Source organism: Podarcis muralis, chromosome 9 (genome assembly GCF_964188315.1).
Source record: "Podarcis muralis chromosome 9, rPodMur119.hap1.1, whole genome shotgun sequence".
NCBI classification, from domain to species: domain Eukaryota; kingdom Metazoa; phylum Chordata; class Lepidosauria; order Squamata; family Lacertidae; genus Podarcis; species Podarcis muralis.
The window spans coordinates 6,621,717-6,765,895 of NC_135663.1; the positions used below are offsets into that span (position 1 = coordinate 6,621,717).

At 45.7% G+C, this 144,179-nt stretch overlaps 1 protein-coding gene across 1 annotated transcript; it reads right to left on the reverse strand.

Moving 5' to 3' along the window:
- Positions 1-13,156: 13,156 nt before the first annotated feature.
- Positions 13,157-79,770, reverse strand: ADRA1D (adrenoceptor alpha 1D). The gene is made up of 2 exons (XM_028744441.2): positions 77,477-79,770; positions 13,157-20,475 (listed from the first exon to the last, which is right to left on the reverse strand). The coding sequence occupies exons 1-2, from the start codon at positions 78,435-78,437 to the stop codon at positions 19,901-19,903; spliced, it is 1,536 nt and encodes a 511-aa protein (XP_028600274.1). The 5' UTR covers positions 78,438-79,770; the 3' UTR covers positions 13,157-19,900.
- Positions 79,771-144,179: the final 64,409 nt, after the last annotated feature.

The following is a 144,179-nucleotide window of genomic DNA, read 5'->3' on the forward strand; positions in this document are numbered from 1 at the left end:
CTCTCCGCCCCCGCCTTCTTTCTGTATAAGCAAATGTTTGCCAAGGCACATGTTCCCATTCAACGGCGCGAGGCAAAAGTCAACACGGAAATCCGAGCTATCGTAAGTAAATACATACTGAATGTCGAGCAGCTGTACAAGATCATCTCAACGTGGGCCGGGCAGCTAGAACTGGTAACGTCTCGTCGAGGCTTTTGTAACATGGTGTGCAGCAACCTCCGGCCCAGGGTCCAAAAGCGGCACACTATGGCTGTTGGGAGTGTGGTAACTCTTATTGCAGCAGTGTGCAGAAAGCAAGAGTCTGGGCAAGACTGCTGGTTTGAAGGGCGAAAGGAAGTGGGAGCTGCCCAAATAAAACAATGGAGAAATCCAGGATTTTAGCGTTGCTGGGGCTGGGTTGCATGTCGTAGCCAAAAGAAGAAGGAAGCTTTCCTGCGGAATCATTATTTTTTATAATCGAGAGCGTTCAAATTTTAAAGCCCAGCAGGTCAAGTCAATGAAGCATAAGTTTTCTTGTATTGCAGTAGGGACCGCCTCTCCTGGTATGCCCCGCGGAGGACCTTAAAGTCCACAAATAACAACATTTTGGAGGTTCCGAGCCTCAAGGTGGTTAGATTGGTCTTAACTAGGGCCAGGGCCTTTTTAGTACTGGCCCCGACTTGGTGGAACGCTCTGTCACAAGAGACTAGGGCCCTGCAGGACTTGACATCTTTCCACAGGGCCTGCAAGACAGAGTTGTTCCGCCTGGGCTTTGGTTTGGACTCAGTCTGACCCTTATGTTTCCCTCCCCTTATGGTTTTTATCTATGGGCTATTATTAAAATGAGGCTGCATTTTAAATTGCATTTTAACCTGTATTTTAAATTGGCCCCCCCCCCCCATTATGTTTTTATTGTAATTTTACTGGTGTTATCCGCCCTGAGCCCGGCTCTGGCTGGGGAGGGCAGGGTATAAATAAAATTTATTATTATTATTATTATTATTATTATTATTATTATTATTATTATTGGGATGCTGGATTTGGGGCTGTGTGCGGTTTCTTAAAGTAGGTAGCCCTTCATTGCAAGAAAGCTAGACCCACCTCAGCCTGCCTTCCACTGAAAATATTAGCAGGGAGCTGCACTAAAACTGGAATCGCTTGAAAGGTTTTTCTTACAGCCAGCGGAATATAAAAGGTAAAGGTAAAGGTACCCCTGCCCGTACGGGCCAGTCTTGACAGACTCTAGGGTTGTGCGCCCATCTCACTCAAGAGGCCGGGGGCCAGCGCTGTCCGCAGACACTTCTGGGTCACGTGGCCAGCGTGACATCGCTGCTCTGGCGAGCCAGAGCCGCACACGGAAACGCCGTTTACCTTCCCGCTAGTTAGCGGTCCCTATTTATCTACTTGCACCCGGGGGTGCTTTCGAACTGCTAGGTTGGGAGGCGCTGGGACCGAGCAATGGGAGCGCACCCCGCCGCGGGGATTCAAACCGCCGACCTTTCGATTGGCAAGCCCTAGGCGCTGAGGCTTTTACCCACAGCGCCACCCGCGTCCCTCATCAAAATAAATGAATTTTAAAATGTCTTAAAACTTAATAATAATAGCATGAATACAGCAGCATTAAGATAATTTTAACTGTATTAATAAGTTTGATGAATGTAATAATGGAATACTGAATGGCTTAGTTTTTGAAAAAATGCAGGGATTTATGATATGCAGAATGAACCATAGAAGGAGAAGAAGGGAAGTCAACTGATACTTTTAGGATTTTTAAATGAGTATTCTAAATTGTAAAACAGAAGATTTAATTACACACACACACACACACACAAACAAACACACACACACACACAACAGCAGCAGCAGCAGCAACAACAACAACAGCCTAAGGTAAACAAGCAGAGAAACTTTTCACATAGTGATAATTGGCTTGAATGTCATTGACTGGTTGGGCATCTCTAGGCAGGGCTGGGAGAGAGACCCTCGGCTGAGGCCCTTGAAAGCTGCTGCCAGTCCATGTAGACAATACTGAGCTAGGTAGAGGAATGGCCTGACTCTGTGTTAAGGCAAAAGAGTGGAGGAATGACTTTTAACTGTTCCTTGGTACAGCAGGAGAAGTTTCACCCGTCCTCTCGACTCCTCTCTATTCTTCCTCCAGATGAGCAAGAGGCATTGTTCAAGGACAATGGGCAAAAACATTCAAGGAGAATCCAGAATATAGCCAGTGTCGCAGTTGCAGAGGAACGATGGGAGGCAGCAGTTGGGAAACCCCCAAGGGAAGAAGGCTCAGAGCCTGGGGATTGGTAGTGGGACAACAATGAATGGTCGGAGGGAGAAGGCTGGGAGGAGGAGGTGTCAGAAGTTGAAGAGGTAACAGGACTTGGGGAGACGGGAGATTCTGCAGCATGGAGAAGTCCAGAATCAAAATCGGGAGAGTGGCCGGGGGGAGGTGAAGGGGCAGAGATGAGTCAGGCTGGTGAAGAAGTCAAGGTGTCTCCTGCTCCTGCTGCGACCTCTCTGCTGGTCTCCCAGGACCATGAGAGGGATGAAGCAGGAAGAGCAAAGGGAGATATGGAAGCATAGTCTCAGATTGCTTGGGGAGGGGAAGCCTGAAGAGGAGGAGACTTAGGCAGCTGTGGGAAGGTGGGGTCCAACTGAGGAAGAGTTACTGTGCTCACTAGGGCACTCTTGGGCAGATCCTATGTTTCTAATAAAGAGTTAACTTCGCCTACTCCCTGTGATTTATGGCAGGCTCGCTTCTGGCATTGAACTTGGAGAAGAAGCAGGAAGGAAGGGCACATTCCAGCCTGGCAAGAACATGCAAAGAGGGTGCAAATCAGTGGTGGTGAGGGGCGGGGCCTGTGAAGAAGGGGTGTGGCTGGGGAGAGTCACAAGGGCCATATAAAGAACTTCACCCAGGCCTATGGGATCCTAGGTTTGCTCCTGGATGCCCTCAAGGAAAATAAGAGGCAGTGTCCGGCCACGGGATAGAATAGACAGCCACCCGCCCTTTACCCTGCTGCCCTCTCTGCTCCCCACGGAGTCTATAAACAGTGTCCCTGTCTGCGCTGTGTCATCAGCTGAACTGTTTTCTGTTTCCTGAGTGCAAACCTGCCCTTAGGCTCGGGATCACATTTCTCCCGCTGTGCTAAATTTAGCAATTGTTTACAAGCAGGCGCATAAAGTTAGGTGCTTCTGCAGACCGACAGAAATAAATGCATGAGCTCAAGAGGTGGCCCGAAAGCCATATGTCAGGGTGATGATGGTAACATATAGCATTTATAGGCTACTTCTGGAACTGCTTTGAGCCCTCTGATTTTATTGTCCGTTCATATCCCACTTCCCCTCCGAGGAGCTGAAAGTGCTCTCCCGCTCTCTGTTTTACCTGTACAACAATCCTGCGAGGAAGGTGTGACGTTAACATATGGGAGAGTGATGGAGGTGAAATAGTTAAACAGGTTGCCCAGTCAGGACCCAGGTGGTGGAGTCAGAGGGACTATAAAACCAGCTCTGTAAGAGGCGAAGGGGGGAGTTCGTTGAGGAGCTCCTTGGGAGTTGGGTGGTTGGTTGGTTGGAGTGGGAGTGAACTGGGCTAGAGTTGTGGGTAGGTTGAGTTAGTGTAACGAAATAGGCTGAGTCAGGAACAGTTAGGGGCTAGGCCAGGGGTCTGCAACCTTTAAGACAAAAAGAGCCACTTGGACCCGTTTTCGAAGGGAAAAAAAACTGGGAGCCGCAAAACCATTGCAACATTTAAAACAAATATATCTCCGGAGCCGCGATCTGACAGCGGGCGGGAAGTTGACGTCGGGACGGTGCGTGACTAACGCACGCACCGCCCCCATGCGACGTCACAGCCAGTACAGCGCCTGCCACAGTGGGGAGTGTCGGGGCGCACAATGCGCCTCCTCCCCTCGCTAATATCCGCCCCGGAGCCACGGCAAAGGTGTAAAAGAGCCACATGCGGCTCCGGAGCCGCGGGTTGCAGACCCCTGGGCTAGGCAGATAAATAAATATCAGAGGTGGTTTAGTGAGTGAGAGCAGGTAGCGGAAGTTATAGGACTGGATAGGCACCCCATGAATGTAATTGACTGATACCGTTTATGAAACCACACGCTTGTTAAACTGCAATAAATAAAGAGAAGTTTATGTTGCAATTTAACCCTGACTGGACTCAGTATTGTCCCAGGTAGGGCCTGGGTGGTGGCAGCGAGAAATAAAGTGGTGGCACAGGGATCAGTAGACGGTGAAACGTCTGGGGACCCTGTGTGATCGCCACAGTAGGTTAAGAGTTATTGACCCAACATCACCCAGTGAGCTGTGTGGCTAAGTTGGGGGGTGGGTGGGTGGTGGATTTGAATCCTGGTCTCCCACACCCAGTGCTCTAAGCACTATGCCACACTGTCTTTATGTGAATTTGGTAATCCTTACAACAAGCTGCTGAGGTAGGTCAGCGTCGAGTCCTGCCTCTTCTCATGCTGGATGAAGCAGCACCTGAGTTGTGCCAAACACACCTTGTCTTTTGATTTCTGCATTTCAGGGGCTTGGACCAGATGACCCCTAGGCTCCCTTCCAACTCTATACTCTCTGATTTTATTATTATTATCCTGATATGGAGAAGGTGTGTAGGCAGACTTAGAATAGGATGCCTAGAACCCACTTGATGCATTCATGATCACAGCAAAATTTGAACACAAAACTGAAAGATCAGTCGGTAGAGCATGAGACTCTTAACCCCAGGGTCATGCGTTTGAGCCCCACACTGGGCAAAAGATTCCTGCCTTGCAGGGTGGGGGGGGTTGGACTAGATGACCCTGGAAGATCCCTTCCAATTGCGCAATTCTATGATTCTATGTTTTAATGGCAAACCGTCTCACAAAATTCGGATCAAGTGCAAATTTAAAAGGATAGCTGTGTGTTGGCCCTCATCCTTTCTGGAAGTGTGAATTTGGTGAGTTCCCATTGAAATGTTAACCATTTTGTTCTCTCAGCACTAGGCTGCATTTGTTTCTTGGGCTGTTTATTTTATTGATTAATGAATCTCCTTTTACATATGCGCCAAGGCGACTTAACAAACCTGTCATAAAAGGTAAAGGTAAAGGGACCCTTGACCATTAGGTCCAGTTGTGGCTGACTCTGGGGTTGCGGTGCTCATCTCGCTTTATTGGCCGAGGGAGCCGGCGTACAGCTTCTGGGTCATGTGGCCAGCATGACTAAGCCGCTTCTGGCGAACCAGAGCAGTGCACGGAAACGACGTTTACCTTCCCGCCGGAGCGGTACCTATTTATCTACTTGCACTTTGACGTGCTTTCGAACTGCTAGGTTGGCAGGAGCAGGGACCAAGCAATGGGAGCTCACCCCGTTGCGGGGATTCCAACCGCCGACCTTCTGATCGGCAAGTCCTAGGCTCTGTGGTTTAACCCACAGCGCCACCCGCGTCCCTAACAAACCTATCATAAAACCAGCTTAAAATAACTATAAAAACGGTACAAAAAGATAGGTTTCAGAAATAATACAAAAGCAAACACCTAGGGCAGAGGCTTTTGGGATCCAGCTGGAAAAGATTGCCAAAATTAAAAGATGTATTCAAGTGACCCTACTTGGATAAGGTATAAAGCAGCCTCTTAAGTAACCTGCCTCTGAACTCTGTATGGGTCTTCCTTTGCTTTTAAATTGCTTTTATTAATGATTTTCTTGGGTAACAAAAGTACACACACCCTCTATGCTTTCAGTTCGTAGACACTTTGCACTTCTCTGCCTTTGCCTCTTGCTTGCCGGCCTCCCTTTTTATATTTTAAAATTCTGACACCGCCCCCCCTGCCATCTAACCATCCAAGGATGACTTCTCAGGAAATGGCTCTTGACTGTGAAAGTTTCTGCAATAATAAATTGGTTAGCTCTTACCTACCAAAGAGCGGGACGCGGGTGGCGCTGTGGGTAAAAGCCTCAGCGCCTAGGGCTTGCCGATCGAAAGGTCAGCGGTTCGAATCCCCGCGGCGGGGTGCGCTCCCGCTGCTCGGTCCCAGCGCCTGCCAACCTAGCAGTTCGAAAGCACCCCCGGGTGCAAGTAGATAAATAGGGACCACTCTGGTGGGAAGGTAAACGGCGTTCCATGTGCTGCATTGGCTCACCAGATGCAGCTTTGTCACGCTGGCCACGTGACCCGGAAGTGTCTCCGGACAGCACTGGCCCCCGGCCTCTTGAGTGAGATGGGCGCACAACCCTAGAGTCTGTCAAGACTGGCCCGTACGGGCAGGGGTACCTTTACCTTTTTACCAAAGAGCTGTTCCTACCTCCGCCTCTCTGTAACCAGTTCAAAAGTGAACAAATACTGCCATCTTCTGTGCACAAGAAGGAAACAACTGAGAACTGGAGAAGAGCAGAGGGAGAGCAACTGACTGCTCACACCAATCAGTTGATGTCTCTCTTCTGAATGCATCACTCCTTATCCCAAGGGTGCAGAGCCTGTAGTAGCAGCTTTATATCAACGCAAGAGGGGTCTGTATCCTTGGAGGACTTGCAATCCCAAAGTAAGGTTGCACTTTCCAAACTTTGGATAAATGGCCGAGTAAAGGGCAGCTTTGCTCAATGGTTTGACCTTCGTGGATTGTAGGACAAGATCTTCCTTGCTCATGGAGCTACTGGGATTACATTTTGTGTGTGCATGTTCAATCAGGATGCAATCCTGCTTCAAGTACTAGCTGGAAACCAGTGATGTAGCATGGGTTGCCATTGACTGGGGGAAGGCAAGTATTACACCCCCTAGTTAGGGCTTGATTGTTTTTGTTTTTTTACAGTTTACTTTTCTTTTGAAATTTTGCCCCCCCCAAAAAAAAATTATGCACCCAGAGTAACAGCCCCTCTGCCCCCCCCCCGTCACGCTGCTTGAATCTCACCCTGGGGAAAGAGCAAAAAATATTGTGATGCAATAGATCTGGCATGCCTTGAGATCTCAGGGTGATCAAACACCAGCCCACTGCTTGTATTGTTTTAAAATCAGGGTGCCCTGGACTGGCTGGATGACCAGGAGTGGTAGGAAGTACCAGCCGGGGAACCCCCAAGGGAAACCCCAGAGGAAGAAGGTTCAGAGCCAGGGGGTTGGTGGTGGGACACCGAGGAGAGATTGGAAAGAGAAGATTGGGGTGAAGGAAGTGTTGGATGCGGAAGGGAAACAGGGTTTAGTGAGCAGGGAGAGCCGGTGATGGGGAGCAGCTCAGACTCCGAGGCTGAAGCAGAAGGGGGGCGGGGACTTCAAGAAACTGCAGAAGAATCCAGGAAGTCTCCACCTGCTGTGACAATCTCCCCCCCTCCTGGTCTCCAAGAATGTGCAGAAGGAAGAAGAGGAAAGAACGGAAGTTAGAGGTGCGCAGATGCAGTTTGAAACTGGGAAACATCTGGAAGAGGAGGAGCCTTAGAGAGGGTGGAAGCCAGGGACCTTTATTCCTGGCAACTGCTCCACAGGAGCAAGACCTTCTGGGAAGTGTTGCTGGGCTGTTCTTTTCCTTGAATAAATAAGTAGCTTCACTGACAATGGAGCCCTGCATCTTTCGTCCTGACCTGCATCTGACTCCAGCCCTGACCCAGGGGTAGAGAACCTGTGGCCCTTCAGAAGTTGCTGAAATACAACTCCCATGACCCACGGTTTGCCCACCTTGGTAAAAGGTAAAGGTAAAGGACCCCTGGATGGTTATGTCCAGTCAAAGGCAACTATGAGGTTGCAGTGCTCATCTCGCTTTCAGGCCGAGGGAGCCGGTGTTTGTCCACAGTCAGCTTTCCTGGTCATGTGGCCAGCAGGACTTTAACCACTTCTGGTGCAACAGAACACCATGAAGGAAGTCAGAGTGCGTTGAAATGCCATTTACCTTCCCACCACAGCGGTACCTATTTATCTACTTGCACTGGTGTGATTTCAAACTGCTAGGTTGGCAGAAGCTGGAAAAGAGCAGCTGGAGTTCACTCCATCGTGGGGATTAGAACCGCCAACCTTCTGATCGGCAAGCCCAAGAGGCTCAGTGGTTTAAACCACAGCGTCACCCATGTCTTAGTCTATGTAGTCCAGTGTGCTCTTTCCATACTGGTCAACCAGATACCCATGAGAAGTCCATAAACAGGAATTGAACATCCTTTCCACATTGTCTGTCTGACAGCAATGGAGATCAGAGGGATATCACTTCTGAACCTGGAGTGTCCCCCCCCCCCCCCATATGACTTTGGAGTTTTGCATTTCTGTTGCGAAGGTCGACCATTTCCCAATTGATGTGATCCTCCTTTTCAGTTTCCAAATCAGTGTGACTCACCCCCGCACCAAGCTTTCAGGGCAGGTTGGGATGGAAACAAAGAGAAAGATGTCCTGAGCCACTGCTGGTGAGACTAAATCGCTTACATAACTCCCAGCTTAAATCACCCCAAAATTAATTTGCTGCATTAAATACAGTGGCATTGATGGAACATCGGTATTGGAGATGAAACATGTGAGATTTTCCCCATCACGATTCCCGCAGCAGCAAAGGAGGAGCTGGGCTTTTAGTATTCCGCTCGAGGGATGCTCTCGGTTAATTTAACACCGTCCAAATGACTTTGTTGGGTCCATCTCATTCCGTGCTAATGATCTTTAGCTCGTTGTTAATATTAGTCATGACAGCTGCAGATCTATGGCTCCCTTCCTGTCATGCAAGCGCAGGATGGTGCTTTTCACAAAGCAGCCAAACAGCCACTGTGGCTTATTGGTTAGACTGTTGGACTGGGACCTGGGAGACCAGGGTTCGAATCCCTACTCAGGTCTGAAGCTCATTGGGTGACCTTGGGCCAGGCACTCGGTCTCAACCCAGCCTACCTCACAAGGGTGTTGTGAGGATGACTTGGGTAGATGCAGTCATAATCCATGCATCTGTCCTGTTCTTCAATAGGATCTTTGTGAGCAATGACATTACTTTAATGGCAGGAGCATTGAGGTCTCCTCACAATGACCTATTTATGGAGCACTCCTCCTCATTTGATTGCACAAAGCGTAGTGTATATCCGGTCTTTATTGAACAATTCATTCTGATTTGTTTATGGGAAAGTTGTATGAAAATGAGTCTTCCATTTGTCCTGATATGCTCACACAAAGCTTATGAGGTGGTTGGTTAATAATAACCAGCCTTTATTGAACAATTTGTTCTGATTTGCTTGCAGAGCAGTTATATGACAATGAGCAGTTATCCCGCAATCATCCTGTTTGACTGGCAGGGTGTTTATACATCTTCCCATTAGTTGTTTATTCACCCCACACTTTTCAACGCATTTCCCTTCCCCTTTCCAAACTGCAATTTCTTTTTTCTTTCTTCTTTAAAAAGTGTATTTGTTGTATCAGGGCAGAACTCGACTCCACTTTAACTGCACAAACCCCAAGCTCTGATGCACACTTGAATCCCTCCCACGAAATAAAGGTAAAGGGACTCCTGACCATTAGGTCCAGTTGCGGACAACTCTGGGGTTGCAGCGCTCATCTTGCTTTATTGGCTGAGGGAGCCGGCGTACAGCTTCCGGGTCATGTGGCCAGCATGACTAAGCCGCTTCTGGTGAACCAGAGCAGCACACGGAAACGCCGTTTACCTTCCCGCTGGAGCGGTACCTATTTATCTACTTGCACTTTGAGGTGCTTTCAAACTGCTAGGTTGGAAGGAGCAGGGACCGAGCAACGGGAGCTCACCCCATCGTGGGGATTCGAACCACCGACCTTCTGATCGACAAGTCCTAGGCTCTCTCTGTGGTTTAACCCACAGGGCCACCCGTGTCCCACCCATAAATTCTCCAGGGAATTTGAGTGTGTTGAAAATACGCCAGCCCAACTGCTCTCCCCACTCCTACTTTGACAGCCCTGGGTCACCCGGGTGGATCCAACTCAGGGTGATTGAGGGATTGGTCAGAATCAGCCTGATTTAGTTCTGAATCCAGCATTTCTCTGGACCAGATTGCAGAGCCCTCTGCACAACCTCTGGCAGTGGATAAAGAACATATATCTCAACTTCTCCGGGGCACAGAGGCGACTTCCCAGCTGCCCTAAGTCTGTAGTGAAGCAACAGAGCAGATGGATGAGCTAAACAGCAGTACTGGGGTGGTGTGTGTGTGTGTGATGGACCTGCTGTCAGGGCCTGGAACCCGAGGCCTTGGGGGAGGAAAAGCAAGGAGAGCAGGACCCTCCACAGTGGTGGCTGATGCCCATTGCAACTGGTGGGGTGGAAGGCAGGGATGTTAGGATTCTTGCCCCGTGCTTGCAGTCATGGGATTGTCGTCTATCACATGACGCTGTATGTTTTCATTCCACATAGTGGGAAGTGACGGAGACAGGATGTTTTTATCACTGTGTTCCGTGATGTGGGACTATTGTCCTTTGTTCTTTCTCTCTTTGCTGTCTGATGAGAAAGAGGAAGGAGCTAAGTCAGAATGCTCCGAGTGTATACTCCAGTAACTGGAGTACTGTGTCCAGTTCTGGGCACCACAGTTCAAGAGGGACACTGACAAACTGGAACGTGTCCAGAGGAGGGCAACCAAAATGGTCAAAGGCCTGGAATGTATAACTTGCTGTTGAAGTGGAATACACAGGATGAAACAGTTAAATCAGCTATGATTAAGTGGGCACAAGATATTGGTCATTACATTATGTTTGCTGACTGGGAACAGTTATGGACCACCGGTATAAAGTTTACGGCATGTAATGCCTTAAGAGAGAATATTATGAAAATGATTTATAGGTGGTACATGACCCCAGTCAAGCTTGCAAAAATCTATCATTTGCCCAATAATAAATGCTGGAAATGTAATGAGACTGAAGGTACCTTTTATCACCTTTGGTGGACATGCCCGAGGATTAAGGCTTTCTGGGAAATGATTTATAATGAAATTAAGAAGGTCCTTAAATGTACCTTTCACAAGAAACCAGAGGCTTTTCTCCTGGGCATGGTCGGCCAATTGGTGTTAAGGAAGGATAGGACGTTTTTTATGTATGCAACCACTGCAGCAAGGACTCTCTTAGCAAAGTATTGGAAGACACAAGAACTACCCACGCTGGAAGAATGGCAGACGAAGGTGATTGACTACATGGGACTGGCTGAGATGACTGGCAGAATCCGTGACCAAGGAAAAGAGACGGTGGAAGAAGATTGGAAGAAGTACAAAGATTATCTTAAGAGTTGTTATGAAATTAATGAGTGTTAAAATGTCAAGGGTATTGGAAAAATAGAATTACAGCTGTAAATGACTGGGTAAGAGAGATAAGATCAAAGAAAACGAACAAATATGTTAATGAAGTGAGGGGTTGCTGAGAAAATTTTAAAAAAGGGATGCAGAAAAGGGAGGCATGGGGAAGTCGGCGAAACAAGCTTAAGAAAAGGAGGTTATGAAATTATACGTGTTTATATGTTTTTTTGTTTTTTTGTTGGTGTATTGTGAATTGTATTGTGTTTATTTTATGTTGGAAAATCAATAAATATTTTTTTTAAAAAAACAACAAAATGGTCAAAGGCCTGGAAACGATGCCTTATGAGGAACGGCTAAGGGAGCTGGGCATGTTTAGCCTGGAGAAGAGGAGGTTAAGGGGTGATATGATAGCCATGTTCAAATATATAAAAGGATGTCACATAGAGGAGGGAGAAAGGCTGTTTTCTGCTGCTCCAGAGAAGTGGACACGGAGCAATGGATCCAAACTACAAGAAAGAAGATTCCACCTAAACATTAGGAAGAACTTCCTGACAGTAAGAGCTGTTCGACAGTGGAATTTGCTGCCAAGGAGTATGGTGGAGTCTCCTTCTTTGGAGGTCTTTAAGCAGAGGCTTGACAACCATATGTCAGGAGTGCTCTGATGGTGTTTCCTGCTTGGCAGGGGGTTGGACTCGATGGCCCTTGTGGTCTCTTCCAACTCTATGATTCTATGATTCTATGATATGTAAATAAAAGTATTGAGCTATTGAGTCTGTTAGGCGAACTGCTAACACCCTGCAGGTTCTGTAAGTGTGCTAATGCCTCTTGGTATCAGTTGCTGTGATGTTCGGGCCGGAGAAAGCTTTTAAAGCTCCCGAACGAATGACCAGGAGGGAGAGAACATGCCAGTCGGGCATGTGTCTCTGCCAGGGTCCTACATGCTAGTAGGACGATCCTAACAAGGGAGCTCAACAGCAGGTGGCGCCACAGCAAATGACAGGCAGAGCCCTCTAACTCTAGTTATGCTCCCATCCTCTTCCAGGCTGGGTTCTGCAAGGGCAAAAATGAGACGAGGGAGGAAGAGGGAGCCAACAGTTACCACCACCCCCAGAACTGGTTGTACGCTGGAAGACAGCTGGGGATTGGCTGCGAGGCAGACTGAGGTTGGTGAACCCAAACCCTCCAATTGTCCCTATTTTCAAGGGACAGTCCTGGATTTACAGAAGCCGTCCCGGTTTCAGATTTGATCCTCGAATGTCCTGTTTTTCCTTAGGACGTCCCCATTTTCATCAGAGAAATGTTGGAGAGTATGGAATATGACGTTCCCAGGGCTCCCCCCCCCCCAGCCATTGCCATTATAAGAGAACAAGGAAGATGTTCATGATGTGTTTCGGTACCTCTTTTTCTGGAAAAATAGCACTGGACACCCCTATGCCCATCGGAGAAATGTTGGAGGTTATGTGACCCAGAAGAGCCATTGGATCAGGACTCCTTTGCTCTGTGTGTGTGTGTGTGTGTGTGTGTGTGTGTATGTGTTGGGTTGTGGTTCTGTTTACTGGTGTTCACCCATGTAAATTAAAAGCAACTCTCCTTGCATGTAATAAACTAACACATCACCCGGGAGAAAGATTTACTGCAGACCTTTCATTGATGTGCTTTTTTCCTATATGCAGGGAGAATTTTAGGTGGGACAGCGTTAAAAAAATGCTAGGATTTTGTTTGTTTTTATGTAAACTGCTTGGAGATTTTTTATTATATCAAGCAGTGCATTTGTTTGCAAAGAACTTTAAAAATATGGCCCTGCCGCTTGCAATCTGATGGAACTGTCCAGAGCTGCAAAGAGCGATTGTGGCCCGTAATGAAATGTCATCAGCATTCTGATAACTCTTTGGGCTTCCCTTGATATTTCTGAAACTGTCTTGTATGAAGAGTTTGCTTTGCATTTCAAGGGCAACTCAATAGGCTCTTCTGGGAACTGATAAATAAAGGGGAACACGTCACGTCTTAAACAATGCACTTTTTTTTTCTTTTTTAGGCAGAGTTGTGCGTGTATTTGGTACAAATAAACAAAATAATAATAATGTGCATTCTGGTTTTGCAAAGGTATACATAAATCAATCCAGCAGAGTTTGCATCGAATGACAGGAAGGAAAAACCCACTCTGGCTAATAAATACACTTGCAGATTGTTAAAAGGGAGAGAGAAAAGAGGAACGAGACATGAAATATCCAAAGATTCATTAAAGGAAATGTACACCTATGTACACATCTGTAAACAATAAAATAGAAAGATTATAAAACATCAGTCCAGCATTACAGTGGATGAAGCTTTCTTCCTTTCTTTCGTATCACTGGTGAGATTTTGCAGATGTATGGAATTCAATCAACTGTGCTGAGCAGACGAGGGAAATCTGGGGATCAGATAGATCTGACATACACAATCCATATGCTACATCCATTGTCCAACATAGGGCTCTGCATTTGGTCGTTGCTGCTGCTGCTGTTTTCCTTCCCGCTGCAGAAGAGGCAAGTCTTCTGAATAATGAAACAGAGGCTTGCCTCTTCAGCGGTGGGAATTTTCTGCAGCAAAAGGACCAAGAGCAACGCTGGTCGTGTGCATAGCTCTGTCCTACATCTGCATGACCCTTCTTCTGATCACTCAATGAGTATGCATTCACAGATTCATGTGCTTATGCATCTATCCCTGGATTCATGGGCTGATTCTTTTTATTGTTAAACTGTTGAAGTGGACTAGAGTGGATTTTCTCAGAAAGTCTGGGCATGTGATCCCTTCAACGCCCTGCCAGACTGAGGTTTGCTACAGCCACTTTGCAATATTATTATTTTTTTCTGGATGCAGGCCAATGTGATCTGGATACTTCATTTTCTTTTTTTGAGTATTCACAAGCTTGGCTTAACACACCAGCATTTCACGAGAAGTTGACCTGACACGCAAATTACAAGCAAGCAGAAACAGTTCTATTTATTAGTCCTAACCTGGGCGCTGACTCTTGTGATCTCCCATTCGTAGGTAATCAATGTGATCCTGTTGAGACCGTAATGACTGCATATATGTTTGGTCACTCGAGGCAACGGAAATGTTTGGTTGCTGACGCAATCCAAGGGTGGGGTTGAGGAGTTGGAAGGGACCACAAAGGCCATCTATTCCAGCCCCCTGTGATGCAGGAATCTTTCTCGCTCAATGTGGGGGATCTTTAGGGAAACCTGGTTCTGAACCTCCAAAACATCTGGACACATGCAGATACTTTCCTCCTACTTTCCGTGGGAAGGAGTGCCGGCTAGTGATGAATCTTCTCTTATATGAGGCTGCAGAGCAACTAGCAAGAGAGCATTTTCACAGACTCCACAGCATCAGAAGCCACCTTGAGGCCATCCAACCTGACCTCAAGATGTGGATATACTATTTCTGACCAATAGCCAGCCTGCCTAAACACCTCCAGTAAAGGAGAGCCTCCAAACCCCAAGGTGGTCTATCACACTGCAAAACCTTACCATCAGGATGTCTCCCAAAGTTTAATCAAAATCTGCTCACCTGCCATTTCTAACTGTTGGCTCCTAGCTTGCATTCTGGGACAAGAGAGATGCCCAACAGCATATCTTCAGACGTTTGGAGACAGCTATTCTGCCTCCCCTTCCCCATCTTCAGGTTAAACATTCCCAGCTCTTTCTACTGGACCTTGTAGGACTTTATTTACCATCCTGGCTCTCCTCCTCTGGACATGCAGCGGCGTGGAATAGAGAATTAGAATGTGTTACACAAGCTAAACAATGGAAAATTGCTTTAGGATCTATGCAGAATGTTTCTCTCGATCCAAAATTGAGACTGTGCCAGCAAAAATGGATGTTTGGGGTGTATTGGGCTCCACAATGTCTTTATAAGAAGTATTGTCTGATACAGAAAGATGCTGGAGTTGTCATGTGGAAAATGCCACCAGATATACTCCTTTTGGGTCTGAAGTTGCTGTCTGTATCAATTTTGTGCTGGCAGAACCTTTGATATTTGCAGATGTCTGTGTACTTTTCAATCATATTCCTGTAGTATGTATCAGGACAACTAATGTGGATTTTCTGAGCTGCTATGGTCACTTAAAGACCTTAACTTTGTGCCTGAAAGAATAAATACCCACCATCTATTAAGCAACAGTCTGAGGACCTCACCACACCCTGGCTAAATTGGAAAACATATTTTCTATGAACTCCAGTCTTGGGTGGATACCAATTTGGGCCTCTGGAGGGCTTACATCAACTTGTATGCATGCTTATTTTCAAATGGATTTTAATTGCATTTTTAATACGAGCTGACCAGGTTTTATATCTTTATGTTTATTTTGTTTTATTTCCCTTTCATCGTCGGGGATTGGACTAGATGATCCGTTGGGTCCCTTCCAACGCTACAATTCTGCACCTAGGATCGGACACAGTTCTCCAGATACAAGCTGACCATCTCTCTTTTACACTCTCTGTGCTTAAAACAGAGTGGCATCAAAGGACAATTGTGGCAACAGATGGCAGGGTGGGATTCCGTTAACAAATTTTAAGTGTTTCATGGGGGCTTAGCAAAGCTGCAAACAGTTCGTTGTTACGAGAAAAGAACTGCTTCCCCAATTGGGTATGCATTGCAATCACAGCAGTCAATGCTCCAGGAGAGAGCATATGTTTAGTATTCCTGTTAAGAACCTGATTTATCTCTTCCACTCACTGTGCAACATTCACCATATATATATTGCTGCCTAGGAAAGCTCAAGTCACAGCAAAGCCCATCTTACAGCAGCTTTTCATGTCATGGGAAAAGAATGGTTGCCTGCAAAAGCTTCGCAGGAAGCACTGCCCTCATGGCACCCAATAATTGCCCTCAGTTGCCCTCGATCATGTCACACGGCCAAATACCATTGGCTATATAGCAGCGTGACATCATCATGCTCACAGCATGGTATCTTTGGGCAGGAATGACTAAATGTCCGGTAATTTCCAGTGTTTTTAAATACATCTTTCCAACCCACCAAAATGTCTATCTTTAGTTTGGTGGGGGGAAAAAAAAGCAAAACTAGAGAATATTCATTGCATCCTGACTATTACCTCAATGTTTGCGAAGCATCATGCACAGAAATCTGTGCATTGCACGGACACTATCCGTTTTGATCCCAAATCAACAGAAATCCACAGATTTTAGTAGTACTCCACATTAACTGTTTTTTTTAAAAATAAAATTCTACATTCAAGCCTTCCCATTGACCTCAAGTGGAATTTTGACTCTGCGCCAATGGGGTTTTGATGGCCAAAGTTGTTTCCTTATGAAAACAACTACAGGCGGCGTTCAATGGCTACGATGCTATTTTCAGCGTTTGGGTTTGATTCGTAGTTGCTATGGGCCATGATTTGCTGGCTGCCACCCAGGTCCAAATAAAAAACGAAAGGGATTGTGAGGGGGGGGGGGGAGGAATCACGTTTTGATCCAAGTTGTCCTATTGGGAATTTTGCCAGGGATTTAAGAAATCTGGGGGTTCAGAGAGTCTACATGCAGTCGCCGGTTCTTTCCAATCATTAATTTTGGCAAATGTTATCTCAGAAACACACGCAGACCAGATGGAGTTGTGTCAGCTCAATCAGGGCCAGTTTTTGCCTGACATTATTGGCTGCCTTGGGGAAAATATTTTGACAAACACCAGAATGGCCGCCTGAAATTCATCCAGTCGGCGTGTGCTGTGACAGCACAGAGAAAAGGGAATAGAAAAATGTACATACAGCCCTTTCTTGCTGTCCCACCATCCACCTACAGTTCCTTCCTTCCTTCCTTCCTTCCTTCCTTCCTTCCTTCCTTCCTTCCTTCCTTCCTTCCTTCCTTCCTTCACTTTTCTCACTGTAAAATCACAGTTGCTACCCTTGGAACGCAACTGTAAACCTTAGTTTAGAGGTTGAATCAAGCTGGAAACCTTTGCAAGTCCTCCCAGTTTTTCCTTCTTTGGTCGATGCTTCTGTTTTGTGCAAATCTAAACACTCTCAGAATTCTGGGTGCTGGACATGAACTTGTGCTTCCACCAAACCTGTGCTTTCATTCTTGCTTCAGGTTTCTAGTCCACATGACCACAAAGAGTCACTTGAAAGCATGCTGGCAATGAGAGGCGCCAAGCTGGCTGAATAAGATTTCTGGCAGTCGGGTGGGGGGTGGGGATTGCTTTCCACGCATGAGCATATGCGGAGTGATTTCCCCTGACCGTTGAGTGACCGTCATCAACTCATAGTCATTTGGGCCTCCATACAAACAGACAATCATAGCAATGTGGACTCATGTGGAGGGCTGGTTGTCTGCCACACCAGTCATTGTGGCGAAGTGAATTTTATCACAATCCCCTAACCAAATTGGAGGTGGTTAAATTCTCCTCGTGTGAATGAGTCCAGTGGTGAAGCTGACAGTCTCTCCAAACAGATTAAGGAGACCTTGTCCCCATCCTTGTTTTTTTAAAAAAGGTCCCTATTGTAATACAGTGGTACCTCTGATTACGAACTTAATTTGTTCTGGAGGTCCGTTCTTAACCTGAAACTATTCTTAACCTGAGGTACTACTTTAGCTAATGGGGCCTCCCGCTGCCACCGCACGATTTCTGTTCTCATCCTGAGGTAAAGTTCTTAACCTGAGGTACTGCTTCCGGGTTAGCGGAGTCTGTAACCTGAAGTGTTTGTAACCCAAGGTGTTTATAAGCCAAGGTACCACTGTACTGACTTGACCTCACTTCATAGCTAAGTTACATTTGATCTGCTTTTAGCATTTCTGATGTTTTCGGCATTTCTTTTCTTTTAAATCTAAAGAACATCAGATTTGGGTTTTTCAAAACCCCAGTTAGAAAGCAAGCTTCTAGACCAATTTGTTGCAGGAATAAATTTCGAAAATGAGGACATCTCCTGTTCTCTAAACCTGGAGTGGACAACCTTTTTCATACAGAGGGCCGCCTTCCCAGCTGGGTAGCTTTCTGAGGGCTGTATGCTGGCAGTGGGCGGAGTCAGAGGCAGACATGGGCGGAGCAATGAATGCAAATGCTACCTTTGTACAGTAGGCATGTTTCTGCACATTCACACAAACACACATTGCTCTCCATCTTCCATCCAGAGAAGCAAAAGGCATCGTCAGAATTCAAGGGCACACTTGAGCCAAGCAGAAACACTCGGGATGCAAAGCAGGGACAGTGAGGGGCGTGGCCTGAGGAGAGGGCGTGGCCTGGAGTGTTTTCCAAGGGCCTAATAGGGAGGCCTTGGGGGCCGCATTTGTGTCCCTCAGAAAGTTGCACTCCAAGCAGATATTCCTTCCGTCTTGCTTTCTCCCTCGAAACAACAATGACATGAAAGAGATATTCTGTGTTAAGACTCTGTTCCTCCTCACCTCTGGATCAAGGGGTGGAGCTTCTGTGAGCTCTCTGATTGGCTACCCTCTTCCCCCCTCTTGCCTGAGGTCACATGCCCTTACCTCTCCTGCTTCCATGTTATGTACTGAGTTGAATAGGATCCAAAATGCAGCAGTCTGATTGGTCCTAGAACAATAGGATTCAGAATGCAGCAGTCTGATTGGCCCTAGAACAATAGGATCCAGAATGCAGCATTCTGATTGGTCCTAGAACAATAGGATCCAGAATGCAGCAGTATGATTGGTCCACAGGAGCCACCAATCCAGCACCAGGCGGAAGTGAATCCGCAGCCTGATTGGCCTACAGGTGAATCCCGGAATTAGCCAATCACGTGGGGCCCATTGTGTAAATAATGTATATAAAGCAGACATCCTGGGGGAACTTCCATTCCTCCTCACCACTATGAGCTGAATAAAGAGCATGAAATCCACTCTCGACTCCGAGTATATTTCACTCCACATGGCCCAAAATTGCAGTTTTCTGCAACCAAGAGCTCAGAATAAAGAGTAACAGTTGGGCAATTTTATGTAAAAACCCCCCAAACCCGTCTATTGACTTGTGCCATTAATTTATGCATTTCGGGGTTTCTAGGCAAATACTTGGGGTTTCCCTGGTGCTGAGTATTTGGGGGGGGGCACAGATTAAAAAGGGTTTCCCAACCCTACCAAGACCACACCCCTTGCCTATAAGAGAAACAAATACTTCTCACTGCTTTGTCTCCTGCGCTGACAAACTCTTCTTCCATGGACTACCCCAATGCTCATGGGAGTCCGTTGAGCTGGACCTGCCCATGTAGACCTCGAAGGGTCCCATCCAGATCCATGGCGGATTCGACCGCAATATTCTGAGCACCAGTACAAAATGGGGCACCCCACACCTGGGCTTAAAATCGGGTATTTGCCAACCATCTTTCATTCCGCTGGACTTTGCCCGGTGGAAGGAACTGGTGGCAACTTCTCCCCTCGCAGATTCCAAGTTTGATGAGGGCTGAGGGAAAGGACCGGGTTCAAATCAAACAGTTTATAATCTGCTTTATCCTGAGTCAGACACAACTGAATCAGTATAGCCTACATGGCCAAGCAGAGGCTCTCCAAGGTATCTGGCAGAGGAGACATTTTCTTCCTCAGTTTTTACTACCTGAGACCCTTCTTGGACGGGAGATGGCTTGGGACAGAGCATGGGGCCTTTTGTACTCAAAACTCGGGCTCCCGCACTCGGCTCCCAGGGCACCCACTTGAGTCTACCTGCCCCCCCTTTTGACAGCCAACCACGGCGCGAGAGACATCGACAAAAGAAAACGGAACCCCAAAGGGCAGAGATCCCTGCTGGCAATTAAATATCCGTCTCCTTAAGCCCGCAGGACTCAGAGTCCGTCAAATCGTCATACATGTGGTACTCAACGCACTCCATGAACTCATTGGGGATCCCGATGGAGACCGACTCCACCTCCGTTTTGTACGAGGCCACGGCGCCCCCTTTGAGGGAGCTGCCCCGGATTTTCTGCGAGAGGCTGTTCATTTTTTCCTTCAGCTGGGTGGAGGGCTTCTGGAAAGGGGAAAAGAGTCTCCACCTCTTGAAGTTCAGAGTCCTCCGTTTGCTGGCTCTTTCCAAGGTGCCCGAGTTCAACATGAAGGAGCCGTTGAGCGTGGAGATCCTGGACCTGGGCTCCCTCTCAGAGCCTTGGCCCGACCCATTCATGGAGGCCCCTCGCCAGTGGTTGTCGTAGACCCTCCAAATGGGCCTTCTCCTCCTCCGGCACTGGCACTTGAGGAGGCGGGTGAAAGCCCTCTTGAACTCTTTGCTCGAGCAAGGGTAGATGATGGGGTTGACGCAGCTGTTGAAGTAGCCCAACCAGAAGATAACTTTGAAGAGCATCCCCGAGGGCTTCAGGGAAGGGAAGAAGGAACCTGGGCAGGAGATGGGAGAGAAAACAAGGCAAGAACGTAAGAATGGCATTGCAGTGTCAGACCACGGACCTTAGCATCACAGAATCTTTTTTTCTTTTAAATTTTAATTATACTTTTCAGATATATACTTTTCACTGATTTTACAATCATTTTGACTTTTTTTATTGATACACCAGAAAAGAAAACAAAAACAAATGAAAATATTGATAAACACAATATTAATTACAAAACAGTAAAGCAAAAAATGGTCTTTAGACATTTAGCCATTTAGACATTTTAAAACTTGACTTCCTTCCCCCTCTTTCTGCAGCTCCTTAAATTTATTTTTAATATCTTCTGCATTATCTAAATTATCTTAACTTACTCATTTACTTATCTTCTTTAAATATATAATCTTATGTAGCTGCAGGTTATTACAGTAATCTTGTCAGTGTTTTTATCTGTTTACAATTTATATGTAAATATTCAATAAACAATTTCCATTCTTTTTATAAAAAGTTTGTTCTCTTGATTTCTTATTCTTCTGGTAAGTTTTGCCATTTCTGCATATTCCATAAGTTTTTGTATCCGTTCTTCCTTTGCTGGGACTTCTTCTTTCCATTTTTGGGCAAGTAACGTTCTCGCCGCTGTAGTCGCATACATGAATAAATTTCTACACAGTTTAGGTAGTTCTATCCCTCTTAGCACCACAGAATCTTAGAATTATAAAATTGTAGAATGGTAGAGTTGGAAGGGACCCAATGGTAATCTAGTCCAACCCTAGCAATGCTGGAATCTAAATATCCCTTCTAGACATTTGAAGGCAGCCCTGGGTAGGGAAGTTTTTAGTGTTTGTTGTTTTATTGTGTTTTTAGTATTTTGTTGGGAGCTGCCCAGAGTGGCAATCCAATCAGATGGGCATAATAATAATAATAATAATAATAATAATAATAATAATTTATTATTTATACCCCACCCATCTGGCTGGATTTCCCCAGCCACTCTGGGCGGCTTCCAACAAAATATTAAAATGCAACAGTCTGTTAAACATTAAAAGCTTCCCTAAACATTACTATTCCCTATTATTATTATTATTATTATTATTATTATTATTATTATTATTATTATCATTATTATTATTATCATTATTATTATTATTATATCCCTCCAACAGTCATGTCTGGAGAGTGAGTGTCGACCCTGAAGAGCCAGAACAGTTCATGCAGAAGTGGAAGGTTTCACCTGGCTCAGGAAAACCCAAGGTTTACAGAAGGATCACATCCCATCCCATTGCAGACTGCACATGCTCAGTGGCTATGGAGTGCTGACATTTGGGGAGGGGGATGCTGGAAAAAGGAAGTGTGTCTGAAGAAAATGGAATATCCTGCAAGAGGGCATGGCTGGCTGGCTAGGACCCTAAACTAGAGCGATCCATGCTGCAGCAACATCTGTTTCACCTGTCACTGTGCGAGAGCACCTGGTCTGGTCTTCTGGGGGCCCATGGCCAAACAGTGTGCTGCATGGTTCAGAAAGGGTTCGAACCCTCTCCCCTACATATCAAACACTGAATCTAACTTATTGCATCCCTCAAAACTTATTTACACTGTTGAATTCATCTTAACGCTGCCAGCGTTTTCAGCTGTACACAATTATTTCCCACATATTCTATAAACACTTTCCAATCTTTTTTAAACATATGTTCTCCTTGTTCTCTTATTCTATATGTTAAGTTTGTGAGTTGTGCCTATTCTGTCAACTTAAGTCGCCATTCTTCTTTGGTTGGGACCTCGCTCGTTTTCCATTTTGGGGCTAACAAAACATGGGCTGCAGTAATAGCACACATAAATAACCTTTTTTGACACCTGGGAATTTCAGTCTGAATTATCCCCAACAGAAAGGACTCTGATTTTTTTTTGAGAAAGTACATTAAAACATTTTTTTCAATTCATTATGGATCATTTCCCAATACTCTTTTACCCTTTTACAAGTCCACTACATCGGAAAGAATGTTCCCTCCATCTCTAGCACTTATCTGATTCAGTCTTATACATCTTAGCAAACCTACTCTGAGTTAAATACCACCTGCAAATTTTTTTCAAGTACTTCTCCTTCAAAGAAGAACATGCTGTGAACTTCAAGTCACTTTTCCAGAGTTTTTCCCAGAGGTTAAAATCTATACTGTGTTCTATATCTATTGCCCAGTGTCTCATTGAAGCTCTAATAAGCTCGTTTTTTTGTTAGGAAGCCCCATTTGATACCCGCGCTCAGACCATCAAGGTGCGGTCCAAGGTAGAATGGGGGTGGGATCCTTTCTGGACCCCAGATCCTGACCCCAGAGTTATGGCCTCAACACATTCCTGCAGGGCTGGATTTAGGTTTGATGAGGCCCTAAGCTACTGAAGGTAATGGGGCCCTTTATACGCCCAGCTGTCCCTTGTCAACAACAAATTGTTGCTGTTTTTTGTGTTGAATATATCTGTATAGTAATTTATGGACCTAATAGGTATCTAAAGCCATTTGCACATGTTGCCATGCAACCAGTCCATGCAGAATGTAAAAAAAAGGTAAAGGGACCCCTGACCATTAGGTCCAGTCATGGACGACTATGGGGTTGCGGCGCTCATCTCGCTTTATTGGCCAAAGGAGCCAGCGTAAAGCTTCCGGGTTATGTATCCAGCATGACTAAGCCTCTTCTGGCGAACCAGAGCAGTGCATGGAAATGCCGTTTACCTTCCCGCTGGAGAGGTACCTATTTATCAACTTGCACTTTGACGTGCTTTCGAACTGCTAAGTTGGCAGGAGCAGGGACCAAGCAACGGGAGCTCACCCCATCGCGGGGATTCGAACTGCCGACCTTCTGATCAGCAAACCCTAGGCACTGTGGTTTAGACCGCAGCACCACCCGCGTCCTGACATGCAGAATGTAGGCACCCTATATATAGAAATGAGCAAACCAGTGATATTTTAGGGAGCAGGCTAGCAGGTGGGGCCCATGACTCACATCACAGGAGCCTACACAACACAAAACACTGTTGCTGTATGTAGGTTTTCTTTCATTTGTTTCTTATCTTATATTTTGGAAATGTACATCCAGTTTTCCCCCCTTTAATTTTTTGGGGGGGTTTCCAAGGGAGTGCGGCCCTAAGCTATAGCTTTTTTTAGCTTATACATATATCCGGTACTGCATTCCTGTGATTCTTAATGTTTCTGGATGGATTGCTCATGCAATGGCACCCATGGGGGCCAGCCCCTGCTTCTTCACCAGAAATGGAGCCTCCCCCCCAAGCCCTTCCCCTCACCTACAGATCATAATGGGATCTGAAGGAGTGTCTCCACCCCCATCGTTCTACCTGGACACTGAGGTCCAGCTCCGAGGGCCTTCTGGAGGTTCCCTCACTGTGAGAAGGCAAGTTACAGTGAACCAGGCAGAGGGCCTTCTTGGTAGTGGCACCCGCCCTATGGAACGCCCTCACACCAGATGTGAAAGAGAACAACAACTACCTGACATTTAGAAGACATCCAGTATACCTGAAGGAGCGTCTCCACCTCCATCGTTCTACCCGGACACTGAGGTCCAGCACCGAGGGCCTTCTGGCGGTTCCCTCACTGCGAGAAGCCAAGTTACAGGGAACCAGGCAGAGGACCTTCTCGGTAGTGGCGCCCTCCCTGTGGAACGCCCTCCCACCAGATGTCAAAGAGAACAACAACTACCAGACTTTTAGAAGACATCTGAAGGCAGCCCTGTTTAGGGAAGCTTTTAATGTTTGATGTATCACGGTATTTTAATATTCTTTTGGAAGCCGCCCAGAGTGGCTGGGGAAACCCAGCCAGATGGGCGGGGTATAAATAATAAATTATTATTATTATTATTATTATTATTATTATTATTATTATTATTATTATTATTATTATTATCTGAAGGCAGCCCTGTTTAGGGAAGCTCTTAATGTTTGATGCATTACGGTATTTTAATATTTTGTTGGAAGCTGCCCACAGTGGCTGGGGAAGCCCAGCCAGATGGGCAGGGTATAAATAAATTGTTGTTGTTGCTGTTGTTTTTATATGCAGGGAACCAAGAGGACTCCATCTCCAGGGAAGCAGAGACCGAAATCTCCAGGCACTGATTCACGTCAAGGACGTCAAACCAGGGCCTGATTTTTTTCACCTGTCCCAGAGTCTAAAGAGGATCTAATAAATTACAGGGCAACCCTAACCATCCCTACTCAGAAGTAAGTCCCACTTGGGTTCATAGAACTGTTGGACAGGATGCCCAGAGTTCAACCCCATGCAAAATTTCAGTGGGATTTACTTCGAAATAAGCGAGATTAGGATTGCAGTCTAAATTTGTTGACTCTAGCCTGGCGTCTCCAAACCTCATGGATCAAATCTACACTTCCAGGTGCCATAAGAAAGCTGCAGAGATAGCGCAGGATAGTGTGCACCCCGGAAATGATCTCTTTCAGCTTCTGCCTTCTGGAAGAAGGTACAGGGTTATAAAGACTAGGACTAGCTGCCTGAGAAACAGTTTCTATCCAGATGCTATTTTGGTTTTAAATGCAGTGTAAGGAGTCTCTATGGGAGTATATTGTATTTAATTATGGGGTATCAGAGTGTTTAGGGGGCTAACCAGGCTGGGATCGCTGGGATAGCAGGCTTGTTGGTTTTTGAATGTCTGATGTAGATTTTTGAATTTCGTTGTTCTGTATGGGACAATGACAATAAAGATTCGTATCATATTGTATCAATACGCTTTAGCATGGCCCCAGGCTGAGGTAAATGGGGTCTGTAGAGTCACAGAAAACAACAGCAACAATTTGTATACCATCTGTCAGGGGTTCAGGAGCAGAGGCGAGGGCAAGGGAGGAAACAGAGAGCGAGGGGGAGGAGTCCGAAGAAAGGATGAGTGATGACGACGACCCGAGATCTCCGAGTCTTTCCAGTGAATCGGAAGATTCACAGAAAGGGGCGCCAGTGGCCAGAGCAAAGGGGGGGCCTAGGGGGACACCCCAGGAGGAAGGGACCAGCGGGGGTTCAGAGGGCAGCAGTTGGAAATCGGGGCCAGCGTCCCCACCAGAGCGCAGTGGAGAGGAAGGACGTCAGGGATCGAGCCCTGGCAGCTCGCAGCAGGGAGGAGGGCATGAGTCAGGAGTGACCACGCCCCCATCGGGGAGCGAAGAAACGGTCAAGCGGAAAGTGGGAGGCTGGGCGCGCGCGCCAAGTTCAAATGTACAGGAGGGCGGCGCAGTAAGCAGCCCGGAAAGGGAGCCAGGTCCTAAAGCCCGACGCAAGGAGACAGGAGGGTCCGGGGGGTCAGCGTCAGAGGAGTCCCGGAGGGAGGAGACCACGGGGGGCAGAGGGACCCAGAGAAGGACGGTCAGGCGGAAAAGGTGGAGTAAGGCGAGGATATTAAGTTGGTGTACGAGGGGCGGAGATTCAGACGGAGCTTCGCCGGTCTAGCCATAAGACGTAGAGTTGCACGCAGCAGCTTGGAAATGGAAACTGTAACTCAATAAAGACTTTTATAAAGCGAACGCTGGCTAGCGTGATCCTCTGTGAGCTGGGATCGGGGAGCAGCTCTGACACCATCCTATACCCGCAGGTCTCAGGGCGGTTACAACACAATATAATAACACAAAATACATGTGAAAAACAAAAACAAAAAAAGCGAATGTAGAGTTGGAAGGGATGCCAAGGGTCATCTAGTCCAACCCCCTGAAATGCAGGAAGTCTGACACATCTGGAGGGCACCAGGTTGGGGAAGCCTGGTCTACGTTATAACTGGGAATGGATTGTGTCTGGGTGTTTGTGTGTCAGCCTTGGCCGAAACCTCAAGGCGAGATTCTTCTCCCCAAAGCGATAATGAGCGCTCGCCCTAATGCCATTATCCATTCCTGGAGTTTTGCCTTCAGAAATAGAAAGTGGGACGGCTGAGAAGCCAGCAGGGCCAGTCTTTTGATTGTGGCATGATGTTCTTGGATAATTGGAAGAGGCTTTCTTGTGCAAGCATCAAATCCTCTCTTGTCTATTAATCCCCATTTGTCCCCATTAATCCCCCATTAACCCTCTCGGAGTTCCGGCAGGTGGCGTTTCCCATCTCTGTCCAGCAGATGGCTCTCCTGCACTCTGCCCGGGCTCCGTGGCTATTGCCCAGGGAACTCTAAGAATAACTCTCTGACTCAGCCCGACTGTTTTTTAATTTTAGATGAATCATGACGCTGCGTGACTGCGGTGTTAATTTGTATTATGGGTAAATAGCATGCGCTTCCAAGGCACTGGTGCTAAACCCCGGTGTCAAAACAGCTCCGAGGGGAGCGCTTGGCATCGCGGGCAAGGAAACATCGGAATCCTGAAAGCGAGAACAGAAAACACCATCTCACAAGACAGACCCATAGTTTGCTGGCTGAGAAAAGCAGCCTCCGGGACCTGTTTGTAGAGGGGATAAAAAAACACACCCAGCAACATTGTGGGGGTCCTGATTTTGCAGAGTCTGAACTGTGGGCTTCACTTTCAGAAGCTGCAAGATTCCAGGGCAAGTGATATATTCATTCACAAGAACATAAGTAGACCCTGAGTACAGGCTTCAAGCTCTCGTGAGTTGCATTGACAAACCAAACACAGGGAAATTATGTATACAGAGTCAGACCTTTCGGCTCTCCAGCTCAAGGTTGTCTACGTGCCAGAAATGAACCAGATTTGGCGGGTGGGCCAAATCCTTAACTTCCTTACACCTTGCTGGCCAAATGCAAGGTCGATGGAGAAACTCTCTGGCCAAGCATCTGCCATCACAGTGACATCAGGCAACGGTCCTCAGGACTTCAAAGCACCTGCCTGGCAGGCTTGAAGTCACAGAATCACAGAATTGCAGAGTTGGGACCACAGGGATCATCCATTTCAACCCCCTGCAATGCTGGAATCTTTACGCCCAATGTGGGATTCGAACGCACAACCCTGGGATTGAGAGTCTCATGCTCCACCCACTGAGCTATCCCAGGTGATAGGGTGGTGACTTCAAGCCTGCTCCCTTCAGGGATTGTCTAGGCAATGTCTAGGGGCAACACGATGACCATGTACATGCGCAATAAACAATCTTTTATATAATTCCTTCAAACCATAACCAGTCCAAAATGAAATCTTTAGTCTCAAAGTCTCTGAAAATCTTTGAATGAAGCGAGGTACCAGACTTTGTACGATGAAAGACAAGCTGTGAAGCTTTGTGTATTCAGCAAATATGATGTCCAACACTGAACAGTGATTCCGGATATAGACTCCTGTTTCGTAGAATTCTTCGTCAGCATGGTGGGAGGATATAGAATTGCTTCATAAACCCATCTTATTTCGAATGAATGTATGTAAATGAAAATATCAAACGCTGTGGAACCGTGCTCATGTAATAACGTAGTCACTGCTGCATGATAGAGCCGGGAGCTTCGTGATTTGCTGATAGGCTGATTTTAATCAGCAAATATTAACCAGTAAGGCTGTGAGTAAAAGCACACCCTTGCTTAAAAGTTGCAGCTATTTTGGAGCTGGTATGTTGTTAACTGTACCAGGGAATGAAAAGAAGAAGATAAAAGAAACATTGAAGATGGACAACCCTTCTAACAAGAGATTTTAGCTTGGAAAGATGTTTAGCCTGGAAAAAAGGGAGTCTGAGAGGAGATATGAGAGCCATCTTCAAATATCTCAGTGGCATGCTTGTTTTTTCCTGCTCCGGAGGGTAGGACTCGAACCCAGGGCTTCAAGTTGCAAGAAAGGAGATTCCGACTAAAAGTTTGGGGAAAAACTTTCTGACAGTAAGAGCTTTTCGGCAGCGGAACAGACTCCCATGAGTGGTGGTGGACTCTCCTTTTTAAGCAGAGGTTGGATGGCCATCTGTCATGGGTGATCTGGTTGAGATTCCTGCATTTCAGGGGGTTGGACTAGATGACCGCTGGGTCCCTTCCAACTCTAGGATTCTATGATTAGTCTGTGTTGTTTGTTAAATTGTCACACATTTCCCGAAAAGAGGAGGTCACGTGTTATGCTCTCTCTCTCTCTCACTTTTAAACAAAACAGCCGAGCTATTATTCTGGAATCCCAGGCAGGGATGCAGCCAGAATCGTTGAGAGGTTTCTTGTGCCGCAATTGGCAAGCCTCAAGTCCCTTTTGGAAGGGCATTTGTTGATCACCAGACTTGCATTCTGGAGCAGCCTGGAACCGACTCCCAAAATACCTTGGTGATGCTCTTTTTTTGCTCCCCCCCTTCAACTCCCTCCTCAAAAGCCAACCGTTCTGTGAAATAAACACATCCCCCCCCCAATTGAACCTCCTTCCCTTCCTCCCATTACCCCTGCAGTGTGTCAAATTTAAGACTGAAAGTTCCTTGGGGCAGGGATAGCTCTGTCGGTAGACACTCATAATCCCTGTGTTCAAGCCCCACGTTGGGCAAAAGATTTCTGCATTGCAAGGGGTTGGACTAGATGGCCCTCATAGGCCCTTCCAGCTCTATATTATTTAAAAATAGTATAGTATTTAAAAATAAATACTATTTATTTTTTATCCCATAAAGCAGGTCCAACATCCTCAGGCAAGGCCCACCGGCACTGACACCTGCCCCGGGTCTGCGAGCCACCCTTTTGGATTTCCCACAATGCCCCTGAGGTAACACCACTCCAGGGCATTATGGGAAAGGTAAAAATGGTGGCTTGCAGCTGATCCCCGCCATCGCCGAGCAAGTCCACGGTTGGGGGCCCACAGATAAAGGAGGTGGACCACCAGAGAGCTATTTCCCAGAGAGACATAAAAAAAAAAAATACCAATATTTCTGGAGCGAGGATGGACCGTTGTGGTCTTTATTGACCAAATTAGATGCTTTGTGTTATGTACTGAAGTTCTCACCCTGGGCCAGCAGGGGGATACTGTAGATAGTTTTCACTCAGGTCCGCATATGCAAATAAGGGACTGAAAGTGATGTTCAGTGATTGGATAGTTACAGAAAGTTGTTACTGTTGCTTTGTAGCTGAGCTCTATATAAGCAGGTTGGCTGAACCCTTCAGTTCAGTTCTGTTCTGGACTGTGAATAAACAAGAGCTGTCTGAAGAACCGCTGTGTCGTCTGATATGTTCACCCACAACTTAACACTTTGGGCTGTACCGGTCCATCCTGATTTCCTCTTCCTCTGCCCCTTTGGTGGGGAGAAAGGGCCTGTGAGAAGCATTTGGAAAACAGACAAGCCGGCTAGATTTTCTAGACCTCGGCTCGGAAGGAGGGAAAGATGGAGGCTGGGATATATGCAATTCATCCTCAGGCCGATAGCAGCAACTGTGCTTATCCACAACATTCATTTTCATTTGGGTGTTCCTGGTTTACAGAGGGCATTCCTCTGTTAGGCAGAGTCAAGGGGCTGTCTTGTCAAAGTTCGGGGACCCGAGAAGAGGTGCCCACCAAGACCTTAACACCTGGGCAGCAGACCGATTGCACTTCGACTGCAATTTTAGCAACTGTTTCCAACTCTTGCCTCCGTGCATATAAATTGGGGCATGCAAATATGATGCAAATGTGTGCCCAATATAGCCCCCTCTCTCTCCCTTTTTGGTACCTGCCTGAATGGCCCCTGCACCAGAGTTAGGAACGCAGGCAGCTGCCTGAGTTTGACACAGAAAAGATTGACGGGTGCACAGCTCCAGGGCTCTCTGCCTGCCTCTGGGGACCCTACCCAGCCTGCAGCCCTCCCTTGCCCTGCCCTGTGCCCTCCTTGAACTCATTGGCCTGTCTGGGAAGCAGCAGTGCCATCTGGGCCCCACGACTGTGGGTGTCTGGGGTTGCGGGTGCATTACAGCATGCACAGCTCTGGCACCAAAATGTGTGGGTGCCAGACCCCTTCATGGGGAATTTTGTGGGTGCTTGGGCACCCAAGGCCCCAGGGAGTTGGCACCTATGCTGGGGTGTTCCCTTGAGATGCAATATTGCTTGACTGCATCGAGAGGAAGGTAGGTGTGTCTTTGTGTGTGCCTGCATGGAAAAAAGTGGGTTATAAATGCAAAAAATTAATGATGTGTTACCGTCTCCCTTCTTTCCAGTACAGTGGTACCTTGGGTTAAGTACTTAATTCGTTCCAGAGGTCCATTCTTAACCTGAAACTGTTCTTAACCTGAAGCACCACTTTAGCTAATGGGGCCTCCCACTGCCACCATGTGATTTCTGTTCTCATCCTGAAGCAAAGTTCTTAACCCAAGGTACTATTTCTGGGTAAGCGGAGTCTGTAACCTGAAGTGTCTGTAACCTGAGGTACCACTGTATTAGGAAATGGTCCCAGCTTTGTTGTTTTCCTTTTAAGTCTCACTGGATAGCTGAGTCAGTAAAGTATGAGACTTTTAATGTCAGGGTCCTGGGTTTGAGTCCCATGTTGGGCAAAATATTCCTGCATCGCAGAGGGTTGGACTAGATGACCCTCGTGGTCCCTTCCAACTCTACTATTCTACAGACCATAAGCATCAAATACAGCATATGAGAAGCAGACGAAGAAGAAGAAGAAGGAGGAGGAGGAGGAGGAGGAGGAGGAGGAGGAGGAGGAGGAGGGGAGTTTGGATTTGATATCCCGCCTTTCACTCCCCTTAAGGAGTCTCAAAGCAGCTAACAATCTCCTTTCTCTTCCTCCCCCACAACAAACACTCTGTGAGGTGAGTGGGGCTGAGAGACTTCAGAGAAGTGTGACTAGCCCAGGGGTCAGCAAACTTTTTCAGCAGGGGGCTGGTTCACTGTCCCTCAGACCTTGTGGGGGGCTGGATTTTTTTTGAAAAGAAAACAAAGAACGAATTCCTATGCCCCACAAATAATCCAGAGATGCATTTTAAATAAAAGGAAACAGAGATGCATTTTAAATAAAAGGACACATTCTACTCATGTAAAAACACACTGATTCCTTGCCTGGCCATGCACTAGCCCAAGGTCACCCAGCAGCTGCATGTGGAGGAGCAAGGACACGAACCCAGTTCACCAGATTACGAGTCTACTGAGTTATCCAGATGACTGGAGATTTGAACCCTGCACCTACCACTTGGAGGGAGCCAAGGAAACCTGGAGACCCCAGGGCTTGAGAGTAGCTCACTTGGTAGACCCTCAATTTCAGGGTTTTGGGTTTAAGCCCCACATCGGGCAAAAGATCCATGCATTGCAGGGGGCTGGACTAGAAGACCCTCGTGGCCCCTTCCAACTCTGCAATTCTACAATGATTTTATGAAACAATGAATGGGGTTCTCCGCTTCAAGTCAAAACTCCCTTTGGGCTTCCTCTACTCTTAGCCACCGGAAGTAACTTACAATGAGGCTTCCTAGCTTCTGCTCAACGTTCCTGGTACGTGACCAAACTGAGATTGATTCATTCTCTACCTCCCCGACGTGGCTGGAGAATGAAGTTTGGTTGTGCAGGGACGTGTGTTCGCCTCGCTGTCCGTGAATCGGGCTGCTGGCTGATGAATTACTAGCGTGTGACGAAACGCACCGATCGGCTTCCCAGCTGAACACCGCAGGCTTAGAGATGCGAGCGGCTATTCTTGGCTCCATTCATCCCTGGGGCCACATTCATCCTTAAAGCAACCCCAGCTCCCATCCACGGCAGTAAATGAATTTGCACCGGAGGAGAAATTGGCCCTTCTCCTGCGTAGGCCCGAGAGAGCCGTTAAGCTCTTCCGCAGATTAAAATGTCTTTTGGCAAAACAGGGGCCGGTGATATTTATTATCTGCTAAGTGAGATGAGCTGAATGGCCTGGTCACATACAGGACAGTCGCATGCTGGTCGCGAGGGGCTTGCGAGGTGGACGAGCAGGGGCTCAGTCAAGCTCTCTGGGGCTTGTGGTCTGGCCCCAGCATAACCTCACAAGCCCCTGTCCTTCAGAGACATCCGTCCCTTGCAATATGAAATGCAAAGCACAGCTCGGGAGTAGAGCTTTTGCCTTGGGATAAAAGAATCACAGAATCATAGAATTGTAGAGTTGGAAGGGACCCCAAAAGGTCCTCTATTCCAACCCCCTGCAATGAAGGAATCTCAGCTAAACATCAATGACAGATGGATATCCAACATCTGTTGAAAAACCTCCAAGGAAGGAGAGTCCACAAGCTCCAGAGGGAGTCTGTTCCACTGCTCTCACTGTCAGGAAGACCTTCCTGATGTTTAGTCATAACCTCCTTTCTTGAGGGCACGAGATATAGGTCATAATATAATGTTTGAAGATTGGGAAAGATGGTGGAAAACGGATTTAAAATTTGCAGACTGCTCTTTGTTGAAAGAAAACTACATGAAAATGATGTAAAGATGGTATATAATACCAGTGCAGATAGGAAGAATGTATAAAACTGGTTCAAATATATGATGGAAATGCAAGGGAAAAGAAGGGAAGTTAAAAAAATTCTGGGAAATGATATACAATGAGTTGAAGAAGATGTTCCAGTTAACATTTGTAAAAAAGCCTGAAGCATTTTCGTTATGGGTTGTAGGAAAAGACCTGCCAAGGAAATTGAAAAACATTTTCATGTATGTGAGAACGGCGGCAAGAGTCTTAATAGCACAAGGATGGAAGAACGAAGAAACCCCGACCAAAGAACTGTGACAAGGGAAACTGATGGACTACGTGGAATTGGCGAAATTGACACACAAACTGCGTGATAAGCACAACTGTGACTTTAAAGAAGAATGGGAACCTTTTACAAAGTACTTAAAGAAACAACAAACTGAATTGGACTCCTTGGCAGGTTTTGAATAAACATACACAAATTTATTATTGGTAACATATAGATAGATAAATTAAGGATCTTTACAATTTTATAACATGCAGAGGATGACATGTGCTGAAAAACCAGAGAGAGAAGCCAAGGGAAGTCTGGGGGTGGTGGGGGTGGTGGTTCTTTTTTGGGGAGGGGGGAGGGAAAAATGGGGGGGGGAAATGAGGATGATATGTTTTTTGATAAATTGTTATGTTGAAATTCCTAATAAAAAAATTAAAAAGAAAAGAAAAACCTTGTAACTTGAAGCCATGGGTTCGAATCCTACCCTCCAGACCAGGAGAAAACAATCCGGGGGAAACCCGAATTGTCATTTACTCTGACTGAGCGCTATGGCTGAGCCGGCAGAGCATGAGACTCTTAATCTCAGATTCCTGCATTGCAGGGGGTTGGACTAGATGACCCCCGTGGTCCCTTGCAGCTCTACGATTCTGTGATTCTAAAGAGCATTTGAAGGCAGCTGGAGGAAAGGAAGTGTGGGTGATCCCTGAGCTGGCATGTGTGAACGATCCAGCTCAGCTGAAATGCCACAGAGACCAAACTTTATGACAGCGTCAGCATGCGCGTATGTGTGAGCATGGATGATGCATGTAGAAGCATCTTCAGCAACCAGACTCCTTTCCCCCTCTCGGCCAGCTTCAGTCTCGGCCTGGCCTGCCGCATCTTGGAGGTCATGAGACTTTCCTTGTTTTGTTTAGACTGCCTCTAAGCAGCCTGTGATTGATGCCTCTCCTTTTAGTTAATTGCGTTTCTGCTCTTGATGCTTTTATTGTGACATTTTATGGCTGGCTTTAGTTCTTATTTTTTTTAAAAAAAAGAATGATTACGTTCTGCTTTTATGCCTTCTGCTTTGAGTCTCCAGAATGGCAGCATAAAAACAAAATTAGAAAAATGAAAAAGCATGGTGGTAAAGTTCCCTCCTTGCTGCGCCTCCCTCAGTTACCTGCAGTGTGTTGGGTCTGAGAGACAGGTTTTCTTCCTCTCTTCTCCCCACCTGTTTCCAGCAAATTGCAATTGCAAAACCAGGTGGTGCTTATTGAAGGTCGGGGACTGCCGGCTGCCACCCCTCGCAGCAAGAGCATGTCCGGACTTGACCTTCAGACCCTGCTGCTGTTACATGATCCATATTCCCTAAATTTCAGCCAAGAAGGCTGAGCAGGTTGTGGAGCGAAGGTGTCAGATTTGAGGTGCCAAGAGTTACTCAGAGACTCTATTCCCCCTCCAGGGAATTTCCTTCATATGTGATGGACTTGTTGGTTGTTGTTTAGTCGTTTAGTCGTGTCCGACTCTTCGTGACCCCCTGGACCAGAGCACGCCAGGCACTCCTGTCTTCCACTGCCTCCCGCAGCTTGGTCAGACACATGTTTGTAGCTTCGAGAACACTGTCCAACCATCTCGTCCTCTGTCGTCCCCTTCTTCTTGTGCCCTCAATCTTTCCCAACATCAGGGTCTTTTCCAGGGAGTCTTCTCTTCTCATGAGGTGGCCAAAGTATTGGAGCCTCAGCTTCAGGATCTGTCCTTCCAGTGAGCACTCAGGGCTGATTTCCTTCAGAATGGAGAGGTTTGATCTTCTTGCAGTCCTTGGGACTCTCAAGAGTCTCCTCCAGCACCAGAATTCAAAAGCATCAATTCTTCGGCGATCAGCCTTCTTTATGGTCCAGCTCTCACTTTCATACATCACTACTGGGAAAACCATAGCTTTAATTATACGGACCTTTGCTGGCAAGGTGATGTCTCTGCTTTTTAAGATGCTGTCTAGGTTTGTCATTGCTGGTGGACTTCTACCAAGGTCAAAGCCTTCTGGGATATAGTATATAATGAATTAAAAAAGGTTTTTAAATATAATTTCAACAAAAAAGGCATTTTTGTTAGGTTTAACTGGAGAGGAATTTTTTTTAAAAAGATGTAAATTTGTTTATGCATGCCACAACGGCTGCAAGGATACTTCTGGCCCAGTAATGGAAGCAGCAGGAACTTCCTACATTGGAAGAATGGCAAACAAAGATGGCGGAATATGTAGAGTTGGCAAAGCTATCGGGGAAGATCTGGAATAGGTGCGACAAAATGTTTCAAGAGGACTGGAGCAAATTTATATTTTACATAAAAGAAAATTGAAAACATTTGAAAACGTTTGTAGGTTTGAGTTGAAACGTTTTGTAATGTAAAAATAAGGAGCTGTTTCACATATAACAAGGTGAAATGTTAAAAGAAGATAGAAGGTAAAAAAGAGCGGTTACAGAAATGCTAAGAATTTATTTAAAGATGTTTGGAAGTCAGAAAGAGGGAGGGAAGGTGGTTGATGCTCTGTTTGAGCAAGGTTTAAGGTTATAGATTTATGTAATAAAATGTGACTAAATATGGAAAACTCAATAAAAATCAGTATTATATAAAAAAGAGACTATATTCTCCCTCCAGAGCTACAATTCTCTCTGGGGTTTACCAGTCCATCCCTTTTCTCAGGGAGCTCTGGGAACTGTAGCTCTGTCAGGAGACCAGAGGATCGAACAACTCTCCTCGCCCTTAAAAATTACAGCTCCCAGAATTCTTTGGGGGAAGCCTGGACTGTTTAAAGCAGCACCATGGTGCTTTAAATGTATAATGCAGATGTTTGCTTCATGCTCTGATGGCATGGTATGAATAATGGTGATTTTAGCACAGCGCCGAAGTGACCATGATAATACAGGAGCTTGGAGCCGAATCTTCCTCTCATTTTTTTTTTTTTTTGCAGCCAAGTCAAATCTGCAAAATTCAAGAAACTTGGTGCAGGCCAGGGGTTAACCTCCAAGTTCACATTCTTAGAAAACCAGAGGGAGGGGAGGAACTTGGAAGCTGGAAAAACAAACACAGAATAGTCTTGGGAGAGGTTCGGCCATCACGGAACTATTTTTCCAAGTCTCCAAGTGAACAGATTGAGCATCCGTTGCATTTGCCCTTTTATGAGTTGTCTGGGTGGATGATTTGCCATCAGTTTTTCCAGGGTCACCTTTTGCTCTTTAGCAGGAAGCGTTTTTCTATATCCCCAGCGAAAAGAGAGGGTTGCGGGGGAAACTGCACACTCTCTGGTTCGATTAATATGAATCAATCGGTTTTGACACAGACTAATCCGGCATATGCCCTCTCTCAATCAGCATGCAAACCGAAGCACGGCTGGCTATCCTTTGAAACTGACAATTCCCCACTGCTGCGATGATGCAGTTCTCCAACACCAAACTGCGAGAAAAATGCCCATGTTCAGAATATAATGCACAGAACTCTACCAAGGGGAGAAGGAATGGCTTGCAAAATTGGGTGTATGAAGCAAACTTGTGTATTATTTGTTGATTTGCTGGACAGCCGCCCTGAGACCCCTGGGTATAGGGTGGAATATAAATTAAATAAATAAAAATAAAATAAGATAAAACTAATATAGCAGCAGCAGCTGCAGCTGCAACGAAAACCCACTGCTTGAAAACAGCAAAACGTAAAAGCACAGGTAGATACGGCAACTCCATTTCTCAGGGAACATTTTGTGTCTCCTGAAGCCCCTCCTCTTTCAACCCCAAAATATTTGGAGAATTAAGCAAAACCCTGATAAAACTGTGAGGGGAGTCTTGCCAGATCAGACCAAGGGGACGTCGAATTCATATTTTCAGCAGCGTTCAGCCAAATTTCTCTGGGAAGAATGAATATAAGGAAGAGCCCTGGAATTAGATTGGGACAAAAGCCCATTTGGTCCAGCAGCCTGTTCTCATAGCAGCCAACTAGCTGCCTATGGGAAGCCCTCATAGCACAACAGCGCCCTCCCCTGGGGAACAAATGCATTAGTCTATGCGCCAAGATGGTCAAGGGTCTGGAAACCAAGCCTTATGAGGAACGGTTGAGGGAGTTGAGTATGTTCAGCCAGGGAAAGAGGAGACTGAGACGAGATAGGATAGTCATTTTCAGATATCTAAAGGGAAGGAAGATGGAGCTTAGGGTCTTATCCACTCTACAGTGCTATGATTCTATGTATCCTCTGGCCCCTGAGATGTCTTAAGGCAGCAGAATCAAAAGCCTTTCTACACTGATATTTCTGTCTGCTTCATTGATCTGACTTATGACATTCTGCTTATTCCCATTTTATTTCCGTTCTGAGTTGTTGCAAGTGGCTTTGGAGGCCGGAGACCAAGCCAGAGGCAGTGCATCCATCGCCGGGCAGTAAATTCCTCCAAATCTCCAGTTGCTGGAAACTGCAGGTGGGAAGAGGGCTGTTGCGCTCAGTTCTGCTTGCAGTCTTCCCCAGGGCATCTGCTGGACCACAGTTGTGAGAGCAGGACATTGGACGAGAGGCACCATTGGCCTGATGCTACAGGTTTCATCTTACCCCTTCAGGGAACCGGTGTGATGGCCTGGGACTCTGGCTTGGACTCGGAGCCAGAGGAGTCTCAGTCCGCACTGGATCCTTTGCCTCAGGCGGCAGCCAAACCTAGTCTGGAGCCTGATCCTGAAGAGCCCCAGTCTGCACAGGTTCCCCTGCAACAAACACCAGCTGGGCCAAGTCAGGGGCCTGAGCCTGCCCTGGCTCCAGATGCGGGGTTGACCACGTTGCATTCAGCTGGGCCATCACTTACAGCTGCTCCACTACCGGTTTGGTCAGGGGAGGCTGAGGCGGACCCTGGGTCTAGTAACCCACCGATGTCTCCCGAGCTGCAGAGACTCAGGTCTGAGAGAAGGAGAGACCTGAGTACTCGCAGGAGGAGTGCTCGCCTCTGGGCAAAACAGGGAGGTGAGTCACCAGGGGATCAGGACCGGCTGTTACCCCGACAGGCATAAATGGCTGCTGGACCCCGCCCCAGGTTGTGGGAGCAACGTTGCTGTTTGTCTGAACCTGCCTGTGATCCTGTGCCTGACCTTGCCTGGTTTCCTGCCTTGGCCCTGTCGGACTGACTCCTTGCAGAACCCTTGGATTCGGGACCGGACCTGGACCGTGTTGCTTGGGTTACCCCTGGGCCCAGCACAACTGCAACCAGCCAACCCACCAAGGAAGTCAGAGAATGAGTGGACCGAGGACAGGAGAAGACAAGCCTTCCTCTTCCAGATCCACGAAGCAAAAACAGAAGCCCCCCAAAAGAGGGAGCCATGTGGCCAGAGGGTGGAGTTCTTTGCAGCTCCCAGCTGAGACTGCTCCCACACTGTCCCTTTTCAGGCTTGGCTGGGGCGCTTGCCAAAAAGAACACACTTGACTTGCCAAGTCCCCAGCTTTTCGCCAGCTGATTCCGTGTGAAAAAATGCACATAATTTCCCATAATTTTTTATGACAGGGCAGGAGGGGGAGGGGCCATCTCCTTCTCTCCATGTCCTTGGTTGCTCTTCCTTCCCACCTAGAGAACCCAGCCCGGCGAACTAGTTTCCTTGGAAGTGTCCCGTGAAAAGATCTGAGCTGAGATGTTTAGCAGCTTGAGAAGGGCTGCTCCATTTTTCTTTCATTGGTGGGGAGGGGAGAAAGTGTGGGGAGGGGTAAAACCAGGACGCCGTGAATGGTCCTGCTGGCTACCTTCTGCCAAGGGGGAGACAGAACGGCCTTTGTTTTCAAACTTCTGTGAGACGGATCTCTGCTTTCGTACACAATGAACAACTTCCTCTGGGATTGTTTGGCCATGTCTCCCTTTGTCTCCCTCTCGTTTGGCGCCTCCTTGTTTCATGTGATGCTCTTTGATGCATTTGCAACCTTGGCCCAGACCAGTGCCAAACTCAGCCAGCAAGTTGGCCGGGCCAGTAAAGGAGGTCAGCTCTCAGGAGCAGAGAACATGCTTTGCAGTCAACAAGGACTCGGACTCTATTGCTGGAACCTCCGGTTCAAAGCAGGGCTAGGGAAGACATGGGCCTGAGACCTGGAAGAGGGTCTCCAAGGCGGTGCCCGTGGGCATCAGTGTGGCCCCCTCAGTAGCTCCCAGGGCATTCACAAAAGTCACCAGTGTGATGCAGCAGCAAGCAAGCAAGCAAGCAAGCAAGCAAGCAAGCAAAGAAGCAAACAACTAATGCAATTCTAGGCTGCTTCAACAGACGTCTAGTGTCCCGATCAAGGGAAATAATAGTACCACTCTATTCAGCTTTGATCAGACCACATCTGGAACAATGTGTCCAATTCTGGGCACCACAATTTCAGAAGGATGCTGACAAGCTGGAACATGCGCAGAGGAAGGCAACCAGGATGATCAAGAGTCTGGAAATGAAGCCTTATGAGGAACGGTTGAAGGAGCTGGGTATGTTTAGCCTGGAAAAGGGGAGACTGAGAGCAGAAATGATAGCCATCTTCTAATATCTCAAGGGCTGCCACATGGAAGATGGAGCAAGCTTGCTTTCTCCTGCTCTGGAGGGTGGGACCTGAACCAATGGATTCAAGTTACGAGAAAGGAGATTAAGGTTAAACATTAGGAAGAATTTCCTGAGGACAAGAGCTTTTCAGCATTTAAAGGGTGTGACTTCCCCCAAAGCATCCTGGGAACTGCAGTTTGCCCCTCACCAAACTACAGCTCCCAGGAAACTGCAGTTCCCACAATTCTTTGGGGGCAGTTGGGTGCTTTAAAAGTATGGTATGTACACAGTCTGAGTTTCCAGCCTAAGTTTGTCCTAAAAGGACAGGTTATTGGAGACAGGGGTAGCAGCTGGTAAATGTAGGTCTAAAAAAATAGGGAGATGACCTGCTCCCCCCCCAAATAATGTATCCACCATCTCCTCTTGACTTGACTTATCACTGCCACAAAACTTTGCTTAAAAGTCCTGTCCCGTTGACCCTCGGGGACCAATAATGGCATTTTTGGAAGCTGCTCAGTTGCTCAGGCTGGAGGAATCTGGGCTGAGTCCCTACAGGGAACACTCTGTTCCCTGTTGCAGCCAAGGGAAGCTGTGTATCTTTCTTGAGATACCTCTCCCAGTGACCCCTTGCGCAGTCACCACTGCCGCCGCCACTATCAGCTCATTCCTGGCAGGCTCCCCGATGTGTGCTCTCCATGAGCATGGGAAGAGGGCCAAGACACACATGTCCTGCCTGCAGCTCTGCCCAAAGGAGGGATTCCAGTCTTGGGGAGAGGATGCTGGCATTCAATGCTGCCCACTTCTTAGCAGGACACGGCCCTAAAATGCCCTAGGGGAAAAAAACCCATCCATCACACTAGGCTCTAAAGTGGGCTGACCTTCTGTCACTTTCCAGCAGCTTAATCATCAAAGTTTCCTGGGCAAAATTGATGGAACATTAAGACAACCTTGCAAAGAGGTGACCTCATTACAGTAGACGCTCGGGTTGTGAACGTGATCTGTGTGGGATGCACGTTCGCAACCCGCAGTGCCTGCAACCTGCAGCGGTGCATCTGCGCATGCGCAGGTTGCCATTTGGCACTTCTGCGCATAGCGTGATTTAGTGCTTTTGCGTATGTGCGACCGCTGAAACCCGGAAGTACTTCCGGGTTTTGGCGGTCCGTAACCCGAAAAAAACACAACCTGAAGCGTCTGTAACCCAAGGTATGACTGTAGATCATGGGGAAAATGTATGGCAAGACCTCTGCACACCCTCCAACATTCCTCAGATGAAAATAGGGACATTTCTCACTCTCTCCCACAACTGACCCTCCTCAATCCCATTTTTTGTGTCCCCCCTACAGAGCATTTCCTATCAGAAGAAGGGTGAGTGTGACCCACCAGACACAGCACACATGCCTTCCATCGTCCTGAAAAAACCCCATCACAAGGTGGCACCAGTATCTCCTCCCATACTCTCCAACATTTCTCCGATGGAAATAGGGATGTCCTAGGGTTGCCGTATTTTGAAAAGGAAAAAAGAAAAGAAAAAAGAGGACGCTATGACGACTCTCATTTTAAATACGCCTACTATATGTAGGCTAAAGCAAGTTTTCAACCATCAGTTATGGCTATGCCTCATCCAGAATGTATAGACAGGGACGGTTTGGCAAATGTTAAAAATCCACCCAGACAGAAATTTTACCCCTGAAAAAGAGGATGTGTCCTGGAAAAGGAGGACACATGGCAACTCTAGATATCCTATACCACCACCACCACCACCACCACCATATATAATGTAATATAATAATAATAATTTTATTATTCACACTCTGCCCATCTGACTGGGTTCCAAAATATATAAAAACATTAAACATTTTTAAAAAATACACTATACAGGGGCTGCCTTCAGATGGCTTGAGGGGTTGCATAATCTCCAACATTTCTCTGATGAAAATAGTGATCTCTCAAGGAAAAGTGGGACAGTCCAGGATCAAATAAGAAACTGGGATGGCTTCTGTAAATCCAGGATTGTCCCTGGAAAATAGGGACACTTGGAGCGTGTGCCCTAAGGCGGCCTTGGAAAGAACTGTCATCATTAGATCACAGGGAGTAATGTGTTGCAGGACATCTGCTCTTGCTAAACCTAGGCAGCTGGATCAAAACAGAGCAAGACCTTTGCTCCTCTGCCATCAAACTACTGCCATTAGTATGACGAAGTCTGAACTGCTCAGAAAATAATCCTTGGTCGTCCTGGAATTCCTTAGCTGCTTTGCAGGCAGACTTAGCAACGTACACCTTGCAATAGCATGGACTGGAGATCAATAACAATTACAGTCGTACCTTGCATCCCAAACGACCTGGAACTCAAGACATTTTGGCTCTCGAACGCCGCAAACCCAGAAGTGATTGTTCCGGTTTGCAAACATCTGACGGGGCTTCTGCAGCTTCCGATTGGCTGCAGGGGCTTCCTGCAGCCAATCAGAAGCTGCAATTGGGTTTCCGAATGTTTTGAAAGTTGAATGGACTTCCAGAATGGATTCTGTTCAACTTCCAAGGTACGACTGTACGCTCACATTGGCCTGAACCAAAAGGGGGAAAGAGGTGGAGGGGGGAATGGTAAGTGGGGTTGGATGGTGATGTTTCTATTGTACTTAATGTATGTGTCAGCATCGCTGGTGCAGGTTCTCTTTGCTATTCGCTTGTGTTCCTTTGGTGGTGAGAGAGGTTGGGGTTGGCCTAGGGTGTGGTTGTTTGTTTGTGATTGGCTGTGCGAACTTTGTTTTCGTGTGTGAGTGGGGTGGGCGGGTGTTTTGGATCAGGTTAGCCATATTGATTCATATGCTGTTGGTGGATTCTTGTCGTCTTGTTGGGCTGTGTATGTGATAAAGGGGAGCCATACCAGGGTGAAGGTGTCTTCTTCTATTTGTCCCCGTGTCAGTTTCAGTTTATTGGTTAATTTTCCTAGTAGGGCTGTTTCCCATGCTATTTGGTACCATTGGCCCATGCTTACTCCTGACAGGTCTCTCCAGTGTCTGGTTATGATGTTTCTGGTTGCTGAGAGTAGGTGGGTTATGAGTTCTTTGTGATGTGAGTGGGCATTATTGTCTTGGAAGATGTTTAATAGGGTCAGTTCTGGGGTGATTTCTAATACAGTGGTGCCCCGCAAGACGAATGCCTCGCAAGACGAAAAACTCGCTAGACGAAAGGGTTTTCCGTTTTTTGAGTCGTTCCGCAAGACGAATTTCCCTATGGGCTTGCTTCGCAAGATGAAACGTCTTGCGAGTTCTTGCGAGTTTGTTTCCTTTTTCTTAAAGCCGCTAAGCCGTTAATAGCCGCTAAGCCGCTAATAGCCGCTAAGCCGCTAATAGCCGTGCTTCGCAAGATGAAAAAACCGCAAGACGAAGAGACTCGCGGAACGGATTAATTTCGTCTTGCGAGGCACCACTGTACTTGCTTAGTTATTTTGCTTATTTCTTTTATTGTTGTTGTTCAGTATAGTTGGATTTTGGGGCATTCCCACCACATGTGGAAGTATGTGCCTGCGGAGGTGACCCTCTCCAGCATTTTGGTGAGGTTCCTGGGCATATTAGCGCTAATTTCCTTGGTGTTAGGTACCACCTGTAGGTGAGTCAACAGGCTCTTATGTTCTTATGTACTACTAAAAGGAGCACCATCTCTGAGAAGATGGCCCAAACCATTGTGTTGTGGAACCTTGAATACTAATACGTTCATTGTGACATCAGCCAGATTTATGATGGCATCATGGACTTGGACTGCATATACCTAGCACATTTAAAGTACCCTCCACAATAATCCTGGAAATTATAGTTTGTTAAGGGTGCTGGGAGCTGCTGCTCTGTGGGGAGACAAACTACAGTTTCCGGGATACCTTCTTTGCGGTGTGTGTGCATTGATGTGCTTTATATATATGGTGTGTATGGAATGACACACACAGACACAGCTGTGAAGGAAAAGCGTAAAAGTTGGTGCTAAAAGGTCATGAAAGGCAAAAAGTACAGCTTGTGGCAGTTCAATCGGAGCTTAAACGCAGGTGAAATAAGCATGTCACAACAGCAGTAGGTGAAGATAACAAAATCATCTTAGCATTGCCAAGTAAAGTAGCACCTCTAATGAGACAGGCCACCATTGTCTCTGTTCAGACCCAGATGAGTAGGATTAAACTCTTGGTGAGTTTCAAATCAGTTTCCCCATCAAGTTTTCCTTCAAAGTTCCTTTTTTCAAGGTGGGGAGGCATGGTGCACCTGAAGGTCAGTAAGAGAGAATCCTGATAGGCTGAAGTGTTTGAATGCTGTCATTGTCACATGAAACCTAGATCAGTGTTGCTGAAATCAATGGTTTTACAGGCCAGTCCATCTGCTGTCCCAGTGCCCTGAAGGATATCACCTGCCAACACACCTGCTATTTGTGATGGCTATTGATGCTCACCTTTGACTGCCAGACATCCTTCCAAGGTTGGGAAAACAGCAACACCTAAGCGAGTGCAATGTGGCAGGTGAGGCCAGTGCTGGGAGTGGCCGCCGAGACCATATAACATTGGTCCTGAAAGATCTTCATTGGCTCCCAGTACGTTTTCGAGCACAATTCAAAGTGTTGGTGCTGACCTTTAAAGCACTAAACGGCCTCGGTCCTGTATACCTGAAGGAGCGTCTCCACCCCCATTGTCCAGCCCGGACACTGAGGTCCAGAGCCGAGGTCCTTCTGGCGGTTCCCTCACTGTGAGAAGTGAGGTTACAGGGAACCAGGCAGAGGGCCTCCTTGGTAGTGGCGCCTGCCCTGTGGAACGCCCTCTCAGCAAATGTCAAGGCAATAAACAACTATTTTACTTTTAAAAGACAACTGAAGGCGGCCCTGTTTAGGGAAGTTTTTAATGTCTGACACTGTATTGTTTTTAATATTCGGTTGGAAGCTTATATTTGATCCAAGGTGGGAAGAGTGCACCCAATTATTCTCTCCGCGGTCTTTACAACCCTGGACAGGATTGTTTCCCCCCTGACCTTGCAGCTCCCAAACCACACACAGAGACCATAAATTAATAACAGTCTCCACAGTACAATGGTAAAATGCCATCAACAGGTCCTTTGAGAGATTATTTTTCTGGAGGATTCTCAGAAAATATAACCTCTGCTGTGCTCTCTTCATCAGGTCTCTTCATCAGGTCTAACCTTTGATCAGGTTAGGTCATCTCTGAACTCCATTCTCAGAAATCGAAACACAATCTGGGGACCCAAGGGTGAGAAAGGCTGCTCTATAGCACATGCAGAAGCTGCATTCTTGACCACTGGACCCCCTCTCAGTCTCATCTGCTCAATCCACCAGAGGCATTAATGCTTCTGAATACCAGTTTCTGGAAACTGCAGGAGAGGAGGGTGTTCCTGAACTCAATTCCTGCTTTCGGGGCATCTGGTTGGCCACTGTGAGAGCAGAATGCTTGAGTAGGCAGGCCACGATCCAGAGGACTCTTATTCTCTTAAGCAAACATTGTCGGTGGATTCTTTTCTTTTTAAGTTAGGTTTTATGGCCCTCTTCGTTTTAAAATATGTGTTTTAACTGTATATTTAGTTTTAATAGTTTTTTTTTCCATTGTTTTAGATTGCATTTTAATTACTTGGTGAACCACACAGCGAACTCAGAGGCGGACGTATAAATTCAGCTCATAAAACAAGTTATTGCACGATTGCTGATTGGCTGGATTTGTAACCCAGAAAAGGGAGTCTTGTAATTAGAAGCACAAACATAGCATTCCAGCATCGGCAAATGGTGAGAATGCTCTCAGAAGCAAGACCTTTGAGAAATGACAGTGGAACGGATTTCCTAGGAAGGAGGTGGACTCTCCTTCCTTGGAGGTTTTTCAGCAGAGGTTGGGTGGCCATCTGTCAAGGATGCTTTAGCTGAGATTCCTGCATCACACGGGGTTGGACTTGATGACCTTGGGGTACCTTCCAACTCTACAATTCTATGATTCTGGGAAGCAGCTCCTACCAACCAAAATCAGTGGAAATAAAGGATACAGAAGGCTCCCTTAGAGAGCTGCCTCCAGTGTGTTCTGCTGTTAATCCATCCCAGGTCTTCAGCACCACTTTGCTCTCCTGAGCAAACATCACATCTGACATATGGTGATGCTTGGCATGCTCCTTTTTCAAATATACCTCGTGTGGGATGAGGTGGGTGGGAAGTTGAACTTCTCAGCCTGGGATCTGGCCACTTTGAACAACCTACAAACAGTTCCGTTGAAAATAAGTTCTAAAATGTGGGTAACCAGCAGAAGAGTGTCCAGAATGCGGCAGCTAGACTGGTGACTGGGAGACGATATAACACCGGTCCTGAAAGTTCTTCATTGGCTCCCAGTACGTTTCTGAGCACAATTCAAAGTGTTGGTGCTGACCTTTAAAGCCCTAAATGGTATAGCTGTCAACTTTCAGATTTGAAAATAAGGGATCAGCAGCCTCACCTGTCCCGGGGACAGTCCATGGGATATCTAACAATCTGGGATAGCAGCGGGAAGCAGTGAGAAACGGCGCTGGAATAAGGGAATTTCCCGCAAAAGAAGGGAAGGTTGACAGCTATGCTAAACGGCCTTAGCCCAGTATACCTGAAGGAGCGTCTCCACCCCCATTGTTCAGCCCGGACACTGAGGTCCAGTGCCGAGGGCCTTCTGGCGATTCCCTTGCCGCGAGAAGTGAGGTTACAGGGAAGCAGGCAGAGGGTCTTCTTGGTGGTGGCACCTGCCCTGTGGAACGCCCTCCCAGCAGATGTCAAGGCAATAAACAACTATTTTACTTTTAGAAGACGACTGAATGCGGCCCTGTTTAGGGAAGGTATTAATGTCTGATGCTGTATTGTTTTTAAAATTCGGTTGGAAGCCGCCCAGAGTGGCTGGGGAAACCCAGTCAAATGGGCAGGGTATAAATAATAAATCATCATCATCATCATCATTATTATAGCAAACCTTCATGCTGGGACCTGGTTTCCCAGGTTGCAAGACAGGAGATTGCGACTCAACATCAGGAAGAACTTTCTGACCGTAAGAGCTGTTTGACAGTGGAACGGTCTCCCTCCAGAGGTTGTGGACTCTCCTTCATTTGAGGTTCTTAAGCAGAGGTTGGATGGCCATCTGATATGGATGCTTTAGCTGAGATTCCTGCCTTGCAGGGGATTGGAATGGATGATCCTTGGGTCCCTTCCAATTCTATAACTCTGTGATTCCGCCAGGGCTTGCTGTGGAATCAGCTGATCAGTGCTGACAGCAAGCCATGCTTGCTGAGCACACTTCAAGGCCTCCTGTGCAGCTGTATCTCTATCTTGTCACAGCTAAAAATTTCTTTAATGATAAAAGAACTAAGTCAGCATGAGTCTGCGGCTTACAATGACTCATGCAACCTTTCACCAAATTGTACCTGTATATATAGAGTGGTCAATGTTATTGTTGCATGTGGGTTGGTTGGATGGTAGAAAGCTGGTTGCGTTTGATATGTATAAAGAACAAGAAGAAGAGTTTGAATTTGATATCCCACTTTATCACTACCCTAAGGAGTCTCGAAGCAGCTAACAATCTCCTTTTCTTCCCTCCCCCACAACAAACACTCTGTGAGGTGAGTGAGGCTGAGAGACTTCAGAGAAGTGTGACCAGCCCAAGGTCACCCAGCAGCTGCATGTGGAGGAGTGGGGAATCAAACCCGGTTCACCAGATTACGAGTCCACCATTCTTAACCATTACACCACACTGGCTCTCTGGACAAAGCTATTGGTCGTGGTTGAAGAAGAAGACTTTTTAAGAATAAAAGCAGCAATACTCTGCAAGAATACTCTTTCTCAAAGACTCTTTTGTGTCAACTAAGGTCTGAGGACTAGGCAAAGGAGTAAAAAGGAGGTCAGAACCTTTTCCTTTTCCAAACACTGGCATATCTGTCCAACACAACCTGACATACAACATTGGGTGTGTCAGGTCTAATTTGACCCGCATGTCAGAGGTTCTTTTCCCCTGGCTGACTGCGACAAGAATATCTAGCAGAGCCACATCATTTTATTTTATTTTTGAGATGGGAAGCTCTGTAATAGCTAATGGCCATTATAGCTCCTTATTCTGAAACGGAGCCATTTTCATTTGTTACGGCAAGGAAAATAAATTTCCACAGAGCAGCTTAACATGTATTATGCCGGTATTTAAAACAGCTTATTGGATGCTGCCATTTGCTGTCTCCAATATAATTTCCCCCCTTCCAGACACAAAATTTTGCCTTAACAACAAATGTGGGAAAACTCTGGTTCATGATGCGTTTTCCATTTATTCTGGAAGAGCTCTTGCAATATGAACGAGAGGCAACGATCCTAGTATTGAATGCCTCCCTGTTGAATTAGTTGAGCATGTTTGCACAGTGCAGCTTGTGTTAAGCACACTGAACACAGATGCCCAATAGCATCTTCCTTTGAATAGACAATTCTGTGGTTTATGCCATCTTGCATATTTTATAGGACCACAAGTGTACATGTGTCTAGTCATACAAAGTCCCTTTGAGTTCAGTGTGGACTATTTATTAATAATATCAGAAATATGAATGTGGGTGGCGCTGTGGGTTAAACCACAGAGCCCAGGGCTTGCTGATCATAAGGTCGGCTGTTCGAATCCCTGCAACGGTGTGAGCTCCCGTTGCTCGGTCCCTGCTCCTGCCAACCTAGCAGTTTGAAAGCACATCAAAGTGCAAGTAGATAAATAGGTACCGCTCCAGTGGGAAGGTAAACGGCGTTTCCGTGTGCTGCTCTGGTTCGCCAGAAGCGGCTTAGTCATGCTGGCCACATGACCCGGAAGCTGTACGCCGGATCCCTCAGCCAATAAAGCAAGATGAGCGCCGCAACCCCAGAGTTGGCCACGACTGGACCTAATGGTCAGGGGTCTCTTTACTTTTTTATCAGATATATTTATTTGTTGCCTTCTTGTGCTAAGGTGCTTCAAAGCGATTTTCACAATTATACACATAAATAACAAAGACATTAAAACCAGATCCAAAACCAGCAAGAAACAGGAGCTGAAATACGTGTCCAAAAATATGATTCAGAAGACAAATCCTACCCACCTTACTTAAAGGATGAGTGCAACAAAGGCCGCTGACACAACTAACTACCCTCCCAATTTTAAAAAAACCAAAGCTCTGTGTGAATATACACAGTTTTGCCTGCCACCGAAAACCTGACAATGAGGGTGCCAGGCATGCTGCTCTGGGGTGAGCATTCCACAAATGGGGAGCCACCACTGAGAAGGCCCAATTTGGTGTCACCACCTCCCTCAGAGAGGTCACACGGAGAATGGACTCAGGGGATAAAAGCAGCATCTGGCTTGGTTCCTGTGGGGAGAGGGAAGTGGGGTGTGGATACTGATATGGGACAAAACTCATGGGACCCAGTGGGAATTACTTTTGAGTAAGTTTGTATGGGATTGCATTGCTAGGACAAACAACTAAGGAAACGCGTTGAATTGGCCGTTGAATCAGGCAATGTATTTTTTAAAAATATTGAAATTCTTTAATATAGAAGTGTTTGTAAAAACTGCTTGTGCTATGATATCTCTCTCTCTCTGTACATGAAACAAAGTCTGTTCCTCTGCTTCAGAATCAGTATATTATGCAATTTATCCCCCCCCCACTTCAGAACCAGTGTTTATGCATAAATTGCATAACCAATTTATGCAAATGCCATCGCTTAATGAATCTATTAATACTAATCTGCTTCATTAACTGAGATGTCTCCAATTGAGCGAGAGCCCTGATAATTTATACTACTTTTTGCTAATCCCAGGAACGGGCTGTGAATAATGAAGACTCATCCCTCTTCAGTCATTTGAAATCTTATCTGGCCACCTCCTGGCTTTGGGGATTTCAGCTGAGGTTGCCCACACACCTTCAAGCCAATATTTGCATCCGTAAGAACTAGACTATTCTTGGTTTTTTAATCGAAAGCTGAGATTCTCACGAAGCTGAATTCCATGCTCAATATCACATCCCGAGCTCTTTCTGCGTTTCTGAGGAACCGCGCAACCTGCTCAGCCCTGGCAATCTGAAAATTTTCTCATCCGGGTCACCAAAGGAAGGTTGACAGAGCAACCAGTTCTCTTATTTGACATGCTGTCCTCTGCTTGATTAAGCAACTTAGCAAACACAGACTAATTTCCAGTCCCCCATATTTCTGCAGGCTGTCATGCAGGTCATCTGCATGATGTAAAATATTTCCCCTCGAAAAATGCAGGGACCTGCAATTATCTTTCCTTTTCCTTTCCTTTAAAAAAAAGAAGGAGTTGAAACACACTCACAGACTGAATGAACAACCTTCATGCGAATGCCAGCCGCTAAGGAGGTAGAACAATGGTTGCACTTTGAAAAATAATATTTTTAAAAGGGGAGATAAAGGTTCACCGTTTGGCATTTTCAGGTTAACACAAAGGGGAAACGCAATCCCGAAAATCTGGAAGAACCTCAAATAACAATGAGGCAAACGGTTGCAGAGGTGTAAGGTTGGACTGCTTGTCAAGAACATTTCTTGAAAGAGCTTTGGTTGGGCAGCCCATTGGATGGGGGCTTTCCTTTCCTTTGCAAGCTCCAATCACCCACCGACATGATGATATTATCTGCCACATTCAATTGGAAGTGTGGGCGATTGCGGATTCCACAGGGGTCCAAGTGGCTAATGGCTTCTTTCGAACCATTGCCATCGCAGGCGCAGGGCAGACAAGCCAGTTGTGTTCTGAGCTTGGCCACACCTGTGGAGGCCTGAGGTGCGCATAGAGGTACAGTCCTGAAGTGGTTGAGTGGGGATGTACCATTTTTTAGATAGCAGGTGAGCAATACCGTTGCACCCCAACACAGACCCTCCAAGTGTTCTTATTTTCCAGGGATGTCCCAACTTTTCCTTAAAGGTAAAGGGACCCCTGACTATTAGGTCCAGTCGCGGAGAACTCTGGGGTTGTGGTGCTTATCTCACTTTATTGGCCAAGGGAGCCGGCGTACAGCTTCCGGGTCATGTGGCCAGCATGACTCAGCCACTTCTGGTGAACTGGAGCAGTGCATGGAAACGCCGTTTACATTCCCGCCGGAGCGGTACCTATTTATCTACTTGCACTTTGACGTGCTTTCGAACTGCTAGGTTGGCAGGAGCAGGGACCGAGCAACGGGAGCTCACCCTGTCATGGGGATTCAAACCGCCAACCTTCTGATCAGCAAGTCCTAGGCTCTGTGGTTTAACCCACAGCGCCACCCGCGTCCCTTACTTTTCCTTAGGATGTACCTATTTTCATTGGAGAAATGTTGGAGGGTATGGAGTTATCTGACCCCCGAGGCATCTGAAGGCAATCCTGTATAGAGAAGTTTTTTTAAAAAAAGTTTAATGTTTTATTTTGTTTTTATATATGTTGGTAGCTGCCCAAAGTGGTAGTCAGATGTGTGGGGTATAAATAGTAAAATTATCATATGGAATGGGATGGCCCTATATTTAATTGGACAAATGTTGGAAGGTATCCCAGCACATAAACAGGAATCACCCCTCCTTTTAAGTCAAAAATTAGTATGTCCAGAAGAATGGACTGAAAGCTTTTCTCTGGATGTATTATTATTATTATTATTATTATTATTATTATTATTATTATTATTATTTTAAGTTGATTATGATGGTTATGATTTTATTCTTTACCGGTATACCCCACCCATCTGGCTGGGTTTCCCCAGCCACTCTGTGCGGCTTACAGAACATAAAAAATTGTAAAATGTACATAGCTGTCATACACAGGTGACTGCAATTATGGATGGAAAACCCACTCTTCATGGATATATCAGAATAAATGGCAGCCTGGGGAAAACCCAAATTCCCATTAGCTCCGATCAAGCACTAAAGAGCAGTTTTCTCTAGGAGGGTGGCGGAAGCAGCAGAACGAGGAGAGGTGTGGATAAGCCAGTCTGTATATACATATTTTTTTTTATTGTGTTTTTATTGTGAAATCACTTTGCAGGGAGATGTTTAAATACAGTGACCACTATGTGGGGAGCATTTCATATTGTGGTAGCCAAGGGTTATGAACAAACAACTTGACATGACTCTCGATGTGCATATTAAATAAGAGACACCCTATGTGTTATACAGAACGAAGTGGCAGAATTCTCCACTGTGGGATGGATATGTGTGTGTGTTATTTTCAAAAGTGTAAAAGTCAACCCAAACCTAGCAGAGCTAGTTCACACCCTCCAACATTTCTCCAATGAAAACACGGATATCCAATTCCATACCCTCCAACATTTCTCTGATGAAAATAGGGACACCCTAAAGAAAAGCAGGACATTCTGGGATCAAATCAGAAACTGGGATGGTTTCTGTAAATCCGGGACTGTCCCTGGAAAACAGGGACACCAGGAGGGTCTGCTAGTTTTCTCCTTGCAGGAAGCTTTTGTGCAAATGCAACCACCACCATCTGACGTAGAATTGTCTGTTCTACCATGTTAGGCCTACACCACCTCATTCTGCATCATGAGTAGATGACACCTAAGGCAGGTCAGGCCCAGGGCTTAGGACAACACAGCAGAGATAAGACTATGTAGCATGATAAAATAGGTCTTAGATGGGAGGTTTGGGGTCTTTCTCCACCCCCCAAAGGGTGGAGGGCACCCTCAACCAAGTACGTTTTCTACCCCTCGCCTTAGGAGAAGAGTTTTGTCAACGTCCGCTCAACAGTGACACCTAGCAAGGCACAAATGGCACAAATGAATGAAATAGGACTTTCTCCCCAATTACTGTTTCCCTGTGTCATTTGACCCAGTCACCATGGCGATCGCATCCATTGGGGAAAGGCGAGGCGATGACTCACCCTAAATGGCTTCTTGGAGCCACAACATCAAAACGGAGCAATCTTTAAATCTTCCGTCTGCCCCAACAAGCAGAAGTCGGGAGATTTCCTATGGAGACGTCGACAGCTTTAAAAGGCCTCTGCGCTTTGTGTTTTCATATTTCTTCCCTTGATTGACAGGGCTATTTTAATAAGGCTGAACTCAGAGAAGGCCGCTCGTCAGAAAAAAAACACGTTAGGCCCTATTAAGGAACTCGACTCAAAGGAATGAGGCACCCACACAAAGTGAGCAATTTAGGGTTCTCAAGTAAACAGCAAATGTGCGTATGTGTGCCCGTGTGGCATAATTCCCATACCCAGTGCCATTTTTTTCCAGGAAAAATGTGCCGGTACTCACCAGCAAGCAGCAAGCTTGTTGCTTGAATCATGCTCCAAGAATTTAAAGCTGTTCCAGTAAGAGATCACTGCTACATTTATGATAGCAAATCCTATGTGTGGGCAAAAAACAAAACAAGCCCCACGTTCTTTTACCTGTCCTAATTTTCCCAGTGCGCAGAACATTGGATGGGCCAATGCGTTATGCAAGGGAGAAGAAGATGATCCAGAACGAGAACACATTTATGTGTATAGGTGCAATAATGATTATAATTTAAATAGACATGCAGTCTGTCTCCACCTGCCAACTGCTGAAGAGCAAAATCAAGGCCTCCGCTCCCTCTCCTACTTCATTTTTAAGCTCAGCTTGGAGCGGAAAGCTTTGAAACAGAGGTTCCTTTGAACAGCGGACTGCCAGATAGGAGACCTCCAACATTTCTCTGGTGTAAATAGGGACATCCTATTCCATCCCCTCCAACTTTTCTCTGGTGAAAATAGGCAACCCAGTCAGATGGATGGCCAATTAATAATAATAATATGAATACAAATACAAATATGAATAGACTGGTGTTTTAATCGTGGCAAAAGCTTTTGTGGCCCTCAGTTGACTCTAGTTCATGAAAGCTTATGCCAGCCCAGGAAGCTGATGGGAGATGGAACCCAAAAGCAGGCACCAGGTTGAGGGGAGATTGCTTTATACTTCAATGTGCTCCAAAATTCCATTTTTCCCCCCATAAGAAGATCACTGTCCATCATTCTTAAAGATACAAATTGTCTGTCTGGACAATGGCTTCACTTCTGAGCAAATCAAGTTCATGCCCAAAGAAGGTAAGTTGTATGAGAAGCTACTACATACTGCACAAAGAAAATTTTACACAATACCATATTTTTCCTGGTTTTGGAGCAACTTATTCATGTCCAGAGACTTATTCACTTCCTAGCAAGGTCCTTTTCAAGAGACAAGGTGCAGGAAGAATTTAGACACTCTTCTGCGGACCGGCCAACTGATAGTCTTGGCAGCACCTGTGCAACAGACTCTCTAACGTTGGGGTGGTAGAAATGAAAATGAGAAAAATTTGATCCATTTGACTCAAATCAGATTGGCTAGACCCAATTTTTTAAGCAACATGGACTAGGTAGGATTTGGGGCCCTGTAGCTACAGCTTCCTTGATTTCATAGTCAATCTGTAGCTCAGGACACTAGGTAGTCAATTGTGACACCAGTCAGGTCTGATTCTTCGCTAGGAGTTCCACTGTCAAACAGCTCTTACCATCAGAAAGTTAATCCTGATGTTGAAATGGAATCTCCTTTCTTGTAACTTGAGTTCAAGTACTACCTTCCAGAGCAGGAAAAACAAGCTTGTTCCGTCTTCCTCGTGACAGCCCTTGAGATATTTGAAGATGGCTATCATATCTCCTCTCAGTCTCCTCTTGTTGTTGTTTGCTGTTTAGTCGTTTAGTCGTGTCCGACTCTTCGTGACCCCATGGACCAGAGCACGCCAGGCACTCCTGTCTTCCACTGCCTCCCGCAGTTTGGTCAGACTCATGTTTGTAGCTTCGAGAACACTGTCCAACCATCTCGTCCTCTGTCGTCCCCTTCTCCTTGTGCCCTCCATCTTTCCCAACATCAGGGTCTTTTCCAGGGAGTCTTCTCTTCTCATGAGGTGGCCAAAGTCTTGGAGCCTCAGCTTCAGGATCTGTCCTTCCAGTGAGCACTCAGGGCTGATTTCCTTCAGAATGGAGAGGTTTGATCTTCTTGCAGTCCATGTGAGTCTCTTCTTATCCAGGCTAAACATACCCAACTCCTTCAACCATTCCTCATACGGCTTGGTTTCCAGCCCCTTGGTCACCCTCCTCTGCACACCTCTGCAATTGTGGTACCCAGAATTGGACAAAGTATTCCAGGTGTGGTCTGACCAAGGCAGAATAGAGTGGGACTATTATTACTTCCCTTGATCTGGACGCTAGACTTCTGTTGATGCAGCCTAGAATAGCATTTCCTTTTATTTGCTGCTGCATCACACTACTGACTCACGCTGAGCTTGTGATCAAGGGCCAGGAGAACTGGCCAGGGGATCTATTCACCAAGAGGGTATGAAAGCAACTTTGGGCCTGTGGAGGAATATCAACCCCAACTGCAGAGCTTAAGCGTTTCAGCTGGACCTGGCGGGCAGCGCCAGTGTAAGAATGGGCTCCCATTCTAAGTCCTTTTCCTGAATAGCTGCCAAGGAAAGGGTTGAAGAGGCTGGTGGGCGGGGGGGGGGGGAGCACGACATCAAAGCCATCTGCTACAGCAATGGAAAAGGCAAGCATATTGTTAGCAAAAAGGACTGAATGTGGAGCAGCAGATCTGATGCCATTATATAAATTTATGACACAGCCCACACGCGGATGCCACGAGCAGTTCTGCTTGCAAAAGGCTCTCGAAAAAGGATGTTGCTTCGCAGCCCTGGAAGAGGTTCCGGAAAGGGCAGAGGAAAGGAAAGAGAGCTTTTGGTACACATTTCCTAATAGGGAACGACAAAAAGGCATTTGCATTTGGAGGGGGGGGGGAGTGTAAAGAAAAGAGAAGTGCGGGGTCACACTCTGTGAATGAGGGCAGAATGCGGCTCAAAGGAAATCTTCCATTTGCTCCTCAGAGTAGGACGGGAAAGCGAATCAGGACAGTCAAAGGGAGGGCCATTGCTCACATCACATTTTGCTGAGAAAGTATAGCATTAAGAAGTACAGTGGTTAGAGTGTCAGGCTAGGACCTTGGGAGGCCAAGGTTTGAATTCCCACGCGGCAAAGAAGTTCACTAGGTGACCTTCGACCGCTCACTGTCTTTCCGCCTAACCTACCTCACAGGATTGTTTGTTGTGGGGTTGTTAAATGAGGAGGGTGGAGGAATATACCATGTACAGTGGTACCTCGGATTAAGTACTTAATTCGTCCTAGAGGTCCGTACTTAACCTGAAACTGTTCTTAACCTGAAGCACCACTTTAGCTAATGGGGCCTCCCGCTGCCGCCGTGCCGCCAGAGCACGATTTCTGTTCTCAACCTGAAGCAAAGTTCTTAACCCGAAGTAATATTTCTGGGTTAGCAGAGTCTGTAACCTGAAGTGTCTATAACCTGAAGCATATGTAACCTGAGGTACCACTGTATGCTGCCTGGAGCTCCTTGGCAGAAAAAGTGGGATATAAAATGCAAGAAATAAATAAGTGCCTGCAGAATAGCTGCCATTCAGCATGGACTAGCCTTCTTCTCCAGCTGCTTTGGGCTACAATGGCTGGATTTGCTGGGGCTGATGGGAGTTGTGGTGCAAAGGACCACATGAAGGTTAGGGAAGGCTGTGGTGAGGCTCATGGCATGTAACCTGCAGCAAACCCTCCCCCCCAGATGCTGGGGACACCACATCCTCCCCCCAGCCCAATGGTCTAGTTCAACAACACCTGAAGGTCAACTAGTAGAAAGCAATGCTCAACTAGATTAGGGCTGCCATATGTCCAGATATGTCTTGGAATCACTCAGAAAAATGGCGTCCGGGCGGATTTTTGCTGAATCGGCAAAATGTCCGGGGAAACCCGGACGTACGGCAAGAAGTAGGGCTATTTTTTTTTTCTGGAAAAAGAAAACAGATAAAATCAAATGAAAAGATGTCCCCCCCTCCCCGAAAAGCTCAACAACAATGTCCGGATTTTGGAAATATGGCAACCCTAACTACATGGACTCGGTCTAACGTGGATTCCTCTGTTTCTACAAGGACACTTATCGATTCAACTAAGCTTTAGTTTGTAGACATCAAGGCTGCAAAATGTTGTGATGCTTGCTATGGGGGCAGCTTTTTAAATGACTCGATAAATCTGTGGAGGGGGAGTAGATCACTGTTCTGTGCAATCTGTCTTTGCATGCAATATACCCTGTACTGTACTTGCCTGGGGTCACAGGGGGTCGAAGACCCTCTCCCAGGGCTTTTCCTTTTTCAGCTGGAGCTCACTGGAGCTCAGCTCTGGCACATCTCTGTTGGGCACCATTGCCATTCTAAGAGAGCCAGGGTGAAGTTCATGGTGAGGTCCCTGCTCTTTTCATTTCCTGCATGTGAACTTTCTGGCGGCATCTGCCTCGATCCAGGATGCAGGACTAGGTAGACAAGGGTAGGCAAACTAAGGACCAGGGGCCGGATCTGGCCCAATCGCCTTCTAAATCTGGCCCGCGGATGTTTTTACATGAGTAGAATGTGTGCTTTTATTTAAAATCCATCTCTGGGTTATTTGTGGGGCATAAGAATTCATTCATTTCTTCCCCCAAAATATAGTCTGGCCCCCCACAAGGTCTGAGGGACAGTGGACCGGCCCCCTGCTGAAAAGGTTTGCTGACACCTGAGGTAGACCTGTATCTCATGGGTAGGCAAACTAAGGCCCGGGAGCCAGATCCGGCCCAATCGCTTTCTAAATCCGGCCCACGGACAGCGTGTTTTTACATGAGTAGAATGTGTCTTTTTATTTAAAATGCATTTCTGGGTTATTTGTGGGACATTGGAATTCGTTCATCCCCCCAAAAAATATAGTCCAGCCCCCCACAAGGTCTGAGGGAAAGTGGACAGGCCCCTTGCTGAAAAAGTTTGCTGACCCCTGAGGTAGACCCTGTATCTCAACCAGTAGGGTTCTTCTTATGTTCTTAGAACAGCAGGTAGGGAACCATTTCGAGTCATCTGACCAGATGTTCAGCTCCTTTCCTTAGGCTTTGCTTCTTTCTCCTGCACTCCCTTCACCCCCCTGAAGTTGGCTCAGGGCAGAGGAAGAATCTGGGAGAAAGACCCACACTTCCCAAATCAATATGTGAAGTTCACCCTTCTCTGAATTTTGCGGTGCAGTTATCCAACCAAAGGATGTGTGCAAAAATACACGTGTTAGTCAAAAGCAGTGCTTTTTTTCTTTAAAAAAATGTTTAGGGATACTCTCATTTTGACTCAAGAAAACCACCATTTTAGAGTTCAAATCTGGAAAAATAAATACAGTAAATGGACAAAAGTACAAAAATTCACAAAATGTTTAGGGGCATGCGTACCCCTGCGTCCCCCCAGGAAAAAAAGCACTGGTCAAAAGTGTATCCAAAGTGCATTTTCAGTTGAGAGAAATAGACAAGAAAATGCACGCATTTTCGTGAAAGTTTTTCTTGTATAAAAACATTGCAAACGGATGCAGAAATTGAGCACATTGAACTTAACAGATGAGGAACTGAAATTTGACCCAGGAGAAAAACGGTTAGCAAAGTTTGCTTACAAAAGCAAACGGAGCTACGTTTTCTAAGAAGATTCAGAGCTCTCCTCTCTTGCTTTTTTATACAGTGGTACCTCGGGTTAAGTACTTAATTCGTACCGGAGGTCCGTTCTTAACCTGAAACTGTTCTTAACCTGAAGCCCCACTTTAGCTAACAGGGCCTCCCGCTGCCGCCACGACCCCACAGTGCGATTTCTGTTCTCATCTTGAAGCAAAGTTCTTAACCCGAGGTACTATTTCTGGGTTAGCGAAGTCTGTAACCTGAAGCGTCTGTAACCTGAAGCGTCTGTAACCCAAGGTACCACTGTATGTGCATAGGAAGAACTGGGTTTAGGATTCTGCTGCTATCGTCTAGTCTGGACAGCTGACCACACCAGTCTAAGAGATTGAGTCAGATTATCTCACCTCTCCTAGCTACGCAAGGATTGCACACAGCCGTGGGCTAAGATTGACTTTTGCCTGCCAGTTATCCTTAGATACGAGTCTCCTATCGGCACATTCTTCCTCTCCTCAATTTTGGCATAAGAAAGGGCTTCAGGGAGAATGCTATCTTTGAGAAAAAATCTGAAGCAATTTCAAAACCCCAAACCAGAAGATTTTTTGACCTTGATCACTGGTCTTGACATTTGAAAGGTTGGAAAACATAAAACGTATTTTGATTGGGGCCAGTCGCACCTGGGCAATTGCAATTACAAGTTTTGAGAACTTTCCTTGACACTCTAATTGGGCATGTTTGGTCTGCAAATGTCAGCAGCTGTTTCTACTCCCTTCCACAGGACTGTGAAAGGCTGAGGATCAAGCACTGCTCTATCTCCTGTTTCTGAACTCAGTCAGACTGTATGGGGGCTTTGCACATACATGCACATCTCTTGCCCTGAGTGTGGCACTTATGTAGAATTTTGTAATTCCTTGCAAGCAGAAAGCTAGCAGGTCAAGGAGAAGGTGAGGTTATAACTCTCTTCTGTAAAATGCTAGTCTTCTATTTGCACGTGAGCACACACAGACACACAAAAGCATCTGAAGGCAGGATATACCAGCCCAAATAAGAACTAGACTATAGGCATCCAACTCATAACCTAAGCTGAAAGGATCGGGTTGCCGATGGAAGAGGCCTCTTGCAAACTGTTATGGAAATGTGGCATACGGACAGGAAAAATGAGAAACTGACACCCTCGCCCATTCCCAGATCAGGAGGATGGAAGAGAAATTTGGTGCAGTTCACGTTTAAAGGTGAACGTAACAATTCAAAAGAAAATGCAAACCGAAACACAACCATCCTTTGAAATCCGCACAAATTTCACAATACAGTTCTCTAGCTCAGTGTTTCCCAACCTTGGGCCTCCAGCTGTTTTTGGACTACAACTCCCATCATCCCTAGCTAGCAAGACCAGTGGTCAGGGATGATGGGAATTGTAGTTCAAAAACAGCTGGAGGCCCAAGGTTGGGAAACACTGCTCTAGCTAAGTAACGTGTACAAGAAAGAATATGCAGAAATCCCTCATCTTACATGGGTCCAAGAGTCACACACAAACATGAAAGTCATGCAGAGTTAGAGTTGCCATATGGGATTTCAAAGGCGGAACTGACGTCTAGGGGGAATTTCTGAAAGGCGTTGCTTTGCCATGAAGGCAATAATAATGTTTGGCTTTTTTTGGCGTTTTTGTAAAAGCTCAACAATTCTGGGGGTTTCAAAAAAAATAATAATAATAAAAAAATTGGGGTGTCCTGGTTATTACTTTTTGAAATATGTCAACCCCAGTATAGTCAAACCTTTAGAGCCACCCCATAGCTCGTGGGGTGATTGGTTGTGGGAAAGTATCCCCAGCAACCCCAGAGCCTGTGCTGTGCCAGGGGTGAAGAACCTCTGGCCAAATCAGGGTCACCAGGCCATTTTGGCCCAGTCCCGTCCACCTGCCCTATGCCTGATGTCATATATGGGGCAAGTAAAGTCACAGCTGGGCCCCAGAGGGAGTTGCAGACCTTGCATATCAGTTGATAAGCGGAGCCTGCAAAGGTGCTTTGAAGCCCTGACTCTTTGGTGATTGCCAGGGCTTCAAAGGACAGTGCAGGGGTCTCTGCAATCACCAGTAATAAGGTGGTCCGATCCATTTCACCGTTCCTCCTCTGTGCCCACCTAGTTCTGAATGGCTCTTTCCGCATGCTCAGAACCACTAGCTGCTCTGTGCAATTAAACACTGACCTCCCATGATGTGCATTTGAATAAAACATATTGGGTCGGTCAATCCCTTTTTCTTTTTCTTTTTCTTTTTAGAAAAGCCTTCAAAATTTAAAGACGTTTCTATTCTTATTTCTGACTCACAGCTCTTGAACGACGAGCAATGCCCCGTACGGCTGAAAGGAACGACTCTCCTTTGTCTCCGCATTCTGACCCAAAGCCAGCAACCCTCCCTCCGAAACCGCATCATATTTCCAATGGGAAAGCAGATCAAAGGCTAAAAACGGTAATGCAAAGGAGGCACTTTCCAAAACATCCCGTCCGGTCTTGTTATCGAAGTGGGCTGGCGCTGTGCCTGCTCTGCTTGCCAGCCACCCTCTTAAGCCATATGATAATTCTCTCGGAAAAAGACCCCGCGAGCAGAAATACCAAAGAGCTCGGGGAACCTGGCTAAGGCAGATTGTCCCAGAGCAGTGGAGCAGAACCACAGGCCCGGGTCCAAATGCAGCTCTCCAGGCCTATTTGCATGGACAGGCAGAGTCCCCCAAACCCTGGGTGGCCCCCGTGTGGAATAACGACTCAAGACAATGTCCCATGGGATTAAAATTGGCCACAACTTTACAGTGGTACCTCTGGTTGCGAACGGGATCCGTTCCGGAGGCCCATTTACAACGTGAAAAGAGCACAACCCGTGTCTGCGCATGCACGGGTCACGATTCGGCGCTTCTGCGCATGTGCGTGATGTCATTTTGCACGTCTGCGCATGCAGTGAAACCCGGAGGTAACCCTTTCTGGTACTTCCGGGTTGCCTTGGGTCGCAACCTGAAAAGGCGTAACCTGAAGCAAATGTAACATGAGGTATGACTGTTTCAGATGTGGGTGGACCTTGGCTCAGGCAATAGGCATTTATCCCTCCCAGTCCCCCACCGGGGATCTGGGGAACATCAGGGTTATCCACTGTGTGTGTGGGGAACAGACTGGCTCTGGAGAACATATGTTCAAGCAGAGAGAGCCCACACCCATTACGCCGCCGTCGCAGGGGAGAGAAATGACAACCTCTAGGCATACGGCTAACGCCTCCCCTCAAACAACCCCTTTAACGGGGAACCCTGGTATCGCCGTCGCAAAGAGAAGTGGGGCGTGGGTAACCGCTACACACCCACCCTCATTTAGAGAAGATAGATTAAAGGATTCCGCCCAAGGCCTGATACTGCCAAAGTTGTGACGTTTTGCTACTGGAAAGGCAAACCTGCCAATTCCTTTCCGGCCCTTTAACAGAGATCTTGATGTAGCAGCGCCCGCATACCTGTGGAGAAGAGGTTAACTTGCAAAAGAAGTGCTAACTGAGGGGGGGGGGGGAGAAGCTCTGGAGCCAACTGACGATTCCCAGGTAAGATCCTCCCCCTATTGTGTGGGCAGGATGATCCCTCCCCCTACCTGGCCTGATCACCTTGGCGACCCCTCCCCAGGCGGGATTGGGCAACTGGCTGAGGTAGGCGGAGACCTCCAGGTATCCCACCTGTGGAAGGCCAAGCCAAGCCTGTGTTAATAGTGCCGCACAGGGAACACCCCCCATTTAATGTGGGGAGTGGTCATTATCAACACCCCTCTCCCAGAGCCTCCCTAGGCCACCCTCTGCCCGCCCCCGCCCTGCTCTGTGATATCCCTGGGTGCTTTTGCCTGTCTGGAATATGTCCCCAAACTGCAATAATGCCTCTTGCTTGCTTGAAGATTGGGGGAAATTGTGGAAAATAGATTTAAAATTTGCAGACTGTTCTCTTTTGAAAGAAAACTACATGAAAATGATGTACAGATGGTATATAACACCAGTACAGATAGCAAGAATGTATAAAACCGGGTCAAACATATGCTGGAAATGTAAAGAAAAGGAAGGGACCTTTTACCATATGTGGTGGGAATGCAGAGAAATTAAAAAGTTATGGGAAATGCTATATAATGAATTGAAGAAAATGTTTAAAATGACATTTGTAAAAACACCAGAATCATTTTTGTTAGGGATTGTAGGACAAGACCTGCCAAGGAAAATAAAGAATTTATTTATGTATGCTACAACAGCGGCAAGAGTCTTGATAGCACAAGGATGGCAGAATGAGGAAACCCCGACAAAAGAACAGTGGCAAGAGAAATGGATGGACTATGCGGAATTGGCGAAACTGACATACAAATTGCGAGAGGAGAAGAACTGTGACTTCAAAAAAGAATGGGAACTTTTTACAAATTATTTAAAAAGATAACAAAATGAACTGGACTCCTTGGCAGGTTTCGAATAAACATACACACATTTATTAAGAGTTAATATAGTAGATAGATAATAAAATGATGTATACAATTTTACAGTATGCAGAGAACAACATGAGTTGAGAAATCAGAGAGAGGACCTGAGGGAAGTCTTGGGAGGGGAAGGGAGGGTTCGTCAGGGAGGGGGGAGGGAAAAAGGGGGGGAAATAATGAAGATGAACATGAGCCAACAGTGTGATGCAGCAGCTAAAAAAGCCAATGCAATTCTGGGCTGCATCAATAGGAGTATAGCATCTAGATCAAGGGAAGTAATAGTGCCACTGTATTCTGCTCTGGTCAGACCTCACCTGGAGTACTGTGTCCAGTTCTGGGCACCACAGTTCAAGAAGGACACTGACAAACTGGAACGTGTCCAGAGGAGGGCAACCAAAATGGTCAAAGGCCTGGAAACGATGCCTTATGAGGAACGGCTAAGGGAGCTGGGCATGTTTAGCCTGGAGAAGAGGAGGTTAAGGGGTGATATGATAGCCATGTTCAAATATATAAAAGGATGTCATACAGAGGAGGGAGAAAGGTTGTTTTCTGCTGCTCCAGAGAAGCGGACACGGAGCAATGGATCCAAACTACAAGAAAGAAGATTCCACCTAAACATTAGGAAGAACTTCCTGACAGTAAGAGCTGTTCGACAGTGGAATTTGCTGCCAAGGAGTGTGGTGGAGTCTCCTTCTTTGGAGGTCTTTAAGCAGAGGCTTGGCAACCATATGTCAGGAGTGCTCTGATGGTGTTTCCTGCTTGGCCGGGGGTTGGACTCGATGGCCCTTGTGGTTTATTCCAACTCTATGATTCTATGATTCTATGATTTGATTTGATAATTTGTTATGTGGAAATTGTTAATAAAATTTATATATATATATATAAATAAGAAAGACAGAGGAATATGTGACTGTCACCTGTGTATATGTATTATTTTAAAACTTGGTTTATTAATTTTATATTCGGCCCTTCACCTGAGGATCTCTCTCTCTCCTGTTGTACCTTGGACCTTGAATGCCTTGGCTCCCAAACAAATCGGCTCCTGAACAATCGAAACCCGGAAGTGAGTGCTCCGGTTTTCAAACGATTTTCGGAAGCCGACCGTCTAGCGCGGCTTCCATGGCTTCTGACTGGCTGTTTGTTTTCTGAACGTTTTAGAAGTTGAATGGACTTCTGGAACGGATTCCATTCGACTACCAAGGTATGACTGTATATATATTTGTAACAAGGCGCACACACAATGTGAGGCTGTCATCACGCAGCCCCCCATTGGAGGGTTTGTAGGGCATCCTCGCAAAACTGGACTTGCATGAAATCAGGGCAGGGGAGCAAAAGAGAAGGCAGGTCGCACAACAGCAGAGGAAAACGGCGGGATTCCTACACCGTGCACCAAGGAGCATGCAATGTTTTTGCCATTTTACAGATGGGGAAAACTGAGGTCCAGTGAAGAGAACCAACTTCTCCGCAGTTGGAGAAAAGGAAGATGGGGGTCATTAACCATCTTGGCTTCCCAAGTCCCATTCCCAGCACCCTCTGGCTCCCTGGATTTCCTCATCTTAATAATCAGAATGCTCTCATTATTCCAAGAGTCCACTTGTCTCTGTTGCAAAGCTGAGAATTCTTGAAGGGCACGCAAGACAGAAGAAATGCCTTTTTCTATTTTGCTACCTGCCAGCGGGATATTGTGTGCGCAGGCATGTGGGTGTTACTGTTGGAGGCTACAGCTCTCTGGCTTTCGACCAAACGTATTAGTGAAAGACGGCATCAACAGAGAGAGCTATCCATAAGGATTAGCATTAAAGAGCCGTTTCCTCCAGTCGAGTCATGGCTGCCCTTTGCTGTGCCAATAAATTACCCGGCATTATGAAATGCGGCTTTCTCTGTTTCGCAGTGGCAGCCTTTGGATTGGTAGAACTGCGATCTGGGGAACAGGGGGCAAAGGACAGGAACCTTCTAGGGGGGTTGCCAGCTGCTGGGGGTGGCTGGAGAGTGCCGGATTACCCCCAAATTTAAATCGGCACTCAGCCGCAAAGCTTAAAGCATGTTCATGAGGCGGTCATCACCTTTCGCGACCTGACCTTCCTCGCAGGACTGTGGTGAAGGTTAGGAAAGATGGAATAAAATTGTAACAAGTGGGAAGTGTGGCAAATGATTATTGTGTATCTCCCTCTTTCCCAAGTTTTGGCTGAGCATGTGGATGAGGGGGTGTCCATGGCCCGCCCTCATTCTTCCCTACCCGTGGAAGCACCATAGAATCATTGGAAGGGCCGGCCCTACCATTAGACAGAACAAGATGCTTGCCTCAGGCGGGAAACGGTAGGGAGGAACTGGAGAGCCAGAGCTTTGCATGCACTGCATGGCCTCTAAGCAAGTGTCTTGCTGTCAGGTGTGGTGGAAAACCAGGATTGTCACCAGGATTGTCCTGTCACCTGCACTGGAAAGCAGGAAGCTGCCTTAGTACAAGTCAGAGCCTTGTTCCTTCTAGCTCAGAATAGTCTGCACTGACTGGCAGAGGCTCTCCAGGGTTTTAGAGCAGGGTCACTTCTGGCTGTACCTGGAGATGCCAGGAACCGAAACTGGGATCTACTACATGCAAAGCAGATCCTCTGCCGCTCAACTTGGCTGCTAGTCTGGTCAGCTGGTGTGCATGGAATGGGGAAGGAATGAGCATCATTTTCAGCTCAGTCCGTAACATATCTTTCTTTCTTTTTGTATATTTTTTATTAAGTTTTTCTATTTTACATTTTAGAATATTTATTTAAACAACCTAAAAATATCAGTGACTTCCCTTCTTCTCTTTCCATGGTTCAGTTTGTGTGCCATAAATCCCTGCATATTTTACATAAACTAAATCATTCAGTATTCCATTTTTACATCCATCAAAACTTATTAACACTGTTGAATTTATCTTAAAGCTGCCAACGTTTTCAAACGTACACAATTTTCACCCATATACTCAATAAACATTTCCCAGTCTTCTTTAAACGTATACTATCCTTTTCCTCTTATTCTATAAATTAGATCCGCAAGCTGCACATATTCCATCAGTTTAAGTTGCCATTCTTCTTTGGTTGGGACCTCGCTCATTTTCCATTCTGGGGCTAACAAAACAAGAGCCACAGTAGTGGCATATATAAACAGCCTTTTTTGACACCTGGGGATTTCCATCTGAATGATCCCCAGGCCCATAACATGTCTTGGGCTGGTCCTGGTTTGTATGACACTCTTTTAATCATTTAGATTTGTTGCATGCTGCGTGTGGTGGGCTTTGTAGGAAAGTTGCATAAAAATATTAGGCGCACGGACACCATAATCAAGAATTCAAGCACAGAAGACGATCCCGGCTGCTAGTGCAGGCCAAAGGGGCCCCAACCTATCCAATATCCTAGTGCCACAGTTGTGGGATATTTAAAGCGCAGCCAAATTCATGTATTGCTAGGTAGACACATGACAGGAACTGAAACTCACAGCGTTTCTGTGAGAGACATTCCCGCTGTGCCCTGACAGAGGGAGGGTGTAGGTCCAGTGCTGGATTTAGGTATAAGCTAAACAAGCTATAGCTTAGGGCCCCACTCTCTTGGGGCCCCCCAAAAAATTTAAAGGAAAAAAAATCTTGATGTACATTTCTGAAATATAAGATAAAAAATAAATAAAATAAAACCTACCTACAGCAACAGTGTTCTGTGTTGTGTAGGCTCCTGTGATGTAAGTAATGGACCATGCCTGCTAGCCTGCTCCCTAAAATATCACTGGTTTGCTCATTTCTATATACAGGATGCCTACATTCTGCGTGTGCAAATGGCTTTAGGTACCTATTAGGTCCATAAATTACCATATAGCATATATTCAACACAAAAAACAGTGGCAATTTGTTGTTGACAAAGGACAGCGCTGGACATATAAAGGGCCCCATTACCTTCAGTAGCTTAGGGCCTCATCAAACCTAAATCCGGCCCTGTTAGGTCCAACCTACTTGGGAACACCCTCTTCCTCTTCTGCAAGCAACATGAGAACATCTACATCTCTGAGCTCAGACACCATTTCTAACTAGACTTAAGTACAGTATGTCTTTGCAACCAAATTACCATTTTAAGGCTGCCTGAACAAATCTGCTGTATCTGTTTCTTTTCAGCAAGTATTCTGAGTAAATGTTTTCCCCCTCCCTTTTACAAGTCTGTTTGCGTGGTTGTTATTTTAAGGGGGAGAAAAAGGGGGAAATACCAAGAAAATATTGCGACGCGGGTGGCGCTGTGGGTTAAACCACAGAGCCTAGTACTTGCCGATCAGAAGGTCAGCGGTTCGAATCCCTGCGACGGGGTGAACTCCCATTGCTCGGTCCCTGCTCCTGCCAACCTAGCAGTTCAAAAGCACATCAAAGTGCAAGTAAATAAATAGGTACCATTCTGGTGGGAAGGTAAACGGCATTTCCATGCGCTGCTCTGGTTCGCCAGAAACGACTTAGTCATGCTGGCCACATGACCCGGAAGCTGTACGCCAGCTCCCTCGGCCAATAAAGCGAGATGAGCGCCGCAACTCCAGAATCGGCCGCGACTGGACCTAATGGTCAGGGGTCCCTTTACCTTTACCAAGAAAATCCAGTCTGCCTTAGAGCATCCTCAATGACTTAAACCAAAAGGCTAAAGATCTCTAATCAGGTACCCTCCAGATGTTTTTGACTGCAATGAGGCTGTGCTGGCTCAGACCAGAGGGCACCGGTTTGGGGAAGGATGGCCTAAAACACTTTCCATGCTTAGGAAAAGGCGTGTATAAATAAGCCTGCCTTATTATATGTGCCTTAAGCAACTTCCTTCCGTTCCAAAGCTTTCCAACCAACTTTTGCTATTTCTCGGCTCGCCGGGGTATAATCAGGAATTAATATACCATGCAATAGTCCCCAAATTTAATTTAATTACTCCCTTCCAGAGTGGATGGCTCAGTGTTAAAACATTTTAAAGGGGGACATTCCGTTTCCAAAGCGCAGGACAACAAATGGCTTTGATGACAAGCTATATTTCTTTGGGCACAATACCTCCATCAAATAAAAGTCCCCTTTCAGCTGGCAGGCTGTAAATTCAGGCTGCTTAGCCCTTCTGAGTCCATCTATTTCTGCAACAATGCTGGGCTTTAAGAGAGAGAATATATATATCCACTCCGGGGAACAGCTTCACAATTAAAACTCTACAGGCACCATTACTTGAGTGGCTCAGAAGCCTTCCTGTTTATCAACCTGGCCCCCTTTCTTTTCATTCCTGAAGGTGGTGGGAATAAATTAGTGTGTTGGATAATTCTATTTGTTCCAGCAGAGTCAATTAAAAACACACACAAAGGGAATACTGGACAGGTAAACAATGGCGGAATCAGAAGCTGGATTGCACCAGCTGCACCTCCCCACTTAAAAGAACATTAACCCACCTTGTGTTGGGTCAGCGCATCAGGGATGGCTCAGTTGGTAGAGCTGGAGACTCTTAATCCCAGGGTTGTGGGTTCGAGCCCCACATTGGGCAAAAAGATTCCTAGGACTAGATGACCCTCGTGGTCCCTTCCAGCTCTACGATTCTATTAGTCTATGCGATATTGCGGATAATTACAATGAAAACAGCACAGCACCAGCCCTTTCATTAAAAGCAGTCAGTTCCCCAAAGCCTATTGCAAGAAGGAGGTCTTCAGCTACCGGCAGAACGACAAATAAATTCTGTTTATTTTCAAAATTGCCATGATGCTTTTGTTGTTTTAAGTGCAGCCAGTCTTTGCTCCCTGACTCATGGGGTGACGTCATCGGAGCACAAGAAGACAGCTGCTGGATCAGGCCCATCTAGTCCAGCATCCTGTTCTCACAGTGGCCAACCAGATATGGGAAGTCTGCAAACAGGACCTGACTGCAACAGAAACTCTGCTGCTCCCTGTAGTTTCCAGCCACTGGTGCTCAGGAGCATGCTACCTCAACTTCAACATCAACTTCATTGGACTGGTCATGTTGTGCGGATGCCTGATTATCTATTCCAAACTTAAAAATGGAAAGCGTAATGCTGGTGGTCAACAAAAGAGGTTTAAAGACTCTCTCAAGGCAAATCTAAAAAAAATGTAGTGTTAAGTTGTGGGTGAACATATCAGACGACACAGCGGTTCTTCAGACAGCTCTTGTTTATTCACAGTCCAGAACAGAACTGAACTGAAGGGTTCAGCCAACCTGCTTACATAGAGCTCAACTACAAGGCAACAGTAACAACTTTCTGTAACTATCCAATCACTGAACGTCACTTTCAGTTCCTTATTTGCATATGTGGACCTGAGTGAAAACTATCTACAGTATCCCCCTGCTGGCCCAGGGTGAGAACTTCAGTACATAACATGTAGTATAAACACCAACAACTGGGAAACACTGGCATGCGAGCTATCCAATTGGAGAACAGCCTTTACCAAAGGTGTCATGGGCTTTGAAGACACTCGAACTCAGGATGCAAAGGAGAAACGTGCTAAGAGGAAGGCACGCTTGGCAAATCCACACCATGATCAACCTATGTCGCCACTGTGGAAGGACATGTGGATCCAGAATCGGCCTCCACAGTCACTGACGGACTCACTGTTAAGACCATCTTCATGGAAGACAATCTTACTCAGCTACGAGTGATCGCCAAAGAAGAGGAAGAAGCTACTTCCGACAGTGGAGGCAGAACGTATCCATCAGGGTTAATAGCCATTAGCTCCTCTAAGAGCTTGTTGAACCCTCTTTCAAAGCAGTCCCATGCTTTGAAGCTTCTGTGTGTACAGGTGGCTCCCTGCTTCAGAAGACTCATGGAAGACACTTAGTACAGTGATCTGGGGTGGGGAGGAGAACTTTCACCCTTGCCTACAATGCCCTATCAGGCATCTTTTCTTAACATGCATCTAGAACACTCAAAGACAGTGAGATGTCCTGCAACACAGGAAGCTGCATCACAGCAAGTCAGATCACAGGTCCATCTACCTTAGTATTGTCTACACTGGCCAGCAGCAGCTCTCCATGGTGTCTGGCGGCGTTCACTCTCAGCCCTGCTTGGGGATGGTAGAGATTGCCCCAGGGGCTTCTGCATGCAAGGCAGATGTTCTGTCGCTGAGTCATGGCCCTTAACCCCTTCTCTAAGCCATCGACGAGTAATATTAGAAAAGATAAGAAGCATTAATCCTGAACAGTAAGCTGATGGCCTGGCTAGTTCATCGTTGACAGGCAGAGAGAGAGAATGAAAGAAAAAACGTGTTTTTGCTGACATGTTCACTAAATGCTGTTATTGTTGTTATTATTACAGGGGTACCTCAGGTTGTGAACAGGATTCATTCTGGAGGTCCGGCTGCATCTCGAGGAATTTGCAACTGGAGGATAGCTGCTGCGCATGCACACAGTGCCGTTTAGTGCTTCTGCACATGTGCGAGTGGCAAAACCCGAAAAAATACTTCTGGGTTTGCCGCTTTCACAACCCGAAGTTTACGTTACCCTCGGGTAAACCGAGGGTCCACTATATTTAAATTTGTATACAGCCCTAACCCGGAGGTCTCCGGTTGGCTACAGCATAAAATCACAACATAAAAATACAAAATACATGATTAAAACAAAAACAAAAACTACCCAGGAAATGCTGCCTCCCCAAGGGCATTGAATTTCAATCCGCCAAAGACCTGGTTAAAGAGGAATGTTTTTGCCTGGCGCCTAAAGGTGTATAATGAAGGCGCCAACCGAACCTCCCTGGGGAGAGCATTCCACAAACAGGGAGCCACTGCAGAAAAGGCCCTGTATTCATGTCTTCACATGGAAGAGGCACATGAAGAAGACATGGAGCGGGGACCATGTCTGCTGGCCTTAACTTAAACCTCCACAGATGCACCCAGAGATCAGAGCAACCATGCCAATGCCAGATGTTTTATAGGACCAGGAAGAATCTTATTGGGCTGCTTGCATCACCTGATCCTTGCTGAGCTGGTATTTCCTGGCCATCCAGCTATCAGGCTGATGCAGAGACAGAAAAGCCCGAGAGAACCTGGGGCACAAGTGACTGGACGACTTCCAATTCTCTCGCTGTTTGGTTTTCCAGCCAACTGTGGCCTCTTCATTTCCACCAACTCAGATCCTTTAATCCTTATTCCAGATAGGTAAACGCTGAGTCATGTCCGCTCCGCCGGACTGTATAAAAATAGCCTAGTCACTTTTTATCTCTTATTCTATCTGATAAAAATGTCCCCGTTAAATATATCCCAGGGAACGTGAAATGGAGCAATAAAGATTCCGGACAACCTTGCTTCCCCAGCTTCTTTCTTTCTTTTTCAATTAAAAGCTTACAAGTTACCAGATGTTTGGCCTGCTGCACTCGCTCCTGGTCCATCCCCAGATAGGACACTCTGCCCCTTTTGAGAGAAGGGAACGGGCTACCTTATGGCTTCATCAGAGATTTACAAGGGTTTCCAGGAATTTAAGTACGCCCATCTGCATAATTAAGGAGCATCCCATTGACACTGACATCTGCTTAAGATGCGCCTGCCATATAAATGTTGTCATCTGTCTCCTCCATCCACCCGTTGACTCCTCAAATGGAAAAAGAAGCTCCCTTGCATGGAGAAAAACTGTGCAACAGGCAGCGGGTGATGCAATATTATGAGCCATCCTGTGTCATTTTATCTTGTGAACTGCACTGAGACCTGTGGGTATAGGGCAGTACAGTGGTACCTTGGGTTACAGACGCTTCAGGTTACAGACTCCGCTAACCCAGAAATAGTACCTTGGGTTAAGAACTTTGCTTCAGGATGAGAACAGAAATTGGGCACCAGTGGTGCGGTGGCAGCGGGAGGCCCCATTAGCTACAGTGGTGCTTCAGGTTAAGAACAGTTTCAGGTTAAGAACGGACCTCCGGAACGAATTAAGTTCTTAATCTGAGGTACCACTGTATAATCACCACCACCACCACCATCATCGTATAATCATCTTCATCATCATCATCATCATCATCATCAACCCTTTCGCATTCTGGAATCATTCCGTCCAGAATTCTAGCAACTCATTTTGCCACCTTTTCTTTGTAATGTATAGGTCAACTATACATTATACATAGGGACAAATGTGAAGTTCTGCACTTAGGCAGGAAGAACCAGATGCACAAATATAAGATGGGGAACACCTGGCTTACTAGCAGTACATGTGAAAAGGATCTGGGGGTCTTAGTGGACCACAAGCTTAACAAGGGTGATGCAGAAGAAGAAAAAGCTCATGCTGTTCTAGGCTGCATCAACCGAAGTCTAGTGTCCAGATTAAGGGATCAAGGGAAGTACTAGTCCAGCTCTATTCTGCCTTGATCAGACCACACCTGGAATACTGTGTCCAGATCTGGGCGCCACAATTTAAGAAGGATGTAGACAAGCTGGGTTGTGTGCAGAGGAGGGCCTGGAAAACGAGCCTTATGAGGAGTGGTTGAAGGATCTGGGTATGTTTAGCCTGGAAAAGAGGAGAGTGATGTTGGGGATTGAATCAGTGCATTCTGCATTTATGGTACATGCTCCACCATTGAGTCATGGCCCTTCCTCACATTAGGTAGCTGACTGAAGTGGATGGATTCTGAGGACTATGCCAGTTCAGAATGCAGCTGAGTTCCATTTTTGAATGCAGAAAACTCCCTGCATGCAGAAAACTAGAACACCAAGGATAAAGCTTTAGGTGCTAGCTTTTTAGAAGCCAAGTTCTTTAAAAAAAACCACAAATCAGCACCCACCTGCCATTTGATATGGCATGTTCCAAAATCCTATCCCCCCATCATCTGAGTTAAGTATAGATTCACTCTTTCTTTAGCCTTTCCAAATAGCTTATAAGAAGCCGGGCTAAAAATATGCCCCTTTTAGAGGCTAGCAGACTTCTTGGAAGGTTGATAGCAATAAGTGGAATCAGACAGAAGTGTGAGAATGAGATCTGCACAAAGTCCACAAGCATAGGCAACCTGCTCATTATGGGACTAAAATCAGGGTAAATCTAAATGATAATTTTTGCATACAGTATGTCATTTCACAGGAATGCTGAGTGCCCCTTACGGCGGTGCAAAGGCAGAAGTCTTTAACCCCCAAGGCAGGGAGGAAAAGGAGACCACCAACTAATCAGCCATTTCTCCCTTGTTGAACAAACAGCTTTTCCAAATTGCCTCATTAGCCAGGCAAACTTGTCTTGATTAATTGCACAGGTACTTCTTGATGACTGCATCATTACTCTGGGGAGCAGAGAATCTGTGGGGTTGGGAGGGAAGCGGCTCCTGTTACAGATACCCATCAAGGCAAAAAGCAACCTTCACAGGTGGCATTTCAAACTTTCCGCAGAAGGCACCAGAAAAGATTCTGCAAGCTCTCCAAATAGCTCAGCCTAGTTGTTGACGAGGAGGATGTTATGTAGGAGATTTTGCAACCCAGCTCCTTTCCTGGGGATAACACATGCCAAGATGCATAATAATAATAATAATAATAATAAATTTTATTTATACCCCGCTCTCCCCAGCCAAGACCGGGCTCAGGGCGGCTAACACCAGGTACAAAAACAATTGATTAAAATACAACTTAAAAACAAGATTAAAATACAACATTAAAATGCAGCCTCATTTCAGTAGAAACTCAAATCAAAAGCTTTTTGGGGATGAAAACGTCAAATCATCACCAAGGCCAACTATCCAGACTGGTCCTACGTGGGCCAGAAAAAAGCCAGCGAAGTCCCCAAATAGGAGTTCCATCACAGGAGGAGAAAGGGGGGGGAGAGAAGAGGGGAACAGGATCAAGTTGATTCCAAGCCTAAGGCCAGGCAGAACAACTCTGTCTTACAGGCCCTGCGGAAAGAAATCAGATCCTGCAGGGCCCTGGTCTCATGAGACTCATCAGGTGTGTGTGGGGGGGAGCTGCTTACTGTAGCACCTCCGCACGCTGGGATTTATCGGATCATAAAATTGTAGAGTTGGAAGGGACCGCAATGGCCATCTAGGCTGGGTTGGCGCCCAGGAACAACTTGCTGCAGGACAGACCTTGAGCAGGAAACGCCAGAGCACCACAGCTATGCAGCACACAATTAAACTATGGAACTCAATTCTCCAGGAGGCATTGATGACCCCCAACCCAGATGGCTTTTAAAAGAGGATTGGACAAATTCATGGAAGAGAACCCTGGGAAGATGCTGCCAGTCAGTTCAGCTAACACTGGCCAAGATAAATGAACGACCTTCCTTGGTATAAAGTAGATTCCTATGCCTAAAGCACAGCCGTGGGTAGATTTTCCAAACCATGGTTAGATTGGAGGCAATTATCCACTCCTACAAACAATGGGGAGAGGCCATAGCTCTGTGGCGGTGCCTCTGCTTTCCATGTAGAACAGGGGTGTCAAACTCAAATTCATCGGGGGCCGCGCCGCCGCTAGGGGCAGACGTTCTCTGGCTTGTAGGCTGCCACGCATGCGCTGAAGAGGCGGCTTTCTTGTGTCAAAAAAAAAAAAAAAAAAAAGCGAGAATAAAAGGTGAAGGCTGGCAGCTGGTGGCGGCTACATGGGCCACATGACGAGGTCTGGTGGGCCGGATTCGGCCTGCGGGCCTTGTGTTTGACACCCGTGATGTAGAAGGTCACAGGTTTGATCCTGGGCTTCACCATGTAGGGCTAGGAAAGACTCTCCATAAGGAGCCCCTGGTCAGCCTATACCATGGATGGGGAATCAGTGGTCCTCCCAATATTGCTGGACTACAGCTGCCATCATGCTTGGCCATGCTGGCTGGGGTTGATGGGAGTTGGAGTTGAGCAACATGGGAAGGTTCCTCATGCAGGGCGGACTTTGGACTTCTGTTCTGCTCCTTTCACTATGTCATAGCTGTGATCTCCTGCAGTGCCCCCTAGGCTTGGCGCCCAGCGTGGCAGAACCGGCTGCGCTGTCCTAAATCCGTCTCTGCCAAACTGGACACAGGGAGCAGTGGATTGACTTGCTAGACAGTCGTCTCCTCTCTAGTTTAATCCAATCATCCCCTTTTTATAATTTTAAAACCATTGTATATTTTTCTATCATCTGCGGACACGATGAATAATTGCTTCCTCTTTGCTTATCCACGAATCACGAGGGTTAGAATTTAGCATACAAAAAAAGTAAAAAAAAAAATGAAGAGAGTTTCTCCCAGTCTGCTTCTACAGTTCTTACAGGATTCCTTGCAACAGAGAGGTACTGAGCTACAGCCCTTCCCCAGCTAGCTTGCTCTTTTTCTCCGTTTGCACAGAAAAAAAATGCTTTAAAGAACAGCATTTCCTAAGAAACAATAGGATATACACAGAATAGATATGGACTGTGGCTATTGTCATGTGTACCCCGGTTCCTAAACCAGCAGTGGCAGCATACTGGATACACAGCAAACAGGAGTGTGCACACAGCTTTAGTTTGCAAGTTCCTTTTGAAACTGATATGAAAAGGTGTTGTATATGTTTGGAAGCAAAGAGATAAATAAAAGCATTCTAGGGTAGACTGCTTCTAAGCATGGAAGCTCCCTATTAGCATCATAGCAAACAGTCAGTGGGATGGAATAAGGTAATGATCCTGCCAGACTCCTAAATTTATTTTTGGATCTGCAATCATTGACTTTCTGATGGCGGAGAGGAGAGGAACATTTTTAGCATGTCATACTGTGTGATTGCAGAAAATATTGGAATAGGCATGTCTCTTTTCTGAAGGGGAGATTTGTTTGTGTTTGAGTCAGACTCCACCTTTGCCTCACATTCACTTCGTGGCCTTGGGAAAGTCCCTTGTCTCTCTCTCTGGTCCAGTCCTCTATCTAGGCTGCCTTCAGAATGCCATAATTCTATGAGCAAAATAATTCTCAAAAACATACCAGGAAATTTTGGTAGATTGGATTGAAGTGCTCTGTTGCCCTGGCTCAAGAAATCCACTTTGAAAACAAAACAAAACAAAAGCAGACTTTTCTTTTTTTGCAGTGAGGAAAGAGACAAGGAAAAGTGTGAGCTAAACAAATGATTAATAGAAACCACCACTTTGAAAGCAAAGTGGGATGAATACAGAATGGACACTCGTCATATAACCTCCCCACTAACATATCAGAACCAATGTGCAATAAAGACTAGAGAGAGTCTCATCTCTGAATGAAGGATGATGGCTCAGTAAGAAGGTTGCTTGGAGGAGTTCTGAGTCCAAACCCAGGCAAATGCCACTGGGAAACATATTAGTAAAGGCTAATGTTTCACTGTTGTTTTCCACTGTTGACTTTGAGCAGAGAGATTCCATTTAGCTACCAATGGGCTCCCATGGGTGGGGCAGGGGTGCAATAGGTAGGCTTTGCCTGGCAGGGTCTGTGGCTCTCCATCACACTTTGGGGAGGCATCTTCCTGATGGTGGAAACCAACTGTTTTAGCTTTGTAGCATGGGTGAGACTAACAAATCAACAGCCTGTCTGTATCAGGTGACTTTGGAAAGACTGCCCTGAGTCAGAACGAAGAGGGAAAGTCTCATTGCCATATTTCACAGGGGAGGCAGTGATATCGGTCAAGGGTACCAGGAATCTGGTTGCAATCTGAGCGATGCCTGCCTTTGCAAAGAAGATACTTGGGCACCTCTCTTGGATTTCCATGCAGCTGAATGCCGGGTGTCCCGGCATCCTTTGCATGGCTGCAAAGGATCTTGGGAGACGCACCTTCCGATGTGCAGTGCAGCCGCATGGGACAGCAAACTGCTGGGTATTCTCCACTCCCCATTCCACCACAGTCCTTGGAGTAGTCAACATCAAGGGGCTTGAGCTCCCGTGCAAATTTGATGGGTGCTTCTTTCTTCCAAATGAGCATGAATCACCGGATGCTGAGTGGTGCTTCGAAAAAGAGCACCACCTCCTATATGTAGCATGACCCTGCCAGGCAGATTAGGGGAAGGGTGGTAGTTCGGTGCTTTGCGTGCAGAAGGTTCCTGGTTCAATCCCCAGCATCTCCTGGTGGGAAGCCTTGGAGGGCCACTGCCAGCTAGCTAGGTGGACCAATGGTCTGACACGGGGTAAGGCAGCTGCTTTCTTTTGGAACTGACTGTGGCTCAGTAGCAGAGCCAGATTCAGTCCCTGGCATCTCCAGGTAGGACTGGCAAAGGCTGCCTACCTAGAACCCCAGAGAACCTCTTCTATTTAATATAGACATTGCTGAGCTCAGTGGAATAATGGGTCTGATTCTCCTATGAAGCGCCTAGGATGAGATTGGCAGTGAGTGTTTGGATGCCACTCAAGTCATATGATAAGCATGGTTTAAAATTTGCATTTTCAGTCAATTAGTTGACAAGTACCAGTACTCTGTAGTATGGCTACTTTTTTGCTTGTATGGCTCATTGCAATATGAGAAAATTCCTATATAACTTTGTATGATTATTTATGTCCATGTGGGACATTGTTACTATGGGATATCAACATACTTTTTTTAATATACAAGCATTTGGGTCTTGGTGATGATTGTGTTTTCTCACTTGCAGGTGGACAGAAACGTTTCAAATAAGGAAATTAAATAAAGAATTGTCCTCTTCTCATCTAGCCTCTGAGCAACTATATTCTGTGGGGTCACAACAACAACAGTCCTGCAAGGGAGGCCACTGCTGGCTTAATTGGACAGGTGGAGTGGCAAGCCCAAAATTTAATGATTATAATAAGCTATCCAGAGTATCTAACGGGATTCAAGGTTTACTGGATGGCCCACAATGGCTGATAATTATCCCCACTGCCAGCCTATTTTATTTCTAAGGGAACCTAGAAAAGTAGACTTAACAAGGTTGCAAAGTTCACCCTTGAGGAGCAACTGGAATTTATAATTTATTAATCACATTGCTGGATCACCCTTCCTCTAAAGGAGCTCAGGGCAATGTACAATAAAACATTTTTTTAAAAGTATCATAAATAAGACGTAACAGTAAGCAACGTACTTTAAAATATCTATCTATAAAGTCAGGACCATTGAAACACACCACATATAAAAATATAAAAGTGAAGACAGATGCAATGTAAGAGGAGAAGACAGATGTCATGAAAAAGAGAACTCACATCTCGTGAACATCGCACAAGAGAAGTCAAGGTGCCTCACTTACCGAACGACAGCACGAAAAAGAAAGGCAGCCAGCAGAGGATGAAAACCCCGACAACGATCGCAAGAGTTTTGGCCGCTTTCTTCTCCCTGGAGAACTTCAAGAGGCGCACTGAGAGAGAGCTCCTGAAGGTGTGCCCTTTGCCCTTGGTGCTGGCGGCCAGGGAGTCCTCAAGGACACTGCGGCAGTGGATCCTGAGCACCACTTCCATGGACTTCCCACGCTCTTTCTTGACCCCGGCCTCCAAGCTCTTGGTGGTCCTCCTTGCCACCACGTAGATGTTGAAGTACATCACCAGGATGACCATGAGTGGCAAGTAGAAGGAGAAGAGCGAAGAGAAGATGGCGTAGCCCGGCTCCATCGTGATGCTGCAGGTTTCGTCGTTTTCGGGCGGCTCCTCCTTCCAGCCCAAGAGGGGCCCAATGGAGATGACCATGGAAGAGAGCCAGACCACCACTAGGATGATGACCGCCTTCTTCTCAGTCATAATGGTGGGGTACTTGAGCGAGTATTTGACCCCGATGTACCGATCCACAGAGATGATGCACAGGCTCATGATGGAGGCGGTACAGCAGAGGACGTCTACCGCCGCCCAGATGTCGCAGAAGATGCGGCCAAAGATCCACAGGTCCAGAACTTCCAAGGTGGCCGAGAAGGGCAGGACAGTGGTGCTGAGCAGCAGGTCAGCGATGGCCAAGTTGATGATGAAGTAGTTGGTCACCGTCTGCAACTGACGGTTGCAGGCTACCGAGAGGATGACCAGGATATTGCCCACGATGGCCGAGAGGATGAAGAGGGCGAGGAAGACCCCCACGCCCACCGACTGCAAGGTCAACCTCAGTGCCAAGGAGGTGCTGTTGTCGGGGTCAACATCCCCCCCTGCCCAGGACCCGTTGACCCCCTCGGCTTCTTCTCCCGTGTGGTTCCCATTCAAGCTGGCATTAATCCGGTCAGGGAAAGTCATTCTTTTTCAAAAGGGGCCAGTCTCCATGGGAGATGGGTTGAGCGTGATGGAGGTGCCTAGGAGATGAGCAACAGGCATGGCTCACTCTCTCCCTGGTACCATCACCAGAATCACCTATAAGGATTTTGAACTCCACACTCCCAAGAGAGAGAGAAAAAGTCTCTCTTTTTGCACCCGATGAGTTTCCTCCCACTTATATCTCTCCTCCTCTGCAATCCTTTTTCTTTTTTTTACACCATCGTTTCCTACAAAGGTGGACCTCTATCCACGTCACTGCACGCCACCAGGGATGCTGTTGTGTCCCTACTCTCCTCACTTCTTGCACACACACACGAGCAGCAAAATCATCTTGCAAAGGTGCTGGATCTCAAGGAACCCGCTTTCTCTCTCCCTCCTCCCCCGGCAATGCTGCGCGGGCTACCTCTTTCACCTCCCTCCCTCCCTCCCCCCTCTCACCTCTCTGTCCATCAGGTGTGTTTGTGTGTGTGGCCCCTGAACCGTCCCCTTCGTCCTCAGCCACCTCCTCCACTCAGTAATAAGATAAAAAAGTATTTGACGTTTCTCCTTGTACCTCTCCAACGCACGCGCGCGTTTGCAATAGTCCCTTGCAAAAAGGCTGAGCAGCAACAACCCCTGTACGCTGGGGTGCGGGGGTGGGAATAAAAAATAAAACAGAAAATTGGGACCGGGGATGAGAAGGCAGCAAATCACTCCTTTAAATAACTCCTGTCGGCCCCCCGCTTGTTTCCCCCATCGAGGGTCCTTCATCCAGGAAGATGCGTTGGCTGCGGAGGCTTCGGGAAAAAGGACCGAGCTGGGCGCAAGCGTCGCGTCGTCAGTGTCCAGAGCCGGCTACTTGACATCCTTCCAGCTTGTCGGTCCAGAGGATGCGACGCAGGAGCGCGGAGGGAGAGAAATGGGGAACGGCGGGGAAGACGCCGCCGGTGCCTCTGCAGCTAAATCCGAGCCCCCTCCAATCGGAGCGGGAGAGAAGTGACGGTTGGGGAGCCAGAGGAGGAAAAGTAGGCTGCGTCCGGGCGCGCAAACTTTGCGCTGGGGAGCTTTGCGCGCTCGGCGTCTCCCGGGTTGTCAATCTCTCTCCCTCTCTCTCTGCAGCGAGATCTACGGCGCAGCAGCAGCGAAATCCAGCAAGTCGCCTTCCTCAACTCCTCCTAGAGGGCTTGTGGCATCCTTCTGCCGGCGTAGGGTGGCCGGAGGGGCTGGCTCTGCAAGTTTGGCAGCGAGGGTGGGTGGCCAAGCGCGCGCAGGAGAGGCGGGAGGGAGGCAAAGGAGAGACTCCTCTTAATTTTTAAAAAAGAGGGACGGAGCGCGCGGTGGGATAACGCGCTGGGTCGTGGGGGGTGGGGTGGGTGGGTGGGAGGAGGGAGGCCCTTAAAGATATATATATATATTTATGTACCGAAAATAGCTTCATTGAAGGATTTCCATTTCCTGGGCGAGGCGACCGAGAGACGCTAGAGAGCAGCAAAGGGCTGGTCGACGGCGCTGCCGCTAACGCTAATGCGCTCCTGGTCCATTGCAAAGCTCTCGGTGTTTATTAGAAAAGCCGTTATTCTGGGATGATCACCTCGGCGGGGCTCCCTGCAACCTGTTTGATTTGCTTTACGTGGGAGGAAGCCGGCCGATTTAAGCCTTGCAGCTCCTGTGCTTACAATATATATATATATATATTAAAGGCGTAAGTGCGTGTCCAAAGGCAGATCTTGTCCGTGGGTTCTTCTTGATGCCAAACCCACCGTTGCAGGCTGTTCCCGGGGCATCCAGACGGTCGTGTGAACATGTGCTGGAGAGTCACGAACGGCTGGTTTGCTTGTTTACCTGGGAGTTTCTGATCCTCTCCTTCAACTGACTTCAGCCTGCGATTCAGATTTCAATGTGACAAAGGATTGCAATGTGATGGTGACCACACAGAGGTCTGCGCCCCCCCATCGCCCAAACATTTTCTTTTACCCTGTGCAATGACTCATTGTGATCAATGGATCTTATTTGCATGTAAACATATTTCATTTTATTTATATCTTGCCCTTCCTCCACTTGAAGGACCCCTAGAGTTGGATGGAGTGCTTGGAGACCCAAGTCATCTAGTCCCAAGACAAGACCAATCTGGGTTGGGGAGGCCAGAAGGACCATTTGGCTCAAACTCAAATGGTGCCTAAGACACTTTTCAAATTTTTGGCACTTGTTTTATTTATTTTATTTATATTCCACCTTTCCTCCAAGGAACTGAAGGTGGTAATTGTACGTGGTTCTCTTCCTCCCCATTTTATGCTCACAACAACCTTGTGGAGAGAGAAAGTGGCTGAGGTCACCCAAGTGAGTTCCATGGCTTAAGTGGAGATTTGAACCCAGGTTCCCATCAGTTTGATAAGTTTCTCAACTTGTTTTTCTGTGCATCAGACCAAATGGTGGAACACTCTCTCAGTTTGGAGCTGCAAATTTAAACAAATGAGAGCTGTGCTTTGCTAAAAGGCATTCTTTTTTTTTTTTTTTTGCTAATTGATATAGATTTTGTCATATGCTTAATGTCAGCTGTGACGCTGCACGAAAGCAATATTCCCCCTCAATAATTAGTGCAGTTGCACAGGAAAGGCTAAAAAAGCATATGCTAAATTGTATATGGTGTGTGTGGGGGGAATCAAATCGTGGCACACCAGCTACAAAGATGTTTGCGAACATGACATGAAGGCTGGCAGTATCAACCCCACCATGTGGGAATCTCTTGCAGACAGCCACAGTACCTGGAGACACAGTCAGGTTGGGCATCCATAGCAGTGGCCAGAGGAGGAATGACCGCTGTGAAGACCGCAGAGAGAAGAAACGCCATGGTACATCTACAGCAGCACAACTGGTCGCCTTCCTCTGCCCCAGCTGCAACAAAACATGTCTCTCCTGCATTGGTCTCCGCAGCCTCGGCAGGCGCTGCAACCTTCCAACAGTTTGACTTCACTCCTCCATTGCCTCTGAAGACAGACGGATGCTGACCAGCCAACCAGTGCAACATACATTTCCATGGATCAGTCAACTGCTTGCGAGATTTCATGGGAAGGAAGGGAGCACTCATCTGCCTGGTCACCCACTCTTCTCTCACTGCTGAAGGTTGGAGAACATTTGTGGTTCTCCGCTTGTTGGACTCCCAAGTCCCATCAGCCACCACCAGCATCAGTTTTGCACCCGGACAACTAGTTAGGCGTTACACCTCTATGCACTGTTAACATTACAGTGGTACCTCGGGTTACATACGCTTCAGGTTACATACTCTTCAGGTTACAGACTCCGTTAACCCAGAAATAGTACCCCAGGTTAAGAACTTTGCTTCATTTTTTTTTGAAAATTTTTTATTAGTTTTACAAAATATTTTAAACAATACAAACAAATAAAAAGACATACAAACATGTATAATTTCATAACATTTTTTTTCGTATCCCTCACTTCTCAGACTCCCCCAAACCTCCCCTTCCTACATCCCAATTTCCAAAATTATTTCAGCAAATTCTAAATAGTTTTATCAAATATATTCCTTCTTATTCTTTTCTTTAACTTAATCTTATGTCGCTGTAATCTCCTTTTCTTTCTCAAAACCTCGACATTTTAGCATTCATCAATTTTATAATAGTTCTTAAGATAGATTTTAAATTTCTTCCAATCTTCTTCCGCTGTCTCTTTCCCCTGATCACGGATTCTGCCAGTCATCTCAGCCAGTGTCATATAGTCCATCACCTTCATCTGCCACTCTTCCAGGGTGGGTAGATCTTGTGTCTTCCAATACTTTGCGATGAGTATTCTTGCTGCTGTTGTAGCATACATAAAGAAAGTTCTGTCTTTCTTTAACACCAATTGGCCGACAATGCCCAGGAGAAAGGCCTCTGGTTTCTTAGGGAAGGTACATTTAAGTACCTTTTTCATTTCGTTATATATCATCTCCCAAAAAGCCTTAATCTTTGGGCACGTGCACCAAAGGTGATAGAAAGTACCTTCAGTTTCTTTACATTTCCAACACTTATTATCGGGCAAATGATAGATTTTTGCTAGCTTGACTGGGGTCATGTACCACCTATAGATCATTTTCATGATATTTTCCTTTAAGGCATTACATGCCGTAAATTTTATCCCGGTGTTCCACAACCATTCCCAGTCAGCAAACATAATGTTATGACCAATGTCCTGTGCCCACTTAATCATAGCTGATTTAACTGTTTCATCTTGTGTATTCCATTTCAGCAGCAAGTTATACATTCTTGACAAATTCTTAGTATTTGGTTCTAACAATTCAGTTTCTAATTTTGATTTCTCGACCCGGAAGCCAATTAAGGTTACAGACTCCGTTAACCCAGAAATAGTACCCCGGGTTAAGAACTTTGCTTCAGGATGAGAACAGAAATTGCACGGCGGCAGCAAGAGGCCCCATTAGCTAAAGTGGTCTTCAGGTTAAGAACAGTTTCAGGTTAAGAATGGACCTCCAGAACAAATTAAGTACTTAACCCGAGGTACCACTGTACCTAATAGCCCACATATTGCAGCGGGTGATGAAATAATAATAAATTTTATTATACCCCACCCTCCCCAGCCAGAGCCAGGCTCAGGGCAGCTAACACCAATAAAATTTCAATAGAAACATAAGGGGGGGGGCAATTTAAAATACAGGTTAAAATTCAATTTAAAATGCAGCTTCATTTTAAAAGTACCGTATTTTTCGTCCTATAGGACGCCCATAGGTGCTCATAGGACGCACCTTGGTTTTTTTTTTGGGGGGGGGAATAAATAAAAAAAATTTATTTCCCCCCCAGCCGTGTCTACCGCCCCAAGCCTTGCGCACACCTGCCCGGAGGGCTCCCTGCCGGGCGCGCAAGGCTTGCGGACACCCGCCCGAAGCCCTCCGGAGGGCTCCCCATGCTTTGGGCTGCAGGCTGCTGCCCACAAGCCTTGTGAGCCCGCGGGAACTCCCGCCGGGCTTGCAAGGCTTGCGGATAGCTTCCTGAAGCGTGGAGAGCGAGAGGGGTCGGTGCGCACCGACGCCTCTCACTCTCCACGCTTCAGCGAAAGCCTGCATTCGCCCCATAGGACGCACACACATTTCCCCTTCATTTTTGGAGGGGAAAAAGTGTGTCCTATGGGGCGAAAAATACGGTAGCCCATAGATCAAAACCGTAAGGGGAGGGAAGACATAAAGGTCAGATTGAGTCCAAACTAAAGGCCAGGCGGAACAGCTCTGTCTTGCAGGCCCTGCGGAAAGATGTCAAGTCCCGCAGGGCCCTAGTCTCTTGTGACAGAGCGTTCTACCAAGTTGGGGCCAGTACTGAAAAGGCCCTGGCCCTAGTTTAGACCAATCTAACCAGCAATCTAAATATTTTGGGCACTTTGCAAACTTTCTCTGTCTGATGTCTTCATGCTCCAACACGGTGGTGGGAAACCTCAAGCCTGGGGGGATCAATGTGGCCCCCCAAGCCTCACCACCTGGCCCTTTGGACTCTCCCCAGCCACATCACCTAGTGGCTCTGCTTTGCAGCCTCTTTGAAGGCTTTGGCTGCCTGGGATGCTGGTAATGCTTCTTGCTTCCTTTGATACAGAGGGGTGTGGGTGTAGAAATCAGCCTGCAGTACATCAATTGCTGCACCCACTTTTGCTCCTGGCCCCATCCACCAGTGTCATGTGGTCTTTGGAAGGTAGTCCAAAAGGGACTGTGGCCTCCGTTCTCCCTTTCCTGAAGTCAATTCTCATAGGCACCCTCTGGCAAAGAGATGAGAGCTGGTTCTATCAAACAGCAGGGTGGTTTTTTTAATAGTGTGTTTATGTGTGTTTTTGCTTCAGAAGGAAGCTGCATGGAAACTCAAAAGCCTGGTTTTGCAGCATGTCTTGTAAACCATTTAGAAGTAGATTAATGATTTGTGTATCTTTTCTTTTCAAATCTGCTGGTGTGGGGTGGGAGTGGTGGGGTGAACAAAGCCCTTGGGACTGTTCCAGTCGCTTTAAGCCCTGACAAAGAATTCATGTGACTTTCAGAATGTTGAGGTCCTTTTTTTTTTTGGTCAACAAAATATTAAAAGCCACATTTGATACTGCTTTGCTGTGAGCAACCCTCCACGTTGCATTTTCGCTTTGCTGTGGCTTGGGCCTGGCATTTTATGACAATATTGTGGCTTGCACACGCTGCTTTGCAACAAGACAGCCTCAGCTTTAAACCCTGGCATCTAGTGAGGTTTTTCTTTCCAGCTAGCAAAAACTCCATCCTTTTCTCTTCCCAGAGCCCCCATCCTAAGTATTGCTGGGTTCGCTTCTGGAAAGACTTTTTGGATCCCAGAATACACTAATTCCACTTAGCCTGAATTCCAGACTCAGATCCACAGTCTAATCTGGGCTTCAGTGGAAACAGAACTTGGAATGGTCTCTTCTCTGGGCCTGGTGTGCCAGGATTAAGAAAAAGTATCATGGCTGTGAATAGCGTAGAATCAATAATAAAAATTCCTTAATAAAACAAGTACAAAAGGCACCATAAATCAGTAGATCGGATTTATACATCAATATAGCTGGGTCCCTGCTTCTTGGGAGGAAAGCAATGACACACCTAGACAGCATCTTAAAAAGCAGAGACATCACCTTGCCAACAAAGGTCCGTATAGTTAAAGCCATGGTTTTCCCAGTAGTGATGTATGGAAGTGAGAGCTGGACCATAAAGAAGGCTTTCGAATTATGGTACTGGAGCAGACTCCTGAGAGTCCCATGGACTGCAAGAAGATCAAACCTATCCATTCTGAAGGAAATCAGCCCTGAGTGCTCACTGGAAGGACAGATCCTGAAGCTGAGGCTCCAATACTTTGGCCTCCTCATGAGAAGAGAAGACTCCCTGGAAAAGACCCTGATGTTGGGAAAGATGGAGGGCACAAGGAGAAGGGGACGACAGGAGACGAGATGGTTGGACAGTGTTATTGAAGCTACTAGCATGAGTTTGACCAAACTGCGGGAGGCAGTGGAAGACAGGAGTGCCTGGCGTGCTCTGGTCCAGGGGGTCACGAGGAATTGGACATGACTAAACAACAACAATAGCTGGGTCACCCTTCATGCAAAGGGTGAGTTTTAAGCAGGCACCACAATGCAAATACTGCAGGCACCTATCTGAAGTTCATTGGGAGCATATTCCACACGGCAGGTGCCACCACACTCAAGGCCTTGGTCTCAATGGACGTAAGATAGACCTCAGGAACATATGGCACTACAAAGAGTGTCTCCCACATAGATCAAAGTCAGGGGCATAAGAACATAAGAAGAGCCTTATGGATCAGACTCATGACCCATCTAGTCCAGCATCCTGTTCTCACAGTGAGCAGGATCTGAGCACAAGAGCACTCTCCCCTCCTGTGGTTTCCAGCAACTGGCATTTGGAAGCACTGCTGCCTCTGACGATAGAGGTAGAGAACAGCCATTCTGGCTAGTAGCCCTTGATAGTCTTCTCCACGAATTTGCCTACTCCTCTTTTAACGCCATCCAAGTTGGTGGCCATCACTGCTTCCTGCAGAAGCGAGTTCCATAGTTCAACAATGCACTGTATGACAAAGTACTTTCTCTTCACTGTCTTGAATCTTCCAACATTCAGCTTCATTGGACATCCACAAGTCCTAGACTTATGGGGAGGGGAGGGGAAAGCTTTTCTTGATCCAATTTTTCCATGCCATGTATAATTTTATAAACGTCTGTCATGTCACCTCTTACTTGCTTCTACTATACAGTGGTACCTCAGGTTAAGAACTTAATTAGTTCCGGAGGTCTGTTCTTAACCTGAAACTGTTCTTAATCTGAGGTACCACTTCAGCTAATGGGGCCTCCCGCTGCCACCGCACGATTTCTGTTCTCATCCTGAAGCAAAGTTCTTAACCTGAAGCATTATTTCTGGGTTAGCGGAGTCTGTAACCTGAAGCGTCTGTAACCTGAAGCCACTGTACCACTGTACCACTGTATATAAAAAAGTCCCAAATGCTGCCGCCTTTCATCCATTCCCGTGATCAGAAAAGGTTGCCTTTTACTGAACCTTTTGCAACACGACAATATCCTTTCTGAGCTGAGGTACCCAGAACTGGGTACTCCAAATACAGTTGTGCCATCGATTTGTTCTACGACATTACTGTATGATGTTGGCAGTTTTATTTTCCATTCCTTTCCAAATTTGCTATTTTCACACTTTCTGTACCCTGTGATAGCATGCCCATCAAACTATCCACTATGACCCCAAGGTCTCATTCAAGTCCTTAAACTTGGCCCAGTAGCCTATCAGCAGCCAGTACAGGTCTTTTAGCTATCTCCTATCAACAGGGTGTCCACTTCAGAAGCATCGCTGTGACATTCTGCATTAGCTTCATCTCCCAAATCAATGCTCAGGGAAGCCACAGATTATTACAAGCTACATTGTAATAATCCAGCTCTGGAGATTACTAATGCCTGGACTGCTGTAGCTAGACTATCTCAATCCAGGAATGGCCAAAGCTGTCATGTCAACTGCCAGAAGGGACTCCTAACCACTGAAGCCACTTGCGCTACCAGTGACAAAGAGGGCAACAGGTGCACCCCCAAGTGATGTTCCTGATCCTTCATGTGGGATGTAAAACACATAGCAGTCAAGTACAACATTCCTAGAATGGACATGCTAGGGTATGCTTTGTAGCAGCCAGGAGAGAACTTCCTGTTTCCTCCTGAGCTGGGATAGAGACTCGCTCTGCATGTGACTTGATGTGGGTGTGGCCTGATCTGGGTAGGAGAGTACATGTTCTTTTGCTCTCCTCTCTTCTCCATTTTGTTTTTCTCTATGTGTGAGCAGAAGTGACTGCCTGTCTGCAGTCACTTGGGACTAACTCCCTTATGGGATAGTTCCACATGCATATATACTTTTGTAACCTAAGTCTGCCTTCAGTAATCTAACTGTGAACTGAATGAATGTGAGTAAACTACTTTTATATTCACTTGAATAAGATTGCTGTGTATATTCTTTTTAAGAGGGACAAGAAGGGATCTTACCAGGAATCTTATATAGAGAGGTTCAGACGAACCTGCAACAAGCAAACCGCTGTGCGTTTAAAGGGGAATGTTTAAACTCTGCTAAGTCATAGAACTTGCTAACACAAGTTAGGAAGGATATCATTAAACAATATATCTTCTCCTGCCTCCCTGAACATTCCCAGTCTGGTGTAGTGGTTAAGAGCGGTAGACTCATAATCTGGTGAACCCGGTTCACGTCTCTGCTCCTCCACATGCAGCTGCTGGGTGACCTTGGGCTAGTCACACTTCTCTGAAGTCTCTCAGCCCCACTCACCTCACAGAGTGTTTGTTGTGGGGGAGGAAGGGAAAGGAGAATGTTAGCCGCTTTGAGACTCCTTCGGGTAGTGATAAAGCGGGATATCAAATATCAAATCCAAACTCCTCCTCCTCCTCTTCTTCTTCTTCCCACACTTCAAAGATAGTCCAGCTCTATCCAGAGAAGCCCATCAGAGGGAGTGCAAGCTCAACCATTAAAGACCTTATATCATAAATGGGACACAACCTTGATGGCAGAAAGTGAGGAGGAATTAAAGAACCTTTTAATGAGGGTGAAAGAGGAGAGCGTAAAATATGGTCTGAAGCTCAACATCAAAAAAACGAAGATCATGGCCACTGGTCCCATCACCTCCTGGCAAATAGAAGGGGAAGAAATGGAGGCAGTGAGAGATTTTACTTTCTTGGGCTCCATGATCACTGCAGATGGTGACAGCAGCCACGAAATTAAAAGACGCCTGCTTCTTGGGAGAAGGGCAATGACAGGCTTAGACAGCATCTTGAGAAGTAGACACGTCACCTTGCCAACAAAGGTCCGTATAGTTAAAGCCATGGTTTTCCCAGTAGTGATGTATGGAAGTGAGAGCTGGACCATAAAGAAGGCTGATCGCCGAAGAATTGATGCTTTTGAATTATGGTGCTGGAGGAGACTCTTGAGAGTCCCATGGACTGCAAGAAGATCAAACACATCCATTCTCAAGGAAATCAGCCCTGAGTGCTCACTGGAAGGACAGATCGTGAAGCTGAGGCTCCAGTACTTTGGCCACCTCATGAGAAGAGAAGACTCCCTGGAGAAGACACTGATGCTGGGAAAGATGGAGGGCACAAGGAGAAGGGGGCGACAGAGGACAAGATGGTTGGATAGTGTTTTCGAGGTTACCAGCATGAGTTTGACCAAACTGCGGGAGGTAGTGGAGGACAGAGGTGCCTGGCGTGCTCTGGTCCATGGGGTCACGAAGAGTCGGACACGACTAAACGACTAAACAACAACAAATCATAAATGTGACTTCTGGGATATGCTCAAATCATGCTAGGTCTGATCTCAGAATTGGGTTTGGAATCATTTTGCCCTCCCCCAATTGGGACCCAGTTTGACCCAGATTCCAAGTGGGGCAGAGTTTGCCACCATCCCTAACCCATCCATCATAAAGGGAAGCCTTTCATGTGTGTGTGTGTGTGTTGCACACTGCCTATCTCCGTGTTTTCTCTTCAGACACCTGGGACCACCTTCCCTTCTCTTTTCGATCTCAAGCCCCTGACAGTTTATATCTGGCTGCAAGTCTTCATAACAACAGATTGCAATGAAAATGGCTAGGCATTTAATCTTGAGCCTTGTTTACACAAACAGCTGCTTTTCCCACAGATCGAAAGCTGAACCAACTAACAGAGCAGCTCCTCCTCCTCCTCCTCCTCCTCCTCCTCCTCCTCCTTTGGAATCTTTATTATTTTTTTGCCTGGGGCTCCAGGACTGTCCCCTTGGGGTTGCATTTAGCACCAGCCCACTTAAAGAATTTTAAGTACTCATATTAATGCTTCTTGCCAGAGGGTACCTGCACCATGAATCATGCGCCCCTGCTAAACCTTGTGTGCGAACCGAGATATTCTTGACTGCCATCTCTAAAAGACACAATGCACACCCGAAATAATTATGCACATTTACTTTGCATAAACTTTTGTGGGTTTTATTTGTGTGGGTGGTGGTGGTGGGATTTCAGAATCTGAAAACTTGGGTTTTTGCAGAAGTGACATTTTTGAGGGGGCAGGAGAACAGAAATCTGAATGGCATGCCAGGTCAGAGTCACTTGGCCTGCGATGGCTCTGCGGTGTGCCTGGCCCAGCTGGATGCAAATGGAACTGGTCCAAAAGCCACAGAGGACCATTGACACCATGATGTCGAGAGTGCAATGCTTTCCCAAGGGCCTTTTCAACCCCAGCTGGTGAGAGGCGGGGAAGGACGAATGACTTGGTCAGCACCAAGTGACAAATGCTTCAAGGGATGCCTTGCTGGGAGGAAAGAGGCGAGGGAGAATAACCTAGCCCAGAACACAGTTGTCCTGGGGGCTTCTAGCAAGGGTGGGGAACCTTTGGTCCCCCAGATGTTAAATTCCTATGACCCCCAATCATCATGGCTTATAGCCAAGGATTATGGGTGCTGTAGTCAACTTGGGTTGGATAAACACCAACTGAGGGGGCCTAAGCTACATCAATAGCTTTAATAGCTGTGGGCTAAACCACTGAGCCTCTTGGGCTTGCCAGTCAGAAGGTTGCCGGTTTGAATCCCCGCGACCTGGTGAGCTCCCATTGCTCGGTCCCAGCTCCTGCCAACCTAGCAGTTTGAAAGCATGTCAAAGTGCAAGTAGATAAATAGGTACCGCTCCGGCGGGAAGGTAACAGTGTTTCTGTGCGCTGCTCTGGTTTCGCCAGAAGCGGCTGAGTCATGCTGGGCACATGACCAGGAAAAACTGTCTGCGCCAGCTCCCTCGGCCTGTAAAGCGAGTTGAGCGCCACAACCTTAGAGTCGTCTGTGACTGGACTTAACTGTCAGGGGTCCTTTATCTTTTTTTTTTTAAAAGCTTTAACAGAAACTATATTATTCTAACAGAAAGGACAATGAAAATAAAAATAAAATTTTATATTTGCATACTTTCATCCATACCCACTGCATTGTAGGACATCATCGGGAGAAGAAAAGGATAAGGAGTAAACTAAAATGGAGAGGAAGTCCTTAAAATCGTTGGGTGGCATCTTGTACCCCTCCTTTTGGCAACTCTTGCAGCCAAGCTGGTGCCAAACATATTCTTCTGCTTTCATTTGGACCCCATCAAGTGAGGCCAAGAGTGGTCTTGTCTGTGATTCTCCAGAGGTTTGATTTCACCCCTGGAGGTGCACTCCATTCTCTCTCGAGACAGACAGATGCCAACAATATTTATCCATGGGCAAGACAAAAACAAGCAAACAAAGTAGCCAAAACATTCATATTTTATAAGTCTCTCTCTCTTTTTTAACCAGTATGTAAAACTTGAAATTTAGCAATTTGTAGTCATACAGATTCATAATTGGAGCCCTAAGCTATAGTGCATAAATTCGGTACTGACCCAAACAGCATCTGTATAGGTTCCTCATTCCTTGTCATTACTGATTGGGAGGCTTCCAATAGAGAGGCTTTCCCAGCAATGCTGTGGATTGAACCTTCCCTTTTGCTTGTTCAGTGGATAATTGTTCTGCAGGACCACGGAGAGCTCCTAAGGACAGCAGAGGTTCTTCCAACAGCAGCCAGTGCTGAACCTTTTTTAAACAAAAGAATAATGTATGGGGGGGGGGTCTGGGTATGGCTGCCTTGTGTGGTGAGCCTCTGAACTGCAGGCAGCTTCTCTGTGAAGAAACTTCTTGGCCTGCCCTGCCCACTGAATCCTTCTAAGAAGGAAGGTGTTTGCTGTTGACTAATGGCCATGCTGGCTGGGGCTGAGGAGAAGGATTCAACAATATCAGGAGGGCACCACATTGGTTACGCCTGCTGTAGGAAATTGCTTTATGCAGAGGTAGACCGATGGCCCCTCCAAACACAGTAATTAAATGGATAATTTGTTGCAGTGTGTGTTAATCTTCACCCTGTAAATCAGTAAAGCTGTTGAGCTCACCAACACGAAACAGTTTTTTTAAGCACAGTTGCTTTACTTAGCACACATAGAACACAAACTCTATATTTACACACTTTATGCAGGTTCCAGAGGGATTTCTGTACTTCAAAGTCCTTGCTGAACAAAGTCCACACACAAGTTTTAAGTCAATTTGCACGGAGTCCTGCAGCAGCTTAGAATTCTCTGAGTCCTGAAGGCTGGCAGTTCTTGGATTCTTCTTCGAAGATGAGCTCTTCTCAAAGTGTTCAGGCAACTCCACAGTTCTGCAATGATCAGCTCCTTCCTGCTAATGACCCGTGACCCACTTCCAGCAACCCACAACCAATGCTGTAATCTGAGCCCTTTTATACCCAAAGTTACCCGCCTCACCTGCTCCATGACACTGATAGGAAAGTCATGAGATTCAGCCAGGTGCATCTCAGGAAAGAGTCAGATTGAGTCAGCTCTTTCTTCTCTAATGGAATTAACACATTACCTGCATTCCTTAACATCATTGGTCCTGATTATTGATTATTGATGATTGAATTTCTATACCGCTTAATATATTTTAAAAAAATCTCTAAGTGGAATACGCAAAAGAAGCAGCAACAGACAACTTAAACAAAATACAGTGGTACTTTGGTTGCCAAACTTAATCCATTCTGGGAGTCTGTTCGACTCCTGGAACTGTTCAAAAACCAAGGCGTGGCTTCCGATTGGCTGCAGGAGCTTCTTGCACTCAATGGGAAGCCACGGAAGCTGCGTCAGACGTTTGGCTTCCAAAAAAGGTTCGCAAACCAGAAGGTACCTATCAGAGCTGTGGGCGTCTCTCTTCACCACAGATACCGCAGGAGCAAATTTTATAGTCTTTATTTACAGTATTTACAATGGGTCATTAGCACATCGTTCATCCATCAGAGTCACTCAGTTCAGATCTCTGCTGAGGCCTGCGTTTGCCACTCCAACAGCTCATAAATGGTGAACTCTCCCGCCCGTCTCTTTGCCACACGCCTCTTGAAGGCGGTTGTAAATTTCTCCCCTGATTCTGAGCCTGAGCTTAACACCTGCGTTCCCTGTGAACTTTCCATCTTCCCAGCCCTTTCTGCGCTTATTCCAACCGCTCTCTCCTCATTGCCTCCCTCCCCCTCGGTCACCTCATCCACATCTTCCACTCCCAGGCCTCCCCCTCCCTCTGGGGAACTTGAGACCTCTGGTTCGTCCCTGACAGTACCACTGTATTAAAAAATATACACACAGTTACATATAAAAAAGTTGCATTAATACAAAGTTTCTAAAAAATATGAATCAATATCATTTCATTTTCCTTCTGACACACCCTCCCTCTCAGCCTCCAGGTGCTCAGGCTAGCTCACCCAAAAAAGTCTCAGCTAGTCTGACTCAGCATCAAGATGGAGCAGGGGGTGTAACCTGGGTTAAAGATGGCTCAAGGTCTGACTCGGCATAAAGATGGATCAGGTGTCAGACTTGCTATAAACCACCTGCCTATGTAAATTTGCAGTTATATTTTTAGACACCTCAAAAGACTAGTCTTGAAACAATCTTTTGCACAAATTCATATGCAGGATTTTTCTTCTTCTTTGTTTAAAAAAACATGTTCTAGTTTACCTTCATTAAAAGTATTTCTGGGGCATTCCATCCTGTTTTGCTCTTGAGACGGAAGTGCGAATGTATAGTGAGTGATTGCTTGGTTTAATTTTAGGCTGGGTCTGCTCCTTCCCTTTTCCAGCCCATTGCTTTATGTTTCTATTTGCATCTCATATGCATTTGATCAAATGGCCACCATCTGAAGTCTCCATATGCTTCATGTAAGGAACGGAACACAGAACTGCGGGATGTCGACAGGAGTGATTGTTTTTAAGGCAATTTGTACTTTGTCATCAAATGCTATCAAACATGATGTCAGCTCAGGAATTTACTTCTCCCAACACCGCGGAATGGATTAGAGCAGCTTAAATCTGAGGTTTTCTGCTTTAACTGGATTGCAAATTGCTGTCTTCACCTTCTGAGCCTATGAAGCAGCCATGGAACATTGGCAGTTGCCGTCCGCTGAGTGAGACTGTTGGGTCCATGTAGCTCAGTACTGTCAACTCAGGCTGGCAGCAGCTCTCCAGAGTTTCAGATAAGGCGCATTCCCAGTCCTATGTGGGGGTGTCAGGGGTTGAAAGAAGGAGCTTTGCCATGGAGATGGTGTGGTTGGGGCAGAGCAGTTCCCCAACCCAGTGGAGACACAGCTTAGCATTTTGAAAGGCCAAACTGCGTATGGCCTGAATGATGGGAAAGCAATTGAAATGCACACAACGAAATAAAAATCAAACAGCTACAGGGAGAAGATGGTTCTCATTGGGATCGCAGCGAGCGAGGAGGGAGGGCTTAACCCTTCCCTGCCAGCTGCTATTAGTCCCAACACATTCTTTGGGCTAAGGGCAGTTTGTGGGGGGAGATTTTGGTCAGGGTAACAATGGGGAGGAAAGGGTTACAGGAGGGTTGGGGGAACTTATTCTGCCCGAGGGCCACATTTCCTTTTGGGCAACCTTCTAGGGGCCAGGGGCCAGTAGTGGGCAGGACCCGAAGAAAGAAGTGGGTGGAACAATGAGTGTAAATTTCTTTTTCTTTTTTATAATATTTTTTTATTAAATTTCCATTTTAACAATCCAATAAAAACCACAATAAAACATTCCAAATCATCATACAATCAAAAAAAGCCAATTATTCAATGCCAAATTATATATCTCTTGGGTGACTTCCCATGCTCTGAAGTTCGGGGAGTGATGATTTAATATAATTACTGCATTTCTTAAATAATAAATAGTCCAAATACGGCATTTCCAACGTTGATCCTTCAATGAGTGTAAGTTTCACCTTTGTACAGTAGACTAGTTTCAACACACACATCCTCACCAGTAGGGGGTAGGAATTGATGACCACCAGGTCCCTTCCCACTCTGTAGTTCTATGGTAATAATATATTTACCACATTTTTCGCTCTATAAGACGCACCAGGCCACAAGATTTTGGAGGAGGAAAACAAGAAAAAAAATATTCTGAATCTCAGAAGCCAGAACAGCAAGAGGGAACACTGTGCAGTGAAAGCAGCAATCCCTCTTCCTGTTCTGGCTTCTGTGATAGATGCGCAGCCTGCATTCGCTCCATAAGACGCACACACATTTCCCCTTACTTTTTAGGATGGAAAAAGTGAGTCTTATAGAGCAAAAAATACGGTATATGCCGCTCACCTGACTGGGTTGCCCCAGCCACTCTGGGTGGCTTCCAACAAGCTAAAAACATTAAGCCCAGTAAAACACCCAACATTAAAAACTTCCCTAAAACTGTCTTCTAAAAGTCTGATAGTTGTTCATTTCCTTGACATCTGATGGGAGGGCATTCCACAGGGAGGGCGCCACTACCGAGAAGGCCCTCTCCCTGGTTCCCTTCTCACAATGAGGGAACTGCCAGAAGGCCCTCGGAGCTGGACCTCAGTGTCCAGGCTGAACGATGGGGTGGGGACGCTCCTTCTCGTTCTATCAAGTGCCTTTCATGCTGGTGAGTTTCCTTTATGCTTTGGGCTGGCCGCTATGGGGAGTAGAAAGCTGCCTATCGGCCCATCTAGCTCAGTGTTGTCCACCCTGACTGGCAGCATCTCTCCAGCTTTTCAGGCTGGGAATCTTCCCAGTCCTACCTGGCGATGCCCTAGGGGATTGAACCTGGAACCTTCTGCTCTGCCGCTGAGCCATAGCCCTTCCTAGACCAGGGACCATTAGAGCTCTTCTGATTTTCCTACCCAGATGAAGAGGTCGCTCAGCTGGAGACCCTCTGATAAGGGAAGCTGCACAGAACCTGTGAGCCAAGACAATGTTGAAAAAGCCTCGCACATCGCTTCCAGCAGAGTGGAATTGACAAATCGGGAAGAGAGAATCTCTCGGCTTCTTGATCAGAGCGATTAGCCACCTGAAGGGAAATAATGGACAGCGCTGCATGAAGGTAAACAGTGGCAGAATGGCGGAGCAAAGGGCTCGTCCACTGCTACAGTCTCCTTTCAAACCGTGGCTTTCTTCCCCTTCTGAGCAATCAAATGTATCAGCCGGCAATCAGCCTCCCACAGCTGCTGGCAGTTTGACTCAAAATCACCGGCAGGGCTCAGATTCTGCCCTCTCCTCCGGCGCGCCTGGCAGCCCCACCGACGGGCAGCTTGCCCCGATGAGAGCCAGACGTGCCTGCAGGTGCGAGAGGCAGCATCAACAAGGCCTGCCCACCTCTGCCCCCCGTGCCAGCGGAGTCCTCTCCCCAGCGGCTTCATTGCCCCAGTCCCGTTTCAGAGGCATCATTGGGCCTGCATGCCAGTCCAACTGCTTGCTTCGAAAATCAGCAGGATTTAAGGCAGCAGACTCTGTTCATTATTTTAAGCCGAGGGTGGTGGCATGTTTACATCTGCAGGCCAGGTGCTCAGGGGTTGGTTTTGTGGCGGCAGAGACATAGTCAACCGACAGTGTGCAAAGTTAGAAAGAGTCTTTATGTCAAAGGACCTGTCAGACTGGAAACCGTGGTCTCTCTAGCTCTGCTTTGGGGCAGAATGTGCTGTTCCCCCCAGAGCCTTGCTCAGGCTAAAATCCATGCGTGTTTTTTCAAATGGAAATGTTTAATGCCTATTTTTCAAGTGTTGTGTATAGACTTCTACATTAGCAGAACTTGTAAAAGTCGCTTGTATTAAGATGCATAAGGTTTTAAAATGGGATTGTTAAGATTATAAGGTTTTATGGACGAGCATGAATAAGCATAGAGTGAAACCAAGAGGGGGAGTGGAGGGAAGTCAATTGAGTTAAGATTTATGATTTGAATTTTTGTTTGTGGTGTTTTTTTTGTCATTATAAAATTAATAAATTGTATTTTTTTAAAAAAAACATATAGAATAAGAGAACAAGAACAACATACATTTAGAGAAGATTGGAAAACGTTTATTGAATATGTGGGAAATAACTGTACAGCTGAAAATGTTGGCCGCAGTAAGATAAATTCAACAGTGTAAATAGGTTTTGATGGATGCAATAATGGAATACTGAATGGTATAATTTTTGTAAAATATGCAGGGATTCGTGAAATGCAAAATGAACCATGGGAAGAGAAGAAGGGAAGTCCTTGCCTTGATCCCTTAAGGATGTAAAAGGAGTATTTTAAATTGTAAAATAGAAAATGTAATAGTAAAAAAAGTATCCTCCATGTGCTCCATGAATTCATTCCAACAGGTGGCTGTGATGGCCACCAACTTTGGTGGCTTTAAAAGAGGAATAGACAAATTCATGGAGGAGGAGAAGGCTATGGATGGCTTCTAGCCAGGACGTCTGTGCTCTGCCTCCAGTTAGAGGCAACAGTGCTTCCGAATGCCAGTTGCCATCCAGCAAGTTCTTCTTATGTTTTAGCTTTTTCCAAAGTTATCTGTTTGACTGATACGCCATTCAAGAGAGAAGAGAGGCAGGACTCTGCCAGCCAAAATGCATCGATGGAGAAACACACGCTTTGGCAGACGTTCTGTACCCAAGTGTGCAGCTGGGATCGCTTGCCTGTGTTGTTTACTATCCGTTACCCGAGTTGACGTGTGAAGTCATTAGCGAGTCGTCCCCCCCCAACGCCATACCCGTTATTTGAATCAATCTTTTTAATCTCCAACCGATAAGGATCCTGAGAGCTAATGAGTCAACCTGACAAAGCCTTACTCTCCAAATGAGTCATGGAAAGCATTGGCGAGAAGACAGGTAACAACATACAGCATTGGCAGGATAGAGGGAAAGGAAGTGTCAGGGAACTGCCATCGGAAGGACAGGAGGTGGAAAGGCTCACTGAGGTTGAGAGAGACGTAGCAGCTGAAGAGGGAACCAGTAGGGGGAGAGAAGGAACTCCAAGGGAAAGTGAGTCGGAGGGTTGGCTCAGAGACGCTTCCAGCGAAAACAGTGGGGAGGTCTCAGGACCTCCTATAGGGACACCCACTCCTCGCCGGAAACTGTCACGCAGAGAGTCCAGAAGACGTGTTTCCGTTAAGGAGCTTTTATGTTGGAAGAGATTCCGAAAGCAACCACTTTCGGACTCTGCTAGCGACTGACGCAGCCATGCCGGAGGGGCTCCGTCACAGGCAGAGGTTTGAGAACCTGATCAAACTCTGAGGGACTTGCATTTTACGCACAAGCAGCTCATTATCCCATCACAGGAAGAAAAGAGCTCGGCCGTACGGGCAAAAGCTCTTGCAAGAAGCTCACATCAACACAACAATACTAAGTGCATAAGAACAGCCCATCTTAAACCAATACAGTGGTACCTCGGGTTACAGACGCTTCAGGTTACAGACTCCACTAACCCGGAAGTAGTACCTTGGGTTAAGAACTTTGTTTCAGGACGAGAACAGAAATCACGCGGCAGCGGGAGGCCCCATTAGCAATAATAATAATAATAATATATACCCCGCCCATCTGGCTGGGTTTCTGCAGCCACTCTGGGCAGCTTCCAAGACAATATTAAAATACAGTAATGCATCAAACATTAAAAACTTCCCTAAACAGGGCTGCCTTCAGATGTCATCTAAAAGTCAGGTAGTTGTTGTTCTCTTTGACATCTGGTGGGAGGGCGTTCCACAGGGCAGGTGCCACTACCGAGCCTGGTTCCCTGTAACTTGGCTTCTTGCAGCGAGGGAACTGCCGGAAGGCCCTCAGCGCTGGACCTCAGTGTCCGGGTAGAACGATGGGGGTGGAGACGCTCCTTCAGCTAAAGTGGTACCTCAGGTTAAGAACAGTTTCAGGTTAAGAATGGACCTCCAGAACGAATTAAGTTCTTAACCTGAGGTACCACTGTACCTTGTTCTAGCAGCGGCCAACTCCAACCCATTCTCTACCAAAGTAGGCATCATGGTCCCTTGATGATCTGGCTCCAGAAGTTCTTGCATCTGTCCCCTGGAAGCCTACCCATCTTAATCAGGATATGACTTATTTTTTTTTAAGAGATTGTCTATACTTTCTTTTTAATGATCCTTCTCTCTCAGCTTTTATTGATTGGTTACCTTTTTATTCTGCCCTCCCTCTGGCTCTTGGGAGACAGGGTCCCATGTTTTATTCCCACAATGGCACTCATCTCCCATCCTAAGCTAGGAGCATCCTCAACTAGGATCCCCCAGTGACTGTCATGGGTGATGGCCTATTCCTGTCTTGCAGAGGATCCCACAGTGTGAGCAACTTGCTATGACAAAGGCTAGAGGTGGGCTGAAGTCTTTGGATGGCAGGCTTCTGGGTTACATTGGGCCCTCAGCCTGGAAATGGTTCCCCACCCCCAATTTAAATTATGGAATTTGACTAACTTCAGAATCCCCGGAACTCTCTCCCACAGGAGTGTGATGCCCACCAACTTGGAGGCTTCAGACAAATGCCACAGTGATTCTGAATGCTGGTGTCTTGAAACCGCAGGAGGGGAGAATGAATGCACATGTGGTCAAATCCTGCTTGTGGGTTTCTCCACAGGCATCTGGTCTGTGAGAACAGGATGATGCTGGACTAGATGGACCACTGGCCTGATCCAGCAGTCTCTTCTTATGTTCTTAACTATTCAGCCATGAAGCAAGGGATGATGGTTGTTCTCTCCCCTGGAAGAGGGCCGTCAGCCTGTAGCTTAACAGACAGATCTCTTCAGTAACTGGCAGATAAGGCTTCCATTGGCTACAAATAATGATGGCTGTATGCCACCTCCAGGCTATGTACCTCTGAATTAGCAGTTGCTGGGGAATGATAGTGGGAAAAGGCTGTGGTGCTCATGAGCTGCTTGTGGACTTCCCAGAGGCACCTGACCGGCCATTGCAGAAACAGAAATTTGTACTAGATAGGCCTTTGGTTTGATCCAATGGGGCTCTGTGATTCTCTCTCAGAGCAGATACAGTGGTACCTCGGGTTAAGAACTTAATTCGTTCTGGAGGTCCGTTCATAACCTGAAACTGTTCTTCACCTGAGGTACGACTTTAGCTAATGGGGCCTCCCGCTGCCACCGCACAATTTCTGTTCTCATCCTGAAGCAAAGTTCTTTACCTGAGGTACTATTTCTGGGTTAGCGGAGTCTGCAACCTGAACCATCTGTCACCCGAGGTACCACTGTATTTATTTTAGTTATGAACGTATGTCTGTACCCCCATAGAATAACCAGCTGAATCAAGCCAAGGGCCCATCTAGTGTAGCATCCTGTTCTCACAGATGCTCTCTCAGAGCACATTTTTATTTTATTTATGAACATATGTTGATACCATACATGCCTATTTATGAACATATGCCCATACCATACATGCCTATTTATAAACATATGTCTATACCACCATAGAGTAACCAACTGGATCAGGCCAAGGGCCCATCTAGTCTAGCATCCTGTTCTCACAGTGGCCAACCAGATACCCACAGGAACCCAAGGAGCAGAACATGAGCACCAGAGTCCTCTCCCCTCCTGTGGTTTCCAGCAACTGGTATTCAGAAGCATTTCTTCCTCCAGCTGTGGAGGCAGAGCAGAGCCATTGTGGCTAGTAGCCAACGATGGCCCTCTCTCTCATGAATTTATCTAACCCTCTTCTAAAGGCCTCCAGGTGGGTGGCTATCATGGTCTGCTGTGGGAGCAAGATCCATAACTTGACTATGCACTGATTGAAGAAGTGCTTTCTTTTTATGTGTCCTAAAGCATAAAACACCAAGGCAGTATACTACATTAGAGCTCCGCTGAAACAAATATAGGTAACCGTTAAAGTTTACAGCCACTAATGAGCTAATAAGCCCCGGGGGGTAGGTGGGTTGGGAGTCAATAGATAACGATGCAATGGAAAAGAAGTCTGCCAGGACTTGCAGAGTCTCTAAAATTTAGTTTGGCCTTGAACTTAACGGCAGCCTGCAGTGACAACGAGTCTCATTTGGAGTTTTTTTTAAGGCTGTGACATTTGTTGCAGCTGGGGAGGAATGGAAGGAGAGCAGCCTCTGTTGCTACACAGCCTGAAGGTCCATCATCTCATAAAGCTCAGCGCCAATAATGCAAAATTCCGGGCTTGCCGTGTTAAACCTTTTCCCCTCAGGTGTTTCGGCACAGAGCCAGCCAATGACATTTGAATATTTGGCAGCGTTTTGGAAAGGAAACACATCCCTGCCGCCGCTGCTGCCACCACTCTTATTAACACAGTTGGGGGACATTTGTTTAATGGAAGTTGCTGCAGAAAAGAGGGGTGGCCTTCTTGAGCCCCTGTGATTGGTTTGCAGTATAAAGCCTCGGGATTGGTCAGATCTAGAAGCACAGCTTTTGTTTTTTTTGACCAGGCCACAAAGCCCCTAGCCAATGGGGGAAAGCTGCCAGTTTTCGGGGTCCTGAGTTGGCGAACAGATGCCCTGGTTTGGGGGGTTTGTCTAAAACCACCTGGAGGGTTTGAAAATAAGGTTTAAGCTTGGTGCTAAGTCTCTTATTCTTAAAATGGATGAGCGGTCAAGTTCATCTGAGCCTTTTAATCCTTTTAAAAACAGGGAAAAGAATTCAAGTCAATATTTTTCAGGCTTGCTATCACCGCTGCACTTTAACAATTAAGAGTTGTTTGGATAATAAGGTAACCGCTTTTATTTTAACTGGCGTGACCCAAACCAAACACATGCTGGAAGGAATCAGGCCTATGCCAAGGGCGTCTAGACAGCGCCATGTGGGATTAAAACAAATGATCATGGAAGCCAAAGGAATGGATCCTGCCAACATGAGTGGCATATATTAATTTCTATGTAGCTGCTTGCATGGGTAAGGAAACCCAGCCATCAGGAGGCAGGAATAGGATTGACTTGCCTGGAGTAGTACTGGGGTGTAGTGGTTAGAACAGGGGGGAAGTAGGCAAAGTGGAGCTTGCCAGATGTTGCTGGACTACAATTTCCATCATCCCTGACCATTGGTCATGCTGGCTAGGGGTTTTGAAAGGCAGAGTCCATTCTCAGAGGCCCTGCACTTTCTGGAACAGTTAAATGTCTTCCTTGAAAAAGGAAAATACATTGCACACACATTATCCTTAGGGGTTCCCTCACCAAGAAAAAAAGGCATTTGGGTCTTCTGAACATCCACAGAAAACCTCAGCTCTGGGAGTGGGGATTTTAAAAAACAAAACTCGCCAGCACTTCTGTTTCTCTGTCTGTCCCCCATAAAGGGCGGGGAAGGTTCATATTCTCTTCTGGGCAGCTTTCCAAAGTCCACCTGTCTGTGGTGGCACAGGGCCAGAAGCAAACAGGGGAAGAGCAACAGGTACAAATGTTGGCTTTGTACAGTGTGTGAGTTTCTACTGTCACACACCTCTAACCATCCTCCATCCTAAGAAGCGAAAGGCATGATCTCAAGGACACCTTCCAGCCTGGCAAAAGCACTCAGGATGCAATGCAAGGGCAGTGGAGGGGCTGGCCTAGGAAGAGTTCAGAGGGCCAGACAGAGAGGCATGGAGGTCCGTCTTAATCCCCTAGGCCTGAAATCCCCCACACCTGCTATACATGAACAGGCTCCTAGTGGAAAACAGTAATGACCTCTGACAATACTTCACAAAAGCATAACAAAGAGAAGAAGCCCGCAGAGCCTTTTAAAAAATTGTATTTGCAAACTTATTTCATTATTACGGACAGAGACAAAATCTGGACATGGCTATAGAAACAGGGTTTCCTGCTTTTTTTTAAAAAAATGCATCTGCTGTACAATCTTCTTTTCATTTATTTTCTCATCAGACGGTGTCTTCCTTTCTAAAGGCTCCAGGGGAAACTTCCATGTTTTTATAGTATCTGTCAATGAGCCGTGAGACCATTTACTCGTCATCCCACCCCCAAGACATGCCCTCCTATGTGGTACTTCTGCATCAGGGCAGAAGGGGAAATGGGATTAGCTGGGGATTTTTACAGGAGTCTGCCAAGCAAAGAGCTGAATTTCAAGCAAGCACCTGAGCTGTCAAAAAGGTTCGTCCTGATGCAGGTATAAAGCAGGAGGGTGGGTGGGAGGAGGGAGCCACTGAGAAATTGTTGGATGGTTTGCGAATTGTTGGAGGGTGTGGTGTTCGTACAGAGCCCCCGGTCATTTCATGGACTATTGACCTGTACACCACTACTTTAATCTTCCACTGCCACGAATTTTGTGTGTGTGTGTGTGGGGGGGGGGGACACAGGGCTCCCCAGTGAAGCACTGAGTCTTAGTCAGGTAGAGTTAACAATGAAGATTAAAGTTTATTTCAAACACAAACAAGTTTTAAAATATATTTGAAATGCTGCCACTCTACAGTGGTGCCTCGCAAGACGAAAAGAATCCGTTCCGCGATTCTTTTCTTCTAGCGGTTTTTTCGTCTTGCGAAGCAACCCCATTGGCGGCTAAGCGGATTAGCGCTATTAGCGATTTAGCGCTATTAGCGGCTTAGCGGGCTTAGTGGCTAAGCTGTTAAAAGGCTATTAACAGCTTAGCCGCTTTGAAAAAGGGGGGGGGGGAGCGAAAAAAATGGCGAGACTCGCAAGATGTTTTCGTCTTGCGAAGCAAGCCCATAGGGAACTTCGTCTTGCGAAGCGCCTCTGCGACGGAAAACCCTTTCGTCTAGCGGGTTTTCCGTCTTGCGAGCCATTCGTCTTGCGGGGCACCACTGTATTCCCTCTCAGTCTTGTCCCTGTCTCTAACTCACTCTGACTCCTCTATCTTCCCCACCCCAAAGAACCAACCTAACTATCAAAACCTCTGGGCTGAGCCTTAAAATCAGGTAGGCTCCGCCTCCGGGCTTTCTTATTGGTCAACCTATTAACTCTTTCGCTCCCCCAATATAACCGTATCCCCAAAGAATGGGCAAATGCAATAGATGGTTTGTAATTCTGCAAGGCTTCCTGTCTCCCAATTATTCAACAATTGCAAGGGCCGAAAGTGTCATCCTCTCACCCATTTGCAACAGAGCAATCCTGTGCAGGTCTACTCAGAAGTATGATCAGTGCTTTTTTCTAGAAAAAAAGGGTGTCGGTACTCATCATGAAGTTGTTGCAGTGTGTGCCGCACTTTTAACCAGTTTTTTCCTTCTAGAAAAAGGGTGCCGGTACTGTGTACCCTTGAGTACCCGCAGGAAAAAAGCACTGAGTAAGATCATTGAGTGCAACAGGGCTTACTCTTAGGTAAAGGGGGAAAAAGGGGCTGCTTCAACCTAATTTGGCCAAATCATCACCATCATGTATTAAATTTGTATACCACCCTTCATCCAAAAATCACAAAGCAGTTCACAACATAAAAATACAAAATGAAAACACAAAATACGTTATAAAACAAAGCAAAAGCAAAACAAACCAATAACCTCATTTCCACAGACATATATTATTATAATATGTCAACAGGCACCAGCCCAATTCAGTTCAGGATCTGGGATTTAGTTGGATCTAATACATAGCCTGAGTATTTTTCTGAGAGACTTCCAGACCTTTCATGAGCAGGGATGGATGAAAGTAGTTGATCTTTTTGAGATTTAACGGGACACTGTGTTCTTTGGAGTAATTCATTCAATATGGATTGGACAGATAGAGGAGGGCCTTTGTTGATAATGTGGTGTGGTTTGAGATACACAGATGAGAAGGAACATATATTCCACAAACTGAATGGCTTGTGCCTTTGAGGGGCTGTCTTTCAGGGTTTAAATGCTGTCCATTTTGTGGAAGCTCTCCCAAGACTTTATGAATGATTGTTATTGAGAAGTATTACACTGCAATATGAGGCCTCTCCATTTGGCCTTGCGGTGTTATTAAAACCCAAGAAAAAAGATGGTGTTGAGGCCCTACCTGTCTCTTGGAGACTTTTGGTTAACCTGGCTCACAGGGAGCTCTCCAGGGTCCTGTTCAGCACTCCTTTGCCAGGCTGACCACTATTTAGATGGGACTTCTGGAATAACCCTAGTGCTCACCCACACTTCCAATTACCCCACTGCTTTTTCCCAGTGAATCAGAACAAATGGCAATTGGGTTTTCCACAAATTGTTCTTTGTTCTGATTTAGCATTAAATGCATTTTCATGGGGGAAGTGGCAGGGTAAAGGCAAAACTTCTCAGACCCATGGCTAGAAAGCATGGGGCAAATGGAAAACTTCTCAGACCCCTGCTTTCCAGCCATGGGACAAACATAACTGTGGACGAGCCCTTAGACTGGACTTCTGCACTAATCTTGCTTGACCCATGCTCTTCAAGACCCAACACCTCTGTGCAGACTTTGCATGCCCCAGACTTGACCTGAGGGAAGATAGGACAGGATTGTTAACTGATGAACAGCACAGTAGCAGTGTCTACTCGGAAGTAGGTCACACTGAGTTCAGTGCTCCCAGACAGGGGCATTGATAGGTATATGAAGCCCTACAACATGAATTTGCATAAACATGTGGGGTTGTAGCCAACTAAATCAGAGTCAACCCACTGGGATTCATGGTCATGACTAACTCAAACCCATGGATCACAATGGGTCTACTCTGAATGACGTAGGCTGCAGTTCTACTACTAAACTGGGAATAAGCCCCACTGAATTCAATAGGACTTCCTTAGGAGCATTTTATTTATGCTTATTTGTTTTTATATTTAGATCCCGCCTTTTCTCCGAAGATCTTGAGGTGGCACGCATGGCTCTTTCCCTGAATCCTCACAGCACCCCTGTGAGGTAGGTTAGGCTGAGAGACAGTGAACAGCCCATGGCTGAGTGGGAATTGAATTCTGGCTTCCCATTTCTTAGTCCAGCACCCTATAGTACGCTGGCCAGGATTGTCCTGTTAGTTGTAGACTACCTACCAACTTCATGTGAACAAATTAATGCATCTATCTCTATATACATGGAGCTTTCTGAAGATCTCAGACCCCACCCCAAAGAATTGGGGTTTGGGCCCTTTGGGGCACCCTTTAACGCTGCTTCCCTCTGAGTTACAGCCTGGGAGAAGTGCTTAGATCAGCAATAAATTCTCTAAACACCACTTAACAGCCACTACCCAGCGGAAAATTGAGAGGTCTGCCTTTCTTTTCTGGTGGATTAGGGTTAAATGAACCTGAAATGCTTCAATTTAGTTAAGCGTCCAAAAGTTTTTGCTGCTTCTGCTTTTTTTTAAGTCCATAAATTAGCTGGCAAAGGCAGTTAGAATCATGTTTCCCCTCTGCCTTTTCTCTCCCAGGGTGGTTGGATAATCCCATTGCTGCTTCCAAGATGGAACCAGGAAGCAACGAGATATAATTAAAGAGAACGAGAGAGAGCAAAGAGAGGGAGCTGCAAATAGTAATTAGAGGAGTCTTATGTACCGATTTCAACTGGGAGTGATGAAAAATTAAGATTCGGAAGGATGATAGGGAAGAAAATGAAACTGAAGGTCAGTTATAGAAATACATATGCCCATTTTGGTTCTCTATTTCAAATCCTAAATCCAGTTCTCCACATTTCTGCAGAAATTTGCATTTAAGAAATCCGCATGAAAATTAGTGAGCATTTTAGCGTGATTTTCTACCCCCAAATGTATTTTTGTTTGTTTGCTGTTTTGACATATTGCATTTATTTTGGCAACTAGTTCCTTTTAGTATGATACATTTTTGTAAGTTATTTTCACAGGAGCCCTCTCCCCTTCCTGTGGATTCCAGCAACTGTTATCCAGAAGGATTGCTGTCTCTAAGTGTGGAGAGATGGCACAGGCTTTGTGGCGAGTAGTCTAACCTTCTTCTGAAGCCATCTAGGTTGCCTCCTGTGGGAGAGAGTTCCACAGTTTAACGATAACCTCTACAGAGAGTTACCCAACATATGGTCTTTGCAGTGTCAGGTAAAAACCTCCTCCTCCCAGACCTTTTAAACCAGGCTTCCTCAACCTCAGCCCTCCAGATGTTTTGAGACTACAATTCCCATCACCCCTGACCACTGGTCTTGCTAGCTAGGGATCATGGGAGTTGTAGGCCAAAAACATCTGGAGGGTCCAGGTTGAGGAAGCCTGTTTTAAATTTAATGTCCAAACTCTGTTTAAATTATTTCCTGGTGCTGCTGTCAAGGTTTTTCATTTTGTCTTTTTTAATACATTGGTTTTCTTTGCTGGTTTATATTTCTCTCTCTCTCTCTCTCTTTGTGTGTGTGTGTGTGTGTGTGTGTGTGTGTGTGTGTGTGTGTGTAGCAGTGTTACTCTTGTAAACCACCCCAAGTTATTGTAAATAAAATAAGGACATTTTCTGGATCTTATCCCGTGCTATTTTTCTAGAAAAAGAGGTACCGGAACTCACCATGAACACCTTCCTTGCTCTCTTATAATGGCAATGGCACCCACCTGAGAGACTGAAAAAAAGCCCTGATCTTATCCTTTCTTCCCCTCTCACCAACTCTTTTCTTTTCCTAGCAAATTCCCAAATTGGGTTGTAGCTTTGGAAGTTTTTATTCCGGCTTGAGAGCGTTCTCTGCCATGCCGACAGTTGTTTATTTCATTTACACACACTGGGCATCCTAGTAAGAAAGCAATTGTGTCAGCCATTGTAATGAATAGCCGCAAGACAGAGGGAAAGGAAGTCCAGAGGGATAAAAAAAAAAAAAAAGGAAGGAAGAGAGAGAGAAAGCACAGTGAAACTTTGCATTCTAAATGAGTTCAAGTTGTGCTTGGGGACTTTGCCCTTCCTGTGAGCCTGATTTTTTGTGAATGGCTAAAGGCACACACACACACATACCATGAATGAAATGCTCACAGCAAAAAGAGAAATGAAAAAGTTAGATGTATATGGACATAGCCACACTGCAGAACAAAAGTGGTGTATTTCATATTGCCCTTTCTCCCCTACAGGGAACTGAACGATGGCTAGGAACTCTAGCAAAATGATCTCATCAAACAATCTCAGCAATCTCATCAAACTACAGTTCCCAGGATTCTTGGGGGGGGGGGGGACGACACACACACAACACGCTCACAAATTATAAAACAGTTAATTGCACCTGCAACTGTTCTCTGAGACATGTGGCTATACGGCTATACAAGGGCTATACGGCTATGAGACATGTGGCTATACGGCTATACAAGGAAATAATTCTAGAAAGGTGTTCAAGGCAGACTCAAGCTGATACTTTGAGTGGGGCTGTCTTTAGGAGTGTCAATTGTTTTATTGAAGTTCTTCGATAAAATGGTTCCCCAGATGTATCAAAAGCTGCAAGTTTCCAACGGCCGCGAGAGTTCTAATAGCACAAGGATGGAAGACTGACGAAACCCCAACTAAAGAATCATGGCAAGAAAAATTGATGGACTATGCAGAACTGGCAAAACTGACATATAAGCTATGGGACAAGGATAACTGTGACTTTAAGGATGAATGGGAACCCTTTACAAAGGATTTGAAGACGCAACAAAGCGAACTGGACTCCTTGGCAGGTTTTGAATAAACATTCACAAACTTTTTTATTGATGATAATCAGCTAAATAGTCTGAGGATCTATACAACTGTGGAACATGCAGAAAACAGCATTCTTAGAGAAACCAAAGACTGGAATTGAGGGAAGTCGGGGGGTAGGGGTGGGTGGGTTTTGTGGGGGGAGGGAGGGAGGAAAAATGGGGAAAAAAATAAGAATGATATGTTTCTGGATAATATGTTATGTTTTAATTTTGAATATTTTTTTTTTAAAAAAAGAAGCTGCAAGTTTCCTAAGCGCTCTCTCTCTCTCTCTCTCTCTCTCTCTCTCTCTCTCTCTCACACACACACACACACACACACACACTGCTGATAATTGAAATATGGATGTTAAAACTTTGGGAGGTCACCCAAATAGTGACACCTGTTGTCCTACCTATTTTGCAAAAATGGTGTATAGAATCATAGAATCATAGAGTTGGAATAGACCACAAGGGCCATCGAGTCCAACCCCCTGCCAAGCAGGAAACACCATCAGAGCACTCCTGACATATGGTTGTCAAGCCTCTGCTTAAAGACCTCCAAAGAAGGAGACTCCACCACACTCCTTGGCAGCAAATTCCACTGTCGAACAGCTCTTACTGTCAGGAAGTTCTTCCTAATGTTGAGGTGGAATCTTCTTTCTTGTAGTTTGGATCCATTGCTCCGTGTCCGCTTCTCTGGAGCAGCAGAAAACAACCTTTCTCCCTCCTCTATATGACATCCTTTTATATATTTGAACATGGCTATCATATCACCCCTTAACCGCCTCTTCTCCAGGCTAAACATGCCCAGCTCCCTTAGCCGTTCCTCATAAGGCATCATTTCCAGGCCTTTGACCATTTTGCTTGCCCTCCTCTGGACACGTTCCAGTTTGTCAGTGTCCTTCTTGAACTGTGGTGCCCAGAACTGGACACAGTACTCCAGGTGAGGTCTGACCAGAGCAGAATACAGTGGCACTATTACTTCCCTTGATCTAGATGCTATACTCCTATTGATGCAGCCCAGAATTGCATTGGCTTTTTTAGCTGCCGCGTCACACTGTTGGCTCATGTCAAGTTTGTGGTCAACCAAGACTCCTAGATCCTTTTCACATGTACTGCTCTCAAGCCAGGTGTCACCCATCTTGTATTTGTGCCTCTCATTTTTTTTGCCCAAGTGCAATACTTTACATTTCTCCCTGTTAAAGTTATAAAGTATAAACTGGATGCACTTGAGTCAGTGTGGTGTAGTGGTTAAGAACGGTAGTCTCGTAATCTGGTGAACCGGGTTCGCGTCTCCGCTCCTCCACATGCAGCTGCTGGGTGACCTTGGGCCAGTCACACTTCTCTGAAGTCTCTCAGCCCCACTAACCTCACAGAGTGTTTGTTGTGGGGGAGGAAGGGAAAGGAGAATGTTAGCCGCTTTGAGACTCCTTAAAGGGAGTGAAAGGCGGGGTATCAAATCCAAACTCTTCTTCTTCTTCTTTCTTTAATTTCTGGAAGAAAAGAAACTGGGAGAAAAATGGTTGTGTCTAGTCCCGCCGCCTCCCCAGAAAGGAGAAATCCCTGTTGCCAAACCATACAGATCATGTGTTGCCTGATGTAAGAAGATGCTTGACCTGCCTGGTCCTCTCCTCTTTTCATTTGTGGAAAAAAAGTACTGATTAACATGCTGTTTGACAAAACGGACATATAAAAGCTTATTGAGAAGCAGAGGAAGATACTTGAAAGCTTGAGGCCAGGTGGTCTAATCTGCACTCATCTGGAAAGGTGAAGGCCACTTTCAGCCCTGCTGATTCTTCTAAGGGCTGATGGCGGCAACGACTGAAAGCTGATCAAGGCTGATGAAGGCTTCTGGTCTTCTCTAGCCCTTGGAACGACATGTCCATTCAGTGAGATTCAGCTTATCTCTCTCCACACGTGCCCATCTCTAGATGGGAACAAAGTGTTTTTAAAAAGGAATAATGGGCGAGGGAAGAGGAGAAACTGCAGGTAGGCTGTGAGCTTTCCTTTACTCCCAAGCTGCGTCTCCAGTTGATAACAAGACTTATTTAAGTGTCTGTCAAGACCTGAGATTAATTTTCTGCTGCCCAAGGCAAAGCACTGAGTCTGAATTTCCCCCCAGTAACTTGTGTCAGTCTGACCGAGAGGGCAGCTTAACCTCCAGCTTCTGAGGTCAGGATATTTCCACGTGGCCAGCTTTTATGGATAATCACTTGTCTCCAAAGAAGGGTTCTGAAAATCCTGCTTTGCTGATGAAAATGTCTCTCACCCGGGTGCTGAGAAAAAGTCCTCTATGTCCTCACTTGAGTCCTGTCAAGAGTACTTCTCTGATGTGTAAATGGATGGTTTCAACATCAAATGGTGCATTATATTTCATATGTCTTATTTCACCTTATCCTGTGGTCAAATTATTATTTATTTGTAAAAATATTTGTATACTGCTATTCATGATTTTTTTTTTTATAAAAAAAATCAAAGCAGTTTACAACAGCATCTACAGTGGTACCTCAGGTTAAGTACTTAATTCATTTTGGAGGTCTGTACTTAACCTGAAAATGTTCTTAACCTGAAGCACCACTTTAGCCAGTGGGGTCTCCTGCTGCTGCCACTGCGCCACTGCTGAGCGATTTCCATTCTCATCCTGAAGCAAAGTTCTTAACCCGAGGTACTATTTCTGGGTTAGCGGAGTCTGTAACCTGAAGCGTCTGTAACCCGAGGTACCACTGTATATACAATAAAGACCATGAGAAAGTTTAGACTCAGAGATCATCAATGAATATAGAAAGATGTTTTCTTAATTGCTGCCTAAGTTTGGTGGCATATAATTTTTTTAAAAAGCAGATATTTAAAGGTTCAAGCAGAAGGCACCTGTGGAATTTCTATTGCTGTAGGTGCAGGATGATGACACTAAAGACTCAGCTTCTTGTCACTGTTAGATCATAGAATTGTAGTATTGACCATTCAGTCCAAACCCCTGCAATTCAGGAATCACAACTAAATCACAGAAGAGCCTTGCCAACTCAGGGGACCACCAACAATGCTCTTGCAGATGATCGCAGTGATAGAGCTGGGATATAATGGTTTAGGTAAAGGTAAAGGGACCCCTGACCATTAGGTCCAGTCGGGATGACTCTGGGGTTTAGGCGCTCATCTCGCTTTATTGGCCGAGGGAGCGGGTGTACAGCTTCCAGGTCATGTGGCCAGCATGACTAACACTTTTGGTGAACCAGAGCAGCGCACGGAAACGCCGTTTAGCTTCCCGCTGGAACGGTACCTATTTATCTACTTGCACTTTGGTGTGCTTTCAAACTGCTAGGTTGGCAGGAGCTGGGACCAAGCCATGGGAGCTCACCTCGTAGTGGGGATTCGAATCGCTGACCTTCTGATCGGCAAGCCCCAGGCTCTGTGGTTTAACCCACAGAGTTTAGGTGGTCCTTAAAGTCCTCTGGCCTAGGTTGTTCAGGGTTTTGTAAAGTAATACAAGGATCTTGAACCAGGCTTGGTAGCAGATGGGCAGCCACTGCAGATGTTTTAGCCATGGTGCCATGTTCAAATATAGACAAGGCAATGAGTGTGAATTAAGACCTAGTAACAAAGTTAGTGGGTCTACTCTGAGTGTATTTCGAGAAGGAGAAATTACCCAGTGGAGCCACTGAAATTATTAGGTCTAAATTAGCCATGGCCATACATTTCAAGGGGTCTACTCTGAGCAAAAGCTAGTTGACTGAAGCCTTAAGGCTCTTTGCAACCCTAAGAGCTTGCAGGATCCACCTTCACCATCCAAGTCTCTGCAGGGATATAATTTAAAAGTACGTGAACATCTGCAGACAACAAAGCTTTTTTCCAAAACAAAGTTAATGTGAACAGTTTCTGACCATAGAGAAGACACCGCAGGGCATGTCTACATCATACGCTTCTTGGAGGTGTTATCAGCATCTAGCCAATTCTCTCTTTTAAAAGTACCATGGAGTCAAATATACCTGGAACATCAATTTTTGTTGAATCAATCTCAATCTTAAATATAAAGAAACACTACATACAGATAGGAAAGCAGGTTTCTGTCTATTGATTTCTGCCTTTGGGGGCCTTTTTGTCTCTGCCAATGTAAAATGCTGGGGGGGGGGGGAGAGAGAGAGATTTTCTCCATGGCTTTTCCAAACAAAAACTGATTTAGGGATGCAGGCACCATCACTGGTACCCCAAAATGTATTAAAACGTAGTTTGTAGCAGAAAAGAACACCCCTAAAATATGTTGTTGTTTTAAGCATTTTCAAAGGTCTGGGTTAACGGTTTTTTGTTTTTGTTTTTTCTAGCTCACTTAAATTTATATTTAAGAAATGCGTTTGATATTCTGAAACTTTTCTGGTACCCCTATATTGATGATTTCCTTGCCGTTCTTGTGTGCTGCTTTGAACATAATTTTGAGGGGAAGCAATGTATAAATAAACTTGATGGTAATGATTTGCATCTGAATTGCTTTTGCAATTTTTTGATTACGCAAACTTAGCAGTGCTGATCAAAGATAGAGAAAGGCAGGTAGATGCAGTTGAAAAATGGAGACTAAAAAGAGTATGTAAAAAGAACTAAAAATTTCAGGAAAAAGAACAGACTATGTGCAATACAATATTTATAATGTATTAGGATAGGATAAGGATGTATAGAGCTATTATTCACATTCATGAGTACTAAGTTTGATGGGACTATATTTTCTTTTTTAATCTTTATTTCATTTAATTTTATAACATGGAATATGTGCTCTAAGGTATACAGAATATACAGTGTAGATTATTACATTGATAAAATTCCCGTTTTCCATTCTGTGTCTATCTCATTCTATTTTTGTGACTTCCCTACACCACAACGCGACATCCTTTAATATATTTTGAACTTGTCATTGTGTTATATATATTAGTTACTTTGGCCCCTGAACAATCTTACATTAATTTTTCCTCTCCTTTACGAACTTGGTCTATGCATATCAATAATTTTGTTTTGGAATGATGTTTTGATTTGTGCTTGGAAACGTACTGGGAGCCAATGTAGGACTTTCAGGACTGGTGTTATATGGTCTTAACAGCTGCTCCCAGTCACCAGTCTAGCTGCCGCATTCTGGATTAATTGTAGTTTCTGGGTCACCTTCAAAGGTAGCCCCACGTAGAGCACATTGCAGTAGTCTAAGTAGGAGATAGCCAGGGCATGGACCACTCTGGAGAGGTAGTCCGTGGGCAGGTAGGGTCTCAGCCTGCCTACCAGATGGAGCTGGTAGACAGCTTCCCTGGACACAGAATTGACCTGTGCCTTCATGGACAGCTGTGCGTCCATAATGATGAAGATCCCTTCTCCAATCTCCAGCACCCCCTGGTAGGCCCAGGAATAACCCCTGTCTAAAACCCTGGAGATCTGCTACCAGTCAGTGTAGACAATACTGATGGATGGATCAATGGTCTCACAAGGTGTAAAGCAGCTTCTTCTGTTTCCTGTGTTGGGTTAGCTCTGTCTGCCCACCAGGGTCTCCTGGCTCTGGGTGGCCTGTGTCTCCATCAGGCTCTTCTTACGTTCTTATGCTCTTACGTGACTGAAAGTTCCCCCTTAGTACGTCAGACCCCGCAAGTGTGCAATGCCTGGCTTAAGCCAATCCGCCATTGTCCAACTAACTGTTAGTGTTCAGAGGTGTCAATTTAGGAGCCTTTCATCCCTCTGAGCGTCATCTCCCGGCAGGAGAGTTTTCATCTTGTTGATCCTCTGAAGTTCTTTGGGCTGGCAAAGGCTGGAGCCGGATGGGGGATAGAGCCAGGCAAAGCACAAGAGATCACAAGGCATCACGTCCCTAAAATGTGGGCTGGGAGATAAACAGGGACTGGGGAGTAAGCAAAGAGACATTTGCCACCATGGCTCTTTCTCTGAAGAAGAGCTTTATATAGTCCCGGATGTTTATCCTGGCCTTCGGTTGAGAAGATTCATTCCATCCCTTCTCTGCTTGCTTCTGCCAAGACTGTGCCTCATGCAATGGGAAGGGGGAATCCAGATCCCCTCTACACATGCTGCTGTGTAAGACTCACAGACGCTTCCTCTGACTCTCACAGATTCAGAGTCAGACCCAGTGAGCACCTGGACAGCAGATCAAACCAGCACACTGGTCACCCAGTCTCTGCCATGGTGAGATGTACTGTGTTTCTATTTAAACCATCATAGTCATTCCTTAATTGACACCTATGCATCTAAATCAGCACATTCAAATGTTATGTAAATCTACATCTCCCTCTTGTCCTCTTTTTTGTCAGTGGCTACCCTAATGGAAGTTGGCTCTCTCTCTCTTTGTGTGTGACTTCTGTTCCCATTGACTTTGCAGGAAAGCCCTCTTCACTCCCAGGGTGTCCCGAATGCCAATGAAACAGGGAAAGTCTCCTTGAATGGTCATCTCTTCTTGAAATAAAAAATAAAATAAAAAATTGTCCTGTAGAACCTTATAGACCAACTAAGTTTGTTCTGGGTATAAGCTTTCGTCTGCATGCACACTTCTTCAGATACACTGAAACAGAAGTCACCAGACCATTATATATAGTGGGAGGGTGGGATGGGGGTTTTCTCAGAAGGGTAGTTGGAGATGGGTGATTGACTCAATGGGTATGGTAAACCTGTTGATGACAGTTAATGGCTGCAATTAGTCCTACAGGAAAAAGCAAGGGATAGTATGCAGATGACCAAAAAGCTTTAGCATATGTAACGAGACGAGAATCCAATATCTCTATTCAGGGTCTGAATCAGAGGCTCTGGTGTCTTTATGCTATATAGTTTATTTACACATATATGCAACCTGATCCTACAGTGGAGGGCTTCACAGCATTGTCACCCCAAGAGGGTCTTGTTTCTCCCATAGCTGCAGCCCTGGATTCAAACTGGCCCCAGCAATGGCTCTGACTTTCTGTAGCTTGCTGACTTTAACAGACTGCAACCTCCTCCCTCAAGGTCACATTCCTGCAAACTCTAAACCCTAAACCCTGGCTTTTGTTCTTCTAACTAACTCTGGGTAGACCCTACTCACTTGCCATCTGGCACAAAGGCCCTCTCCATAGGTTTCTTAATGGGTCGCTACCTTCCTTTTGTCTTCTTAATGGCTCCTCTCCCAGGTGATTACCAGTCTGGCTTGGCTATTCCAGCAATCTGTGATGAATCCAGAATCTGTGATGGATCCAGGAATTAGAAGCGGGGTCCAAGTATTGAGCATACCCCTCCAAAAAAAAATCTATCTATCATCTATCTATCTATCTATCATCTATCTATCTATATATATCATCTATCTATCCATCTATCTATCTATCTATCATCTATCTATCTATCTATCTATCATCTATCATCTATCTATCTATCTATCATCTATCTATCTATATCTATCTATCATCTATCTATCTATCTATCTATCTATCTATCTATCTATCTATCTATCATCTATCTATCTATCATCTATCTATCTATATCTATCTATCTATCATCTATCATCTATCTCTATCTATATCTATCAATCATCTATCATCTATCTCTATCATCTATCTATCTATCTATCTATCATCTATATATCTATCATCTATCTATCTATCTATCTATCTATCTATCTATCTATCTATCTATATCTATCTATCTATCATCTATCATCTATCTCTATCTATATCTATCAATCATCTATCATCTATCTCTATCATCTATCTATCTATCTATCTATCTATCTATCTATCTATCATCTATCTATCTATCTATCTATCTATCTATCTATCTATCATCTATCTATCTATCTATCTATCTATCATCTATCTATCTATCTATCTATCTATCTATCTATCTATCTATCTATCATCTATCATCTATCTATCTATCTAATCTATCTATCTCTATCTATCATCTATCTATCTATCATCTATCTATCTATCTATCTATCATCTATCTATCTATCTATCTATCTATCTATCTATCTATCTATCATCTATCTATCTATCTATCTATCTATCATCTATCTATCTATCTATCTATCTATCCATCCATCCATCTATCTATCTATCTATCTATCTATCTATCATCTATCTATCTCTATCTATCTATCATCTATCTATCTATCCATCTATCTATCTATCTATCATCTATCTATCTATCATCATCTTTCATCTATCTATCATCTATATCTATCTATCTATCTATCTATCTATCTATCTATCTATCTATCTATCTATCATCTATCTATCTATCTATCTATCTATATCTATCTATCATCTATCTATCATCTATCTATCTATCATCTATCTATCTATCTATCTATCTATCTATATCTATCTATCTATCTATCTATCATCTATCTATCTAATCTATCATCTATCTATATCTATCTATCTAATCTATCATCTATCTATATCTATCTATCTATCTATCATCTATCTATCTATCTATCTATCATCTATCTATCTATCTATCTATCTATCTATCTATCTATCTATCATCTATCTATCTATCTATCTATCTATCTATCTATCTATATCTATCTATCATCTATCATCATCTATCTATCTATCTATCTATCTATCTATCATCTATCATCTATCTATCATCTATCATCTATCTATCTATCTATCATCTTCTATTATCTATCTATCTATCTATCATCTATCTATCTATCTATCTATCTATCATCTATCTATCTATCTATCTATCTATCTATCTATCTATCTATCATCTATCTATCTATCTAATCTACCTACCTACCCAGTGTATTTTTCCCCTAAAAAAAAAAAGGTTAGGGGTACTCTCATTTTGACTCAAGAAAATCACCATTTTATAGTTCAGATCAGGGAAAATAAATACAGTATATGGACAAAGGTACAAAGATTCACAAAATGTTTAGGGTTATGTGTACCCCTTCGTCCCCCCAGAAAAAAACACTGTACCTACCTACCTACCTACCTACCTAGCTATCCGTTTTTAGCTGTTCATATTTTTATCTGTGAGCCACCCTGAGTTCTGACCAGGAAAAAAGAGTGGTGTGTGTGTAAAAATAAATATATAATAACAATATAATAAAAACTACCAGATGGTAAGGCACAAATGGCAACATGGCAAGGCTATTGCGCAGCAGTTGGGCAAGGAATGTTTTTGTGTGAGAGGCTCTCTTGAGCACCCTGCCACCCTTCTCTACAGGCAGGTGTTGGGATCGCCCACAGTGTTTTGCTTTAAGCCTTGGGGCTGGGGCATGAGTTTTCTTATACATTTACTCCAACATCTGGAAGGTACTCAGCTAGGGAAGGCCGGTGTTCAGCGATGCCTGCAGAATTTAAGATCCTGGAGTTTCTGAGGCCTAGCAGTATTTGGGAAGGTGTTATAGCTTGATGGCAGGGTGTGTGTGTGTGTGTGTGTGTGTGTGTGTGTTGGAAATGCAAAGGCAACAGAAGGCTGTAGGAAGGATGAGGTAATCCTAAGGAGTGTGGATGGTAGCAAAATGCAGCACTTCCTAATCACAGTAAACAGCATACACGAAAACGTAGCAGGTGGTTCCTGGCCGTATGCTGCAGCTTAAAATTGTATCCTTGTGATTCTAGGCATAGCTGGTTGGGCGGAAGAGCTCTCTTCTCATGCTAGACATCCCTTTTCTTTAAGAAAAGAAACAGCAGATGGATGAGGTTTTCCTAAATACTTGAGGAGTGAAATTCCTTGAATAATCACTCAAACGTAGCCACAATGCAGGGAAGCTGCTTGTGGTTTTTAATTTTTTAATCCCTTGCTATACGTTTTAACGAAAGGCATCGTAGGATGATTTTAGTCTGGAGCAGGAGAGTTCTGCCAGAGAGTTAGTGCTGTGGTCAGAGAGTTGGGTTCGAATTGAGGAGACCCAGGTTCGAATCCTGACTTAGGTATAAAGCTCCCCAGATAGCCTTTAGCCAATCGATCTCCCTCAATTGATTTTAACCCATGTCACAGAATCGTAGAGTTGGAAAAGACCACAGGGGGCATCTAGTCCAACCTCCCGTGATGCAAGGATCTTTTGCCCAACGTGGGGCTTGAACCCCTGACCCTGAGATTAAGAGTCTCATGCTCTACCGACCGAGCTATAAGTTTGGGGTCTCATAGGGTTGTTATTGAGCAGACAATGATCAGAGGTTGAACCTTGTATGCTGCTCTGAGCAGTGTGGGAGAAAGGATAGAGCAGTGGTTCTCAAATATTTTCCTCCAGGCCACACTTTCAGAATAAAAAAATTATTGCGCCACATATTTTTTATATATATATATATATATATATGCAGGTTTTGGTGTCCTCGGGTATCTTCCCGTGTAAAAGTTGGGGTGTCTAGGCGACGTTTCGACGAGGTCTCACTCGTCATCTTCAGGCTGGTGCTTTCGGCTTCTTGTTACTGGAACAGAGCAGGATCTCAGTGTTTGAGTTCCTATAAATACTGTTGAGGAGGTATGGTCTGGGCAGAGAGGAAGTTCCCAGGCTAGTGTGCCTTTTCTTCTTTTGTTCCTTAATTGCTTGAGGGATATCTTGTGTGATTTCTTGAGTGATATCCTGAGTACCACTTAGGTGGGTCATTAGGTGTGGATTAGTTGCTAAAGCCTTTGTGTCTTGACCTCTTGAACTTTGTGAAGAGTTTTTCTGAGAAGATGGGTGTACTACATTTAGTTGTGCTCTGGCTTGGCTTCGTGTATAGGGGCGAGCTGTGGTTTTGTGGCCTGTGCCAGCCAGATCTGTGTAGGGATTGCAGGGGGGTGCAGCATCCGGAGGTGCCACCATGGTTTGGCTACTGGATGGTGTCTGTAATTTATCTGTGGAGAGGGTCTGGGTTTGGGTCTGGTGTGGTTGATTGGTGATGGCGTTCTGTGTGCCTCTGGATCTGGTGTCAGTTTTTGTGGGGAGGGCTAATTTCCAGATGTCTGGCAAGCGGGATGTGTCATCACGCTTGTTCATGTTGTGAGGGTGTTTCTCTATCTCGATGGCTTCCATGATTATTCTCTTGTGGTGATGTTCCATGTTAGAGAGCAATTTGGAATCTGCAAAATTAATTTCGTGTCCTGTTTCTTTCATGTGTTGGAAGAGAGAGGAAGTTTTTTCTTCTTTTTTGACGGCATTCTTGTGTTCTGCGATACGTGCATTTATTCGTCTGTTTGTTTGTCCAATGTACGTGGCTGGGCAGACTTTGCAGGGTATTTCATAGACCCCTTGGTTTTCCAACTGGATTTTATCCTTGGGGTTTCTGAGGATATTGGCTATTTTTTGGTTGGCGCAAAAGGCTGTTTTGATATTGTGTTTATGGAGGATTTTGCTAATTTTATCTGTAGTGCCCTTGATATAAGGAAGGAGGGCCATGCCATTGTTTTCTTCTGTGTCTTGGTTTTTGGGGGGTGTTTCTTTTTGGATTAGCTTCGTAACCCTGTTTTGCTGGTATCCATTGGCAATTAACACATTTGAGAGATTCTGTAACTCAGTTGTCAAGTGGTCTTTGTCAGCCAGGCGTTTGGTTCTGGAGATGAGAGTCTTGGCTACGGAGTTTATTTGTGCAGGGTGGTGGTGTGATTGTGCATGTAAGTAGCGGTTGGTGTGTGTTTTTTTCCGGTAGATAGTGTGTCCTAGGGAGCCATCAGGTTTTTTGTAGATTAGGACGTCAAGAAAGGGAAGTTGGTTGTTGGCTTCTATTTCCATAGTGAATTGTATTTTGGGGTGTAGGCTGTTGAGATGTGTGAGGAAGCTGTCCAGTTTTTCCTTCCCGTGTGGCCAAATTACAAAGGTGTCGTCAACATATCTGAGCCAAAGTTTGGGTTTGTGTTCTGACTTGTCTAAAGCATCGGTTTCAAAGTGTTCCATGTACAGGTTTGCGATGACCGGTGAGAGGGGTGATCCCATAGGTGCTCCTTCTATCTGTTTGTATCTTTGTCCATTGTGGATGAAGTACGTGTTGGTTAGGCAGTGGTTGGTCAGGTCCAAGATGTATTCGGGGGGATTGTATTTGTTTTGAATGGCTGTCAAGGCTTCATTAATGGGCACTTGTGTGAAGAGAGATACAACATCGAAGCTCACAAGTAGGTCATTGGGATGTAGGTTTTGCTTCTTTATTGTTTCTATGAACTGGAAGGAGTTTGGAACGTGTGAAGAGATGGATTCTGCATAGGGCTGGAGTTGCTTGGCGAGAAATTTAGCGAGATTTTGTAGAGGTGAGCCTATGGAGCTGACTATTGGTCTGAGTGGTGTTCCTTCTTTGTGTATCTTGGGGAGGCCGTAGAGTTTGGGGCATCTCTCTCTTCCAACACATGAAAGAAACAGGACACGAAATTAATTTTGCAGATTCCAAATTGCTCTCTAACATGGAACATCACCACAAGAGAATAATCATGGAAGCCATCGAGATAGAGAAACACCCTCACAACATGAACAAGCGTGATGACACATCCCGCTTGCCAGACATCTGGAAATTAGCCCTCCCCACAAAAACTGACACCAGATCCAGAGGCACACAGAACGCCATCACCAATCAACCACACCAGACCCAAACCCAGACCCTCTCCACAGATAAATTACAGACACCATCCAGTAGCCAAACCATGGTGGCACCTCCGGATGCTGCACCCCCCTGCAATCCCTACACAGATCTGGCTGGCACAGGCCACAAAACCACAGCTCGCCCCTATACACGAAGCCAAGCCAGAGCACAACTAAATGTAGTACACCCATCTTCTCAGAAAAACTCTTCACAAAGTTCAAGAGGTCAAGACACAAAGGCTTTAGCAACTAATCCACACCTAATGACCCACCTAAGTGGTACTCAGGATATCACTCAAGAAATCACACAAGATATCCCTCAAGCAATTAAGGAACAAAAGAAGAAAAGGCACACTAGCCTGGGAACTTCCTCTCTGCCCAGACCATACCTCCTCAACAGTATTTATAGGAACTCAAACACTGAGATCCTGCTCTGTTCCAGTAACAAGAAGCCGAAAGCACCAGCCTGAAGATGACGAGTGAGACCTCGTCGAAACGTCGCCTAGACACCCCAACTTTTACACGGGAAGATACCCGAGGACACCAAAACCTGCATTCCTGTACCCGTGAAAATCTACGAAAGCAAATATATATATATATATATATATATATATATATATATATATATATATATATGGTATGAGTTTGACTAAACTGCGGGAGGCAGTGGAAGACAGAAGTGCCTGGCGTGCTCTGGTCCATGGGGTCACAAAGAGTCGGACACGACTAAACAACAACAACAACAACATATATTTGGTAAGAAATACATTGGAAAACACAGCTAAGGTTGTCTTCAGTCTCAATTGATGCTCTTCCTTTCATTTTGAAAAGATATCTATCCATGTTCTGCAAACAAAAATATATATGATACTGTACTATATTAAACTGAAATGTTTAAATGTTTCTTTGATTATCAATGAATCTTCCTGCCCCAGTTGCCATCGTCTCCTGACACACCCTTTGAGAACCACTGGAGTAGGGTATAACATAAATAATAATTATTGCCTTAGGTGGGGCTAAGCCTGGGCCAAACACCTTGCAAATATTTGTGTCCTGCATAAACAGCAGCCAATTTTCTGGTATTTTGCTGAGTGGGAGATTTCCCCCCTGAGCGCTTCACCACTTGCCGTACAGAGTCTTGCCAGGAACGTGGGAAGTGGTAGAGAGAGCCTCGAGCTGCTTCTTTGTTGACTAAACTTCCCAGAAGGCTTTGGGAGCACTGTAATATGGCGTGAGGTGGTGTTGCCCCAAGGCTCCCCAGGAAATGTGGAAGGATGACAGGGAACTGTGGAGGGAACTCTGTAGCCTGAGGCTTTGTGAACACAAATGGTAAGAAGCGAGAAAGCAAATGGAACCCTCCCTGATTCCCCAGCCACCTTGTAAAGTTTAGGACGGCAAGTTGCAGCCTCTCAAAATTTCAGAGAAATTTCTATCCCCAAGGAATAGTTGGGGGGAAATTGCTAGGCACAATTCCACATGGGGACTTAACACCTGTGCTGTTGTTGTTGTTTATTTCCCTCATACATAACCTCTCAGGAGGCAACCCAAACCAATTTACAGTATGATAACAATATGTATAAAACAGTTATCTACCTACCTACCTACCTACCTGGGTGTCTATGAAACAATGGCAGCACATGCATAACATCAGTTCAAATCCAATCCAGATGCTAACTGGTATCTTGTTCATAAAACTGTGCAATGCACCCGAAAATAGACTATCGTCAGGTCAGTTGCAGACAGTCCAACCAACTAGTAATATCACAGAATTGTAGAGTTGGAAGGGACCTGAATTGTCATAAAGTCTGGCTCCCTGCAATGCAGGAATCACAATAATGAGAATATTTTGCATAAAAGGTAAAGGTAAAGGTACCCCTGCCTGTACGGGCCAGTCTTGACTCTAGGGTTGTGCACTCATCTCACTCAAGAGGCCGGGAGCCAGCGCTGTCCGCAGACGCTTCCCGGTCACGTGGCCAGCATGACGAAGCTACTCTGGCGAGCCAGAGCCGCACACGGAAACGCTGTTTACCTTCCTGCTAGTAAGTGGTCCCTATTTATCTACTTGCACCCGGGGGGCAGGCGCTGGGACTGAGCAATGGGAGCGCACCCCGCCGCGGGGATTCAAACCGCCGACCTTTCGATCGGCAAGCCCTAGGCGCTGAGGCTTTTACCCACAGCGCCACCCGCGTCCCTTTTTGCATAAGAAATGCAAATATGCTATCAGTTAAGTTCAATGCCGTGTTGTACTCACTTTGAGGATGCTACAGGATGCCCTCTGCGTGTTAGGCCACAATATACTTTCTTGGTTATGACACCAGTGATACGGAAACAATAAGTTTCTTTGCATATATGGGCTGCCTCTTGGTTGGAAGAAGTTCTACAAATGATTGCATCCTCCACGGACAAAGAATACAGTTAAAGAATTATGAACTAAGACGCTGTGCAGAAGCACCTTAACCAAGTTTCCTTGGGCGTAAAAGCCCTCTGTTTTCATTTGGACTTATTCCCCTTGAAATCATTTGATTGCAGTCTCAATCGGTTTACAGCTAAGCTCATGAGCTGTTCTTTTTGGAATCATCTACGGTGCTGCTCAGCTAATTCATTAGCTAATGCAAAGTGACTCACTGACGTCAGTCAATTCATTCATGACATCAGTTCCTTCAACCAGGCCCTCCAAGAATTTTAACTCAACAAACCAGTGGGAAAATGAACAGAAGATGGACATAACAGAGCTGGGTTTGAGATAGCAATAGAAAATGAATCACAAACTTAAGCCTCTAAATCCTTGGAAGATGACAAGGAAGAACAGCAAAATCAGAAGGCTTTCAAGAGGATGATGGTGATGGAGATATCCTCCATCGCTGTCCAAAGTCTTTGTGGGGTAATCTCCTCACGAAAGCATCTGAAACCACCTCTAGCTTTCATCATTTACACACTTTTCCCTTTTCAGCATCTAGACACATAGGGAGCTGACTTCTACTGAGTCAGACCACTGGTCCATCCAGTTCAGTATTGTCTACACGGACTGGCAGCAACTCTCCAGGGTTTCAAGCAAGAGTCTCTCCAACCCCACCTAGAGATGCCAAAGATTGAACTCGCGACCTTCTGCGTGCAAGGCAGATGCTCTCCTTCCGAGCTACTGCCCTTCCCAGATTCTTCTCATCTGAGGAACTCTGTTGATAAAGACTCACTCCACGCAAAATTATTTATTTGCTTACAGTATTACAGCCCGTTCTTCACTGAATATTTTCAGTCCTGGAGTGGGGAACAAAGTAATACAAATAAACAGAGGGGTGGGTGGGTAAATATACAAAGGTTCCAAAATCACATCAACAAATCCAATAAACAGCAAATTAACAATTCTGTCATAAGGCAAACAACAATGAGGACAAAATGAAGATTTCCACCAAATACACAGATAAAAGCAAGCATGCACCAATCAATGGTCTTTGCAACAGTTTGCAGTCCATTTTCATTATAGGACAGACTTCTTACTTCCTCTCTGTCTCTTACATAAAGAGAGCCCCACCCTGGGCCAGCTCATTCTGTGACTTTTGAGCCACTTAACCCCTCGGCCTCATTCTGCAACCCACCCAGGCTCTCACTCGAGTGTCTTCTCTGGCTGGCTGTGGCTCTCCAGGAGTTCTTTTTTCTTTGTGAATAATTTTTAATTAATTTCCCACAGTTACGTTTTCACAATTAAAAACAAAAATCATTTCACATTTCTACCAGATTAGATTTATACAAATACATTTTCACGAACCTTCTCTTTGAATCTCTGGATTTCCCTCCATACCCTCTTCTGGTTCCTTATATTAACCAAATTCTTCTGCATTTCCATACTTATACTTTCCCAATTATTATTTCCCTTATTTCCCCCCCAATTTTCTACTAGTTGCAAGTGTTTACTTAAAATCCTGCCGATGTGTCAACCTGTTTACACATAAACAATGAACGATCATTCGTTCTTCAGGAGTTCAGGCAGGGAACATTCACAACCCTACCTGCAGATGCCAGGAATCTAAGCCTGGGACCTTTCACATGCAAGGCACTTGTGGGATGTAACATAGGCAGTCAAATACAACATTTCCTGTTTGCCTAGAATGGACACACAGGGGAATGTTGCTTTGACCGGGAGGACTTCCTGTCACACCTGGACTGGAGCATCCTGCCTCTGCGTGTGACCAGGTAGATGGGCATGACCCTGGCTAGACCTTATAAAGGGGCTAGTCATGCAGCCATCTTTCACTTGTCTTATGCTGCTCTTGTCTTCTTGACCTCTCTTGACCATCTTGATGCTTTTGCTGTGTGCTGGCTCTCAACCGGCAGCACATGGGCTCATCTCTCACAAAGGATGAACTCACACTTTTCTCTGTAGCTGTAACTACAAGTTAAAGTCTGCCTTCAGGATCATACTGTGAACTGAATGTGAGCAAACCTTATCATTACTTTTCAAATGAAGACTGTTGTGCCATTATTGTTTTTAAGAGGGAACAAAGGGGATTTACCAGGACCAGTCCAATCTGGACAAGCCACCTGGATTGCTTAACTCAAATGGCTCTAATGTATCAACTAGCTTTCTGTTATATAAAAGGGAATGTGCTCTGTTACTACCTCACTAGTATAAGCGAGGAAAGATAATATTTAATCAATATTGTGGGAATGTTCAGGGATGCAGGAGAGGATATATTGTCTGATAATAGCCTTTCCAACTTGTGTTAACAAGTTCACAATTTTAGCAGAGTAACACCCCCCTTTTAAAACTTGCAGCGGATGCGCTTGCTTAGGCTCGCTAAAGCCTCTATAATAACTGTTCTGGTATTTCCCCCTTATTCCCTCATAAAAGCTAAGACACGACACAGTATTCTATAAAAGTATAAAAAGGTTTACTCACACATCATTCTGTTCACAATAGGATCCCAGAAGGCAGACTTAGCTTAGAAAAGTAACATATACCTGGAAACTATCTCATAAGGAGACAGTCCCTTTGTCCTCTCTTGGCTGGAAGCCAAGAGGGCATCTTTGGCTAAGCAGATGTTGCTTCTTCGATGCATGTAGTCAAAGGGAGAGAGAGATGGCTGTCCTGCACTGTGCTTTTGTCGTTACCTGCACAGGTGAGGCCACGCCCACCTCTAGTCACATGCAGAGGAAGTCTGTCCCAGCCCAGAAGGAAACAGGAAGTTTACCTGCTGGCTGGACAAACATTCTGCCCCATGTGTAAACATGTTCACTCTAGGAATGTTGTACTTGACTGCTGTTGTGTTTCACATCCCACCTATATATCCTCTCCTACTATCCTCAACGTTCCCACAGCACTGAGCTATGGTCCTCCTGCTAGACCATCTAGACCTTAGATGGACTAAGGGTCTGACTTACTTTGAGGCAGCTTGTTACGTTCCCTAAGAGCTCTGCCCCACTGGCCTTCCGTTATGCTGTGTCTGCCTCTGTCTTTCATTCCCCACAGCAGCCCCAAACCCACTGGGAGGGACGTGCCTAGGCACTGGCCAGGTTGACCCTTGCAAACAGCACAGGCCAGATGGGGGTAGGGAAAGCCAGGACACGTGTTCCAAACCCGACAGTGACACTCTGCTCCTAGGGATCTTATTGGCATGTCCATGGAGAGTGTGTGAGTTTTCAATCTTTCCACATGTCAAGAACATTGTCAAAGCAGCTCTGGGTGTTGAAAGCCGCTTCAACTGAGATTGCTGCTATTTCTTGCAGAGCGTCTGTGAGCTCACAGCCCTCACCTCTTTTGTTTGATTTAGAATCCAGCGAGCATTTCCATCCACCGTAGCTGCAAGGGACCAGTTGTCAGTGCCCCGTTTGCATGTGACGGGAATGAGAGCTGACAATATGCTTGTGGAAAGGAAAAGAGGGGCGGAGATTGCCATCACCTCTGTTTTCCTCCCTGCTGCGAATTAAGTGGGGCTGTAAACACTCCTGTGCAAAATTAAGTCATCCCCTTTAATGGCATTCTTAAAGTCAGAAATCCTTCCCAGCTGAAGGCTCCATAATCACATGCCACAAATGGTAGATTATTTCTTTCTGCTAAAATAGTAGATCCTTTGCTTTCAACTCTTCACTTTGATCGTATTTAAAACCCAGACACCAAGGAGTCTCGATTACAGTCTTGGGCTTATGCTGGCATCGAACCATTGTAGTTTGGCACCCAATATATTAAAATTTGGAAACAAATTTGGAAATTCTCCTAGTCAACCTGGGATGAAGGTGGTATTTGATTCAGGGCAGAATGAAATAAAACAACAACAACAATTAACCATTTATGGAACATTCATCTTAAGGGGCCGTAAAATCATGTACCTGGCTGAAGAAGATAGACGGACTCATGAGCTGGTCTGAGTGATCTTCATTAGACTCCCCATACTCCAATAAGGCTTGGAGTAACATCAGCCCCTAAACCAACAGAAAACTGTTTCTGCAGATATTTTATCCCATGACCTGCCATTTACCAATACAGAACCAAGTTTAGTTGGGAGCAAGGGTGGGATTGAAGGAAACAAGCAATAATCAGGAAAAGGTTTATGAGATGTTGAGGAACAGAAATACCATACTTTTCCGTGTATTAGACGGTGGTTTTTTTAAAATTATAAAAGAATGTAAAAAATTGGGGGTGTCTTATACATGGATAGTTCAGAGAGGGGAATGGCGATTGGTTGCAGCCGCAAGCTGGAGGTTTTCAGCGGAAATTAGCTTCTGCAGCGGCAATTGTGCGGGCGATTGGCGTCTGCTGGCGGGGAGCGGGCAGACGATTGGTGGCTTCAGTGATGCGTGCTATTTGCAATCCTTCCCCCCAAAAGCTCAACAACTCTTGGCAATCTCCCCTCATTTTCCAAATTTTGAGTCCCCCAAAATAGGGGTCATCATATACATGGGTGTGTGTGTGTGTGTGTGTGTGTGTGTTATACACGGAAAAATAGGGTAAGTGGTAGTCTCTTTTCTGGACTCTATATTGGCCTCCTATTTTTTTTCTTCTAAACAAGCAGTTTTCCCCTGATGTCTTTTTGTGTTGTAGTGTCTCTCTTCTGTGGAACACACACACGGAGAGAAGAAAATGTTCTGTTAGATTCCATTCTTGCTGTTTGCAACGATTTTACATGGAGTTATGTTTTACTATGCTGAATTTTCCACATACATTTTTTCCCCCTCTGATTATTTTGTTCCTGAGTGAGCTTCAAACTTCACTATTCTATTTGTAATATTTTTTTCTTTCATTTTTACCTGAACTAATTTTTTGTTTGGAGTTTCCTGGAAACCACATCCGGGACACCAGATTGATATCTAGCAACCTGCACCTGACACCACAACAGTGTGTTTCCTGGGATTTCCTTCTAGATTGGCAGTGATGTTCTCACCTTGAACTAAAAGGCCAGGGAATTAGGACTGCTGTAGGAAGCTTTAATTAGAGGGCTGGTGGAATTTAGGTGGGTCAATGAAGGATTCAGCAACGATTAGGAAAAGTTAAAGGGACCCCTGAACATTAGGTCCACTCGCGGACAACGCTGGGGTTGTGGTGCTCATCTCGCTTTATTGGCCGAGGGAGCCGGCGTACAGCTTCCGGGTCATGTGGCCAGCATGACTAAGCTGCTTCTGGCAAACCAGAGCAGCACATGGAAATGCCGTTTACCTTCCCGCTGGAGCGGTACCTATTTATCTACTTGCACTTTGATGGGCTTTCAAACTGCTAAGTTGGCAGGAGCAGGGACCGAGCAATGGGAGCTCATCCCGTCGCGGGGATTCAAACCGCCGACCTTCTGATCGGCAAGTCCTAGGCTCTGTGGTTTAACCCACCGCACCACCCACGTCCCTTCTTACCAACTGCTGGGTTGGCAGGAGCTGGGACCGAGCAATGGGTGCTCACCCCGTCGCAGGGATTCGAACCGTTGACTCAGCAACGATTAAGTTGTAGTTATTTTTAATCTTGAATAGCAGCAGAGCCATGACGAGTGCCATAGTGTCAGGAGAGATGGATGCTGCAGACCAGCAATGTCTGAAAAGCACTACACTGGCTAATGGGACATGGGTGATGCTGTGGTCTAAACCACTGAGCCTCTTGGGCTTGCCGATCAGAAGGTCAGCGGTTGCTCTGTCCCAGCTCTTGCCAACCTAGCAGTTCAAAAGCACGCCAGCGCAAGTGGATAAATAGGTATGGCTGCGGCTGGAAGGTAAATGGTGTTTCTGTGCACTCTGGCACTCGTCACAGTCCTCACGGTGCGCACCAGTAGTGGTTTAGTCATGCTGGCCACATGACCCGGAAAACTGTCTGTGGACAAACGCCGGCTCCCTTGGCCTGAAAGTGAGATGAGCACCGCAACCCCATAGTCACCTTTGACTGGACTTAACCATCCAGGGGTCTTTTACCTTTTACCTTTTTTTTTACACTGGCTACTCTTGCCATAGACACAAGCCTTCTTCAGTCTTCGTATTCAGGGCTACGAGTCCTGGGCCATAATAATGAGCAATGCATCACCCAATTCCCTTGGCCTCTGCCATTTTATGAAACTAAAACACTTTTCATCCTTAAAATTTGTTTTCAAAAGAAATTCTTTGGCGCTCCAGGAGCCCTTCACGTGCCCTGATCCAGACATGCTTTTGATCTGGCAGCGAGGGGGAATTATTTTGATGGTTAACCACCAAAGAAGGTTTTCTGCATTCATGTGTTCCCAAGGGGCATTCCAGAGTGCACTGCGGCACCCCCCCTGCACCCGAAGCAAAGTCCCTCGATTCTTGGAACGTGCGTCATATGGCAGATTTGCATTTTGGAGCTGAGGGTAGGTGTGTTGGCAAAGCAGACGTGGGAGAGAAGCCAGAATATCTGCAGGCTCTTCCATCTGCGAACAAACAATTGAAATTGCCAGACAAACGGGATTAAGCTGGACCATACATGAATTCCCTGCATGATCAGCGCCTAGGAGAAATTTCATCCTCCTACTTTGGATTTGTAGGGGTGGCCAAGCTTTGTGCTCTCAGAGCCTGGTAGATCCTTCTAATTTTTTTGTCTTCTCTGCAAGCTCCTTGACAACCAGGATCTGTCACTTCCTACTTTATTTCCTAAAAAGGTAAAGTTAAAGGACCCCTTACAGTTAAGTCCAGTCACAGACAACTCTGGGGTTGCAGCGCCCATCTCGCTTTACAGGCCGAGGGAGCTGGCGTTTGTCTGCAGACAGTTTTTCTGGGTCATGTCGCCAGCATGACTAAGCCGCTTCTGGCGAAACCAGAGCAGCGCACAGAAACGCCATTTACCTTCCCACTGGAGCAATACCTACCATATTTTTTGCTCTATAAGACACACTCTTTCCCTTCTAAAAAGTAAGGGGAAATGTGTGTGCGTCTTATGGAGCGAATGCAGGCTGCGCGGCTAAGCCCAAAGCCAGAACAGGGAGATGGAGCACTGCGCAGCGCTCCATCTCGCTGTTCTAGCTTGGGGATGGCTGCGCAAAGCCTCCGCAGGGCAGCAGGGTGCCTTCACCCTGCTGCTCTGCGGAGGCTTCAAAGGCTGTCCCCAAAGCCAGAACAGCGGGACGGAGCACTGCACAGCTGTCCCTGAAGCCAGAACAGCAAGAGGGATCTGGCTTCTGGGGTTCAAAATTTTTTCTTCTTGTTTCCTCCCCCACAAACTAGGTGCATCTTATGGTCTGGTGCGTCCTATAGAGCAGAAAATATGGTATTTATCTACTTGCACTTTGATGTGCTTTCAAACTGCTAGGTTGGCAGGAGCTGGGACTGAGCAATGGGAGCTCACCCCGTTGTGGGGATTCGAACTGCTGACCTTTCGATAGGCAAGCCCAAGAGGCTGAGTGGCTTAGACCACAGCGCCACCTGTGTCCCTACTTTATTTCATATAATCATAGAATTGTAGAGCTGGAAGGGACACTGCAATGCAGGATATGCAGCTATTCCATACGGGGATCAAACCTTTGGCCCTGGTACTATCAGCACAATGCTCTAACAAACTCAACTCTTCATTCATTCAGTCATTCATTCATTCCCCACTTTTTCCCCTGACAGGGACTCAGGGCGGCTAACAGATAAAATAAGAAGAGCCCTCTATCTTGAGAACTGTCTTATAATTCCTGCTCTCTGGTTGCTGTTCTTGAATGAATTAGCAGCCCATAAGAGGAATTGTTCTCTTTTCTTATGACTCTTAGGGAACCTTTGATGAGGAATGCGATTGGGACCTTTTTGAAAGTACACAATTTCTGCTGGGCTAATAATAACACTCTTAAAGAACTCCAAATGATCAGTGAGACAAGATTTACCTTTGGAAAAGGTGTATTCTCTAGGGGTTGTTCACAGCTTACATTCAACAAGCATACAATTTGTAAGGCATGTTAGGGGAGGCGTAGTAAAGATAAAAGGTAAAGGACCTTTGGACAGTTAAGTCCAGTCAAAGGCAACTATGGGGTTTTGGCGCTCATCTTGCTTTCAGGCCGAGGGAGCAGATGTTTGTCCACAGACAGCTTTCTGGGTCATGTGGCCAGCATGACTTAAACTGCTTCTGGTGCAATGGAACACCGTAACGGAAGCCCGAGCACATGGAAATGCTGTTTACCTTCCCACTGCAGTGGTACCTATTTATCTACTTGCACTGGCATGCTTTCTAACTGCTAGGTTGCCAGGAGCTCGGACAGAGCAACAGGAGCTCATCCCGTGCTGGGGATTTGAACTACTGACCTTCTGATCGACAAGCCGAAAAGGCTCAGTGGTTTAGACCACAGCGCCACCCGTGTCCCATGATGGAGGGGTAGTACCTCTGGTAGGGGACACGTCATGCTCCTTCTGGGGAGTTTGTCCACCTTTGGTCCCCAACCTGCACTCAGGTCTCACCTATGACTCCTAGAAGCTGTGAGCATGCAGCAGTGGCCACACCCCAGAAAAGACTTTGACTGGCCAGCTAAAGGAACTGAGAGGATCTGATGGGTCTCAAATCCTCAAGTTAGGGACTTCCCCTTCACTTGAAGACTGGCTCCTGTAGTGGAGGAGATCTATAGTAGGTTCAATGATCAAGAAGGCAGTTTCTGTACGTGCTGCAGAGGGAAGTGAGGGGCAGAACTTGTCTATTTATAGAGGCAGCTTGTGCCTGCGCTCAGTGTAATGTGTGAACAAGACTTCTGCCCACCTTTAAGGTTCCTTCTGTGCATTCCTGCATCTTGCACACTTCCATATTTCCTTCTTTAGATTTAGGAATGGGCCTGCCTACTGCATTCCCAAATCCACTTGCTGATTTTCTCCTTCAACTATTAATACAAAGAAAATATGCAATTAGATTCTTTCTAATGGATGTTTGGAATAAGTTATCTGAAAGCTTCAGGAGAAGTAAAAAAGTATGAAAAATGGAAAGTTAAATTCAGACTGGAGTGATAAAAATGGCAATTAACAGTTCCCCCCTATTCCTCTCTGTGCACGGTTGGTCGACACAGTCGTCATCTTTTGAACACAATGGCCATCTCCCTGCAATTGTGGAAATGTGAAATATTAATCCCAAATCTCCTGTCAATTAAATAGCGAGCTGATCCAGCTTTTGCATAACTTTAGAAGTTCTCCTTCTTTCACTCAGATGCAGCTTTCAACAACCTGCCATCTCCACCCGCCCTCCTTATTTCACAGGATCGAACTGTTCACACACTTCAATCATGTTGTTAAAACACTGAATTTTACAATCTTGTCGTTGGATCCAGTTCGTCTCCATCTCTACTTCCCTCTCTCCCTCTTTGGATTTGCAAAGCCTTTCGAATGCCGGCAGTTTACTGTTGCTCGTCTTTTTCAAAGATAAAAAGGAGTCCATTAATCTTTCAGGGAAATATGTTCAAAGCAGGGACATATTTTTTTTTTGGTGGGGGAACGATCTGTCAATAACATTTTTCTCTTACGCAATGCAGAAAACATCTGTTTTACATCAGAACATGTAATTTCGGCACTTACATAAGGCTGTGGTTGAAGAGTCGAGTGTTTTAGCTGCTTCTATAGTTAGAACATAACAAAGGGCCTGGCGTGGCGGTGGAGGAGGCTGAATTATGGCTTAATAAAAACCCATTAGCAGTGAAGAGGGCGACTAAATAGTTCAGACGGAAAGTCAGATTAGCCCAGAACTATTCCTTTCTGGAATGGCTTTCGGAGCCGTAAAACATGGACCTCAAACATGTGTTGTAGTTGAGCAAATGAAGTCAGGAAGAGAGAGCCTGCATTAATCAATTGAGCCATAGCTCAGTGGTAGAGCATCTGCCTTGTCTGCAGAAGGTTCTGTGTTCAATTCCTGGCATCCCAAGGCAGGGCTGGTATCAGGCTTCAGGGACTCAGCTTCTTCCCCTCCTTTGGCAGTAGATAAGCAGAACAAAAAGGAAGGAGTCTCCAATCAGTTAGAGATTTCAATGATCACAGCAAGAGAACAAAGCATCCATTCCTCAGAATGAAGGCGCTCCCAATTAAGGGTTCCACCCACTTCGCCCCTAGTCACCCATGTCACTTCTGTGTCTTGCAACCTGATCTCGCAACCAGTTTGATTTCTGTGCTGCCGCCTTATCTGCCCTCCTTGACCTTGGGCTGATCGGTGACGCTTTCCAGCAACATTGTGTCTGTTAGCTCTCTCTCTTCCAGTTCTTCTCCTCCTAACTGTTCACCCCCCAGCTCTTCCCAACTTCAGTCTTCTGAACTATGCCCCTCTGCAAACCATTGTTCCAAATCTATACTGTCCCACTGCTCCTGGGGAGATTCAGGATCCTGATTAGGAGCAGGGGGAGGGGGAGACGCCTACCATTCCTCCTCAGAGCCACCCTCCTCCACACGGTCCCTGACAGCTGGAAGGAATCCTGGAGAGCCACTGCCAGTCAGTATGGATGATCCTGAGATAGATGGACCAATGGTTTGGTTCGGTATAAGGTGGCTTTCTAAGCCACACATAGCTCCACCTGTTTTGAAAATCTAGTACACAATACCCTAATACGAAAGCATCACAAACCCTCCCGGCAGGTCTGCATTATTGAAACTGTTCTGACTCGGGTTGTCAAGCCTCTGCTTAAAGACCTCCAAAGAAGGAGACTCCACCACACTCCTTGGCAGCAAATTCCACTGTCGAACAGCTCTTACTGTCAGGAAGTTCTTCCTAATGTTTAGGTGGAATCTTCTTTCTTGTAGTTGGGATCCATTGCTCCGTGTCCGCTTCTCTGGAGCAGCAGAAAACAACCTTTCCCCCTCCTCTATGTGACATTCTTTTATATATTTGAACATGGCTATCATATCACCCCTTAACCTCCTCTTCTCCAGGCTAAACATGCCCAGCTCCCTTAGCCGTTCCTCATAAGGCAAACTGAATCTGATTTGAAAGCCAACAACGGCAATGAAATCCTTCGTTTCAGCTCAGTTCTGAATGGACAGAATCAAGATGATTGATAATCTCCGGTTCATCAGTTTGACACTGGAATCTCATTTTCTTCCCTTTTCAAGGAATTGTGACTTTCCGAACACCAGCAGGTCATGGAAGGTTGCCACGTTCTCCTTCCAAATACTCATTTTACAGAGGAGAAACTAGTGGTGCACAGAACATCCCTGAACAAGAGGCAGGAAATTAAATACAGGCAAAAAACCACGAGAGTCCTCCCCACACCTTTCATTCTCAGAAACCCACTGCATCCTGTCTCCTCCACGTCCAAATGACTTTTGATAGGCAGTTGGTAAATTCACCAATTTTGACTGCTAATGAAATAGTAAGGGGTATCTAGCAGTTAGAAAACTGAGCAATTTCGAGTGGATTACTCAGTTCCCTTTTTACCCAGGAAATCCATTGTCAATACTTTGTTGTTGTTGTTTAGTCGTTTAGTCGTGTCCAACTCTTCGTGACCCCCTGGACCAGAGCACGTCAGGCACTCCTGTCTTCCACTGCCTCCCACAGTTTGGTCAGACTCATGTTTGTAGCTTAGCTGGAGCTAAGTATTCTACCCTATTCCTTGTTCTTCTACCATATCTCGCCAAGCCCAGAAACCACTTAGACTTGTGCTTTGGTGCGTCTCCATGGAAAGTCAATTCTAGCTGTGAGAGGACCACCAAGAACATCTGTGTTGATGCCTTACATTACTCAGAAGAAAGAAGAAGAAGAAGAAGAGGAGGAGTTTGGGTTTGATATCCCGCTTTATCACTACCCCAAGGAGTCTCAAAGCGGCTAACAAACTCCTTTCCCTTCCTCCCCCACAACAAACACTCTGTGAGGTGATTGAGGCTGAGAGACTTCAGAGAAGTGTGACTAGCCCAAGGTCACCCAGCAGCTGCATGTGGAGGAGCGGAGACGCGAACCCGGTTCACCAGATTATGAGTCTACAGCTCTTAACCACCACACTGGCTCTCTACTACTCACTGACTTTCATAGGAAATCCCTTTGCTCACACTTTGACTGTTCCCAGGTTCAGCCAAATACATACCTCAAGTGACAACTAGCGCAGGTCATTTGAGATCCAAATCCCACAGAAGGGAGTATTCTGGCAGATTTGTCTATGCATATGTGATTAATTGCATCCATCAGTACACATGCAACCATGAATCAGGCTTCAGTCTTTATCTGTGCTATCATTTTTAAAGTTCAGGAGTTAGCTGGGTTTTCTTTTTTCTTTATTTACATCTATATTTATTTATGACATCGAAAAGCATAATAATAAATGCCAAATAAAATAAAAGTAGAAAGAGACAGCGAGAAACTGAACATTGTAAATTAATGTCATAAACCTCCAAATTACACAAATGTGTTTAGATTATCCTGTACTTTATTACTACAGTACATTATAAAGATATAAATAAATATGCTATCCTGTTGTCTTTCTTCACTGGTTCTCACCATAAGTGTAAGGTTAAGCATGCTGTGTCCCAGATTTTAATTATCCAATCTTTCAAGAATGGTGTTCTTTCTATCCTCCCCAATTCTGACAAATAATAATTCTGGAAGCAGTAATGAGATGTTGCATTAATTCCCTGTCCTCCGTTAGTCTCTTTAACATATTCAAACGGGAGAATTGGGGGGCCAATGGTTAAAGTCAGTGCTTTTTTCCTTTAAAAATGTTTAGGCGTACTCTCATTTTGACTCAAGAAAATCACCATTTTATAGTTCAAATTGGGGAAAAGAAATACAGTAAATGGATAAAAGTACAAAGATTCACAAAATGTTTAGGGGTATACCCCTGCGTCCCCCCAGAAAAAAAGCACTGGTTAAAGTATAAGCAGCTATTACTTCAATTTCCATTGCTGTATCTTCCCAGAATTTGTTGACCTTAGGACATGCCCAAGATATATCCCAGCATTTGCAAGGAGTAAGATGATGTTTGTGGGTGCAGCAGAGGGGGCTTCTGAAGCACAAAAATTACATAAACTGGAAATGGAAACAGCGATCAGTGTTGTCCCGTCTACTGGAAGAAGTTACACCAATTCGCAGCACTGCTGAAGATCCGGAATGAACTCATTTCAATCACAGCCAGAGAGCATTTTTGAATTGCGGAACAGGGCGGGGTTAGACAAGGCACCCCATCACAGATCGAGATTTGTTTCCTGCGTGTCAGAAATAAACAAGAACACATCCCGCCAAGGTCCAATATATTTTTGTCACTTTTTCTGACAGGCAATTTTCTCCTGGGCCTTTGCTTACCTCGAGGGGAATAAAGAACCTTATTTTGTTTTCAGAGGGCTGTTGTGGTGAAACACAAGGGTCCTCTGGCTTTCAAGGCCCAAAGGACTTGAACTCTCAGGTTTGGCTTAAGCAACAAAGAGCAGAAGTGAAATGCAATAGGTTTGGGCAACTGTCAGGCCTGTCAGGCACCTTATTGTGGGATCACGTCAGCATACAAAATGGGTTCACAGGAGAGCTTGAATTCCAGGTGTATTTGTGTGCACAGAGGCCATTCCTCAAACTCTTTGGGAGGCCTCCTCCCTCAAGCTGCTGTTTTAGAAAGACAGAAGGCACAATCTAGCCCGTTTATCTCAAGGACTTCAAGGAGTTTCCAGTTTCCACCATATCTGTCCTTGCCTTCATGTTTGCTTGATGTTGCAAAAGGTGCAGGTCAATTCTGTGTCCAGGGCAGCTGTCTACCAGCTCCATCTGGTACGTAGGCTGAGACCCTACCTGCCTGCGGACTGTCTTGCCAGAGTGGTGCATGTTCTAGTTATCTCCCGCTTGGACTACTGCAACGTGCTGTACGTGGGGCTACCTTTGAAGGCAGAGGAGACCTGCCTCTTATGCTTTTTGTGAAGGGTCATGCCTGAGGCAACACCTCCAACACTACCACCTGCTTGGTTGACTGACTAACCGTTAGCAGAATTAACCCTTAGGTTACCAACGGAATGATCCATGCTGCTGTGCTTCCAACTCATAGTTTGAAGAAAGTGTACAGGAGGAAGGTTTTTCACCATCACCACTATCTTAATACAGTGGAACCTCTGTTCCTGAACACCTCTGTTGTCGTACGTTTTGGTTCTCGAACGCTGAAAACCCGGAAGTAAAGGCTTCCGTTTTTGAACGTTTTCCGGAACCTGAACATGCAACGTGGCTTCCGCTGAGTGCAAGAAGCTCTTGCAACCAATGGGATACAAGAATGCATTATACTGGGGGAAGTTGCAAAAAAATTGTATATTAGGCATATCTCCATATAAATATTATGAGAAACTCACGCTAAAGAGCTGATGAATTTTGATGAGGGCTTAAAGCAAACAGTTCAGAAACTGCTGTGGAGATGTTGAGAACTGAACTCAAGGTTATAAGAAATGCAGAGATGTTGAAATGGAGAGCTTCACCTATCTCTAGTTAGACTAGTTTCCCAGAGCTGTGCTGGCTTTAGCATTCATTAGGCCTCTCCATATCTTCCTATCTGCTGCTTTTGTCTCCAGTGAGATACAGAGGATCTGGTGGGAGGAGAACATCAAGAGACTGCAAGTAATTTAATAACAAAGAGAATTGGGTTTGCCAGCAAAGTGGAAGATCGTTGAAGGTCACCCATCAGCAGAATGGTTAAAAATTTCTTGAAGTGGCTCTTAAAAATGTAATTAGGCCTATACTTCCCCATAAGCTCTTGTGAAAGAAGCAAAAGGCTAAACAAGGTAAGAATATATTTTGAAACTTGGAATCAGTTTGTAATTTCCTGGAACTCAGGGTTCAAGCAGAGTGTATGCTTGAAATTTCAATTTGTAAAAATAGAGTAAGGATGCATTTTGCTCTGAAAAGAACTTAAGTGTTAATTAGCATTCTTGTTGCTACTGATAGTGAAATCCTTGCTGTAGTAACTGAAGGAACGAGTCAGGGGGGAGGGATGAAGTATTGTATGTGGAGTGGATCTTATCATATATAGCAGGGGTAGTGAACATTTTTCAGACTGAGGTCCACGTGCCCATCTGGGAAACTTTTGAAGGACCACATACATAACAGCAATGGGCGTGGCCAGAGGCAAAAATGACTGGAATATAATCATTAATTTTATCTTTATCCAGTAGGCTAAATGTGGAGGGGAAAGATCACAGAATTCTGCTCAGTGTGTAATTTGAGCTCGAACAGCATACAAGATATGAAGATGCTTGTTTGCCCAGATTGGAGGAGGATTTCAACTGCACCTGTGATTGTTGGAACCAATTTCCAGCCTTTCAAAGTCCTTGCCAGTCGTTGCCAAAGGACCACCTCTTAGAGAAGTTCAAAATCCCTTCACCGTGATGTGCCAGTACATATTGACAGATCAGGACTCGTCTCCTATGAACCTGCCTAGGATCCCAACATCTTTTTAAACCTTAAGCAGCAGCCTGTGGTGTCCCTGTGCCAGACTCAAGAGCGGGTGCTTAGTCCTTCCTGCCAATTGAAATCGTTGCCATCTAAGTTGCTAAACCCCTGGGGGAGGAGAAGACAGGTACTAGGGTTGCCGTAGAAAAATTCAGGACAAAAAAAGTTGTTGAGCTTTGTTTGGGAAATGAAACTCAAAGTTGTGCTCAATCAACCTCACATAAACTGGAAAAAAGATAGGAACAAGAGAAGTTAAAAGCAACCAGAAGGGAGGGGAAAATGAAGCAGAACAGATCTTGCATTGTGGGGCTTCAGTTTAGGCCTGCTTTGCGGCAATCAACCTCGAAATCCTGGACATTCTCTGAAATTCCTCCCGGATGCTATTTTCGCTGGTTAAATCCCGGACAGGTACCATATTGCTTTTGCCTCCCGGTGGGGCTACTAGAAGTGGGGGTTTTGTTGATTGAGAAAACTGCATGGGGGAGGATTCGACACCTGCTCCTCCACTGCACCTCCTTGCACCGTAGGAACGTAAGAGGAGCCTGTTGGATCATGGCCTGTCTAGTCCCGCATCTATTTTGCACTGTGGCTGAACAGATGCCTATGGGAGGCCTGCAAGATGGATAGGATCACATCAGATTGTTTCCCACCTGTTACTCCCAAGTGGTATTCACGGGCACAATTCCTCTGACAGTCGAGATAGAGCACTGTGACCATGGCAAGTAGCCATTTATAGCCTTGTCTTCCATGAATGCCCAATCCTCGTTAAAGCCATGTTAAACTGGTGGCCATCACTGTCCCCTGTGGGATGGAGTTCCATAGTTTAACGACCCACAGTTTAACATGGCTGCTTTGAAGATATATCCGCCGTGGCCCCGATCTGGTGGAACGCTCTGTCACAAGAGACTAGGGCCCTGCAGGACTTGACATCTTTCCACAGGGCCTGCAAGACAGAGCTGTTCCACCAGGTCTTTGGCCAAGGCACAGTCTGACCTCCTCTCTCCTTCTGTAAACCTCATAGAACTCTAACCCAATGGTTGCCATTAATTTGATTCTGAATTGATTTTAGAATGTATTTCAATTAATTGACTGTGATTTTATGTTAACTGTGCTATTTTTACTGTTGTTAGCCACTCTGAGCCGGGCTTTGGCTGGGGAAGGCGGGATATAAATAAATTATTCTTATTCTTATTCTTATTCTTATTCTTATTCTTATTCTTATTCTTATTTTATCTGTTGGGGCTGTGATAATGGATACCATGCATCGGCTGTTGCTCGGCCCTCAGAGTAAAGAAGAACCTGATATTGGGGGAAGGCTGACGGAGAGATATCTGTTGCCCATTGGCCTTATTTTTGGAAAGCCAGATAATTAAGATTCAGGGATTTGGGACATTGTACAGCCGTATCTTGGTTTTCAAACAGCTTAGATCTCAAATGTTTTGGCTCCTGAATGCTGCAAACCCAGAAGTGACTGCTCCAGTTTGCAAACTATTTTTGGAAGCTGAACGTTCGACGGGGCTTCTGCGACTTCCAATTGGCTGCAGGAGCTTCCCACAGCCAATCAGAAGCTGTGCTTTGGTTTCCGAACGTTTTGGAAGTTGGACGGACTCCATTCAACTTCCAAGGTACGCCTGTACTTTATTTGAATTGTACCAACAGTGGATTTGATATCTCACCACCGTTGACATATCCTGACATATCCTGAGGGCTTTTGCCCCTTTCTCAAATGTCATTTCCTGACAATAGGGTGCCACTCATGTAATCAGCACAAATCAACTCAGATTAGGTTGCCCCCCCCCATTCCTGTAGCGTTGCTCTTTAAAAATTTTTTTAAAATTAAAAGGAGCTTTATTATCATGGCAGTGCTTGGCGGTGGTGGGGAGCCAGCCGCATCCATTGCCCTCCCCGGTTATTTCTGGGTGCAACTTCTGTCGCTTTTCGCTCAGAAGTTCTTCCCAGACTGCAAGTCCCCCCTGCAATTAACCGTACCTGCAATTTTGCAGTCACCCAAAATGTAGAAAGCCTGACAAGCATCCAGAAGAATCAAGCAGAGGAGGCTGGAACATCACCCAGGAGGAGGGAAAGAGGAGGTCCTATCCTGGAGAAAAGTCTCGTTCTAACAAAAGATCAATCAAACCCTTTTTAGCAGGCAATGGGCTCCCTCTTCCATCTCTCATCCCTTACCCTCCGCAAACAAGCCTATGAGTCAGCTCATTACAAGGCCTTTAGGAAATCCATGCGTGCATGTGTGGGCAGGGGAGATCTTGAGTGGGTTCATTTCTGGGGTATTCTAACACACTGAGACTCAGATTACACAGAGGAGAGTGGGCGAAATTGGCCTGGTTCTACCCACTCCATGCTTCCCAGAGGACAAAAGTGGTCCTTCAGACCTCTCTCATTGGCCCTTGAAACTCTCTCCCGGATGATCCTGCTTTGCATCCTCCTTGGCTGCATTTACCTGGTTGTAATGCATGTTTTCCCAGTAGTGATGTATGGAAGTGAGAGCTGGACCATAAAGAAGGCTGCTGATCACTGAAGAATGGATGCTTTTGAATTATGGTGCTGGAGGAGACTCTTGAGAGTCCCATGGACTGCAAGAAGATCAAACCTCTCCATTCTTAAGGAAATCAGCCCTGAGTGCTCACTGGAAGGACAGATCGTGAAGCTGAGACTCCAATACTTTGGCCACCTCATGAGAAGAGAAGACTCCCTGGAAAAGACCCTGATGTTGGGAAAGATGGAGGGCACAAGGAGAAGGGGACGACAGAGGATGAGATGGTTGGATAGTGTTCTCGAAGCTACCAGCATGAGTTTGACCAAACTGCGGGAGGCAGTGGAAGACAGGAGTGCCTGGCGTGCTCTGGTCCACGGGGTCACAAAGAGTCGGACACGACTAAACAACTACACAACAACAACAATGCATGTTGGACATCCCTTACGTGCTCCCCGCCTAAACTAAAAAGGGGTTACACCAGCCCTGGGATAATTTTGGTTGCCCCCATTCTTCATCTCTTTGAGGAAGAGGTGAAGAAGGAAATAAAGCAAGGGATGGAGGAATGCAAATATGGTGACATCCCCCCCCCCGTCCAAAATCTGACAACATCCCGAGGATACCACATGGAGGCATACCCCTTCACAATGTCCTGCCCAGCACTGTTTTTCTGCTTTTACTGTACACCTTCCACATTTCCCCCAGGCTTTCCTCTATGACCATGGGAACTAGAAACTTGAATTTTCAAAAAAATGTTTCTATTCATCAATGAAAATTATTTGAGGGCTCCTTGCTACACAATTGTCATCATGGGCGAACTTCTTATATTCAGCCTCTAGTCATTCCTCTTGTTCAGCCATTACTCCTTAGAATATTATCTGCTTAGTCCAGAGAAATCTGCCCATAAATTGGTATTATTTTAAAGCCCGTTCAGACTAAGGGCAGGATGTCATCATAAAGCGTAATCAGAGAGAGGGCAGTGTTCGCTAACCTCACTTTTCACCCCTATTTTTTTTTGGCAGGGGGAGGGAGAATGGTGTCCACTACAAACCAGAATAGCTGCCCCCCTGGTATGTTTTCTCTTCTCTCTACCCGTTTTGCACCCCACCTCAAAAACCATCATCTGTAAAGATGCAGCCAGTGCTGTAAAACTGGGACTGGGCATTTTGGCTCGGTCCTATGTGCAGCTTCTGACCTACTCTTGCCAAGAGGAGTGCAGAACACTGAGACTGCAGCAGAAAAGATTGTCAAAGACCTGGCAGGCCCCAGTGAATGGCTGGTGGGCTGTGCTTGGCTCAGTGGATCACAAGATGCACAGTCCGTATCCACACTATAAACAGGGAGTTCGAGTCCGGCCACTCCATCACCCAGCTGGCAGTAGCAGGTATCCAAGTGAGCCATTATGACTTCTGATCTGGACACAATCCATCTCCATTCACAACCTCCAAGTGGCATTCGGATGAAAGTTTGGTTTTTATCCGCCAAAATATCTTGCCAGTGGTGATATTTGCTGGATGCCAGACTGAGTATTACAGCTGCGACTTCCTAAGTCCAAATACCTGGTGCTTAGTCTTCAAAGAGTACTTTTGTTACGCTGCAGTGCCTGGAGATAAATAATTCCGTCTAGACACAATGCTAGCACTGGATTCCTGGGGATTTTGTGCTGTTAATGGTTCTTCAATCAATATACAGCCTGCCGCTCAGATCATAAGCTATAAATACAATATTTGGCTCTACCTTTTTTGCTGCACACTATTTTAAGGTGAAAGCAGGTACAATTCCACATTTCATTACTCTCCTAATATGTAGATTGGATTGTAAGTTGCCTCGAGCATTTTTACAAAGTGGGATTTAAAATGAAAATAAAAACGTTGTGTGAAATATTCTCCCCTCCCCACACGCCATTCCTTGGGGGCTTGTTCACACATGCAGCATCAAGTGATGTCTTGACTGAGGGAAGGAGTCAACACATATCACACATCAGCAAGAGAGCTTTCATCACCTCGGAAGTGATGGTTCTCAACTGAATCGGTTCACACATTCAGCTGTGAATTGTTCATCACGTAGTGGCCATGTGAAATTAAACGGAAGGGCCGTGGATCAGTAGAGCACATGTAGAGCACATGTAGAGCGCATGCTTATCATGCAGCAGTTCCCAGGTTCAGTCATCAGCATCTCTGCATAGGGCTGGGAAAGACCACAGTAGGGCTGCTGCCAGTCAAGGTAGACATTACTGAACTAGACGGGCCAATGGCCTGGACTTGCTAGAAAGCAGCTTTCTATGATTCTACCTTCCTAAATTAGCCCCGGGGACATGCATCACCCCAATACACTAATTCAGCTGTGTGGCATGACTTCAAAAAGAAGATGGGAGGTTAAGCATCTACGGTCTCCTTTTTCTTGGATCTGGGTTCCTTTGAATCAGCTATCCTAGTTGGAATGTGTGGAGTGGAGGGCAACCAAGATGATCCAGGGTCTGGAAACCAAGACTTGTGAGGAAGAGTTGAGGGTATGTTTAGCCTGGGAAAGAGTTGAATGAGAGGAGATACCATGATATCTTCAAATATCTGAAGGGCTTACACATGGAAGAAGAAGCAAGCTTGTTTTCTCCTGCTCTGGAGGGTAGGACTCAAACCACTGGATTCAAGTTACAAGAAATGAGATTCAATCTAAACATTGAGAAGAGCTTTCTAAGCACAAGAGCTGTTCAGCAGTGGAACAGATTCCCTCAGGAGGTTGTGGAACCTCCTTTCTTGGAAGTTTTAAAGCAAGAGTGTGTTTCTACAATTCTATGACCTCAGATTCTCAGTTTGCATATCTCTTACCTGATTTATCACCATATTCTGTAACACTTCATGAATGTGTGAAGTGACTCTAATGAAAAGCGACGTGTTGTAAGTTGACAACAAATGTATCAGAGGAACAATGGGATCAAGGAACAAAGAAGTTCAAGAGATATCAGCATTGTGGCAAAAAAAAAAGTGCTTCTTTTGGATGTGTGGTGCCATCTTCTTTTGCCCATCGCTCCATATATTTTGAAAGGAAGCCATGGCAAACTCACCTTGCAAGGCAAACTAACTGTCAGCTCTGGATAGAAAGGGGGGGGGGCTTATATTTAGGCTGCTTTTTCATCAAACAGGTGAATCAGTCAATTTTGGCTTCTCTGTTTTCCAATTTGGGGTCCAGTTCTTCATACTTCCAGATCAGTTTGTGTGAATGAAAATCCTCTTGAAAATACTTTCAGCATCTTAGCATGAATTTCTCCTAATATGCCAACATTTGCAATACGTTTCCCCTGATATAATGCATTGTTGTATCTCATTTCCACAAACATGTGTATTTCTTATATGTGAAAATGCATTTACCAAGGTAAAATGTGCATTGACACTTGGCTGAAGAACTGCATTGCAAAATTCAGAGAAGTGTGAACTTCAAAGCACCACTGGTTTGTTTGTTTGTTTGTTTGTTTGTGTGTGTGTTGTTTCAAAAGGTGCAAATTTAAGTCCGTTTGCCTTTAAATTGTGAACTGATCCCAGTTTCTTCCTCTCTCCCTGCCAGCAGCGTCAATTCTCTGAGTGGTTGCTTACTGTTGACTCCTGAATTATCTCGGAGAAGGGGGTGAATTTTAATTTGCAATTAAAACTTTATTGCCCGCATTAATGGAGTAAAGCTTGCCAACTTTCAAATAA

Excerpts from the sequence above, each read along its gene's own strand:
- ADRA1D (XM_028744441.2), bottom strand. The coding sequence starts at position 78,437 with ATGACTTTCCCTGACCGGATTAATGCCAGCTTGAATGGGAACCACACG. Across the intron at positions 20,476-77,476 it reads CTTTTTCGTGCTGTCGTTCG|GTTCCTTCTTCCCTTCCCTG; the intron begins GTAAGTGAGGCA and ends TCTCCTGCCCAG.